The sequence below is a fragment of the Urocampus carinirostris genome, chromosome 7, assembly GCF_059441175.1.
Source record: "Urocampus carinirostris isolate Australia breed hairy pipefish chromosome 7, RoL_Ucar_1.0, whole genome shotgun sequence".
NCBI classification, from domain to species: domain Eukaryota; kingdom Metazoa; phylum Chordata; class Actinopteri; order Syngnathiformes; family Syngnathidae; genus Urocampus; species Urocampus carinirostris.
Genome location: NC_142355.1, coordinates 36,647,593 through 36,788,750, shown reverse-complemented (window position 1 = coordinate 36,788,750; position 141,158 = coordinate 36,647,593). Strand labels below are relative to the sequence as shown.

Here is a 141,158-nt window from a genome sequence, read left to right as displayed (position 1 = left end):
CTCTGTCTTTGTCCTACCCTCTCTACCTTTCCTTCCTTCTCTCTTTCTCTCTCTCTCTCTCTTTCTCCCTCTCTCTCTCTCTCTTTCTTTCCCCTTGTCTCATTAATTCTCTTTTTCTCCCATTTGTTTCTCACACTCTCCTTCTTTCTTTTCTCTGTCTCTCTTTCTCCCTTTCACTCTTTCTTTGTCCTACCCTCTCTACTTTTTTCTCCCTCTCTTTCTCTTATTTCTTTCTCTCTTTTTTTATTTCTCCCCAATCTACTAGTCCGGCCCCCGGGAGAACGTTTGTTCTCTCTCGTCCTATCTATTTCTCTCTTTTGTCCCCTCTCTTTCTTTCTTTCTTTCTTTCTTTCTTTCTTTCTTTCTTTCTTTCTTTCTTTCTTTCTTTCTTTCTTTCTTTCTTTCTTTCTTTCTTTCTTTCTTTCTTTCTTTCTTTCTTTCTTTCTTTCTTTCTTTCCCTCTTTCTTTCTGTTTCTCTCTTTTTTATTCTTTCTCCCTTTCTTTCTTTCTTTCTTTCTTTATTTGTTTGTTTGTTTGTTTGTTTCTTTCTTTCTTTCTTTGTTCCTTAGTTTCTTTCTTCCTTTCTGTCTTTCTTTCTCCCTTTCCCTTATTCTCTCACCTTGACACTCTCACTTTCTCTTATTTCCTTTTCACTTTCATTCTTACTCTCTTTCTTATTTTTCTTCTATTTTACAAGTCCAGATCCAGAGAGAATGTTTTCTTTACGGTGTGGCCGAGCTAAAATGAATTTGACACCCCTGGTTATTTTTTTTTTTAATTCCATTATTTATTAACTGTGTCTCGAGTGAAATAGGGAAAAGAATGCTTGTTAAGGTTCTTTTTTCTTACCTGACAAAAAAAGGGACAACTGAAACTGTCCTCCAGGTAAGCCATCTCTTTTCTCAATAGAAAAAAAGCTTTTTGTCACTTTTCCAGTAACCAGAAACCGTTGATGTGGTTCCAGGTCGGATTTTAAGCAGGGACGGAAAAAAGCAGATGTTCTTATCTGATTTCTTCAATGGCCGCCGAGTAACTTCATCCGGGGACGCCGGGCCACGCCTTCATTTTATAAAAACGGGGGACCGAAGCCCACCGCTCACCAAGGGAAAGAAGATCAAGAGGGACAAAACATGAAAGAAATATTGTCATAATGAACACATCTCGAAAGGAAGTTGGTCAAATTGTGCAAATCACTTCACTGCGACCGTGGAGGGAAAGGACCAAAGACTGTCGTGAAAAGAAACGATAATGCCGCCCAATTTAAAAAAATCCACCTAAAAGCATTCCTGCATTGTTTGACAAGCATCGTTGTATCCATCTATTTGGCTTCATTATTCCTCTTTAAAAATAAATAAAATGGTCAGATTGGTTTCAATACTTCTATTAGCCCCCGACCTTGTGATTGACACCGCTCTTGGCCAATGACGAGCTTTTTTTTTTACGGTCCCTAGCCTGTGACAACCTCTGTATTGAAAACAACGCCATGACCAATTCAGCTTCACAAATCTTTAGCCCGTAGTGACCGATTCAAATGTAGATCGAAGCATTGCTTAGCCAATGAATTCCCAATGTAAATATAGAATAGAATAGAATAGAATTTACTTTTATTGTCATTCTTTGGAACAATGCACACAGAACGAAATGTCGATACACCTGACCCGAACAGTTAAACTGTAGCGAGCCGATGCATGTACACATTTACAGTGTGTATGTCAACAACCAGAACAGGATCAAGACCCAATCGCGTGACGTTCTCACATAAGCCTATTATTTTACGGGAAATGGGGAGTCATGCACGTTAGGCAGCCGGTCTGGCGTGGAAAGACGGGAAGCCAGGGACCGACGAGATTGATAACGAATCAGGATCACGAAAACAAACAGGAGAAACTAGACAGGAACAAAAACTGGAGAAACTAAAAAACAGGACTTGAAATCTCATCTCATTAGCCGTACCGCTTATCCTCATTAGGGTCGCGGGGGGGCTGGAGCCCATCCCAGCCATCTCCGGGCAGTGGGCAGGGGACACCCTGAACTGGTTGCCAGCCAATCGCAGGGCACACAGGGACAGACAACTCATTCGCTCATTCACACCTATGGACAATTTGGACCGGCCAATTCACCTGAAATGCATGTTTTTGGAACGTGGGAGGAAACCGGAGTGCCCGGAGGAAACCCACGCAAGCACGGGGAGAACATACAAACTCCGCACAGGAAGTCTGGAGCTGGATTTGAACCCACGACAGGTTCCCATGACATGAACTGAAATACCAACAGCAAAAGAGTCTTGTGGGGCAGAAGTTCGCTAACGGGCTGACAAGGGAAGCGTGACAGCGCTGAGCTTAAAAGACAGAAAGCCAATCTCTCAACGAGCCGCAGCTGGCGCCACACGGGCGGGGCCAATTGGGCACCATGGCAACTGTGACACACACGGGCGGAGCCAATTCGACGCCATGGCAACCATGACAGTGTATTTATACCCGATTCATTTTAATGCAGCGTTATGAGGCGCAGGTGTGCACAATCATGGATTGACTGCTAGAAAGAAAAGTCTAACGTCTACAACTCTTTCACAACGTCTAATAATTGGCCAAGGTAAAATACACAGTTGCAAAGGTTTTAGAGTTGTAAACTGATCCTCTCCAATGGCCACTTTTGGAAACGCTCGATGTACCATTAGAAAAATGTTTTGTTTTTCAGATTGTGATCAAATTTGGCGAAGTATTAGGTAAGGCTTCAAGCTATTGTCTCACCTCTTTTACAGTGAAGATGCCCATGCTACAAACCTTCTATATTTCTGTGTTCCAACTCTATGAAATAATATTTACTTCAAGCTATCGCCAATGATGGCAACAAGTTAATCATAACCCTAACCCTAACAAGCCATCAACGAGAAGGCAATAAACGAGCTGGCAACAAGCTAGCGATGAGCTAGCGACAAGCTAGCAAGGAGCTAGCCGTCACCCATTGGAAACCCACTCTCTCCGTCTCTTAACGACATGAAAGCCCCGTGGACGGGGTCTTGAGTCGTCGCCGTGGCAACCGCCTCTCGCGTCCCCCCAAGTAACCGCGGCGCTCATGCGTGATGGAGTGGGCAGAGCTTAAATGAAAAAAGAAAGAAAAAGTTTAGGGTTTTTTTTTCGATGACGTCGTTGTCTCCCCCAAAAAGGGGGGCTGGGGAGTGTGCCCCCTCTCCCTTTCCCTCGCTCTTGTGAACAGGGACGTTAACAAGTGGAAAGAAGTTTTTACATAAATTAGAGATAATCCAGGGAGAATTATGCAAATGGATTCCGGGATTTCGAACGGGAATATTTTCACACACTAGAAGATAAAAAACGTTTTCAGAGAGGCCGATCCACAACAAATACTCGATTACTGACGATCGTATATTTTATTTTGAAAAGCTTTGCAGTGAAACAATCCAGCAGGATGCCAGAAACTTATTTGAACGCGAACCGGAGTCACAAAAAAAGGATCCCTGAATGCGCCCTAAATAAATACACTGATACGTCAAGAATGCTCAATAATCTAATCCGATATTAGGGAGTGAGCGAATGGGGTCTTTGGGGTCACCGCCAAGGTTGAAAGTTCAAACGCGCCCACACAAACGTCCGTTAGCTTCGGTTAGCTGCGCTTGAACTTCGTTTGCTGTGTCCATCCCATAGAAATGACAAAAAAACGTCACGGTATCACGAGATGGAGGGATTGATGCAAAAAGGAAAAGTGGAAACATTTGCTTTTCCCTTTAGCATCATAACTTTGTTTCTGGGCTCCATAGCTGCTTAAGTATCATAGCTGCTCGGATATGACACTTGTGGCATATTTGCGATTATTGTTTATTTTTCTAGTTGTTTATTTCGAGTGATAAAACCACAACCAATTCTAATATGTTATTTGCAAAACTTATATATTTTCTAATCCAATTGGATAAAACAAGATGGAAGACTCCATGTTTTGTTCGGTTAGAACTACATAGTGTTTGGTATTATATCTTAAGATCTCGTTATCGTGGCACTATAGGTGTTATTGCATCAAAATGTGGGAATGTTTTCTGTGACCTCTCCTTTATTGTTTTGTTCTGTTAGATCTGATTGGTGTTTCCCTGTTTCCTGCGTCTTCTCCCTTCATGTTTGTTTCATTTTAATCTAGTCAGTGATTGACCCCTCTCGTCATGGCACTTTAGTACACGTTTTTTTTTCCACATATGGCAATGTTTATTTTTTGTCTACTTTCATGTTTTGTACTGTTATGACTAGTTGGCGTTCTCTTGTCTTCTCCCTTTCATGTTTTGGTCATTCAGAGAAAGTTAGTGTTCCAGCAATATATTTCATGCTTCTATTTGTTAGTGTGCCAATGTGTGTGACGGTTTCTTGTGCCATCTTACTTTCATGTTTTGTTCTGTTAGAACTAGTTAGTGTCTGGCGTTATATTTTATGTCATAGCACTCAAAGTGTTGTTGTGTCCAAATGTGGGGCGGTTTTCCTCTGTCGTCTTCTTTTACTGTTTTGTTTTGTTAAATTTGATTGGTGTTCCATCGTATCCTGCATCTTTCCTTTCATGTTTGGTTCAATTTAACCTAGTCAGTGTTTTGACTTCATCTCGTCATGGCACTTTCGTTCATGTTTTTTTCCACACATTTTCTTTTTATCTATTTTCATGTTTTGTTCTGTTATGGCTAGTTGGCGCTCGAACAAATATTGGCTTCTCTCTTTCGTGTTTTGTTCATTCAGAGTAAATTAATGTTCCAGCATTATATTTCCCGCTTCTCGTGCGAGCTTACTTTCATGTTTTGTTCTGTTAGAACTAGTTGGTATGCCATCATATTCTAGGTTGTCTTCCTTCATTGTTTTATTACTTGGATAAGGTTAGTGTTTCAACATATCGTGTGTTGTCTTACTTTCATCTTTTGTTTTGTTAGAGCTGCTTAGCATTTTAAACACATCCCACGTCATCTCCTTTCATGTTTTTTCAGTTACAGCCACTTAGTGTTCCAGCACTATTTTTAAAGGTCTCGTCGTCTTTGCACTCTAGTTATTATACCAACGTGTGAGTACAAATCCTGTGTTGTCTTACTTTTAGGTTATGTTCAGTTAAAGCTAGTTTGTCATTGATTGGCCTCCTTTTATGTTTTGTTGAGTTATATGACACTTATATGACACTTTCATTGTTCCGTCCATGTGTAGGAATGTTTCTTATGACATTTAAATTCCATGGTTTTTTCTGTTAGAACTATTTGGTATTCCAACTCAATAGCAATTTCTCGTTGAATTAGTTCTTTACCCGCTTTTGTAGTATTTTGAATCTGCTCTTCTACTATTTGCGATTTTTCCCGATTCGGCTAGTTTTTATACCCGTTTATTCCATCAAAATTAACGCCGGGACATAAAACGGGAAACTGCCGGAAATTAGCAAGCCTGCTCAATTTTGCACACGGGTGCATTCATGTGAGTTGTTATGTGGGATAATCACCCCGACATCAATACATGGATTGAGGTAACCAGGTCACACACATATGAGCCTCCAAACACCCCCCATCCCCCCCAGTAATCCGCCACACGTCCCCTCCTACTCGCTAAGAGGTCGGAAGTTGAACCACAGTCAGTGGCCCCCTGCCAGGACCGTCACTCGTTTCACATTCACACTTTTCAATTGCTGTCCGATACAAAAAATAACTTTATTTAGATGTATTTTTTTGATTTATTATTTATATTATACATATTTATATTGTTGTATTATACTTTCTTAATTATAAATGATTACATTAAGTTTGACACCCCGGATTTATGGCTAATGGTTTAAGGACAATGCATATTGCCTCTTGTTCTTCGAGTCATGTCGACTCTTGTATTTTGGCCTGTTTTCTCTTTTTTTACACCGCTTCCTTCGCTAGCCACTTGACTGCAGGGTACGGCTTGCCGCTAGCTGCAGTTCTGCTCCGGCTTCAGTGTCGCCTTCCTTCCACAGCTGCTGATGCAGGCTCACGTCACTGAATTCTGTGATTTAAGCATTTTTTAATTTTTTTTTTTCCCCGGTTGCCTTTTCTAGCCATTTGGCTGCAGGTTATGGGTCCCAGCTAGCTACTATTGTTATTGTTAGCTGCTTTTGCTTCATCCTTCAGACTCACTCGTCTCCCATAGCTGCTCATGCAGGCGAATGTTAGTGGGCTCGGGATTTTAACAACTGTTTCCTTCTCTAGTCACTTGGGCCACTGACTTCCGTGATTCGCCGGTCCTGTTGCTTGACAAATTATGCTTTCTTCTTGCCAGTTTTTTTAGTAGTTTCTCCTTGTAGCTGCTGAAGTGAACCCGCTAACACCAGCTCTGACCAACTCTAGCTATTGGCTCTTTTCAGCCGCTTACAGCAGATTTCATGTCCTGACGCTGACTGAAATTCTCTCAATAAAATCGGGCAGAATTATTTGGAATCCTTTGGGCTTCCATAATGTAGCTTTTTCCAATGCGCATGCATCAGCTCCATTCCAACACTCAATACCTTTAGTCGTCAATTTTTAAACACTGTCACTTTAATAAATTGTAAAGGTATCTTTTAAAATAAGCAATATTGTTTGAAACAAAGACCTTTAACTTTGAAGGTTACTTTTTTCCTCAGTTTTCTTTGTAGTAAACTGACCAATCACAGGCACCCGTTGCTTGAAGCTGAGCTGTGATTGGTCACTTGAGTGCCTCCACTGCTATAAACTCGTGGTCACTTATTACACACTGTCGCTTCAAGATATTTGGCATGAAGTGTTATTTTATCCCCTTAACAAACAATTGGGGGCTCATTTTTATTTCTGTTTTGAAATCTTCACTTCAATTTTGTAAACGAAGCATGCCTGAGCCGTCTCCGAGCAACCATTTTTCCCCCTGTCATTCGTCTTTTGAAGCAAATTTGAGTTTTTTTTTTTGTTTTGTTTTTCTGGAAACTCCGACAAATAATGTGTTGCCAGCCGCCCCAAAGGACAAAGAGGCCAATGTGTCTTTGAAAAAGTCCTACCAGCGCAACTTTCAAGTGTGCTGGAGCTTCAAAGATGCCCTCCAAGCTCTTTATCGCTTTTCAGACAAGGACACGCCCCTTTTGGGGATGGCAACGCCCACTCACGTAGAAACGCTTGCGTAAAAACAAGTTTCAATTGTATGTTTTACGCACTTAGGAATACCTCGTGGTCTTTCATGTTTTGTTCAGCGCAAGCCGGTTTGTGATCCGACCTATCCTACGTCTTCTTTCTTATCATATTTTGTTCATTTAGATCAGGGGGGTCAAACAAGCAGCCCGTATGTGGCTCTCTTTCTCGCTCTCCTTCTTTCTCTCTCTGTCTCCGTCTTAATTTTCTCTATTTCCTCTCTCTTTGTCTCTCTTTTTTATCGTTTCTTATTTATTTTATCTTTCTTTTTCTCTGTTGCAATATACCACTGTTTCTCTGACTTTTTCCTGTCTTTCTCTGTCTCGCTTATTCTCTCTCTTGCTTTCTTTTTCTCTTTCTCCCTCTTTTTCTCCCTCTTCCTTCTCTTTCTTTCTTTCTTTCATACTTCCTCTCTTTCTTTCCTTCTTTCTTTTTTTGTTTTTCTCTTTCTTTTTCTATTCTATCTCTGTTTCCCCCCTCTCGCTTTCTCTCTCTAACTTACTCACTTTGTCTTTCTTTTAGTTATTTCTTTCTTCCTTTCAGTTTAATTTATTTTTTCCTCCTTGTTGTCTCTTTCATACTCTCTCACTCTTTCTTTCTCTCTTCCCCGTTTAATCTCTCCCCCTTTCTCACCCCTCCTATCTCTCCCTCTCTCTGTGTCTCTTTCTCTCTCTCTCTCTCTTTCCATCTCGCACGCGTGCTTTCTCCCTCTATAACCTGCTCTCTTTATCGATCTTTCTTTCCCTTTTTCTTTCTTTCTTCCTCTTTCTCTCTTTTATACTCTCTCTCTTTCTTTCTCTCTTACCCCTTGTAATCTCTCCCCTTTCTCTCTCTCTGTCTCTCTCATTCTCTCTCTCCCTCTCCCACTCTCTCTCCCTCTCTCTCCCTCTCTCTCCCTCTCTCTTATTTTGTCCTTCTTGTTCTTTCTCTCTCCTTTTCTCTTTAACCTGCTAATGTAGCCACGTGAAAGGTTTTGTTTCTACCGTGTGGCCCCGCGCCAAATGAGTTTGACACCCCGGATTCATGGCTAATGGTTTAAGGACAATGCATATTGCCTCTTGTTCTTCGAGTCATGTCGACTCTTGTATTTTGGCCTGTTTTCATGTTCTGTACTTTTTTGCACTGTTATATTCTGTTTTTGGTCTTTTCAGTAGGGTTTGGCTCTTTTCAGGTGTGAAAAATCTGAAGTCACAAAAAATGATTGAGAGTATTGAGGGCACTCACAGCTTTCACTGTTTCAACATGTGAGTATGTCCTGTGGTGTTCTCCTTTTAGGTTTGGTTCAGTTAGAATTAGTTAGTGTTCCAACACTTGTTTTTTTGTTTCAACACTTCACACCTGTAAGTACATATCCTATAAGGTATTTCATGTTTTTTTGGTACCAGTAAACTTTTTTGTTGAGTTTTTGTGCATTATCCCATACCAATTCATTTTCAGTAAATGAATCTTTCTTGAAATTCTTATTTTGTGTCTACATTTTTAGGATCCACTTCAACGCTAAATCTTAAAATGTTTATGGCCACGTCCCCTCACTCCTGCCTCTATTCAATGTTTCACAACATTTTTGTAATTGTAATTCTTACCTGTTAAGTTTGCTTAAGATTCAGGTAGGTTTAGTTTTATGACTTTTCTTATGGGGCAATGTGATGTGAACTGTGACCTTCTGGGTCATAAGCTATTTCGCAAGTCCCATTCGAACATCAGAGTATCTAAATGCAGAATGCCGTGTGGCTGCGAGAGAGGGATTTTTTCCTTTGTTTATTTAAGTTTTTGCAATACTCTTGTCTTCAGGGGGAAAGCAAAGATCGAAATCTGATTTGTTAATTTTGCAGAAGCTCGTGTAAAAACAAAATCAAATAAGCGGTGGTTCCCTCTACCGGATACTAGCATATACTACAATTTTTCTTTTCGAAAAGTCAACGAAACGCCTGTCATTTGTGTACCGTAAAGTCAGTGTATTCTATTTGTGGGATATAGCAGTAATAATATTAATAATAACAAAAAAAGACATCTTCATCGAGTGACACAATATATACAATTCGTGATGTTAGTCAAAGGAACCGTAAACACTGCAAAATATAAAACACTGGTAATCGTGATTTATATTTTTAACGTTTTTTTATCGGATGTCGCCTCGTTTTTTGACTAATAATAACAAATATTCAAAAACATAAATCGTAAAATAAATATTAATGAATGAACGTCAAATTCAAAGTACTTCAAATTACTTCAAAATATTTGTGAGTCGTTGACAACTATGATACATGATGAAATGCTGACGCCATTTTTGTGCATGAGTTCCAACTCGGAGTATATTGGGCCTTGACGTCATAGTTGTGCGCCACGCCGTCAGGAGTCCTTGGCAGCGTCGCTGGGCCTTGTGGAGGTGAAACACCTTTGCTTTTGCGTGAGGACACAGCGACAAAATGCACACTTGGACGCAATTGTATCGAACTCTCGCCACGGTGAGTGGTTAAGTCAAAGAACTTGGCTTAGAAATTTGGAGAAATGAGTACGCAGAGGTGGGGCGTTGTTTTGTATTTCGCCGGGCTAGCTAGACGGCTAACAGGAGCAGACTGCGCTGAAAACTCACATCAACCTTGTTTCAAAGTTGACCTGACCAAATATAGATTGGTATCACCATTCAGTTTTGTGTATTTGTATTTCTGCAATTGACAAGGTCAAAATGAGCTCTAACGTTAGCTGACAGAGTTGAACCAAAGTCGCCCCATTTCTTGTGTTGTAACGTCACAGACATCTTAGAATGTTTTAAAACTCAATTTAATCAATACCGTCTACATTCTAGTTTTCTTTCCGTGTTTTCTACTAAAAGCACATTATTAACGAATGTTGATCATCCAATTAGAATAGAATGGAGTAAAATTGCCTTTATTGTCATTGATAGCAACCTAGTGAACATTGCTTACACTGAGAATATACGCGGTACGACTGGATAAACATGTCATAAGATACTTAATGGGATAAATAAGATACAAAAATAAGTTAAAGATCGGTAGTAGTTACAAGGTTGTGCTTGTAGGCTGGCCTAAGTTGTAAGTGCTTTGAAAACTTGGAGTGACGGCAGGAAATAAAACCGGAAAATACATTATTTACGCCACTTTCATCTCCAATTATTGAATTTGATTAAATCAGTTCTTTGTGCTTTCTATTTTTTTAAGTGGTGTCAACTAAAAACGGGGTATAACTTATTAATAAATTTGGAACTCAGTAGAGACATTGTGACATATTTGTAGATGTAAACAACTATTTATATTTAATGCAATTGCTGCTCTTTATATAACTGTAGTTCTCTTTCATTCTTTCACCTGTCTTCTAAGTCAATGCAGTATCAGTCATTGTAGATTAACTACCTTCAACATGCTTTCATTGTTTTCTTTGTTTGACCTATAGAGAGGCACTCAGCTCCCATGCAAGCTCCACGGCGCGGCCGTGCTGTCGGTGCGAACGTACGCTGACAAAGCAGCCAGTAAGATAAGGCCATAACTTATTCTGTAGCATGTGTCAAAGTTCGTCCCGAGTGACACATTCAAAAATTATTTTCTTTGGTCACAGTCGATGCAGACGTCACAGTGGTCGGTTCCGGTCCGGGCGGCTATGTTGCCGCAATCAAAGCCGCACAGCTCGGGTTCAAGGTAAAGAATGCCTTAAAAGTTTTTTGTTTTATTTTTATTTTTTTTGCTGGGTCTTAGAAAGAACCGTAATGGATTATACTTTCTTGATACAATTGTTCATAGATAGCAAGTCTATCTATTGGACCATTCGAGTAGTGTGCCAATATTTCTTTTTAAACTAAAATTATATTTAGAACATCTTTGTTTCTTGACAGACGGTTTGCGTGGAGAAGAACGCCACACTAGGTGGAACCTGTCTGAATGTCGGCTGTATCCCCTCCAAGGTGAGCCCTCTGATTTTCTTCACCATTCGTTTCTTTTGCAATGTAATACAGTTGACCATGAGGTAAGATCTTGGGCCCAAGCTCGAACCCAGGCTAAAAATGTCAATCGTTAAGTTGGGCCAGGTGTCTCTCGCCATTTTTTATTCTTATTTTTTTAATTCCTTTCCCTTCATTGAGGATCTGCACAGCATGCACTTTACCGAAGTCATTATTTAGATGACTTACTTTTACTTCTCCTTGAGTAATATTTTTTGAAGTAACAGTTCTTTTACTGAGAAACACACTTTGGCGCTGCAGTTATTATTTAGATAACCGTATCTAGTCATGTCAGGTTTATTTTTATAGCCCTTAATCACAAGAAGTCTCAAAGGGATTTACATACTATTATTACAACATCCCCTGATCTAAAACCTACACAAGCGCAAGGAAAAACTCAAAAATCTCAGCATGAGGAAATTACGAAACCTTAAGAATGGGTTGCAAATGAGGTATCCCACCTTTCCAGGATGACCATGCTGCAATGGATGTTGCAAGGGCATCAACAAACAGAACACAGACAATAACATGAAATACAAATGATTATTGAGCTTCAGATTATAAGTGTGTTTTTAGCCTAAATTGAAAAAGTTCCACTGAGGTTGCAGAGAATTCCACAGTGCTTACTAGACTATCGCTTAAACTCCAAATAAGTAAATCCAAAGAAATTTTTATCTTGTTTCTCGGTAGGAAATGCACCGCTTCCTCTACTCACCTCTACGTGGCTTACGTCAGAAATCTTTTACGCTTCTTGCCAATAGCTCACAAGCTTTAAAACCTCTCTTCCTGCTTTTCGGCCAAATCTTTCACTAGAAAATTATTTTCTTTTGGGTGCCATTTCGGTCAGTTTCATTTCTCTGCACTTTGCCGAAATTCGAAAAACCCCAAGGCGCGTACTTCAGCTAAAACTCAAACTTCGGCCCTAAAGTACATACGACGCCGAAGTAAAGCTTCAGGTTTATTTCGCGGTCAGTTCCTCAAATCAACTTAATCGGTCGGGTTGGGCAAAGTTGGGGCTTATAAACCCGTGGCCCCAGTCGAGTTGGGCTGAATTGTTTAGGCCTAATCTAACCCTAACCCTGTGATACGCTATGAATCTGTTCTCAGGTGGGGATCACTAGATGCAATTGTTTTATGGCATTGCATAGAAACCTTTGGTAGTTGGCAAGCTCATTCCGAACCCCCAGTACTCCAGATAAAAACCTTAAAATAACAACATAGTATTTGGCATGTACTACAAAAATGTAATATACATTTATCCATCCGTAAACTGCACTGCTTATCCTCAGTAGGGTCGCTGGGCATTGGGCAGGGGACACCCTGAACTGGTTGCCGGACTATACATATATATATATATCTATATATAGATATATATATATAAATATGAACGTGATAAAAAAAAATACATTTACCTTCGGTGTGACGTGACCTAAGCTGGTACAGTGGAGGTAGGAGACAGCTGGTTTAAAATGAAAAATAATTTCAAAAACCCATACTTGCCTTCAAAAGACTTTGTTGCTTTAATCGCCACCTTATTCTTAATTTTACTGATCACAGATTGGTTATGGCCATATTCATGATCGAGGATGACGATGCCTGTGACTTTGTATTTCTTGATTATTGCTAGCTACATTTCCATGGTTATAATGTTTTTGCTTTTGCCATTGACACCGCTGCAAGTTTTGGAACTCATAGCTAAACAAAATCAAGTTTGCTATTCATACTGGGCTTAAGAAAGACAAGAAAATTGTGGGAAGGGGTTTAGCCAATAGTTTGCTGCATCTTCATAGAGTTTTTATGCAAGCAAATGGCAGATTGTTATCTTGTATAACATAGACCAATAGCAGATGGGGCAGTTTTTGGCCAAGTGAAATAATTTGCTGATCATATTTTATGGTTGGCAAAAGGCTCTAAAAATGCATCTTATTCCTCATTGTAAAGTCAAAATTTAGTATGCTGAGGACACTATAACCCGGGGGTTTACTGTGTACATTTTGTGTTTGTGTGTGCAGGCCCTTCTCAATAACTCGTATTTGTACCACCTGGCTCACGGCAAAGATTTTGAGAGTCGGGGCATTGAAAGTAAGACTGAACACTGATAAAGTGTTTTGACTCCCAAAGAAAATCTGCTGACTCTGGTTTCTCTTTCAGTTTCTGGGATCTCCTTGAACTTGGAGAAGATGATGGCACAGAAAAGCGGGGCAGTCAAAGCGTTGACAGGGGGCATCGCTCATCTATTCAAGCAGAACAAAGTGAGACTTTCTATGAAAGGGTGGAATCTTTTCCTCCCTGCGCCACCCCAACCCTTCCCTTTCCTGTCAGGTGACCCACGTCAACGGCTTCGGAAAGGTGACGGGAAAGAACCAGGTGACGGCTATGATGGCCGACGGTGGCCAGCAAGTCATCAACACGAAAAACATTCTCATCGCCACTGGTTCCGAAGTCACGCCCTTTCCAGGAATTCAGGTACGGTTTTTGATTCAGTTTTTAGTTAACAGCATCCGGTATTAGTTTTTATGTTATGTGACGCGTCATCATCCCTTAGTTGTCGTGTGGGGATTATGTGTCAAAAAATGGTCCATCTTTAAAAACTTGAGGTAGAATTTCTAAGTGGTAATTTGTAATGGAAAGAACGGCCCGCAACTGAAGATGTAAACTATATATTACTGTCATGTTTACCCATCACCTAGCGACCTTTCTTTGTCTGTATCAAGTTGATAGTTAAGCTGCACACACATTTTTGAAACAGAATGGCGGAATTCCAGTCAGTTTATACCTGCCAAATCACCAAAAAATGTCATTTATTATGGAAAGTAACATCTCAAATAAGCACAAAGTATGTGCAAGCAGCAAGTTAGCGACTATATTTTAGCGATCAAGGTCAATGACAAAAAAACGAACGATCGTGCGAGCGGCCATTTTGTGTCCGACTGTTTTGCTTCATATACAACGCCGGTCCATTGGGTAAGTAAAGAGTAATAGTGTCTCAGACGACCGGTACATATTTACAGTAGCTTCATTTACACATAACTTGTATAATTAACTTTCCTTGGCTTGCACCCACCTTAAATACATCGTTAGTGTTGATGGGTCAAAAATAATAACTAAAATTAATAACAATGATTATTATCAGTATGATAATGTTTTAATATTTCCTCGAATGATGTTGAAAAGTTGGCTTTGAAGGTCCTTAAAAAATCGGCCGTGAAAAAGGTGTACAAACCCTGTGACGTGTTCTTTTTTCGGGTCGTGCAGATTGACGAGGAGACTGTGGTGTCGTCGACTGGTGCACTGTCCCTAAAGAAGGTTCCGGAGGAACTAATTGTGATCGGCGCCGGGGTCATTGGAGTGGAATTGGTGGGCGATTGCTGGGGGGGCGCTGATGCTGCTCACAGCGGACTCCCTTTGTCTCTGACTCCTGTTCGTTTTGCTACAGGGCTCCGTGTGGCAGCGCCTTGGCGCCAAAGTGACTGCAGTGGAATTCCTGGGCCACGTGGGCGGCATGGGGATCGACATGGAGATGTCCAAGAACTTCCAGCGCATCCTGCAGAAGCAGGGCCTTAAATTTAAGCTAGGCACCAAAGTGCTGGGAGCCACCCGGAGGCCAGACGGGAAAATGGACGTGGCGTGAGTAGCGGATTAGGCGTTTGAATCTTTTTGTCAATACGATTTCCTTGAGTGCTACTTTCCTCGTAAAAATAAACACACACACACACACACACACACATCTGTGTCATATGCATTGTTGTATTAGTTTGCAAAAATGGTGAAATCTGTATGCTGAATGAATGAATGAATTTTTGCATTCGTTGATTAAATGAATTATTAAGGGAAAAATAATCCTGATAAAGTCATACCATAATTTTGTTTGAGATCAGAGTTTGATCACCGATTTGTTTAAGTTCCCCAAAAAATCTTATCATTTGGAAAAATATATATAATATATTTTTGTACATTCCTGAGTAATTTGAAATACTCAAAATATGTATAAAACATGTACATCCATGATATTTATTTAAATGTCTACACAATAAAGATAAAAAAAATGTGAACAATATTATAGCATTTACTGTCCCTTTGAAGCATTGTTCAACTCAATGGTCAACTTAGTAGTTATTCTCACTGTTTCCCCCTTTTTCCTCCCCTTACTACTGACTTTTAGGACCCATTAATATTGCCAACGAAACACACCAAATCAGAATTTCTCAACATGTGTTGTCAGATAGACAATCTGTCTCTTTAATGATGCTATTAGTGTCGCCGAGATGGCCGCTCATATGAACTCTATTGGCCACGCCTTAGGCTGGGTTCGGCTGTTTGTGTGGATTTGAGTTGGGACTTTTTATTCGAATACCGCAGCAGAGATTAAATTGTTGGGTCGAACACATATTTTAAAAAAATATACAATCTTTCAAGTGCCGATGTGTCACTGTGTAATTAAACTGGTGTCCATTCAAATTATTCTCATACGGGGCCAGTTTGTGAAACGTTTTCTCTGTGGCTTCAGTGTGGAGGCAGCGGCGGGGGGCAAAAATGAGACTCTGACGTGCGACGTTTTGCTGGTATGCATCGGCCGTCGACCTTTTACGCAAGACTTGGGCCTGGAAAGTGTCGGCATCCAGCTGGACAACCGCGGCCGCATCCCCGTCAACGGACGCTTCCAGACTAACGTGCCCAGGTGTGATCAATGCCCAGAGTGTTTGACTCAAACATTGGGTTAAGGAAATTGGTTGGAGGCGGATAAAAAGAGTGATTTTTCTTGTATCTGCCGATGCTGAGTCTGGATCCGATGCATCGCCAATGCATGAGAAAATATGATTTTTCTAATAATTTGTAGATGCAGACATTTATATGGACATGTTATATTTCTTCCTATATTATTATACCAATTCGTCAAATTGATTTTAAAACACTCAGAATTAAATAAAAGTACTATGCTCCCTTTTAGGCACAAAGTTTGATCAAACAAAATGGTTCTCATTTGCATGACATTGGGTAAATATCTTGATAAACAAATGATTTCTAAAAATTGCAGATGCCGAAAAATCAACAATAAAATGACATATTATAAATTTACATTATTTGAATGTACACAATCCAGTTCACCTTTTTTTTAAAAAATATATATTTATGGAGGAATGGGCCAAAAAGGGACCCAGGGGACAAAACCCAAACTTTTTTTTAATCGGCGGGATTGTGTTCCAAAAATAAACAGTGATAGGTAAAATCCTTTTTTTTAACAATGATTATACAATTAATGTATTATACTCTAAAACCAAATAACAACTCCTACTTACAGGCTCAAGCATTTATTTAACAAAGTAAAGTACTGTAGAACCCTTTTTTTCACTACTGTACCATCAAATAATGATAAGTGGGGAGACTGTATAGCTTTTCAGAATGCAGAATACTATGCATGATGTAAACATGTGAAGTCACAAAACCATGCAAGGTAAATGGCGTTGGGAATATATACATTAGTTCAGCGAGCCAGATTGAAATAATTGGTGGCCTGGATTTTGCCCACCCATGTCGTACGCCGTCTAGCCCAAAGAGTCTGCAGTAGAGTTCATAGAACTTTTTTAAAAATCCATTAAATTAAGTTTTGAAATTGAATGGGAAACAAAAATTTGACATCATAACACCATAAAGCTCAAATCTTCATATGATTGTAATGGTTTTCTAAGTGGAAAACCAGACCCACCATCTTAAGTTCTCATTGCGTTTTGACGGCAGCATCTTCGCCATCGGGGACGTGGTGGCGGGGCCCATGTTGGCGCACAAGGCGGAGGACGAAGGCATCATCTGCGTGGAAGGCATGGCGGGCGGCGCCGTGCACATCGACTACAACTGCGTGCCCTCTGTCATCTACACGCACCCCGAGGTGGCCTGGGTGGGCAAGACCGAAGAGCAGCTCAAAGAGGAGGTCAGCGTACCTTGGACTCGTTCAACCGGCTCATGTAGAAACTAGGACTACTACTGATGACTATTTTAACCGTCGACTACTCAAAGGCCGTTAAGACTATTAGCCAATTATTGGATCGTAATATTTTTTCTTAAAAATAGCATGAACTTGATTTGATTATGTGGCAAATGGTAATAAACACGGGGAAAATTGGCACAATGAAAAAAATCTAAAGCCAATTAGACGCGGTGCTCAGCCAGTGGAGACATAATTCCATAATTAACCTTTGTCCATTTTTGTAGGTACAGGCAAATGGTAAATGGTCAACATTTCTATAGCGCTTTTCAAGTCAATGAAGACCTCCCAAAGCACTCTACAATGTGCTTCACACTTATCCTTTCACACACACACTCACACACCAATAGGGAGTCAGCCATACCTGCTCAATAGAGCCGGGAATCAAACCTGCGACCTCTTGATCCCAAGACGAGCGCTCTACCTCCTGAGCTAATGCCGCCAAGTAAACATTTTTTCTATCCCTGTAAACTAAGAACAGGCACATAGACAGCAGTAGAACAGTGAATAAAACAAATATTAGAACACCTGGTCACTATAACAACTTAGCTTGTCTGTTTAGCAATCTGTGGCCTTAGTAGGAAAGCATCCATGGACCGTAAATCCACTTTTAGCTACACAGTCTCACATTGTGGCATTTGACATCATATTCTCCTTTGCTTTTAACAGTCTGCCATTTTCATTAATCGATCATCTCTTTTCAATGTAATGAGTCAGTAAAAGGCTAGCTGCCGTCATGTTTCGCAGTTTGTTCTATCTTTAAACAACATTTGCTGCATGTGCGCCTGGCTTTTTGACTGACTGCATATTGCAGCCTATCACAGTTACATACAAAGATAGTCCCACCCAACACACACATACAGAGCGTGCAACCTGCCCCTTTTAGCCTCTGGTGTGTGTTGTCTGCTCTCACACAGGCATTTGATTAACAGAGTAGAATGATCTCACGCATACGTTTGAAAATTGCTGCATATCGATCATAAACGCGGGACAGCGAGTCAACTCGCAAGTCGCATTAAAAATCAGTTAAAGAATGACAATCTCGTGCAAATCGGGCCATTATGTACGTTACCGCTTGAGACACTGATGCTATTGCACATGAGCGACTTTCAGCAGAGGTCGCATTCTTGTAGAGATGCTTACTCAGTTAGAAAAATGTTCCTGATGACATTAGTCGACAGTGGAATGAATTGCTTTTCACGTGACTTCAGGGCGTCCCCTACAAAGTGGGCAAGTTCCCGTTTGCCGCCAACAGTCGCGCCAAAACCAACGCTGACACGGACGGCCTGGTCAAGATCCTCAGCCACAAGGAGACTGACCGAATGCTGGGCGCGCATATCGTCGGAACCGTAAGTTCGCCACTGCCTTCCGCCCATTGATTCATTCATTCACCCGCCGTGCGCTTGCGCGCTAGGGAGCGGGCGAGATGATCAACGAAGCCGCCCTCGCCATGGAGTACGGCGCCTCCTGCGAGGACATCGCCAGAGTTTGCCACGCCCATCCGGTATGTCGTGGCAGGAAGTCATTCACTAGACCGCCATTTTAACTGGAACACGACTTAACTGAAACTGTGATAAATATTCTGGATAGCTCCAAGCTGTTGAATGTACAATAGACCCCTGGGATGCAGCAATAGTCTGTTCTGGGTTGGGGATCGCAAAGTGAAATTGCTTTAAAGTGTGGGATAGCAATCTATGGCAATTTTCTTTGAAACTACATTACTCCAGATAAAACATTGAAATAACGAAAGTGGATGATAGTAACAACATGAATAAATAACATTCTAAAATGAAACGAAAAAATATGTATATATTCCTGGTGTGACGCGGCTTGAGCTGGTACACTGTAGTAGCGGGTGGATACAGAGAGGGAGAAGATGGCAATGGCCGAATAAAAACTAAACAAATTTAAAATCATTGCGAGTATTGTTTGAATGGTAGAATATTTCTTTGCTTTAATCATCTCCTTATTTTTAATAATATTCCCAATCACTGATTAACTAGGGCCCTGGAACTTAGCAAGGGTATTGATTGTGGGCTTTTTTTTTCGTATTTCTTGAGAATTGCAAGTGTCGGTTCCATGGTTATCATGTTTTTGCTTTTTTCTTTAGTAACACTGCAATATTTGGCCCCATTGCAAATAAATGCATTACATATAACAGAATTTTGTATCGTGGACTCACTAAGTCTCTATGAAGCACACAAGATTTTGAACAAAGGGTGCATTGTGGGATGGAGTTAATGTGGGTATTTTCATGGTCAGTGACGTAAATCAATGGCAGGCCAGCGTTTTCTATGATGTAGCTTAACTCGTTGTCTATACTAACCCTAACAAGGGGCGGAAAAACCTCTTATTCCACATGGGAGTGTAAAAATAACGGAACTCCGGGGGTCTACTGTATAGAAAAACGGTAACTGTCCAACCAATTTTCTGACAAAAATGTTTGTGGAAATGTGGAAAAACAATGAAGTTATATATTTCATTAATTCTACTCTGTTCTTGTGGTACCAGACTGTGTCGGAGGCGTTCCGAGAAGCCAACCTTGCCGCCTCCTTTGGCAAGGCCATCAATTTCTAAAGCGCTTCAGCGTGGATATGGTCTATGCACCTGGAAGTTGCCGGAAAGTGCGGCAACTTACACCAGAAAAGCACCTGTTTTCTTCTACTACCCTACTTTCTATCGTACATATTTACATATTCAATAGAACAATCGAGAAGGCGGGAATTTTGTTTTATTTTGCAGTCGAAAGCTAACTTTGTCATCATGTCGGGAAGCAGAAAAATATAACTGTTCTTGTCACAGGCTTTGCATCCTCCAGAGGTGGGTCTATTTAGGGGCGAGGGACAGACAGAAATTGTTGGATCAGAACTCAACTTTATTTATTTCTACTTCCTGTACGTCGGCGAGCGGAGTTTTCGCTGCCGCGTATCTGGCTTTTAGGACCTGATTCAGAAATTGTGGAAATGAAATAAAAACATGCTCAATAACCTTGTTTAATGTTGTTTTTACATTTTAATTGTTGTGGTTCAACAATGTCACATCACATACTTGATTGCTCCTTTTGTAGATTTGGATGATGGAAAAGATGGAGGATATATGTGCACTTGACAGTGAAAATGGCCAGCCCTTTATTTTGTTGGAGACTGACTTTAGGAGGTGTACTACATTCCAATTCTACAAAAAACAAACACTCCCTGTAACATAATGGCTTTTACACTAGAAACATTCAGATATTTTTATTTTTTTTTTCTGCTTCAAAATTTTACCTTCTAAATACATATTCTCACTGCAACAATTCCATGAGGAAGATCAAGAAGCGGCATTTTCCTCCTTTTGTTACAAATTCTTGATGGCAAGTATTTTGTCCCTGCCTTTTTGTTTGCCTATTTTAGGCATTTTATTTTTTATCTAATCCTGTTTGAAAACAATCTTAAATGAGTAAAATGTTTTACAATCTGTTGGATAGTTTTGCTTAATTTTAGGATTGTTTGTTTATTCACGAAAGGATTAAATGCTCAAGGGTAATGTCAGTGTCTGAAACTCGTAAGAAAAAGTTAGCGGACACCAGGGCAAACAACTCGGAAAAGTTGCCTGCCCCGCCTTAAAGTTGCCCCCCCTGTTTTTCACAACTTGAAACACAATAAGACAACTCATCGCAAAAAAAAAAACATTGTTGCAAAATATTAAGGATTGATAATCAGAATATATATAACAGAACAACACTTTAAAATTAGGTTTATTATGAATCTACTTATAACAATCATTGCATGTATATGACATCGCTGCTTTCCATCTGCCATCAGTATGTACCTGTATTTACTCATCTTCAATCATGCAATGTTTGCCTAGCGTCGTTTGCTACAAGCCACGTGAATTCCTCTTTCCACGATGCTTTTAATGTACGTTTTGTAGCGTCATCAGTTTTGTTAACTTCTTTTGAATCTTCTGTATGTTTACGTTTTGTAGCGTCATTAATTTTGTTAGCTTCTTTTGAATCTTCTGTACGTTTACGTTTTGTAGCGTCATCAATTTTCTTAGCTTCTTTTGAATCATCTGTACGTTTACGTTTTGTAGCGTCATTAATTTTGTTAGCTTCTTTTGAATCTTCTGTACGTTTACGTTTTGTAGCGTCATCAATTTTCTTAGCTTCTTTTGAATCATCTGTACGTTTACGTTTTGTAGCGTCATCAATTTTCTTAGCTTCTTTTGAATCTTATGGGGCTGAGATTTTGGCTTGATTCCTGGTAAGGATATGTCTGTGTGCAGTTTCCTCACGCGTGAGAATATAAGCAGACGTTATTTCAGACCCTGGTCATGTCCATGGGTCACAAAACAGGCAGCCCTTTTCGTCAAGCCTTGTTCAAACCAGAACAACAAAAACAACAGACACTCGAGCTGGACTTACGAATGTGGCGGATGACACTTTTAGCTTCACATTTTCTGCCAAAACGAGCAAGCCGGCTCTTAACACAAAGGGGAAAGAAAATCAAGACCAAAATTTAGAGGAAGGCTGCAGGTAAGAAATCGTTTTTGCACTTTTTTCTTTTCTAAATGTGATCTACGTTTTGAAGGCTTTTTTAGTTTGAGTGCAACCCTGAGGCAAAAATACTCTGCCTTTATTTGAGTAACAAGTGTGCTGAGCAGGCGTGGTCAGGAGTTGCCGCAGATGCTGCAAGTTCAAGCCGAAGAGACCGAGTGTTGAAATGTGAGGCAAAAAACAGTTCAGAACTTGGACATCAAGCCTTCAGGTAACATTTCCATTGTCTGTCTTGTGGCTTTAACCCTCCTGGCGTCTTAGGGGTCAAAATGACGTGCCAAGGTGCTGTTAAAAGCCCCACAAAAGATCCCCTGAATTATGTTGTATTTAACCTTAAAATGTTATGACGTTTCCTAGATTGTAGAATAAATGAAATGTTGCTTTTCTTCACGTTTTCATGGAAGCTTTATAAACCTGACCTAGGATCAGGGTTGGGTAGAGTTACTTTAACTTGACTACTTTCAATTACTTTTGGATTACTCCAATACCAAATATGCTAATAAAATACAAAATTGACTAAATATGAATAAAATTACTAAATTTTATGCAGGCTTGGGGAGTAACAGAATACATGGAACGGCGAAAATGATGTTGGCAAGCTGTTTGGATTTGTTTTTATTTTGTTTCTGTCGCATTTTGTGTTAGTTTTCCCGAAGATCAAAGAGATCAAAGCCAGGAGAGAAAGCTTACCACGTGTTGTGAGTCATAATTTTATTCATATTTAGTTTCTTTTGTCTTTTATTAGCATATTTGGTATTGGAGTAATCCAAAAGTAATTGAAAGTGATCCAGTTAAAGTAACCCTACCCAACCCTGAGCAGAAGGAAGACTGCTTCGGAGTGAGTTGGAGGACTGTAACTGAAGCAGTTTTCCCGTTCACTTCCCTTGCAAGTAAAATCATACACAATTCTCTGTGTCTTTTTGTATGCAGGTTTTGGTTACAAGTGTTGGGTTGAACCTGACAGTTACCTACATTTTGGGATATTTATTATATGTTATTAAATGTCAAACCTCTGTGTTGGATGTCCCTTAAAAAAAGTTTGTTTCTAGCTTTTACTATTCTTTAGTAAGCAACAGTTGAACATTTTTAAGTTTCTTGAAAATATTGAAACTTATGACTTTTGCATTTGTGATACCTCACTCAGGGGCCGCCCACAAACTCTCAATCGCTGAATAGAGGAAGCGACACGAAGAAGTTGGGCTCCACAGTTTGTGGGCAAAGATCTGATCAACGCCATTCCTGGCATCTCGTGGTGATTTATTATACTGAAATCATTCCCAGAGTCTTGATACTAACTGATCAGCAGCACCAAAGCCTTTAGGATGTTTTTTTTTTCCAAATAAAAGGGAAGAAAATGTATTTGAGTTTTGGCACTCACGGACAATGCTTCTGAATACTCATTCATACTGAATGAGTTAAGAAACTTCTGAGCTTGTTAGTTAGTCTTTGTTTTAAGGGAGATACAGTGTCTGCGAGAGGGGAGCAGGTCAGAAAGGTGTTGGCCTGGGTGAAAATGATTATTAATAACGTGTTGACAATGCTGTCCAGACTGGACATAGCGCAGCCCATGATGTCCTGGGCTGTATAGATGACAGTCTTTAGCTATGTTCCCTCTAAGCTGCGTGTGTACGCAATTGGGCACAAGAAAATGAAATGAAATAATCTGCATTTATATAGCACTTTTCAAGTCAATGAAGACTTCCCAAAGCACTATCTAGCCAGCTCACAAAAATCATGGCTCGAAATTGCTAATAAGAAGCGAATGAAGTCAAAGTTGCAGTGCATGAAGGTAAAAATACAAGGGTTCCCCTGACGTTGTGTTCTAGATGCGGTATTTGGAAGTCAAGGTCGAAGTAGAACGAAGTTGAGTAAAGTCAGTAGAGTTTTTTGAGAACCGGCTTCTTCAGCTCGGCTCACTAAAAAGAACCGGCTCTTTCGGGTCCCAAACGGCTCTTCACGTTGTTTTTGCTTCTTTAATCCCTACACAACCAAATATTATCTAGAATTATGCACAAAATGACTTAAATGAAAAAGTAGTGAAGAGGTGGGAAAAAAAACAAAAGGAGAGAAAAAGAGAAAGAAAGAAGGAACAATTCCGAAAAAATGAAAAAGAAACAAATAAAAGGAAAAAGGAAATGGAGAACAAAAAAGCAAGAAAAAAGTAACAGCTGGGAAAAAATAAACACAATAACATTTTTTTTAATAAAAGGAATTTTAAAAATAAAGTTGAAAAAACAGGGAAAAGCAAGAAAAAGTTTGTGTTCCATTTAAATCATTTTCATCTTTTTGCCAACATAGAACTTCCACTAAAAAATGTAATTAAATACAGTTCTGTATCGTGCAACCAACTAACTAAGCCCCCAAAAATGTTTAGTATTATGCGACAAAAGATACCAGAAAAAAAAGGAAATGGAAATCTTGTGAAAGAATTGTAAAAACAAATGACGTTTGTAGTACCTGCAACCTTTGCAATCGTACATGAGTCAATTAATTCAAAAGTGAAAAATGAGTTTGCATTGCCGGAAACTCTGCAAAATGTAACACGATGTCAAGTTTTGGACATGTTTGATAATGATTTTAGTTGCCACACTTGGGATTGCTGTTGCTCACTGTTGTTTCAATTGTTGCTCACCGACTTTGTGTGAACGCTCAGACCCGTGGAAAATTAGAGGGAACATTGGTCTATAGCAAGCCCAATATGAATATTGAACAAGAAATTAACATAACAGTCAAGACTAGGATTTGTTTGGACTGAAACAGGATCCCTTCCATCAAAAGGGGGAGCTGACCACGTCACTTGACCACCCTGGACCTGGCTTGCAGTCGCCAGGAGAAAACCAGGTCCTCGTCTCGGCCTCATCCGTGAGTCACCTTCATGTTGACTTTGGCAAATGTGCGTGAAAGCTAGAGAAGCAGGGAACACGTTTGTCTTGTTTGACGCTTCCCGCTACGTTGCCTGGGTCGAAGTCAGAACTCTGAAAATTAAGCTTTATCGAGGCTAAATGGAAACCTAATTTTTTTTTTTTCCCGTCTCAGCTCCTGATCTCTCATCTTCAGCATGTCGTTGCTGCTTCCTCGCCCCTCCTTACCGGACATCTCCGACATTTTCGGTACCAACACCATTTTCGGTACCAACACCTCAGCCGGTGACGTCCTGAACCAGATCGTTAAGAAAATCCCGTGTTAGTAAAACGCCCACACAACACACAAAAACACTCACTACGTTATATTTGTACCTGATCCCTTTTGGGATGACTGAACCTTAGATAACGTTTTATATTTACAGAGACAAAGCGAAACTGCTTTGAATATGCCCTCGTGCAGAGGTCAGAAACCTGGGGCTCTGGAGACGCATATTGGTGTCATGATTACAGATATGCCTCACCTTTGCCCTCTCCTTTTGCGGAAACTGCCTCGAACTCTGATTGGCTCTCTATCCCTATTCAAACCCACTCCTTTCTGTCCCCTGTGCTCAGTCCGTCTGCGAACCTCAGTTTACACTAGGCAGGCCTTTTTTTCGACCCTGACTCCAACCTATTTTTTGCTCCTGTCTGTCCCCCGGCTTCGACCCGTTCTTTGATCCTGATCACGTCTACTCTCCCGTCTCGGCTTTCGACCTTTTTTGTCCTCAACCACGTCTACTCTTCTTTCCTGGCTTACGACTCCCGTCCGCCCCCGACCACGTTTTTGCTCTCCTGTCCTGGCCACTGACCCGTTTTTCCGTTCCCGAAACCGCCATCGCTCGCCACGGAATTCCCACTTTCGCGTTCAGAGCGACCTGCCTCCCGCGCCCAGCGATCACCGGATCGTGTGGGCAACACTTTCCTTTCTTCCAATAAAACTGAGAAACAAAACGCAAGTGGGTCCTGTCTCCGTTCTGGTCTTGACAATTGGGCTCATTTCTAACCCCATTTATGCATCCAAAGGTTAAAATATTCACATGTTTACCCCGGAGTTCCTTGTCAAATAGATTTTTGTATTTATTTATTGTGCGATGGTTTTCTTCATGACATTGAATGTACGAATGGATGCATTTTTAACTAACTACATTTTAGTTTAAAAAAGTTGTATGAAAGCAAAAAGACCGTTTCAATCATTGATATCGAAACAGAAATTTGACTCAAAACAATATTGTTTTCTCAGTACCTGAATGGGCCATCTACGTGCTGGCGGTGGGAGGTGCGGCCCTCATCTTTCTCCTGGCGTGCTGCGTGTGCTGCTGCAGAATCCAACGCAAGCTAAGGCGGCGCAAGAGACCGGACGCTCTGGTCAAACTCCCGCTGCACGGCGAAAAAAACGGCACGACAGTGAGAAAAACTGTAACACTTTCCGTTCCTGTCGTTTGCATTTTAGGGCTGCAACATACGATGACTTGAAAAGTTGATAATTTTGGACAGGACGTCGTTGGGCATCGCCCAAAATATACGCAGAGACGAAATATGGCAGAGAGGGAACATCCTTTATTCGGCAACATTCATTCATTCAAGCTACGTTCAAATTCGCCCAAGAGACGCTTGGCTTTTATACTGTGTTGAACAAGATCACGTAATGTTTTTCTCGGAATCGAAAGTATTTTTTCCGGCCTCAGCTCGCTTAGTCAACAACTTGTGATTTCTTGCAATAACATCCTGCCAGATGTCTGCACACAATAGGCTATTGTCAACTCAAAGGCTGCTGATTTACAGTTAATCCACAACAATAATTGTTAGATTTTTCTTAAATTTAGCATGAAGTTGTTTCGATCATGTGGAAAATGCTAATAAACATAAGAAAAATGGGTTGATTAAAAATGTCTTTTATTGAACATGCTTCGGATTCGTACAAAAATAACAAATAGGCACAGTGTTAGGTCAGTAAAAACATTTCTACATAAATAAAACTTGAGTCTATTGTTTAGGGACAGGCAAGTACAAAATGAATTCCAAACAAGTACAGTCATCCCTCATTTTTCACGGGGGTGCTCCGGTAGTCAAAAATTGCCAAGTAGAAAACTTTTATTTATTCTATCTATTATTTATAACTCAAGAACAATCTCAATTTACAGGTTTCATGTATTTGTTTGACAAATACTAGTATTGTGCTTTATAAATCCCCTTTACTTCATATGATACTTCCCCGCCGTCATGTGGACATGATGAAAACTGCATTTACCTTTCGGTTCTCTCCTACAGACACAATTTTTTTCCATTATCAAATATTTTTGTTGAAGCACCAGGAAGCCACAATAGAGCGCTAGGTTAAGTTTAGCGGGATTATAGGTTTAATCTTGTTGGCAATAGAATACCCAGACGCATAAGTGAGCTAAGCGGCTGCTTAAGGCCCCGCAACCACTTGGGGGCCCCCAAGAGTCGTTAACTTTTTTTGGTGCCAACGTTGTCACTTTATGTGTCCACTCAAAAATACTTCTACAGAAATACTACAAAAATACTACACGATAACTATATTACTAAATCAAATCAAATCAAAATATAGTGCTTAAAAACAGGGACGTCATATATTATTTTGCCTTCATTCTGAAAATAGTATAGAATTACTACAAAAATACTACTACAGTAATACCAGATTACAAAATAGTACTACAGAATTATTAACTCCAAAAATACTACAAAAAGACAGTAATATTACAAAAATACAAAAGAAATGGGACAAAAATTCTACTAAAATGCTGCTAAAATACTGCTTTGGAAATACATCAATCATACTTTTACTCAAATGCTAAAAAGATCTAAATACATAGTACAATATAAAAAATTATGAGAGATATATTACTACAAAAATACTACAACTAGAGATTTCCAACAGAAATACTGCACATTACACCTATCGCGATACTACAAAAATTCTCACAAAGATACTACAAAAATAAAACCACTATAAAACTGTACTACAAAAATACTACAGGTATACAACAAACATTCTTATATGGAAATATTACCAAATACAACAGAGATAGTACAAAGAATATAAAAAAACAATAATTATAGAGTATCATAAAGCTACTGTAATAACATAAAAATACAAAGGATATACAACAAAAAAACTACTTTCGAAATACAACAAAGGTATTACAGATATACTAAATAAATACTACTATGGAAATACTACTTAAAAATGACTTCGGAAATACTACAAAAATAGTAAAAATAAAATAAAACTACAGTAACACTACAGAAAATACAGAAATTCAATAAAATCTGACTTCATAAATGCTAAAAAACCTTAAAAAAACACAGTAATACTTCAAAGCTAGATAACAAGTTAAGTGCATAAAACAGGGACGCAATATCCTATTTTGCTCTGGAACATGGAATATGTTCTAGCATGGATGCTAATGATCAAGTAATAGGGGCCCCCAATTCTCATTTTGCTTAGGGCCCCAGGAAGGTGTGGGCTGGTTCTGCCTGTACCTCTGTTCAGCCATTCAGAGTACTGAACACTATGTACATTGAAAATCCACCGAGTAGTGAAACCACGATAATAACCCGGGATACAGCAAAGGAATAACTGTAAGCAATAATACTCGAATCCTATCGAGGCGAATCAGACTCCTTTTCGTTCAAATTTTTAAAATTTAGTACTTGATGTTGACGCCGTCATTTGAGACTGTGTCGCGAGTGAGTTTTAGCAGAGATGGTGCTTATGAAGAGATTCCTAATGTTTTCCCACTCTCATTCATCTGTGTCAGCTGGGTTCGGGTCGCGGTAACTCCGGCGCCACCCAGCAACCGCGAGGAAAACTGCTCTACTCGCTGGAGTTCGACGCCAAACTCTCCGAGGTAACCAAAATCCTATTCGGGCGGCAGGGATGCTCACTTTTCCGTGTTCCCGCCTAGCTGAGGGTGTGCGTGAAGCGAGCCAGCAACCTGAAGGCCATGGATGTGGGAGGAACTTCGGACCCTTACGTCAAGGTCTACCTCCTGCCGGACAAGACCAAGACCTGCGAGACCAAAGTCCTGAAGAACACGCTGGACGCTACCTTCGACGAGACCTTCAACTTCCAGGTACCGCCTACGACACGGGTCACCCACCTTTTTGATGCGAAGGGCTGCGAGGTTGATTCATGTTCCGAAAACAACACTTATCATGTTTCCGTGTTATAACCAGGTTGTGAAGTTGTGAATTAACATAGGCCTAGTCAATCACTAAAACAAATGTCCTAGAAAATCACAATAAATCACTGGTGAGCTATTTTTATAACCTGTCAGTGGGTTAACCAGGTGTTTTGAGGTGGCTACGTGTGTCACAACCAGAACAGGACCCACTTGCGAGACGTTTACCACAAGTTTTATTGAAAGAGAGAGGAAGGGCTGCGCCAGACATGGGCAAACTACGGCCCGCGGGCCATATACGGCCCGTTGGTCTTTTTAATCCGGCCCGCCAAACATATCCCAGTTATATCTAAATATACCGGCAAACCTTTTTCATTTACCTTCCCCGGTAATGCCCTCATTTCACCAATAGATGGCGCGTTTGAGCATTTGCCCACTTTTCTTCGCGGTTAAGCTTTTCCCAGCAGAAGCACTCTCCTTGGTTTCCGCGGTAAAGCTTTCCCCCTTCTAAAAACAAACATGAGTTTATCAAAGAAAAGAAAAGTCGACAGTGAGTGCCGAGTTTTTGAACCTGAATGGACAACAAAATATTTTTCCAAAAAAGTCCAATCAAAGGCTGTAAGATTCGCGGTTTTTAAGGAGTGTCGCGGTTTTTAAGGAGTACAATATTAGCCGTCACTTCGCTATGAAGCATTCCAATTATGCCAGCAAGCTGTCGGCGCAAGAAAGGGCAGCTACTACCAAGGCAAGCTTTTTGCTCCTAATTTTTATCCGAGGAATAAATGACAGCTTTGAGATGACGGAGGAGTTTTTGACCATGGAGTCCCTGAAGGGAACAACGCGGGGAGAGGACTTGTATGACCAGGTTTCTGCAATCGAGAAACATAAACTACCTTGGAGTAAACTTGCCAATGTCACGACGGACAGATCACCAAATTTATCAGAAAAAAACGTTGGGCTGCTGAAATGATTCCAGCATAAAGTGAAAGAGGAAAACCCTAAACTGGATGCTATTTTCCTTCACTGTATTATCCATCAGGAATCACTTTGCAAGTCTGTATTACAGCTTAGTCATGTTGCAAATCCAGTTGTAAAACTATGCGTGAGGGGACTCCATCATCGTCAGTTCATCATGTTCCTGGAGGATATTGATGTGGATCATCAGGACTTACTTTACCACTCTCGTGTCCGTTGGTTAAGTTTTGGAAAAGTGTTTCAACGCGTTTGGAACCTGAAAGAGGAGATCGGCGCATTTTTAGAGTTCAATGAGAAATCTGACGAATTTCCTGAGCTACGAGACCAGAACTGGCTTTGTGATTTTGCATTTGCTGTGGATGTATTTTCACACTTGAATGAGCTGAATGTGAAACTGCAGGCGAAAGATCAGTCTGTGCACGACATTTACAAACATGTTACAGCGTTCAAATCTCAGCTCATTTTTTCTCCAGTAAAGTTGCAAACACATCCTTCACTCATTTCGCCACACTTGACACTCAGAAAGAGGCCACGCGATATACAAAGAAATACAGAAAATCACTGGATGACCTGCACAGAGAATTCAGTCGCCGGTTCTCTGATTTTGAAAACATTGATGAGTCACTTCAGTTCGTGTCTTGGCCCTTCTCACAAGACCCTGAAACAGGCCCACATGAGGTGCAATTGGAACTGATCGATAGTCAGTCTGACGCCACCTTGAAGGAAAAGTTCACTCTTAAACTTAACGACTTTTATGCTTCACTGAAGGAAGCCACCTTTCCAAACCTACGGAGGACAGCACAGAAGATGCTGGCCTTGTTTGGCTCGAGCTATGTATGTGAGGAGACATTCAGTGTTATGAACATGAAAAAAGTCCGTCACAGATCCAGGATAACTGACCAACACCTTGGATCTATCCTGAAAATCGCCACAACAAAACTTACTCCTGACTTTGATGCACTGACAAAACAGGGAGATCAACAACACTGTTCCCACTGAAACTGATGGTGAGTTTTCCTGCTGTGTTTATTCAACTGAAATGTAAGTAAATGAATCATTAATAGGTCAAATCCTGTATGTAATTCATATAACACTGAATCCATCTGTTTTTGGCTCAGCCCCTCTGTCAAATTTTAGAACTCACTGTGGCCCTCGAGTCAAAAAGTTTGCCCACCCCCGGCCTGCGCCCACGATTGGGTGCGGGAAGCAAGTCGTTCTCGTACTCTGATTGTGATCCGAACCCGGAAGTGTTCTGTAAGCGAGCGATGGGGCTGTCAGGGGCGGAAAACTGGCCGGTAGCCGGGACTGGGAGAGCAAGACGTGGTCGGGGTTGAAAACGAGTCGTAAACCGGGACGGGAGAGCAGACGTGGTCTGGATCAAAACAGGTCGTAGCAGGAGACAAACAGGAGCAAAAAACGGGACAGGCGTGAGTCAGGGTCAAAAAAGGCTTGGCTAGTATATACGGAGATTCGCAGACGGACTGACCATGGGGGACAGACAGGAATAGGTTCAAATACTGACAGGGAGCCGATCAAAACCCGCGGCAGTTGGTGCCAAAAGAGCAGGCACAGCTGAGTCACATCATGGTGCCATCATCTACCATGTTGGAGACCTGACCTACAAGATCACGCTTATGCCAATTTAACTCCTTCTTGACCCATCTCCTAAAAGTAAATGTTTCTGACTTTCATCATACTGTACAGTGAAACTTTGCTACGCTTTACTTGGTTCCGTTACTTCACTAATTTGCATTGTGTTCTGCATTCTGATTGGCTAAACAGACTCTTGCGTTTTCTCCAATCTGTATCAATAATGTTGCACGTACAAATTCAAGTTTCTCCAAAACCCGCCTGGTCTACAAAACGTTCTGGCCCGACAAAGTTATTAAATTGAATTGTCTCGAAGATGCCTGTCTGCTATCCGTTGACATCACGGCTGAATAAACATGATGATATGCTATTGGCTGAACTACATCCCACAATGCCTTTCAGATTCTTCGTTTGGCTAGGAATCTACAGCGATACATTATTGTATTTTTTGTACTGTATTTTTTCACTCTGGGTTCAGGGTTTGCAGTGATGCTAAAGGAAGAAGCAAAATCAGGATAACCATGGAAACAAAGCTTGAAGCTATCAATAAATACTAAGAAAGAATATGACTGTAACCAATCGACAATAAAGACTATGATTAAAAATTAAGTAATTAACGCAAGGAATTCTTCTTTAGGCATGATCATTGCAAGTAAAAGTTTTAAGATTCACCCCCCTGCATCCACCTGCTACTCCACTCAACCAACTCAAGTAACGTCACACCATAGGTCAATTAAATTTGATTTTTCCTTTAGATGTATATCTATTAATGTTACTTAATCCGATACTGTACACATAAATTACACATAACTATTACTTATGAAATACTATTTTGTCATCTTTGTTTTTATCTGGAGTACCAAGGGTTTGGAAGACATTAGCTCTACATTCGTATAGGTTTCTATCCCTCGCTATACAGCAATTTCGCTAGAACCGATTCCTATCGTATCACGATATCGGGGTTTACTGTACCGCTCTTTAGACATACTAATGCTAATTTTTGCCAGAGCTCCATGTAGGCGTAGATAGTATTTCAGACTGCTATGATATAAAGCTCCAGAATTTCATCTACCTGTAAATAAGAAATTAAGACTCTAATTTGACAGTTTCTACTATGTTTTTTTTCTCGAGAGATCTCCAAGGCGAACTTGGCAAAATCGACGGCAGTCCTTCAGGTTTTCGACTTTGACCGCTTGTCCAAAAACGACATCATCGGGGAGCTGCGTCTAAAACTGGAAGACGTGGACTGGAATCACGTCATTGAAGAATGGCGGGATCTTCAAGAACCTGCCGACTTGGAGGTCATTGAAAAGATTTTGAAATCTTCTTGAGACAAATTTGAGCACTCCAACTGCAAATTTAAATGGAATATCAGAATACTTTTTTTTTGTTATACAAAAACCACCTGTCAGGAGGTGTCAAACGGACCCAAGCGCGGTCACAAAAGATGTATGTGGTCTAACCCCCCTAGAAGGGGCATTTATTCTAACAGCAACAACAAAAAAATTTACTGGCGAGAAGGGGATGTGTGATGGAGATAGCAGAGAAGGAGATTTGAGAGGGGATCTCTTGGGAATACCTTTAAGAAGACCTGAAGTGGCAGGCCTTGAGACAAAGAGGGAAACGTTTAGAGGGAGACTTGAGAGTGGATCTTGCGGTTGAAAGAATTTGTTGTGGACTGTGGATGATAACTAATGATAAGTATGTAAGTATCTGGTGAAAGTCGTGGGATGACGTTGTTGCAAGAGGTCACTAGCTAATATGCTGAAGGAGCCGGGGCGGATGACCTTCACGAGGTATTTTAACTTTATTTGAGAACACTATAAAAGCCAATGTTGAACGTCTGGAACTTTGAACGTGTCCCAAATGCAATAAAGCGTGTTCCCTTTTCGCCATATCTCCTCTCTGCGTATATTTTGGGGCGACGCCCAACGACGTTCTCTCCAAAATAAGTGGCGCCCAACATGGGCCTTGAAAAGGAGACGTGGGAATACCTTTAGGAGGAGGGTTGGAGTGACAGGTCTTGGAGTGGAGAAACTGGAACATGGAGTGAAATGAAGGAGGAGGTCGGGGGAGGCAAAACTTCTCATTTTCGTGACTGAAAGTCTTCAGAACTTAACCTGTTAAGCAAAGTGAGGTTGGAGCCCCGAGGAATTTAAAGCACGAATGGCCAATTGTCAAAATAGAAACACCTGGAGAGAGGAAAAGTGAAGATTGGAAAATGGGATAAAGCTGCCATCTTATGGGGATAAGAGGGACTGCAGGGACCAAATCCTGACATGATCGATGCCTTCTTTGGATATTAATTGCCTTTTTTTCTGCTGAAGCAGGACGAGAACTTAGGAGACATCTGCCTGTCCCTCCGCTACGTTCCAACGTCCAGCAAACTGACTGTGGTCATCCTGGAGGCCAAGAACCTCAAGAGCACCGATTTGGACGGAAACTCTGGTGCGTAGCAGTGATTGGGTCTTCACTCCTTTCTTGTGTTTCAGTTCTATAGAGTTCTGGTCCAACTGGGTTTTAGAACATGTTACTATAATTCAGTGCCTCTCAATTATTTTCTGTCATGCTTCCCCCCAGAAGAAGAAATTTACTTTTCACAGATCTAGTGAGAATAATTCTCGTAAAATCATTTTAAGCATTTAAGATGATTATTTTGCAATTGATAACATTTTTTTTAAAGTGTGGATTTAAAAAAAATGTTGTATTTTAACCTTAAAATCAATTTTGGAACGACATATTTTGTGGAAGCCATTTTCCATCCCGCCATGCTTCACCCCATCCTATAGATCCCTACGTGAAGTTGCAGCTCTCTCTGGACAAGCGCAAATGGAAGAAAAAGAAAACCTCCGTAAAGAAGAACACGCTCAACCCGTACTACAACGAGGCCTTCGTCTTCAAAGTCACCATGGCGCAGATCCAGGTGAGGCGGCGCTGCCCTCCGCCTCTATCCGTCTTGATGTCTTTGTGTTGAGAGGGATTCCCAAATTCTAAAATGTACCAAACGTGAGAATATAGTACATGTTTTTATATGTCGTTGGTATATTCCGATTATTTTTCCCGAGTTTTGAAGACAGTCTGTCTCGTCTCTGACGTCACATGAGGAACACCAGCACCCTAGCGAGCCAGTCAACCATATGATTTACATGTTAATTAGGCAAAAGGTTTTTAAGTCATTCGAGCCCAGTTTTGCTAGTTTTTGTGGAGAATGAGTAGGCGTTGTGTCGCAGATTGTAGAACAAATGGCAAGCAGCCAAAATAACACACAGAAAGCCAACAGGTGCTAAACCAGCCGGGACACGGCAGGCTAGCCGGCTGCTAAAAATGACTAACTGGGACCAATTGGAGGAAAAACAGAAGGCTTGCTGTCCAAAAGCATGCAGTAGGTAGCCAAAATAACAGGGAGCCAACAACAAATAAAAACATTACAGCAACAGACACAAACCAAGATGCAAATATACTAAATGATCATGGCAGGCCAGTGGGATACCATGGAGCAGTGTTTTTCAACCAGCCATTATTTAGTATTTTTGCTATCTTCAGACGAGGAACTGTAATAGTCTTCCGTATCAGTAGGTGGCAGTAGATTTTTATACTTTTTATGTACTAGTCTGCTCTTGAGGTAGCACAGTACATTTAATAACTTAATTTGTTTAACAAAGCGGTTTAAAATTGCAATGTAGAAATAAAAACATAAATAAAGCACATCATTCTTTTTTATTTTAAGTATCATTTTTTTATATATTATCTGCTTATAAGGTAGTACAGTGAAATATTTGACATAACTTCATTTTCAAACATTTTCGACGGACGGTGTGCCTCTTTTTCATAAATAAAAGTGTACCTTGGTTCGAAAAGGGTTGAAAAACACTGCCATAGAGGATGAACCAAAACTGATCAGCGGAAAAAAACGAGAGGCTGACTGACTGAAAACATACAGTAAGCAGTCAGGATAACCTTAACCCAACGACAAAAAAAACTATCGCAGCGGCAACAAACGCGAACCCGCGGCAGGGAAGCCAGCTAGCCGACTGCTGACGGGGCTAACATAGACCAAACAAAACTGGAAGCCTTCGGGAGCCCGCACGCTCACGGGGAGCTATTTGGACAATAGTATATTAGTTGCAAGACATGCTGCGAAAAACAAGAAAGGAAAAGTCACAATCACGTACCTAAAAGGAGACAAAGGCAAAAAAAGAACACACGCTGTACACGACAGCAGGTGGAGAGCTGAGGAGGCTGCGACCCAGCAAGGCAGCTGGTCCAGATGGAGTAGCTCCCGACTGCTGAAAGCCTGTGCGTCGGAGCTGGGAGACCCTCTACAGCGCATCTTCAACCTGAGCCTTGAACAGGGGAGGGTCCCTCAGCTGTGGAAAACATCCTGCATCATCCCAGTCCCAAAGAAATCAAGACCTGAGGAACTTTACGACTTCAGGCCGGTCGCTCTGAATCACATGTGATGAAAACCATGGAGCGGTTGCTGCTGCACCACCTGAGGCTACTAGTCCGTCACGCCATCGACCCTCTGCAATTTGCTTACCAGGAGAAGGTGGGAGTGGAGGAGGCTATAGTATACATGTTACACCGATCCCTCTCTCACCTGGATAGGGCTAAGGGGGCTGTGAGGATTACATTTTTGGACTTCTCCAGTGCCTTCAATACCATACAGCCTCTGCTACTGAGTAGGAAACTGACAGAGATGGGAGTTAGCTTACACCTTGTAGAATGGATTACGGACTACCTGACAGGCAGACCCCAGTATGTGAAACAGGGGGGCTGTACATCGGACACTGTGGTTAGCAGCACAGGATCTCCGCAGGGGACCGTGCTCTCTCCTTTCCTATTCACTCTGTATACATCGGACTTTAAGTACAACTCTGAGTCCTGCCATGTGCAAAAGTTTGCCGATGACACTGCGATCGTGGGATGTATCAGAAATGGGCAGGAGGAGGAGTACAGGAAATTGATTCAGGACTTTGTCCGATGGAACGACGCAAACCACCTGCACCTGAACACCACCAAGACCAGGGAGACGGTGGTGGACTTCAGGAGAACTAGAACTCACCCGGTTCCTGTAACCATCAAAAGAGAATGTGTAGAATTTGTCCAGACCTACAAATACCTGGGTGTGCAGCTGGACAACAAACTGGACTGGACTGCCAACACAGAAGCTCTATGTAGGAAAGGCCAAAGCCGACTTTACTTCCTCAGAAGGCTGGCCTCCTTCAAAATCTGCAAAAAGCTCCTGAAAATATTCTATGAGACAGTTGTGGCGAGCGCCCTCTTCTATGCGGCAGCTTGTTGGGGAGGCAGCGTCATGAAGAAGGATGCCTCTCGTCTCAATAAACTGGCTAGAAAAGCGAGCTCTGTTGTGGGCACAGAGCTGGACAGCCTGACAACAGTAGCTGAGAGACGGGCACTGGAAAAGCTGCGGTCAATCATGGACAATCCATCGCATCCACTACACAGCATTATCTCCAGACAGAAGAGCAGTTTCAGCGACAGACTGCTGTCACTGTCTCGTACCACGGACAGACTGAAGAGATCTTTTCTTCCTCATGCCATGAGGCTCTTTAACTCTACCCGGCAGAGTAAAAGCCCACATTAAACCACACACCCTACATTGCATATTGCCGAATGTTATTGCAATATGTATTCTGTGTAGCACTAATTAGATATTATATATAACACGCTACAGTGGGCATTTCACGTCACATTGGGTATTTGTATATTGTATTCTTTTTGCTTTACTATTGTATTGTTCTCAGTTCAGGGATGCTGCTGGAAATGTGAATTTCCCTGCTAGGATGAATAAAGTATCTATCTATCTATCTCTATCTTGTTGTCAACCAGTGACGTCACAGCTCTGGGGGATATAGGGTCAAACTATCTGCTCTGAAATCTACGTTTTCGAGATCCATGGCGCCTGGAAAATTTCGGAACGCTACACCTCTGTGCCTCATTGAAAGATAAAAAAGGGTCTTTTATAATCCCTTTAACAGCGCGTCAACCTGGTGATCTCGGTGTGGGACCACGACCCATTGACGCCCAACGACCCTACGGGTAAGATCTTCCTGGGTTGCGATGCTTCAGGAAACCAGTTGAAGCATTGGGCCGACATGCTAGCTAACCCTCGCCGGCCGGTGGCTCAATGGCACTCCCTGCTGTCGGCGCAGCAAGTAAACGCAACACTCGCCCTCAAAAGGAAGATACCCCTCGCCCACAATTTGCCCTTCCTGGCCTCCGCCTTGAGGGCGGGGGCGGGGGCGGACCCTCGCCTGGATGAGGTACAAAGATCAACGCGATGTTAATGCATTTTGTCAAAATCAAAGATGTTTGCTTTCGGCTAATTGATGCTAATTGGCGTCGTATTACCAGTTGCAATGGTTTTAAAGTTCCAGTGTCTACAATGTAGTGACACCTAGTGGTTTCAAAATCCTTTTTTTTTCCTATACAATTTATATATATTTATATATTGACTTGACTATAGCTAAGCCCTGCATGTGATGGTCAGAGTTTTATATTTCAGGCATCCTTTGATTTTTTTTCCCCCCTGTTTCCTTCTCTAGCCCTTCATATTAGCCAATTGGTCGCAGACCCGCTATTGTTAGCTGCTCCTGTTTCGTCCTTCAATGAAACTCTTCTTTCACAGCTCAGTTACGTGATTCAGACATTGTCCACTTTTCCAGCTGTTTACTTTTCTAGCCCCTCATATGCACTTGGCAGATGACCATAGATCGCAGCTGTTTTAAGCTGCTCCTGCTTTGTCTTTCAATGACACTCGCTTTCCATGGCTCAGTTTCGTGATTCAGGCATCTTCCACTTTTCCAACGGTTTCCTTCTCTAGCCACTCATTTGCTGCCGACTACGACTTGGTGCCCCGAATATTGTTGTTTTTAATTTCCCCTGCTTCATCTTTCAATGACACTTTCCTTTGACAGTTCAGTTTCGTGAATCAGACATCTTCCTCTTTTTCCGCTGTTTCCTTCTCTAGTCACTCATGTTAGGCTCTTCACTGCTAGTTATGGCTTACACATCTCTAGTTATTGTTCCTGCTTCATCCTTTAGGGTCACCCGTCTTCAAAAGTTGCTCACGCAAGCAAATATCGCTGAGTACTGTGATTCAGGCATCTTCTGCTAATTCCCCACTGTTTACTTCTCTAGTCACTCCTATTAGCCGCTTTATCTGTAGGCTATGACTTGCTACTCGATGCTCTTCTTATTGTAAGTTGCTCCTCCTTCATCATTCAGTGTCACTTGACTTTTGTGGCTGCTCATGCGAGCAGACAGTACCGAGTCCTGTGTTTCTGGCATCTTTTAGTTTTTTTCCCCACTGTTTCTTGCTCTAGTCACTCGCGTTAGCCACTTTGCTGGAAACTGTGGCTAGCTGCTATCAAGAATGTTAGCTGCTCCTGCCTATGTGCTTGGTTATCAATCGCCTGGCAATGCTGGTCAGGCAAGCGGACATTGCCAAGGAAAAGTCAGGCATATTCCCATTTTTCTCCACGGTTTCCTTCTCTAACCACCTACTTGAGTCATTTGGATGCAAGCTGCAGATCCCTGATAGACGTTATTGTCATTGTTAACCGCGCCTATTTTTTCTTTTGTTGTCACTTGCCTGCCACGACTGGTCATGCAACCGATAGTACCGAGTTCGGGATTCAGGCATCTTCTGCTTTATTTTCCCAACTAATTCCTTCTCTAGTCACTCACATTAGTTATTTGGCTGCAGGTTATGGCTCACCCCTCTCTGTCATTTCTAGTAGATACTGCTAACTGTTTCAGTGTCACTCGCCTTTTACAACGGAACCCTGCCAGCAAGTCCTGTTTGACTTTTTTCCACTGTTTCTTTCTCTGGCCACTCATGTCAGCTATGACAAACTCAGCTATTAGCTTTTCTCCAGCTCGCTCAATCTTTTGTTTGTTGCAGTCGCTGGCTGAAATTTACCCTTGCTCGTTCAAAGCTACACCGAGTTTTAGTCATGAATTATTACACACTGTCACTTTAATAAAGCTAGGAGTACTAGTAACGTAATGAAGGGAGTGATGATAAAAGTGAGCCGGAATAATTCCTACTCGTTTTGCCGTCCCCAGTGAGTCCTTGAAGCAATCAAGCTGTGCTGCTGAGTCGACCACTTAGTCATGCTGCCGCTGCTGCTTGAATTCTCCCGAGAGCGCCCTAGCATCGCTAATCATCCGCCCGCACTGCCGCCGGAAGACTGAGGGGGCGCCAAATACAACGGAGGATATCGACAACTACAATGTAGTCAAAGTTCTTTTTGTTGTTCGAGAAAATGACGCCGTCGCAATGACGATTAGCAACAAAACCTGGGTTACGGAGACCTCACTTTGAGGATTATTTTATTCTTATTTTACGAAAGAAACGAGATAATATATCTTAAATAAATATAAAACAGGAAACGGTGAAATATTTGCATGAAAAAAGCAGTCAAATACAACAATATAGTCCATAAAATTGTCCTTAAGTTACAAATTTTTAACATTATAATTTGGAATAAGATCATATTTTTGGCCCCACTTTCTGCATTTTCCCAACTGTCGACCATCGACAACAAAAAATTGGACGTAGCCCAAAACACAACAAATTATGCTATGTCTCTAAAATGCCTGTCTGCTATTGGTCGGCGTCATCGAAAACTGTGGTCTTCTATTGGTTTGCGTCATGGCATAATGCATAATGCTGATCTTCTATAGGCTGAACTACCTCCCACAATGCCTTTCTCTCTGTTTGTTCAGTTCCCGAATTTCACAAACTTACATTTGTTAGGCTTTGGTTCCCAAGACTTGCAGTGATGCTAAAGGGAGAAGAAAAAAACATGATAGCTTGAGATAACAAAGTACGTGACCATCGCTAATGAATATAACTGTGACCAATCAACAATTGGGACAATTATTAAGAGTAAGGAGGTGATAGAAGCAACATGTCTTGAGGTTTTCATGACAATCCTTGCAAGTTTAAGTTTTGAAATCAGTTTTGATTTTGAATCCGCCAGTTCCTCCCACCTCTTTGCATACACCTGCCACTCCACTCTACCAGCTCAAGCACGTCCCACCAAGAGTATACAAAACGTCATTTTTTTCCTTTCATTTTGTATTTTTTTATAATGTCATACTGCTATTTGAATGTTTTTTGTCTGGGGTACCTGGGTTTCGGAAGGCTTTAGCCAATTCCTCAGGTTCCTATCCCCCGCTATACAGCCATTTCACCTTGCGATCCCCACCTCAGAACAAATTTGAGTTGCATCCCAGGGTCTACTCTATTGTACCTTTTAAAACCTACCTTGTGTTTGAAATGTACCGGTGGAATGGGACTTTTTCGAATAAAATGGACGTTTGAATGTCAAGCCTGGTGATATGTATTGTATATTATGAAACTTGAATGTTCCAACCCAACATGAAAATCATGTATGCAATGTGTCACATGCAAAGAATAATAACTATCAATTTCCTTCTGAGTAATTGTAGCAAAAAAGCCTCACGCAAATGAAAAAAAAAAGAGAAATCGAGAGGCCTGTGTGTTAATTGTGATGCTTGACAAAGGCACTCGAGGAGGATGAGTGGCGACATCAGGTTACCAGGTTACCGGCGGTCCAATGAGCAAGGAAGGAGCAGAGAAAGGTAAGAAAAAGACTACATAAGACTCTTCGGGCAACCAGTGGATTCAACGACAAGCTGCAACTGTGAGTTTTGCCTTTTCCATCATTTTTAGAATATTTTCTTTCGATCAAATCTTTATTTTCAACTTCCTTTCAGTTGCTAAAGAATGATTGCTTGTGTTTGTTTATATTTAAAAGGACAGTGTGTATTATTTCACTCAATGTCACTGTGTAGTGTAGTGCCGGGGTGTCAAACATGCAGGCTGTGAGGCAAGGGTTTTGCACGGCACACAAGACAATTCTTAAGGAGCGCAAGAGAAAAATGAGCTGCAATTAGTCCAATTGATGTCACAAAAGCCAGGCGCCACTCACAAAATTCTACAGCTGTATTTCTTTGTCTTGTTTTTTTTCTGTCTTTTTCTTCATGTTCTTTCTCTTTTTGTCATCTTTGTCTTTATTTCTCTTTCTTGCTATCTTTCTTTCTGTTTCCTTTCTCTCCCTCTTGCTCTCTATTTAGTATCTCTTTCCTTTTCCCTTTCTCTCTTTTCCCTTGTTCTCCCTTTTCCTCTCTTTTTCTATTTCCCTGTTTCTTTCCCTCCCTTCTTTTTTCTTCATTTCATTCTCTATATTTTCTCTTCTTTCTTCGCTTTCTTTATTTCTTATCTATGTTTTTCCTTCCCTCTTTTTTTTCTCTCTCGCTGTCTCTGTCTCTCATTGTTGTTTTGTCTTTTTTCTATCTTTTGTTCTGTCTCACACTTCTCTTTCTTTCACTCTTTGTCTCTTTTTTTCTTTGTCTTTCTCTTCCTCTATTTGTATGTCTTTCTTTGGTTTTCTGTCTCCTCTCACACTTTCCTTCTCACTATTTCTCTTTGATTTCTCATTTTCTTGCTCTTTCTCACAATATTTCTCTTTCTTCCTTTTGTTCTCTCCCTCGCTCTTTCTTTCTCTTTCTCCCTATTTCTCCCTATTTCTGTTGCTCGCTCTTTCTTTCACATTCTTTCTTTCCGTGTCTCCCTCACTCTCTTTTTCTGTCTTTCTTTCCCTTTAATCTTCTAGTCCGGCCCCTGCGAGTATTCTTTTCTACCGTGTGGTTCCTGAGCTCAAAAGAGTTTGACAACCCTGGTGTATTGCAACTGAAAACAAGTGCTAAAAAATCACAAGGGGGAATACAAAGTACAACATTTTTCTTCTCATTCGTTTTGCCTTTCACAAGGTTTTTGGGGAGAACCGATAACAGAAAGATGGCCGACAAATATGTCAGTTCCTTCTGGTTGAGCTTCATGTTATGTAAAGTGAATCACAGTTGACGGATCCCTGAACCGCATGGGTGGTTGGGGCACCAATGGGGACGCAACTCTGGACAGCTTTCTCCACTGTTGACGGTTCCTGGCCTGTTTTTGATCGTAGCAAAGTTGACACCAGTCAATTTCTTAATGTTGTCTGCTCAGTTCTTTTCGGTCTTCCTGTCCCTTTGTACTGTGCCCTGGAGAATGATCTTGGTCAGTTCTTATGATTTTGTAAGGTGACCATACTGCTGAAGATTCCCTCTGGACACAGTTGACAACCGTTCTTCGTATTGTCCAATGTGCCCTCCGGTGGTGTTGCACTCCGTTTTGTTTGTCACATGTGCCAAGTACTTGATGCCTGGAAGTTTCCTGTAGCATGACATCTCCAAGGCCTGGATTTTCTTTTCGAGTTGTATTGTGAGAGTCCATGTCTCGCAAGCGTAGAGGATGATGGAAGTAACCGGTTCTTGCATGAGTCTGATCTTTGATTTCACTGTTATGTTCTTGTCCCTCCAAATGGGTTTAGGTCTGGCAAATACAGCTGTGGTTTGTGCTACCCTGGCCATGATTTCTGGTTCTGACCCTTCTCCTGATTTGACAGTGCCAATAAAATTTAATTTGGTGATATGTTCTAGTTATCTGTGGTTGATGGTGATGTTTGTGGTGACACTTTTGTGATTGTTGGTCATTACTTTGTTTTTCCTGTGCTGATTTCCATCCCATACTGGGTTGATGCTTTGTCCAGGCGATTCACCAGATCTCTGAGTTCCTGTTCTTCTGCTGCCAGTCCACCAATGTCATCAGCAAAACTGAGGCTAGTGATGTGTCCCCCAATACTGACTGTACCTTCATGTTGCTCCAGAGCTTCGGACTTGGTCCTCTCCAGGATGATGTTGAATTATGTTGGAGAGAGAATGCGGCCTTGTCTCATACTTACTGGGGTTAGGAACCAAGCTCCAATGGTACCATTGATCAGTACTGTACTGTTGACATTGGTATATAATTGTTTAATGGTCTGAACTGGTTTCTGGCCCATGTTGTACTTCCGAATGCTGGCCAATAAAACGGCATGCCATACTCTGTGAAAGGTCTTCTTGAAATCAAGAAAAACGTAATTGAGTTTTCTCTAGTGTTTTTGAAAGGTCTCACATAGGCTGTTCTGTGGTGCTCCTTCCCTCTCTGAAACCTGCCTGTTCTTCAGCTAGGATTTTTTCAGCCTGGTGTTTCAGTCTGTTGAGTAGGACCTTTAGCATAACTTTACTCGCATGGCTGATGAGACTGATGGTTCTGTAGTTGGAGCATAGTTGAAGGTTTCCTAAACTCTTGCAAACACACTACCTCATACAGATGTAAAATTGTATTCATGCTAATGCTCACTTTGCACAATGTTGCCTACTTTTGCACTACCGCATATTGCACTAATACAATCCCAAAACTGTATGTAACATCCTACATGCCTACATTTCTTGTGTAAATTATAACCTTTATCTTCCATGTTCCTTTGTATTGTGTTGATTATAACCTTATCTTCTTAGTTCCTTTATCTTCTTTGTTTTCTTTATCCTCACTGTTAAATGTGAAACTGGAGTGCCACGTCCAATTTCATTGTCACAATATGTTCAACCCATTTTGTAACAATGACAATAAAGGTATACTGTATATCCTATTCTGTTCTATTCTATTCTATAATTACTCGTAATTTTGTCCATGCAGATGGCCACTGTCCGGTTTGGCAGATCTTTCTGCAATTCTATAGATATGTCTAGAGTTTGCTCACCAACATTTCGTATGAGTTCTGACAAGATGTTGTCGATTCCTGCTGTCTTTCCATTCTTCAGCGAGTTAATTGCTGCCTCTACTTTAATGCACATCTCATGTGTTCATGTGTTGCTTTTATTTGCTTATTATTTAAATCCATACAGTTTTCTTTTTAATTAATGAATTATTTTTTTTTACCACTAATCGGAGCTAAATAATACACATTGCCCGTTTAAGTGTTTTGTTTTGCTATTGAGTTTGTAGTGAATTTTTGTTTTTCTCTTTGTTTTTAGAATTTTTTTTGAGTGCCATTTACTCTAAGGCTGTCTGTTTTGCCTCGTTTTTGTCTTTTTATTTTGAAAGTGGAGCGGTGTTAAGTTTTGTCTGTGTAAAATCATAGTTAATAATGAAAACAATGTAGTATATTAGGACACTTTTACCAAAAATACACAAAAATTTTATCGAGGGTACAGTATATTGTGTATTTTTATTTTAACTGTCAATAGACCTGTGATATTATTCAACAACTGCCTTTACAAATCTATCATGAATTATTATATTATATTATATTATTATTGGTACATGATCACAAATACGACTGATGAGCGAGTACTGATAGCAGGGACTGGTGTTGGTGCTGATACCAATATTATTTTAAGGAATAGGTTCACCCGGGAATGGCAGCGCGTAATTTACAAATTCCTTTGAAGTAATATTGTATAGCAGTTAATCTAATTCTATTTTATGAAAAAATATTGTATAATTTAAATGTGAGGGTTATATTTTGTAATTATTTTTTCATGGCCTTTTCTTGTTTGTTTCGATTTTATTGATTTTGTCAAGTCAAGTTAAGTCATTTTTATTTGTATAGCCCTTAATCACAATAAGTCTCTAAGGGCTTCACAGATTACACAGACTATTTTTCAGCCGACAAGAAGAGTAGGTTATTATTCATATGCAATGGAGTAGAAGTGAGTTTTAAGTTTAGATTTAAACATTTCCACTGAGGTTGCAGATCGAATCTCAGGGGGAAGAGCATTCCACAGCACCGGTGCCCGGATGGAGAACGCTCTCGAACCAGCAGAACACTTCTTTGCTCTCGGGATCACCAGAAGACCGGCACTCTCAGATCGTAGGCTTCGGACCGGGACATAGGGGCAGATCAGATCTGAAAGATAAGAGGGAGCAAGTCCATGTATGATTTTGTACAATACTAAGAGAACCTTGAAGTCACATCTTTGGCTAACTGGGAGCCAGTGCAAGTTAGCCAAAATCGGTGTTATGTGATCGTACTTTTTTGTCCTAGTTAAAAGCCTCGCTGCGGCGTTTTGTACTAGCTGAAGAGACTTGATTCTGGACTTCGGGAGACCGGAGAGTAGTGCATTACAGTAATCGAGACGGGAGGTAACAAATGCATGAATTATTGTTTCCGCATCAGACTGAGACAGTATTGAACGGATTTTAGCAATGTTGCGAAGATGGAAGAAGGCAGTTCTAGTAATTTGCTTTACATGCATCTCAAAGGTTAGATCAGGGTCAAATATGACACCTAAATTTTTAACTGAGTCACTCTGTGTGATGTGACATTTGTCAATGTTCACAGCAGTTTTTGAGAATAAGTCACGGCATTTAGATGGACCAATGACTAACATTTCGGTCTTTTCAGAGTTAAGACGCAAGAAATTGAGTGACACCCACTCTTTTATCTCAGTGAGGCAGGCCTCCAAATTTCCACAGTTTAGTGTGGAAGATTCCTCCAGCGGAAGATAGAGTTGAGTGTCGTCTGCGTAGCAGTGGAAGCTGATATTGTACTTGCGAATAATGTCACCTAATGGAAGCATGTAAATGTTGAAAAGAAGGGGGCCAAGCACTGAACCCTGCGGAACACCGCAGGTTACATTAAAGGGCTCAGATGTCATTTCACCATATTTAACACAGTGCGTCCTATCTGAGAGGTAGGATCTGAACCACGAGAGGACGGTTCCTGAGAGACCAATCCATTATTCCAACCGTTCTAGTAGGATATTGTGGTGCACTGTGTCAAAAGCAGCACTAAGATCCAGCAGCAGCAAAAGTGATGAAGCGCCAGAATCCATTGACATTAGGAGATCATTTGTTACCTTGATCAGAACTGTCTCAGTAGAGTGGTTAGCCCTGAATCCTGATTGCATGGATTCAAAAAGGTTATTCTCGGATATGAAAGCATTCAGCTGCTGTGCCACTACTTTTTTGAGTACTTTAGAGAGGAAAGGTAGGTTTGACACAGGTCTGTAATTACTTAATATTTCTGGATCAAGGTTGGGTCGTTTCAGTGTGGGTTTAATAACGGCGGACTTAAAAGCTGCTGGAACTACACCTGAGGAGAGTGAGATGTTTATAATATTTAGAACTGAAGGTCCAAGGACGCCAAAAAGACTTTTAATAAGTGAACCTGGGAGCGGGTCGAACTGGCAAGTTGTCGGTTTGGCCGCATTTGCCACCTGTTTGAGATCATCAAGTGACAGTTCACTAAAACCGGCCATTTTCCCAAGGCAGCCACCCTGTCGTGCATCTGTAAATTTCAGTCCTTTAATATGTGTGGTATTAATAATTTCTTTAGCAATTTCTTCCTGTATGCATTGAATCTTCTTAGTAAAGAAAACCATTAAGTCCTGAGCAGAGTGTGTCGAACTATCTGCGATAGTCTGTTGCCTTGTAAGCGATGCTACAGTGTCAAAAAGGGCTTTGGGGTTGTTCTTTTGAGACGCAATCACCTTCGAAAGGTAGGCCGATTTTGCAGAGGCAAGGGCCGCTTTATACTTTAACAAGCTGTCACACCAGGTTTGATGGAAAGCCTCAAGCTTGGTAGCGCGCCATTTTCTTCAATTTCCTGCATTCTTGTTTAAGGGTTCTAGTTTCATCAGTAAACCAAGGCGTGCGTCTTTTCGGACGTGATTTTAGTTTTATGGGCGCTATTGAATCCAGCACACTAGTCAGGGTGGTATTGAACTCATTCATGAGTGAGTCAATCGAGCCATTGTATGTAAGAAAGGACGCAACTGCTCCAGGAAGGAGTTCAAAGAGCTCAGAAACTGTGCCAGTGCTTATATTGCGTCCGCTAAATACTTCAGCTTTTTTAACACTACACTTAGCTAGCACCTCAAATGTAACTAAATAATGATCCGAGATAACGGTAGTACACGGTAACACCATAATGTTTGAGGTTAAAACTCCTCGAGTCAGAATCAAGTCTAGCGTGTTCCCATTTTTATGGGTTGGCAAATCAACCAGTTGATTAAAGCCAAATGCATCAATTAGAGACCTAAACGCAATAGTAAGTGAATTGAGTGGGGAGTTCATATGAATGTTAAAGTCTCCCATAATTATAATTTTGTCTGCATAGGTTACTAGTTCAGACAAAAGTTCAGCAAATTCGTCTAAGAAAGTTGTGTATGGCCCAGGTGCACGATAAATAGTTATTACATAAATTGACAATATTGACATTTTCTATGTTTTATTATTTTTTTTTTCTGTGTGTTACTTTTATGTCTTTTGCCTTTTTGCTTCACTTGAATATCCTAATTACAGTATTTTGCGTGTTGAGTTAAGGTTTCGGGGCCTTATATATTCCCCTCCGACCTTCCGGAGGCACCACCGGGAAGTTTTGTTTTTGCTTTTAATCACTTCCGGGTTAGCTTACGCTACTCGGTTGGTCAGCTAGCTAGCCGGCTAGCGCGTATTCCAGCCCAATAGTCAGTTATTTAAGTTAAAATGAGAGTAATTTGAAATGGTTGACTATTCAAATTAAAACAAGTAATTTTGCTTTGCTGGGTGGCAGAAAAATGACGACTAATCCCCGAAATTAGAACGCTACTAAGCTGGCGGGCTACGTAAGCTAGCCTGCTTTGCTAACAGTTAGTAGCTAACGTTAGCTACAGTTGTCGCATCTCCGCCGACATGCGTTGCGGGCTCTCCCCGTAGCGGTTCAAGGGTGTCGCCTCCGTCCGATGGAGGCGACGCGTCGCCCGGCTCAGACAGCAAGATGACGCGACACTTGTTCGCCTGCTTTTGTGCAGGAGCTCCGACATGGATGCCCCCTCGGACTACCACATCGTCGCCGGTACGAGTAGGAAGCACGACGGAGGTCGTGGCGGTGAGACTAACGCAGACATGACTTTAGTGGAGTAAAATGAGGAACACCACCCCTTATTTTTCTCTCCAGCATGACTCGTGAGCTCTCTTCACAAGATTTTTAGCAACCACAACACACTCGGCGTGCGAGCAAGCAACCTACTGGAATGTGCAGGTACGTATTGTGCTTCGTGCAACAATATATATATTTATAAACAATTTAGAATACATGCATTCGAACAATCCTTCAAGTTTGGCAAATGCCACTGATCAGATCAATTATCTGGGGTGGGAATCTTCTCGATATGATTCTAATTACAATTCAGGGAGTTCGATTGCAATTATGAGACGATTGTGGACAAATGTATTCAATATTTTTCCTCTCACTCAGATCTAAACACTTGTAGTTTTTATGAACTGTGTATTTTGTAACAAATATTCCAATGTAAATTCTGTAATTCTTCATTTATTGTGGTTAATTGAAACCAGAACCCCTCAGTATGTGAAACTCGACAAAGACCATTTTCTACAATTGCTAGGCTGAGCCGTGCTTGTGAACGGGATAATGGATCACAACTACTCAGGTGCAATTCATTTAAGGCAGGGGGAAAACTGTGAATATAGCTGCCACGCGTGATACACATTTGCTCTTTTGGCTCTCAGCAATAGTCGACCAGGGACAATTGATCATGGCCAAAACATCACTTCAATTTTATTGGACCACAATGTCATGCTTCAGCGGCCAGAATTTAAAGCTATAATATATACATCTATCTGCTGGCACTTGCTCTCAGCAATAGTCGTCCAGGTAAAGTAGATTGCTGCCGCATAGGAGCAATTCACATTGGCAAAAATAAAATGCAAAATGCATGACACAAATTTGCTCTTTCAGCTCCTGGTCTCAGCAATAGTCGTCCGAGGACAGTGGATCACAGCTAAAACGTTGCAGTTCATTTTATGTGGGCCACAATTGCATGCTTGTGTGGCCCCAACCGGGGAAAAAAGTCCAATCTGCTGGCCCATGCTCGCAGCAGTAGTTGTCCTGGGATAATGGATTGAGGCCAAAATCGTGCATTTCATTCTAGGCGGGCCAGAACAGCATGCCTCCCGACAAAAGTACCATTGGTCGGTCCCTGCTCACAGCAAAGTGAGATTGGTGATTATGGATCGCTGCAGCACAAGTACAGTTCATTTTGGGTGAATTGAGGCTAATGGATTTAGACTGCAGGAGTGCAGTTCTCTTTAGGGTGGAAAGAATGGCAAAAAATGAGCTCGTCCGGTACCTGGTCACAGCAATATGCTATCAGGGATAATGGATTGCGTGACATCTTTCAAAGCGCGATGCACCGATGCTGCGAAGCATCAAGTAGTGATGTATTATGGTATTACAATCAGTGCCCAAGGCAGTTCACCGATTGGTTCGAATGTCCCGGTGGTCCTAAAGTAAAACCAAAATGTTAGAAAAAATCCGAAAAACTAATGGAAAAAAGGAACACTGGGAATTAAAACAGTCTTTCATTCAAGCTTCCGTTCTCACAGATATTACTGAGCATTTATTTCTTATCTGCCGTGTGGCTCAGGTTCCTGTCCCAATCTAATGATGAGTAGAAGAGAAGTGTCTGACGCCACCCCGGTGGCCCTCACCCCCCAGTTGCCTCCCCGGGCCCTCCATCGGCCCCTATGCATGTCGGTGTCGTCCGACAGCAGCGGGCGCTTCAAAGCTCTTCACACGCAGGAGTGGAAGGACAACCTCAAAGCTCAGGTGAGTGTTTTTGAGACGCGTCAAAAACACAACAGCTATCTCATTAAAGCACAGGTGAGTTTTATACTGTATTGTGACCCCTGGAGGTGTAATTATATTCATTTAAATAGAGCACTTTTGATTCAAATAATAAGGAAAAACACACGTGCTATCTCATAAACAAGATTTTAGGTACTTAATATTACACAACTTTTAGAGGCTGATGCGTTTGGCAGCCACCTTAAACTATGGAACCCCGAATGATCATTTTGCTTACGTAGCTTGACCCAGTGCTGCTTTTAGCGTCGCATGGCTAAATGTGATGGTCGCAGAATCCCCTTATTCATGCGTCTTCCTCTTTTTTTCTGCTTTTTTTACCTTCTCGAACCACTTGGCTGCAGGCTATGGTTCCCCATTAGTTACCATTGCTATGGTTAGCTGTTCCTGCTAATACCTTTAGTGTCACTTGCCTTCCCAGCTGGTCGTGTAAGTGAACGTTGCTGATTTCTGCAATTCAGCATCCGGTCCTTCCCTAGCTACCCACGCTAGCCACCTGAGGCGTGTTCAGGAGAGTAATCAGACATGTAGTCGCTTGTTAATCGCTTGCCGCGCACTGCTGAACGTATTGTAATCGCTCACTGTGATTGCCTTACTGATCCAAAATGGCCGACGACAGTACAATGGATTTCGTTCTACAGCTTGCTTTGAGCGAGTTGGCTTATATGAGCGACAGTTCGCATATTGACACAGTTAAGGTTATCCTAAACGCAGTGGAAGGGTCATACCTGTCTTGCATTGTTCACAAACATTACCAGGCAATGTAAGACGATATATTACATCGCCAACAGCACTCGTCAGGGTGAGATCCTCCATCTTCTGCACTGTCGACGCCATGTTGGAAATCAAAGTAAGCGGTCTTTCTCCCGTGATTACTCGGGCACGCGAGCGCTCAATAATCATTGGCCGTTCAGAAGCTAGCGATAGCTAGCGATAGCAATCGCTCACTCTCCTGAACACGCCTCTGGACACCTGCTGTTGCTTACTGTTAATTGCTCTTCTTATTATCTGCTCCTACTTTGTCTTTAAGTGTCACCCACCCTCCAAAGCTGCTCATTGTTTCCTTCTCTAGTCGCTTAGCTACAGGCTGCTGGTCTTGCTTTCAACCTTCAGTGTCACTCGCCTTCCACAGCTTCTCTTGCTGGCGAATTTTGCTGAGTTCCATTATTCAGGCGTCGTTGTCTTTATGTTCCCACTGTTTCCTTCCTTTGTTTCTAATGTTAGCCGCCTGGCCTCAGGCTAAGGCTAGCCACTATTTGTTCTTGTATTTGGCTTCATGTAAATAAAGCTTGCCGCATCGTCCACATTTTTCCACTGACTGCGTGCCTAGCCACTCTTGTTAGCCACTTTGCAATAGCAAACCAAAATTTGGTTGCTGGATGTCTTTTACTGGCCTTTTTAGTAGTTTCTCCACCTGTGACCAGAATACATAGTTTTTAAGATGCATATCTTTGAATTGATATATTTTCTTTTGCTCCCTTTTTCTTTTTTGTTTTGAATTCAATTTTGTCTCTTTTTGGGGGCAATATTTTGACATGTGACTAAGATACATTAACGTCTGGATGTGGTTTTGCAGATGGAACAGGCCCAGAGCGCCGGTGCCGCCAGCAGTACGGGCTCCCTGGAGCGGGCGTCCCTCTTCTGCGCCCCGCCCAAGACCGGGGGCCGCTTCCCCCTCTTTTCCCCGCCGTGGAACATCAGTTCCGAATCTGACTCGAACCCGCCTTCTCGCTCTGGCTCCAAAAAGCGGCGCGGCTACGGCCGGCGGGCTGCTACGGGCCCCGCTGAGACGGGCGGAGACGGGGGCCACGGGGGAACCCCTCCGCAGCATTTCGAACCAGTCATCTCCAAAGTGACGGACTACATTTACGTGGGCAACCTGAACGCGGCCTATAACGGGCGAGCGCTTTGCCGCAACAATATTGACAGCATCATCGACATGAGCGGGCAGCCAGCCTCGCCTCTCAGCCTCATTCCTTGCACGTGCTCGCGAGGCGCTCGCCACAGTTGGTCGCGCCTTAAGGTGGACATGGCTGACGTCAAACAGCGCTGCTTCGAGGACATCAACGAGTGCATTCACGCCTCGGCCGGAAAGCGAAAACGAGTCCTGGTGCACTGCGCCGACGGATTCTCGCTGGCGCCAACTTGCGTCATTCAGTACCTGATGCTCAAACGCGACATGAGGCTAGTGGCCGCCTACGAGCTGCTGAGGGCCCGCTACCCCGTCAACATCCGACAGTGCCATCGCCACCTGCTGGTCAGTCTTGAGAGGACGCTCAGGCCCGGAGACAGCGACCCGGAGAGCTTCGAGCGGGCCATCTCCAGGAAGGTGGCGTGGACCTGAGAGTCGAAGGGCCCCGATCGCTACGACTGCTTTTGTTTCCGGGTGGGTTCTCCCCAACTCGTGCTGTCTTGTGGACCGATCTTCTTCCCTCTTCGATTCGCCGCGGTGGTGGTCCAGTTCGGTACATCATCTCACGGACAGAAACACTCGATCGGCTTTCATCTTCCCTGTTACTGGCGAGATGTTTGTGTTGATGTCGTGACAATAATGTGAAGACACTGAACTGTCCTCCGTGAGGACCAACTGAACTTTTGACTGTAAGATGCAATGCGACTTGTGTGGATATTGTTGACGTTTTGTGGTCGTTTAATGGAGGTTCTTGGTGTTTTCATCAAGTTCAGATATTAGCAGTTTGTGGGCAAATTGCCAGGGTTGAGTTTCAGGAGAATTTTAAATGGGGGGGGGGTGCATTACGTCTTCAATTTCAAGCCATGTGTTTAGAATACAAGCAGACCCCCGGGAAGCGACACGAATCCGTTCCGGTGTGGGGATTGCAAAGTAAAATTTCCCTTTCGCAGTGGGGATGAAAACCTATGGTAATGCTTGACTAATGGGTTTAGAACATCCGGTACCTCAGATAAAAACAGTGAAATAACAAATTCGCATATAAGTATTACATATGTGGAATATGCGTGACATGGTTTGAGCTGGTCTCGTAGAGTAGTGGGTGGATGCAGGAGGGGGGCGGGACGAAGACTGCAGATTCAAATTGGAAATTTATTGCCATACCCTTAGAAGAGTCCCGTCCCCTAACACCCCCTCCTTATTGTTGATAAAAGTCCCAATCTGATTGATTACGGCCATATTCCTTCATGATGTCTGTGCTTATGTTTGTATTTTTTGATCATCACAAGCTTCCATCTCATGGTGGTAAAGTTTTTGCTTCTCCCTTTAGCATCACTGAAAGTCTTGGGACCCATAGCTAAAAATATAGTATTGTTTGCTGACTCGGCGACATAAACCAATAATGATCCAGCCTCTTAGACGCCGTTGACCAACAGCAGACAGGCATGTTAGAGACAAAACTGGTCATATGCACAAATAATTAAACATTTTAATTTTTTGGGGACTGATAAAATGTTTTTTGTTGATGCTGTATAGCAGGGGAAATGCTGTAAAGAGATGACTAAAAACTCCTTATTCCACAGTGTAAAGGGAACATGGTAAGGCGGGGTTGTTGTATCCCGGGGGTCTACTGTAGTTTTCAAAATCTTGCAAAACAAAATTCATTTGCAATGTGTGAATATGACATTAGTGAAAACTTGAATTGCCATTAACCTCATCAGGAATTGATGTTAAAGGTGGGATGCGTCGTTTCAGGTGTCTTTAAAAAGTTGAAAGTATGTGTTAACCATGCCCAACTGAGTTCAAAGAGCCCCTTTGCTTTTTTCCATTGCACCTATCTGCTTTGTATCATTTATCAGTCCTGTTAAGGGTGGAGCACATTAGGTTTCGAGAAAAGGGGACCTGAGTGCGTGCCTGGAGTAACATCATGCTCGTCCTCGCTGGGTTTTTATTTTATTTCTATTTGTCAGTGGAGCACAAAATGGGGAAGTTAAGACGAGGCCCCCCAGTAAAGTCCCAACCCATCCATCCATTATCTGCACTGCTTATCCTCAGTAGGGTCGCGGGGGTGCTGGAGCCCATCCCAGCCATCTTAGGTCAGTGGGTAGACGTACCCTGTACTGGTTGCCAGCCAGTCGCAGGGCACACAGGGACAGACAATTCGCTCGCTCATTCTCACCTAGGGACAACTTGGTCAGTCCAATCAGCCCGACATGCATGTTTTTGGAATATGGAAGGAAACCGGAGTGCAAAACAAGCACAGGGAAAACATGCAAACTCCACACAGGAGGTGCGATCTTATGACCTCAGAACTGTACTGCACTCCCGCTAAAGTCCTGAACCAAACCCCTAAAAAGATTAAATAAAGACAAGTTTATTCGAGGGTGTTTAAGAAATCAAATCATGTGTTATTCTGTGCCGCCATCTCCTGGCCTAAAGTCATGATTGCAGCCTCACGTCTTTAAATCCCGCACCCCACCTGATCCACAAATGATTGCCATTAGAAAAATTGTTTTGCTAGCATTCAGGTTAGCTTCTGACTGGAAAGCAAAGCACTTCAAGTTGACTCAAAGTGGAAATTGTGATCTTTGTATGTGTTGATGAAGACATTTCCTCCTGCCACAATGTGACATTTGTTTGTTTTGTAACATATGCAAGAGTGATGAGTTCACAGGACGCTAACTTTGCGGTAGCAACGTGCGAGAACTTCCGGCTTCGTGGCGTAACTTTTGCACCTTTCCCCGATAGTCGCCGTTGTTCTTTTGTGCAAACGTGAGCGTTTTTAAACACCGGCTGCGAGATCGGCGCCGATTTTCTTTATTTTCCGTGTCTATGCTAATGTCTTGGGTGAAGGTGAACGTGAACTTGGTTCCCGTGGATGTTCTCAGGTGATTCCTCAGCGTTTCGTTTGTACCGTTGGTTCAATAAAAGCTGACGTACATGACAATGTTTGTAACTTTTCTTGAAAATTGAAATATATTTTTGTCATCTTTATCTTCCTCATGTTCATCCTTCTCATCCAGGTGATCCTTGGCTTCTCCTCCATCTTGTCACGTCCATCACTGTCATCACCCGGACAAGAAGAAAACGTCTTTAAAGGTCAGTGGGTTATTTATACAGGGGGAAGACACCCTCTGGTTGTGTCTTGTGTGTTGATGTGCCTTGTATTACACGACCTTGTGTGGCTATTGGCCCGCCGGCTAATCCGTTTTGCTAAAGAGGAGGGGGCACATTCCCGTCACGGTGCCATTTAAAGCTGCTCTCTCATCTCCGAGGCGAGAGCGGCCCACCGAGCGACAGACCGCCAGGACACTCCCTCCCCTTGCAGGTCAGCATCCTCACCCTCACATTCGAGACTGTCTTTCTGTCGATGTCGTCCTGCTTTTTTCTGTATTTGTGTGATGCGAAAGAGAGTTTCACCGGGGAGTGGGGCACAAACTCCACAGGAGTCCTGCAGATCCTTGAAGAGTTTTAAAAGGCATTGAATTTATTATTCTAAAAATAAGGCCTCAATTGGCATTTAGATGTCTTAAATCACATTTTCGGAGGTCTTAAAAATTGGGTCACAATAATACGATTTAAAAAAATAGTAACCTGTATCAATTGTCTTTGTTAATAATTCACCAATTTCCTTTAGTGGCAACAGGGCGTGACTTTCAAAATGGTGATGTGGTTTCTGTTGGGCCAGGTCATAGCAGACTCGTGTCTTAGGTCTACCCACAACACACATAGCCATTTTGGATGGAGACGTTTACTCTGGAACATGGGAAAGTGACAATTCGATGAGAAGTGGCTGTCAACCAACGTAATAACTGTGCTGTGTATTGTGTGCAAGCAGGATTTGTTTTGTTTGCTTCTATTGCTCTTTTTTGACGACTCGGTCATAAATATAATTTAAAAAGGGATTCAAAAGTCTTGAATTTAACTTGCCTTTAGCTGTAAGAACCCTGCGTGATCATCTCGCAGGTTTTCCCCTGCAAATAAGAAAATCTATCTGGACGTGTGGTTGGAACATGATGTTTTAGCTGTATTTCCAGTGGTAGTGTCGTGCAAACTGAATTTTCTCACCAGTTTTCCCGCGACTTTATAGCGGAAACGCAATCCTCTCACCGTTCTTCTCGTGGTCCTGTTGTAGAAAAGGCAATCGGCTCCCCATTTCTTCCTAGCCTGTGTGTTTCAAACTTCATGGTCTCACCGTTTTTCTTGTGGGCCAAAACGCGATCATCTCGACGGTTTTCCCATGTCTGGATAGCACAATGACAATCTCGCCGCTTTTCCAGTACCTCTAAATCGATGGTCTTGTCGTTTTTCCTGCGGGCGCGTGAAGCTCGTGCATTCTTGAGCGGTGTCTCCTTTCAGCCTAAAAAAAAGAAATAATACACCAATGATATCGTAAAATGCTAGTTAGTGTACCTATTTTTTCTTTGTAGTCATTAAAAATCAACGGGATTGTAATAAAATGTGGCCAGAAGAACTATGTTGTGACTTTGATATACTTTGAACCAAGAAGTTATTGAAATATTTTGTGTTCACAGTTGTCATTGAGACCAAAAACGACATTCGGAAATTGGAATCTTTTGTTGTCCTTTTCAAAACAAGATTTGTAGCAATTTTACATACATGAACTTTAATACATGTAAAATACTGCTATGTAGGGGAAAAGCAAGGATTTTCTGGACAACATGAAAAACAGAGCACTTAATACATTTTTACTCAATGGGGTTTGGGTCGAGTCTAATTTTGGAGGTCTATTTGACTAAAATATTTTTGTTGTTGTTGGAAGAAAATAAAATATTGGAGTTATTAATTCCCAGTTTTCCGGACAATAAGTCGCACTTAAAAAACGAAAAAAATATAAAGTCCGCTTTATGATCGCATGCCACAGCTTAAAGCCTGTTAAATACAGTACAGAAAATATATACGTGTGTATCCATCCATTATCTGCACAGCTTATCCTCAGTAGGGTCACGGGGGTGCTGGAGCCCATCCCAGCTATCTTCGATATATATATTGGTGTGTAATATATATATATATATATATATATATATATATATGTAATGCAAAATTTCATGATTTTTAAATTAAATGATGAAATTGAATAATGTCTGATTTAATTTTTCAAATTTATCATAGCGAAGTTGTTGAACTTTTTTTTGAATCAAATTTATTTCAAAATGAATAAAAAAACAAAGTGTTAAGCATTAGTGTCAATGTAAAAATGAATTTGCACGTCCTGTCTACATTTCAGATGATTGTGATTTCCTGCTTTATGGACTCCCCCCAAAAAATATTGCAAGCCTGTCTGTGCCGTTGTTTTTATTTTTTTTAAACTTGTATTTTTCCCACATTTTGTGTTTGTGTATTTTACTTTACGGGTTTTCAGGTAGGGGGAAAAGGGATGTTTTTTTTCCGATCGTACCACGGATGCGCTCTACAAATACATTCTGAGTCGAGTCGACATCTGTTTACAGTTGCCATGGCAACGACACGACGCAAAATCACGCAACAAATCGATACAGATAAAGTAAAGTTTGGAAAAAAAGGCCTAAAGTGCCGCGCAGAGGGAGAGCAGCTGCCGTCTATTTATTTCTCGGAGCTCATGCGAAAGATTTTCGTGTCGGGTTACAAGCCGATCCCGTCCGCAGATGGCCCCTCGGCTGCCGCCTAAAATACGTTTGCGGTGCCGCGCCCACTTGCCGACGTCAGTGGCCGTTTTGTCCCGGCGCCAGATCCTCTCAAACGTCTTTTCATTAAAGATGGTGCCCGCCGATCTCCCTTTTCGCTCCTCGGCGACATTGAAGCGGCCGAAAATAGAAGCGCCCGCCCCGTCTCGTTAATGGCTCCCCTACGAAACCCTCTTCCTTATGGAATCCATTGCCAAGTAGCTCAGATCGAAGTCCCAAAAGTCTTCGATGGTTATGAAAAAAGTAACATGTTGGCGTTTCTACTACCATTTTTTTGGGTGAAATATTTGACCGCTAGATGGCACTGTATTGTCTAATGCGAACAAACTTCTCAACCTATGAATATTTATAAAGATTAACATTGGTATAATAGTTCATGTAATTTAAATGAAGGAGGCAATAAATATTACACACTGTCCCTTTAAAGATTGGGTGTGCTTTATACATGTTTTATCGACAGATCAGTTGATAAGTTTATCGCTGACCACAATGAGAAACGAACCAGGGTTGCGGTCAAAAGAGCACCCTATTCTTACCATTGGACCACCAATGATATAGATGACTGACAAAAAGGCATTGGTTTTTATCCCGTTATCACACTATTTTTACTCACGGTACCAAAAATAAATGTTTTTCTTTGCCAGTAGGCACTCCTACAGCTGTGACCCGGCTTCGATTCTCATTGCATTAAACTGCAAAGTTTGAACTGAGAAAAAGTGAAACAAAATTTAATAGATAGATAGATACTTTATTCATCCCCGAAGGGATTTGAATCATGTACAAACAAACAAACAATTGAATCATGTACAAGAAACGATTCAATCTGAACAATCGAAAATAACTGAGAACAATCGAAAATAACACGGGAGCTGCTGGAGTGGCTGCCATTCGTGACGGCGCCGGAGAAACGATTACCCGTTTTTAAAGGGACAGTGTGTAATATCTGACCACTAGAAGCACGAGGAAAATACAAACTATCGAGACTCAAAAAGTGCATGTTTTTTTTCTTCATTTTTTTGCCATGAATGAAAGAGAAAACACAGAAAATAGAAAATAAAAAGGAGAAGGGAGACAGAAAAATGGGAAAAAAGAGGTAAAAGGGAAAAAAATGGAAAACAAAGACAAACGAAGAAAGAATGAAATACAAAATGAAAAAGAAATGTTGAAAAGGAGGGAGAAAATCTAACGATTTAAACGGTTCCTCTGAGGTCGCAGATTGAATCCCGAAGGTCAGAGCATTCCACAGCACCGGGGCCTGAACTGAGAATGCTCTCGAACCTGCAGATTTCTTCTTGGCTCTTGGTATCATTTGTAAACGAGCATTTTCTGAACAAAGGTTCTGAGCAGGAACATAGGGGGAAATAAATCTGTCAGGAGAGACTTACACCTGGCAGAATTTAAGCACAAAGTTCTCCACCTACGAGTATTTAAAAACAATGCATATTTATCTGATAGTTTATGTATTTTTACTTATTATTCAAAACAATGATGCCTTTGGGGCCAATAGGAGGCGCTAAGTAACGCACACTGTCTCTTTAATAAAAAAATGATGTGCGTTTTTTTACCAAATAAATACAGTATATATATTTTCTGACCTTTTTAACTGGGTTTGAAAGCATGCTAACTGTAGTCAAGCTAGCATTATAGTAGCATAAATGTAGACTTTAGTGGACGTGTCAATTGCATCCATCCATACATAGTGGGCGTGCCAATTGCATCCATCCATATATAGTGGAAGTGTCAGTTGCATCCATCCATATATAGTGGACGTCACAGTTGCATCCATCCATATATAGTGGATGTCACAGTTGCATCCATCCATACATAGTTGACTTAAGTTTTAACAAAGTCAACCCACCTAGCACCGGATGTTGGATTTGGGACTTAATCTTGTGAGTTTTCAACTTGGTTTGACCCCAAAATGGACCTAAAAAATGGGTTCATGTTTATCCCATCCAACGTAGCACGGTCAAAATTCACCCTACAAAAAGATGTCTTTTCAACGGCCGGGAAAAGACTATTTTCCAACATTTTCTTTTCTTTCAATTCAACAGAACTTCGGTATCTTTTGGTCCTTTTATTGACGTCTTCTCTAACAGGGTTTTAGGGAGGGATGCTACCATAATAATAGCCTGGAAACATGCTAACAGTGGGCAAGCTAGCATAAAAATAGCATCAAAATGGTCGCCGCTTTTTACCACCCCAACCGGGTTTTACTCTAATGCGTCGCTTAAACATGAAAAGTTTCAATCCTGATCTGAAGCCTTATCTTCAAAAAAAAAGGAGCTAGAGGAAACTTCCCGACCAGCACTGGAGGTCTATTGGTGTGTTTTGGACACAATTGAGCCCCAAAAAAGACCCTCGAGACGAGGAGTTTCAAACAGACGGCCCGTGGGCAGGATCAGGTCTGCTAAGGGACAACGCTCATAGAAGCGCAACAGAAAAACTAGCCGCAGGTTGAAATATGTCTACTTGATGTTGCCAAAGCCAGGTGCCTCTCACAAATGCTGTACTTGTAATTATCTCTCTCTTTTTATCTTTCTTTGTTTCTCTTTGTCTCTTTCCCTCTGTGTCTTCTTTTGCTTTCTTTTTTCCTTCTCTTTGTTCACTTGCATTCTCCTCTCTTTCTCCCCTTTTTCTCTTTTTTCCTCTATTACTCTTCAGATTTTGTTCTTTCTCTCTCTTTCCCCCCTCTCACTATTTCTCTTTTCATCTCTTTTGTTTCTCATGCTCTTACACGCTCTCTTTCGCTCTTTCTTTCTTTCTTCTTCTTTCTCTGCTGGTTGCTGCTGTGAAAGACCTCCACCGAGATTTCCACTTTCGCTTTCCAAACAGATAAAAGTTTTAATGTAGTATTCAAAAGTTGTTTGGAAAATTCTTAAATGGTAGCAAACGTTTTGCCCGGCAACCAGCCAATAGATGTTTCACCCCTGGACATCTAAGGACTCTCAATGCTAATGCTAGCCCTGCCAGCTCATGTCGTGTTTAATTCGACTCATTATTGAGGAAATTTGGGGACAATAAATGAAAAAAGACAGGCAGCATGCTGGTGCTAACGTTAGCATGCTAGGTGCCGTAACATTTAACGCTGCAATCATCCGGAAGAATTTCTATCGGAGACTTTTGCTAAAAATAGCGGAGGACATCGAATCCACGCGGATTACTTGAGATGTCTTAACGTCCCGAAATAAACTCGTAAGAGACCGATCCGAATGCCTCGAAGATTCTGAGCTTAGCGTGAATGTCTTTAGCATTGACGTTGGTCCATTTCTGTCTCGCAGATAAGCTCCACGCCGAGTCGCCGACATGGCCACAGAGTGAGTTACTGTACTTGCAAAGCATGCTAGCTTGCTAGCCGTGTGTGCTGTTTATTGTAGTCCCATGGAACCCTTGCTAATGAGAAGAAACTTACTGCTGAATGCTAACAAACGCTACCTGTCGTTATGTAAAACGAAAGGCCGACTCGACCAAATGTTAACGTGCTAGCGGGAGTCAACTGCTGATTGCTAACATAAACATGCTTACAGTCGTTACATCAAAAGAAAAAAGGTTTACGAGAGTCAAACAAATGCTAACATGCTAGCTAGCAAGAGTCTATTGCTGAAAAAGAAAAAGACTAACCTGATTCGACAGAACATGCTACTGCTGAATGCTAACACATCATGCAAAAAGTCCATATGTAAAGAAAACAAAATCAAATGGCTGACTAGATTTACCAGAATGCTAACATGCTAGGGGAGCTAATGCTAACACAAACATGCTAACAGGTTTAATAGAACAAACAAAAAGCTGACTAGACTCAATAAAAAGCTAACATGCTAGAGGAAGTCAACTGCTAACAAAAAAAAGTGCAATATGGCCACTTGGTGCTTGGACTCAAATGCTAACATTGCTGCTAGCACTTACTTGCTAGCAGTCTCTCGCTAACATTGTGATGTGTGCAGGAAACGGCTGTCCGCCAGACGCAAGCACACTCTGAAGGTAGGTTGTTTTTTTTACTCGTGATGCTAATGTTAGCCTTACTAGCTCATGTCCTGAAAAATAAATTAAATTGCACTTACAGATGAAAACGCAAAAGAGAAGCAGAAATACAAAAGTGTCAACTAGCTTCTTGCTGGAGCAGCTAGCATGCTTGCTAAGACATATAACTGTTTGCTAATACTAGCCTTCCTACTAGCACACGAGAAGCAAAAAACAAATGCATAGCTTAAGTAACTAGCATGCTCATGCTAACGTTAGCATGCTGGCTACTGAGACATTTGACTTCTCGCTAATGCTGACGCTATCCCTTTTAGCTCATGTCCTGAAGCATACTTGTGATTTAACTTATTGTTGAAGACAAAACAATAGTGTGAAAACAAACATGTCAACAAACGCCTCACTTAAGCAGCTAACTTACGCTAATGTTACAATGCTAGCTGCCAAGACATATGACTACTCTCTCGTGTTGACGCTAGCATTGCTAGCTCATGTACTGAAAACTTAATTCAACAAATATTGTTGAAGACAAAGAAGAGAAGATTAAAAATAAGTCAACAAAAATTAGTTTGATCAGCTTTATTGCTTGTGCTAACATCCGTATGCTAGCTGCCAAGACAGTTGACGGCTTGCTAGTGTTAATGCTAGCATTGCTAGCTCATGTCCTGAAGAAGCCTGAGTTCAACTCACTGTTGAGGACAATTTCAACAAATGTCTCGCTGGAGCTATTGACCATTGACTGCTAATGCTCATGCTAGCAATGCTAGCTTATAAAAGAAGACTTTTTATTCAATGAATGTTTCAAAAATGTGTGTCAAGGGTGAACAAACGCAGTTGGCAGCATGCTAACGTCAGCATGATGTTGAGATATCTGATTACTTATGATGCTAATGCGACACTCGCTAGCCCATGTCCTAAGGAAGATTTCATTTAATGTATTGATAAGGACCAAAAAAGCTAACACGCTAATGCTAACTGTTTACATTTTCAGAGTTGCATGCTCGTCGTGGCGAACAACCTCCTGGAGGCGGAAGCGTCCGAAAAGGCAAACGAGCGCCAGAGATTCCTGGCGGACAAATGTCCCTCCATGGACATCCCCTACTCAGGCGACGAGTTGCGGGTGAGCAAGCTCCTCCCCCTTGTCCTTTAGTAGGCGTGTCCTCGTGTCTTTTTTTTTCTTCTAACTTTCGTAAACCGCAGGAACTGTGCCTGAAACTCCGCCAGCAGATCGACGAGAGCGAGGAAGAACGTTACTGCATCGAGTTCAAGCTCAACATGGTCCTTAACGAGGTTCGCTAACAATTAGCTCAATTTTACATTTTTTTGTATAACGTCGCGACCTAGTGGTGTAAAAACAATTCATTTATTTAAATAAAACACTATTGATTCAAATAATTGGTCTGATTAACATGATTTGCAACATATTTTGCTGTTTTTCCCACCTTTTCCTTATCTAGCCACTTTGCCTCGCTGCTAGCTGCTATTGTAATGTTTAGCTGCTACTGCGTCATCCTTCGGTGTCACTCACTTTCCACAGCTAAAGCTTGCCAATTTTTTGTGATCCCATTTTTTTCCAAGGTTTCCTTCTCTCGCCACTCGTGTTAGCCACTTGGCTGCAGTTATGGCTCTTCGCTATTGTTTAATGCTCCTGCTTCGTCCTTCAGTGTCACTGTCCTTCAAGAGTTGCTCATTGAATTGTCTTCTGAGCAAATGTCGCAGAGTTCTGTAAATTCAGGCATGCTCTGATTGTTTTCATTGTGTCCTTCTTTAGCCACTCAGGCTATTTTGCAGGTTGTAGCTCGCCATTAGCTGCTAATGTAAGCTGTTCCTGCTTTGTCTTTCAGTGACACTCGCCTTTCCCAGCTGCGGGCATTGCTGAATTACATGATTCTGGCTTTTTTTCTAATGGTTTCTTCTGTGGCCATACCCGCATTACACTTGGTTGCAGACTTTGGCCCGTTGATAGCCACTTTTGTTAGCAGTTCTGAGTCTAAGTCGCTTTCCATAGGTGATTCCTGTGATTCAGGCATCTTTGACCATTTTCTCCACTGATTCCTTATGGAGCCATTCTTTTAACCGCTTGGCAGGTAGTCGTTGCTGTTAATTACTCCTTGTAAATAAAGATCGCTCCATCTTCTTTTTTTTTCCAGTTTCCCTCTCTAGCCACACTTGGCCTCAGAGGCGTGTAGTGGTTAATGATTACAGACTGTCTCTTTAACACAACCCAAATATTTTTGTCTATTTATATTCCGTACACGCTTAAGTTTCTCCTTCACCCATCGGTTTCCCGTCAGGTGCGAGACCTGAACATCAAGATCGTGGACCTCCGAGGGAAGTTCAAGCGCCCCCGTCTGAAGAAGGTGCGCATGTCGGCCGACGCCATGTTGAAGGCGCTGCTGGGATCCAAGCATACCGTCAACATGGACCTGAGGGCCAACCTCAAGCAGGTCAAGAAGGAAGTCAAGGAAGAGGTAAGACTCGCTAAGCATGGATGGATACTATGTAGATTTACACTGTATATGTATGGATACAAATGTGGCATCCGCCAAATACAAGGATGGATACAGCTGTGGCATTCACCACAAAAGGATGGATAAAGCTGACATCCACTATATATGGATGGATGTAACTGTGACGTCTTCTATATATGGATGGATGCAACTGTGACGTCCACTATATATGGATGGATACAACTAACACTATAAATGGATGGATGCAACTGTAACGTCTACTATATATGGATGGATGCAACTGTAACGTCTACTATATATGGATGGATGCAACTGTGACGTCTACTATATATGGATGGATGCAACTGTGACGTCCACTATATATGGATGGATGCAACTGTGACGTCCACTATATATGGATGGATGCAACTGTGACGTCCACTATAAATGGATGGATGCAACTGACACGTCCACTATAAATGGATGGATACAGCTGTGATGTCCACTTTATATGGATGGCTATAATTGTGGCATCTGTGATATAGAAGGATGGATACAGATGTGGCGTTCACCACTAAACGATGGATACAACTGACATCCACTATTTATGGATGGAAAACCACTGTGACGTCCAGCATATAGGGATAGATACATTTGTGACATCCACTATATATGGAGGAAAAAAAACAATATCGTCTATATGTATGGGCAGGTACAACTAAGGACTCACACTACATGAGGATTGATACAACTGTAATGTGTGTATATATATATATATATATATATATAATGGAAGAATACAACTGTGATCTCCACTATGTAAGGATGGAAAAAGCTTTGCCCTTACACTATATAAGGACGGATATAACTAGGCTATCAACCATAAATGTATAGAGAGAAACAACTGTGGCATCCACTATATATGGATGGATATAACTGGGAAATCCACCATAAATTGATACATTTGTGACGTCTACTATATATGGATGGACACAACAGTGATGTCATATGTATGGTTGAATACAATTGTGGCATAAACTAAATATGGATGTATACAACTGGGAAATCCTTCGTATATGGATGAAAATAATTGTGGTATCCCCTAAACATTGATGGATACGAGAGTGATATATGTCATACGTATGGTAAAAACAACTGTTGAAAATGAGTTCTAAAAATAAACAATATTAAATATTGGTAAGAAAATAAATATGCCATTAATACTTACAACAATCCTGCCAAGAACTCACCAAAGGTTCTATCCTTTAAGCTTCAGTTCAACAGCAGTCGGGATCTGGGCCTTTTACTGCCCCCGGACCTTGAGTTTGGGGCCCCATGCCTTACACTAACGAGTATTGCGTGTGTACAGGACAAACAGCTGCGCGACGTTGGCGACTGGCGTAAGAACATCGAGGACAAGTCGGACAGGAAGAAGATGTTCGACAGCTAAACGGACGAAGGGGCGCTCTACTCGAGTACCCGTCCTAACTTCGCTCCAAAAAGTTTTAGCCGTTTGAATTTGAAGGAATGTCGCGGATGGGTTCTTAGTATTGTGGGGATGGGAGACAGACTAGTTCCAAAGATGATTTCTTTGTAGGTGTTCGTTAGCCGACATGCTAGCAAGCTAGCATGTTCGCTGGTGTTTGGAATAAAAGTCCTGTGTTTGAGTCACTTTGTCGCTGCTTCTTGCCTCGTATTCTCCCGTCGACCCATGATTTTTATTCTTAAACCAGGAAGGTATTGCAGACACCATAATAAATAACATGTTCTTGTTACTTATTCCTCCCCGTCTCGCCTCGGTCACTGCATGCTTTCCTCATTAAAATGAGGAAACCCTTGGATTGGTTTTCGTTATTGTAGAAAAAAATGGACAATTCGAGGGTCTGTTACTTATTCCTCACCCTTTTATGTGAGCACGGTATCTTCATTAAAATCCAGAAACCCACTGATGTTTTGGTGAATTTTGATCACGTCTATTAATGTTTGCATGCTATCCTATTTTGGGTAGTGTTAGTTATAGCAGTCATTAGCGTACACTAAATCATAAATGTGACAGTCCAGTCACTTATTCCTCCCCCCTACTGCAATTGTTGACATGCTATCCTCATTCAAATATGAACCTTTGAATGTTTGGGTGGTTGTAGATTGAATCAGTCATCGAGACACAAAATATTAAATACAACACTTTGTTTACTTATTCCTCCCCTTTGTTATTGTTTGCATGCTATCCCTATTAAAATGGAAACTGACAAATGTTTGGCTGGTGTAAGTGAAAGCTGTCATGGGGCTACAATACATGAAATGTGACCATTCCATTACTTATTCCTCACCCTTCTGTCATCATTTCTTGCTATCCTTTAAACGTTGGGGTGGTTTCAGTTAGAGAACTTATCCAGGGCACAAAATAATAAGTACGAAAATTCCTTTACTGATTCCTCTCCCTTCTATCATCGTTTGCTTGTGTTACCTGTAAAAATAAGGAAAGCTTGAAAGGTTTGGGTAGTTTTGGTCAAAGCAGTTACCAGCGGGCTCATAATCATAAATGTGAGGTTGTGTTACTTATTCCTCACCCTTCTGTCAATGTTTGCATGCTATACTCATTCAAACTAGAAAAAAATTGTAAACGATTGGCTGGTTTTATTTAAAGCAGTTTTCAGGAGCCACAAAATAAATGCAACACTTCCTTTACTTATTCCTCACCATTCTGTTAATGTTTGCACACTATTCTTATTCTAACTTTAGGTGGGCTTGATTAAAGCAGTCATCGGGCCACAAAACATCAAATATGACACTTCACCTACTTATACCTCCCCCTTCTGTCATCGGTCTTATGCTATGGTAGTTAAAACATGGAAAACTTTAAATGTTTGAGTGTGTTTGGTGAAAATGGTCATTGGGCCACACAATATGAAATAAATATGACCGGTCCGTTACTTATTCCTCCCCATTCGTCATCTGTCTTATGCTATTGTTGTTAAAACATGGAAACCTTTAAATGTTTGAGTGCTTTTAGTGAAAATTGTAATTGGGCCACACAATACGAAATGTGACTGGTCTGTTACTTATTCCTCCCCCTTCATCATCGGTCTTATGCTATCGTTAAAACATAGAAACCTTTAAATTTTTGAGTGCTTTTAGTGAAAATTTGCACTGGGCCACAAAATATGAAATGTGACTGGTCTGTTACTTATTGCTCTCCCTTCTGTCAGCAGAAGGTAGATGGTAGATTTCTTTTCTTTGTATATTTCCTAAAATGAGCCGAAATAACTACCTTGGGCTGGATAAGATAATCCCATTTGTCTTATTTGGGAAAAAAAATAAAAATAAAGGAAAATATAACGGTATACTTAAAATGAGCATCATGTTCATCCAATCGAGTAAGATCTTTTAATGCAGTGCAGCCAATGGGATGACGGCTTATTTTCTTGCAGCGCACTCAAAGTATTTGGACTTCTTGAGAGGTTGGTGTCAATGTGTTACAAATAAAGCGGGGGGCCGCGTCTCCTTAGACCCTCGTAAACCACACTTAAGCTACGAATAAACACTTTGTGGGAAGGGTGGAGGGGTACTTGGTGATCAGAGCGGATCGTTAACGAGGAACGTTTTCGGTCATTTTGTAAAAGAAAAATAAAATGGTAAAAGAACAAAGCTTCCCCGATAAATAAGAATAAGAAAATCAGTACATCAAGAAAATAAATCCCTTGAAGATTTTAGAGAGGGGTCATGCTACAGTTACTAAGAAAACAAAAAAAGAAAATCAGAAAACAAACTTTTTATTATTATTTTAAAATGCGTTTCCGCAATTGCGTGGCGTCACATTTCACGAATGCCTGCACTTCCGCAACCGATCACCAGATGTCCTCAGACAGCGTGGTGACTGAAAACTAGCCCTAAAAATTAGTCAAGAAACGGAAGCATGTTGTTTTTTTAATTTTCATATGCTTCTGTATTTTAATTTGGTTTTAGTTATTTAGTTAGTTAAAGAAAAAACACAAATTTTCCATTTAACGTAGCGGCGCATTTCACGATTGCCTGCACTTTCTCAATATGCCACTAGATGTCCTCACGAGTGAGGAAAAAAAACTTTAGGTGGCTAAAAATACATTTTATTTGTGTAACTTGACTCCGACTCCAAAGAAAATTCTGAAAGTTTTTTTACCCAAATGTGTGAAAAATTGCTTGTGAACTTTGACCTGGAAAATAGGGTTATCAATCATCTCTGCTGCTACAGATGAAGTTCGAGGCGATGACGTCACAACAGGTCGACAAATGTGATTGCTTTCCGTTAGCTTAGCTTTGACTGTGTATACTAAGCGATGATGTTGGCCTCCAATTTTGCCTTATTTCTTTGGGTAATTCGATAATTTGATAATTGAAAGCAGTTCTTGACGCATTGGCGCCATTTTCTCTATTTTTGCCTTGAAATTCGCATCCAAATGGTGATGCTAACGAATTTTTTTACTTTTCTGTTTTTTTTACAAATTCCCTCGATTGTAATTTTTAAAATTGTTTAAAAGATAATTTATACAAGTTTTTGTGAAGCCAACAAGTTGTTGGCTCTTGTTAGCATAGTCGTTTAGCGCTGTGCTACCACTGGGATGAGTCAGCATGTTAATTGCATTTTTGTGGGCTGGCGGCCACATTGGAGGGGGCAATGCTTGTCACGGCGAAAAGACATTAAAAATAGTTTTTCTTTTGTTAAAAGGTAGTAATATGGCTCCCATCATAAAAAAAGTTGAACCTCTTGTCTATAATTTGATTAATATTAGAATTAAAATAGTCTTTTACAACGTATTAAACATTGTTATTGAAACTGTGGATTGGGTGTCGTTTGAACTGCAAAAAGAAACTTTATTTAAAAACAAAGTATAAAAAAGTAGGGACTTAGAAACAGAATAATCTTAAATGTTGAAGTAAACTAGTATTCATAGTTATCCCATTTAGCGTGTGGTAGTTAGTTTGTGGACTTTTAAGAAACATTTTCAATCAAAATTTTGAACCAACTACAAATAAACAATTCATTTTTTATCAGAGAAAAAATGAGTATTTCGTAAAAAAGGCAAACATTTTACTTAAAATAAGCATTTTTTGCACTACAGTAGGGGCTTGCTGACCTTTTTAAATCTGAGAGCTACTTTTTTGTTAGAGATTAGAGAAAGTGAAGTTTGGGATACATTTCTAAAATAAGAACTTATTTTTTACACTTATGTTAATACTATGTCATTACCAGGTTCACGGTCTCATCTTGGTGCTTGAAATTCTTGAATTTTAATGTTGTTTTCAAGGTTTCAAGAGTGCATTTTAGGTGAAGTGCTTGTAAATGCTTGAAATGGTTGCCTTGTTTCTCCACCAGGCTGTTTAAAAGTGGCACTGTTCTCTGTGTCTTTGCTTTGCCATTACATTTCTTTTTCCCTCGTGATTAACTGCAGATGACATTAGTTTGTATGGCATGGTCCTAGGAAGCGCCATCGCCCCTTACAGGTCCAAGTTGGATGAGTGCAATCATCATGTATGAAAAGTGCACATTTTTATGACCCATGCAAAACATGAAGGTAGAAGGTAAACTTCCTGCAACTGAAAATGTAAGCTACATATTCAATTTTACCCAACACCTATATCGGGAACGATTTGTTTCAAAAACAAAGATAAAAATCAAATGTCTTGATTAATGCACATGCAAGAACTGCATTTGTATATCAGAGCCATGGATTGATGGTTGAGTACTGGACAAATTGGGGAATTTTCCTTGAAAATGTGCTTGAATTTGGAAGTGAAAAACATGTATGAACCCTGCAGGCAATATTTATTAGAAGTGTCTACATGGTTAAAAATCCCAATTACCCGTCATTGGCGAGACATTTTCAGAACTCTGCTGTTCTCAGGTTGGTCACTCTTCATCTAAAGGATTTTATAAATGTAAAAAGATGAAAAAAGAAAGAAACTTACTTAAACGACTGTGTCTACGGCCCCTGAGCCAGAAAAAATCGGTCTGCACTGTATGTTTGGATGGCATGGTGTGGGCGTGGTCAGGTCTATATTGGCTGAGCATTGGGTGGGCGGACCTTCCTGATAAAAAGGCGTGGCTTTGGCGGGCCATATGCAAATGAGGGTCATATATATTGCTTGGCCAGAAGTCGGTACGCTGTCAGCTCAGCATCTCCTTGCCTGGTGTCTTCTTGTGGTTCCTTGGCACAGGTGAGACAACCCCCAGGTGACATCCTAAACCTCACCTGCCGCACATTTTGTTTATCTTCTCTTCCTTTCACTGTTTTTCGGTCTTGCGTTGAGTTACTGGTTTCTTTCTTCCTTTCATGTTGAGTCCTGGTTTCTTTTCAGCTTTTTCATTTGAGCTTTTTTTTCTCATTGAATCCTGGATTCTTTCTTTCTGGCTACCTTTCATGTTGATTTCCTTTTTTTTCTTAATAGCTTTCTTACCAGATACTAGTCCAGTCCACTGGTTTCTTTGCTTTTTATTTCATGTTGAGTGATTGCTTTTTTTCTAGCTTCCTACTTTTCAAATTGAGTGCTTTCTTTCTTTCCAGCTTTTTCTTTTTAGCCACGTTTCATTTTCTTTACAGCTATCTTTCTTCGTGTTGATTTACCTTTTTTTCCTCCTCGCCTTCTTACCGTCTATTGTGTTGTTACTGTTATATTTTTAGCTTGAGTTACTGGTTTCTTTCTTTCATTTCTTTATATTATCTGTTTGACTCACTCTTTTCTCTCTTTGAACGTCTTTCCTTTCTTTCTTGTCGAGTTACTGCTTTCTGGGTTTCCTTTCTCTCTCTCTTCTGCTCACTTTTCAAGGATCCTACGGCACATTCCGGGGCCATTTTATGTTCTGTTGCTTTATCTTCAGGTTGTGTCTTTTATATGTCTAATATTTTCCATGTTATTGTAAATTTTTAGATATGTTTTTGAATTAAATTTTTTCCTATATTAATCAAAAATTGTAATTTTTTTCAATTATTTGAAAATGTTTACCTTGATAAAAACATTATAAAGGCTCATTGAACTCAGTTGGCCACACACATAATGAATAGATAAAATATTCTACTTTCAACTTTTAAAGACATCTGAAACAACGCACCCCAATATTAAGGAGAAGTATTCATCTTGTGACTTTTTCTGTTCTACTTTAACACTTTTTCATTTGGACGTAGAAAAATCCAACACATTCTGAGGCTCTTTGAATTTTGGGGGCGTTCAAATTGTCTTTAACGTCATTGATTACAACTAAGTGTACATTGTCAACAAGGAGATTGAATGCGGGACTCCGGGATAAACGTAGAAAACAGAAATGAATAAATGTTTGTTATATTTGAATTATTTTCCTATATTATACATTCTTAATTGGATGATTTCATTTAATACATTTTCCTTATCAATATTAATAGATTATTTCTTTTTGTTTATTGGATTTCATATTTATTTTTCATTTTAAATATCACCTGATTTTTTAGGTATTTATCCATTTTTTGCCCCTGTATTTAACTTTAGTTATTGCCTTTGAAAAATACTTTATTTTATTTATATTGCAAGCGGCGTCTCTCACTTTTCACCATTTCCACAATTTGTGGTAGATCTTTTGATTTGATTAAGTTTGATTTTGGCGGGAACATTTCCCACCCAGGATTAGTTGTATTTTGGGCTAAGTCTAGAATGTTTTGGATATGATTTAGTTTTATCAAAACAAATTATTTAAAAAAAAAAAGAGTCCAAAACCAGTTGTTCTGTTACCCTTGAATTGCTCCAGATTTGACACCCTGCCCTAAAACGTTTTAAAGTCTTTTAAACATCCTTAAAATTACTTTTTCAACATTAACTTTTTAACCAAATAATGACGTCTTTTGGACGGAATGTTGGCGTCATTTTTAAACATTTTTAACGCATTTTCAATAAGTTAATGTGGGGTTCGCACCTTGCCTAATGTGGTCCAAATGTATTCCTGAAATAGACACTATTCCATGTCCTAAAAGTGAAACTTTTTTTCATCAAAGAAAAGACAAAACTTCTGCGCTTATTTTGCATATTTTCAATGTCTTTTCAATAAGTTTTTGGATTCAAACCTGGCCTAATTTGGTCCAAATTTAACCCTAAAATAGACGTCTATTGTTTTTAACCTAATAAAGACGTCTCTTTGATGTTTTCACCTCTCCTGGCATTGGTTGCATTTAGTGCCAAAACCCGATATAATTCAGTCCAAAAAATAGTTTTAAAATGGTCCAAATGTACTCCCCAAGAAGTCCTGAACATATTCAGGTTTTGTTTTGAATTTTCGCTTTTTCACAAATTTAAGTCCTTTTTTAAAAAACGTTCCCTCTTTTAACAAATAAAGATGTATTTTGGGCTAAGTTTTGTGTTTTTTTAACATCTTCAACAGCTTTTTTTCCAGGTGGGATGCTTATATTGTGCATCAACTCTCCAACCCCCTTTCTTATGTCTTGATTCGCCTAATTTTTGCACATCGTTAAGATTCTCTCTTTAGGGTTACAAAGAAGTCTTTTACAGTCAGTCACAAGCGAAAACGAAGGTCTGGTGACCCGAGAGTTTCTGTGCCGACCCGTCGACTGCTCGTCTCCGCTTTAGCGCTCTCGGTTCAAGGAAGTCAGCGACGAAGACCCCACTGTCGTATTTTTAGCGGACCGGGCTTGTTTTTTTCCCCCAGCGAATTCTTTGCCGTGCAAGGAGTCGATCGGGTGTGGATTCTCCCGTCAGATTTAATTTCCCGCCAGCTCTAAAAGAGATTATCGCCGCTGACATTTGACCCACGGCTGCCATAAAGCGCAATGTCGGCAAATAGCTTGGCGCGTCCGGCATCAGCTGCTAATTGCTCGTCTTCTTTTTCTTCTTGTGGCAGGTGGCAGCGCCCCAAAACAGCAGCAAACATGTCTGAGTAAGTGGCAAAACTCGCAAAACTCTGTAAAAATCTGGCTGCTATTTTTTTCATTTTTGTTCCTTTCAAATTCCGCAGGAAAAAGATGACGTCCAGCCGTCGGCACCACCTTAAGGTATGCACGATTACTCACTTGTTTGAGTAATCTGATTACTCTTTTCATGGTAGTCAAGGCTCTTCGCAGGTACTCATTTTTAAGTAATTGGTGACTATTAGTTGACGCCTGATTAGTATTTAACGCCAAATTAGCCTAGCTTGCTAACCTGAAGCGTCTGGCTGCTGGCATCCTCTGAGAGTGAAGAAGAAACAGCAAATACAACAGGCTGTTTTTACTTTTTCTCCTGGGTAGCCAAACACACATGTAAAAAGTAATTAGATTACTCCTTTCAGAGGACTTGAGTTGTTGGTTTATAGCTGTCAAGTTTCTTGCGTTTAGTTTAAGAAATCTCAAGACTGCGTTTTTTTAAATCAAGGCTCTATTGCAGGTACTCCATTTTTTAAGTAATCGGTGACATTTACTATGAGCTGACGCCCGATTAGTATTTCGCGCCAAATTAGCCCCACATGCTAACATAAGGCACCCAGCTGACGGTATCCCCGGAAAGTCCAGAAAAGTATTCGAATACAAGTCACTTCAAATGGAATAGGCTGTTTTTTCTTCTGTGTAGCAAAATACACTGTGGAGAGTAATCTGACTAGTACTTTCAGAGGCCTTTGGACACTTTGCTAGTAGAAGCCTAGCATACGAATGTAAGGCGATTCCTTCGTTGCTTGTTTGATTTCTGACACCGATGAGTATTTTTGACTACTTAGCACCAAATTAGCCTGGCATGCTGATGGTTCGTTTAGCTTTCAAACAAATCACCTTTTAGCGCTGAATTAGCCTAGCATGTTAACATAGGCGTAGCGTAGCCTGTCTAGTTCCTTGATTCCTATGTTGCTCTGTTAATCTTCCAAAGGTTGTGACACCCGAAGAGTGTTTTTGACGACTTAGCACCAATTTAGGCTAGCATGCTAACAAAACTCCTTTATGCTGTTGGTTTTCAGAGTCTGATCCTGTCCATCGCGGCTCAATGGATCCAGCAGGAGAAGAAGGAGCGGGAGGTGGCCAAGGAGAACTACATGTCTGAGACTTGCACCAGGCCCAGCCTCTGTGGCGACCAGGCCACGCTCATGGTCGGTGGAGTGAGAAATCAACGTCCCGTGGTGATGATATCAGCGCAGTGTGATGATGTCACATTTGGCTGATTATGCTCGCAGGACACGTGCCGGAAATTGAACGCTCTGATCGAGAAAGTGGACGAGGAGAGGTATGACTTGTCCATCAAGGTTGGAAAAGCTGACAAGGAGGTAAGAGCAGAATCTTCTTTTTTTCTATCTCCTCTCCTGTCATCTTAGTACTCTTCCCTCTCCCTCTATTCAGACTCTGCTTTCTCTTCATCTAATCGTTGTTCTTCTTTACCTCTTCTTTCTTCCACTTGTTCAGATCCTACTCCTCCACTTAATCTTCTTTGTCACCTTCCACATTGTTATTCTTTATCTTATTTTTATTTCTTCATCGCCTGTCATCTTAATATTCGTCTCCTTATTTTTCGTTCCATTTCTTGTTTTCTCCACCTTAACCTTCAGTTTCTATCTTTTCAATCTACCTTGTTTTTCTTTTCCGGTCTTTTCATTAAAATTCCTGTTATTACATTCTACCTTTTTTGTTTACTTTCCCTTTTCAGATTCTTTTTTTTCTCTTTTCTATCTTCAACTATTTTGTCTTCTGCACTCTTTGTCCTCACTTTATCTTCTTTTCCTTCTCCACTGATTTTCCTTTTCATCCTTTTTTTCTCTGATTCATATTTTTCCACTTGCTTCTACTTATGCTGACCCTGCTACTCCTTGCTTCTTATCCTTTATTCTTGTCTTTCTCAATCTCCCCTTTTCTCTCATTCTCCTCTCCTGCTCTTCATCCTGGTACCTATCTTCTCATTTTTCCTCCTCTGCAATTTCCCCACTTCCCTTTCCTTATGCTGCTCCTCAAATGTTTACTTTAGCCATTTCTCTAGTTTTTTTTCTTCCTTTCTTTTTGTCCTTTTCTTAGTCTCTCTCCGCCCCTTTCTTTTATTCTCATTTTTCTTCTTTCTTTTTCCTTTCTTTCTACTTCCCTGCTCTTCCTTCTTCAGCCACTCTTCTATATCCTTCTCCTTTGTGGCACCTTCTCTTCTTTCCTTTTTGAAATGAAAATGAAATGATCTGCATTTATGTAGCGCTTTTCAAGTCAAGACTTCCCAAAGCGCTTTACAGTGTGCTTCACATTTCCCAATAGCGGCCTTGTATTGCAGTCATGTAAGACGCTATCCTGCTTATTGGGGGTATAAGGGTTTCAGTGTCTTACCCAAGGACACTTCGACATGTAACACGGACAAGCCGTGATTCGAACTGGGATCCCTTGATCCCAAGACGAGCGCTCTACCTCCTGAGCTACTGCCGCCCGTTTTTCTTCTTCTTTACCAATTTCTCTTCTTTTACTCCTTTCTTCTTCTCATTTTCTTCATCCTGCTTACTCTTCCTTGGTTTTTGTCTTTCTCGTCCTTTGTCTGCTTCCTTGACATGCGACTTGGAGGCTAAGCTACACGCCTGTCTTAGGGGGTTTGCATGCGGCTAAGAAAGCAATTCTGACGTTTCAGATCGAGGACCTGAAGATCAAAGTGATCGACCTGATCGGCGTGAAGAAGCCGGCGCTGAAGAAGGTGCGCATGTCGGCCGACGCCATGTTGAAAGCACTGCTGGGCTCCAAGCACACAGTCAACATGGAGCTCAGAGCCAACCTCAAGCCCGTCAACAAAGAGGTCAAGGAGGAGGTGAGTCGGCTCTCGATCAGCGATATCTCAAATGCCAAAAGCGATATTTGCCATCTTTGTGGAATGAGAGCTCAAAAGAAGTCCATTCATTTTATCCACGAGTGGCCATTTTGTCACTCGGTGTTGAGTGAAGACACTTGTTAAAGGCTCAACGCGTTCAGTGCCAATGACCACTATTGATGTGTAAGTTCCAGTTTCTATTCAGTGCATAAATAACACACACTATATATATATATATATATATATATATATATATATATATATACCAGTATATATCCTGTATGCCTGTCAGCAATCTTCTCTCTGAGCTGCGCACTGCCCAGATTCAGCAGACAAGAAACCTATCCAGCGCATAACATTTTGTAGCCCGAAATCGCGAAATCAATTGACTCCGGTTTCCGTTCAGTGCCAATGACGGGTTTTGTAGGCAAAGCTCAAGTTTCTGTTGAGGTCGGCTGGCAGTGAAGTCCCAAGTTGTCATTTTGAGTGGACAAAATGGTTGCCTGCTGACATGGATCAAACCAGATGCACATTCCTGCTTGGTTCACATTCCACAAAAGCAATATTTACAAGATTGCATCGAGAAAGAACTATAATAATAGTAATACTGAAATAGAAGGTAATCATGTGTGTCTTGCCATGCAGCCGGCGGAGGCAGTGGGTGACTGGCGTAAGAACATTGAAGACAAAGCAGACAGGAAGAAGATGTTTGAGTCGTCCTAAAAAGGATTTCCCTTTATGTTTGTTCTCAAAGAAATGTTTTATTAAATGTTTGCCAACTCTAAATTCTGACGTTTGACTTTGTCCCAAATGTGTAAAAAACAAAACAAAACCATGGATTCTCATAGTTGAGGTTGACAATTCTACTGATGTTAATCACATTTTATTTTCAGGTCTAGTATCGATCAAAGACGAAAAATGACCAGGGTGGATGTCTCAAAACGTTTCACAATAAGTAAAATAAATAAGACCTTCCCAAACTCAAATTCAGCTAATTTTTCTTCATTATTTATTCATTTATCACTTTAAACTGAATGTAATTATCATAGGAGCAAAAAAGGATATGTTGGCATATATTTAATTTGGATACAAATTTTGCCATTGAATTAAATAAAATCACTGCTGGAATTAGAACGTTTTGCTCATGATCTAAACTCACATTGTTAATACGAGAAATATACTGTACTGTATTTGTCACATCTTGAAATGACGTTCGGCGGCGTGTGACGTCATCAATGTAGGCGAGTGCGGTTGATTCATCTGACCACTAGATGTCACTAGAGCTCTTCCTGTTGGCATCAAATGCGCTTATGCAAGATCGAAGACTTTTCAAAGTAAGTTCCTGTGTCATTGTGATTAATTCATTTTTTAAATTGTTGATTTATATGTGTACATTGAGTTTGACTTGATTTGTTTGTAATCCCAGGTGCTGGAGAGAGAGAAAAAAGAAAAATCGCAAGACAAGGTAGGCCCTAAGTATTGGGTAACGTGCTAGTATTTCCATCTAATATTGGGGGGGAGGGGCGGATGAAACCAGTGGTTGGTTCCTGACATCATGTGACATTAACCAGAAAAAACAATTGGCTTGACAAAGTCAAGGTGGTGCAGCGCAGGACAGTTTAGTGGGGAAAAAAGGGCCTCAAGGATTAGGTGGAGTGCAAATTTATGACCTTGAGAAAGTTGGAAGGCACGATCTAGGACAAGGCTAAGTGTAAGTCAAATAGGTCATGGATGACAGGACAGTCAAAGACCTTGTGCTAAAAGAATTTGAGAGCGCAAGGTCAAATGTGAGTCAATGAGGAGGTGTAAGGCAAGGTCTCCATGACATTTGACATTAAAAAAGTCAAGAAGGACAAGGTCAAAATGGGAGTCAAAGAGGTGATGGAAGGCAAGGTCAAGAAGGACATTCAGATACCTATGACCTTTGACCTTGAGAAAATAAAAGGGCAAGGTCAAGTGGGAGACAAAGCGGACATGAAAGTTCCAATGACTTGAAAAAGTCAGGCAGGGTAAAGGTAAGGCCAATCAGGACCAGTTCAAGTGAAAGTCGAAACGAAGCGAAAGTCCCACGGCCTTTGAGCTTGAGAAAGTCGATAAGGGCACGTCTGAAGACATGGTCAAGTAGGACATAAGGTTCACCCTTTTTGTATGATTTTTTGAGCATGTTGACATTAGACCGCAATGATCAAATTCAGCCAGCAGATGTCCCTATAGACACTCTGACATTCATTTCGAGTAATGTACAAGAGGGGTAGGCAACCTCTGGCACACAGGCTCAAATTCGGCCTGTCAGGTATGGCCCACTAGTAGATGGTGATCTATTTTGGAGGAGGGCAACAGGCATCCGAATAACAGGCTAGTAGTCCAAGTGCAAACTTTTCACCCCTGTCAGATATTTCAGTTTTTCTTGGATGGGCGGTCTCGAATGGGGCCCCGCCCACTCTGTTAGCGCCATTTCTGACTTTGCTGCCAGGAATCAATAAACGCTTCTTTTTCCATCGCCACCGCCTCCTTCCTCCTCTTCATCCTTGGTGGCCTTTTTAGTGCCTCTGCCAGCCAGCAAGGAAGCAAGTTCCCCGTCACACTACCAGGTTGGTGCCGTCATTTTTTGCTTCATATTTTTGATACTTGTAAGTCCTTTTTAGTTTTTCCCACGATTTGTGGAGATCTTCATTTCTTTCATGGGGACATGATGGGATATTCTTTCCTGTTTTTTAAAATGGTTGTAAGGACATTCATGTGCCCCCCCTGCTCTGGTGGCTCTGCCACGCCACCAGGTCAGAAAAAGTCATTTCTTTTTTTATATTTTGATGCTCATAAGTGGTCATGCTTTCACATTTGAGATGATTCATGGGAATTCTTGTCCTCTATTGAAGGACACGATGGGGTCTTTGTTTCTGGTTTTTATGGTGGTTGTGGGAACAATATCGGTGGCCCCCCTGGTCAGGTGCCCCTGTCACACCACCAGATTGGTGCCCGTTATCCCTTTTCACAGTTTTGATGCTCATAAGTTGTCAGTTGTATCATTTCATTTTTACCCACTATGTAGTAATTCTCGTCTCTTCAGGGGGACATAATAAAGCATTTGTTTGTGTATTTTATGATGACTATGGAGAAATGTTGGTGGGACCCTAGTCAGATCCCCCTGTCACACCGCAAAGTCAGCGCAGGGTTTTTTCCCACCAACCTTTGAAGCCCATACGTTGTCAGTTGCATTCTTTTGTTTTTCCCATGATTTGTGGGAATTCTTGTTCTTTTTTGAGGATGTGATGGGAACATTTTGCTAGACTCCTCAGTCAGGATTACCCCATTCATGCCACCAAGTCAAGGCTTGTTGTTTCTTTTCCATATTTTTGATGCTCGTTAATAGTCAGGTCATGTTTATTTGTGACGCCCTTAATCACAAGGAGGGCTGCACAGACCACAGATGATTGCAAACTACAGACTATTATCACACATCCCTTGATCTAAAACCTACATGAGGGCAAGGAAAAACTCATAAACCTCAACATGAGGAAAATGAACAAACCTCGAGAAGGGACCGCACATGAGGTCATTCCCTTCCAGGATGACCAGGCTGCAATGGCTGTTGTCATAACAATTAATACACAGATATCATCTACAGGAAATATAGGTTACTCATATGCTATAGTATAGAAGTGTATTTTAAGCCTAGATTCAAAAAGTTCCACTGAGGTAGCAGATCGAATCTCAGGGGGAAGAGCATTCCACAGCACCGGGGCCCAAATGGAGAACGCTCTCAAACCTGTGGTTCTCTTCTTTCTTTTTTCTCACGATTCCTTTCAAAATTAGGTTTTTATAATTGTTGTAGGGACATTTTGTACGGGCCCCTTAGTCCAGACCTCTTTTTTCAAGATTTTTAAAGTCAAGCTCATTCAGAATTGGATTTTGGTGTGGGTTCGGGTTACAATGAGGGGGGAATGCAATCGATGAAATGTGTGCACAATCCCGTTGGTGTTAACGGCCCCGGCGTGCTTGTAGAGCGCCTTGTCGTCCGGCTGTCTCGATGGCCTTTGCTGCACTGGCCCAAATTAGCTGTTTTGCAAGTGATGTGAAAGTGGGCGGGCCATAGCTTTCTCCTATTGACTGCTGATGTTTTTTCTTCAGGACTCCAAACAAGAAGAAAAAATAGTCAAGATGTCCGAGTAAGTTTCACGTTTTATTATTTTATTTTTTCTACTTTTGTGAATTGTTTGGTATAGTTGATCCGTGTTCTTCGAAAGGAATTCAGTTTTAAAATTAAAGACAGCTTGTTATGCGCTATTTTTCATTTTTGGACTAGACTTTTTACTAAATAACAAACTCTGAAGTACTTTTTTGAGAGTATTTTTACCAGTAAACATTAAAAAATAGTTGTAAGGGATTTAGAAAAAAAACATTAACCATAATTCTTTGAAAGTTTTGTTTGATTTTATTAACTGAACATTTTTGCCATCATACTTCTTAAAACAAAATTCAATATATATTTTTCAAAATAAAATGTTGACAAACAGGCAAGCTGTTGAAAACTATCTAAAATAATTCTTCAATGACCTTGAAAATGTGTGTTTTTATGATAAATAATGAACCTTTTTGATGCTGAGAGCAACATTTTATGCTCCTGTTTAGCGCGAAAGGCTTACGGTTCCATATGTATTTCTAATGTAACAATTTATTGTGTTTTTACGTTATTACCAGAATTAAGGTTAAAATAGGCTCAGCCCCCCTGAAAAATACAAATTTAAAAACACAAAAAGACAGTCTATAATGCACAGTGATACTATGCTAATAGTTAGCATAGCACACAACAAATTTGAGCTCTTGTCTTGCCGTCACAGGGCAAAGAAGCTAACATCCAGTCGCCGGCATCATCTGAAGGTGCGTGATTCTAACATTGGTTCTAACGCTGATGCTAATGATGACGCCAATGCTAACGAATCTCATTTGGCGGCTCGCAGAGTTTGATGCTCCAGATCGCCGCCCAGTGGATCGAGCAGGAAACCAAAGACTTGGAAGTGGCCAAGGAGGCCTACATGCTTGAGAACTGCCCAAAACCTGACCTCAGCGGAGATATGGCTAGCCTAGTGGTGAGAAGGCTATCCACTTCAGAAATCCCAGCTAACCGAAATAAACTGAAATCCTATGCCTGCACTTAAAAATGTATTGGATACTCTGTTATGCTAATCAAGTAACAATTAGCATTATCAATGTGCTAGCAAGTAAACGGACCGTTTTTATCGTATTCTTGAGTGTAACATTTTTAAAAATCTTTAAAGCAATAGCATAGGCATTGCGATTTATAGCCCTTAATCACAAAAAATATTTTTTAGCTTTGCTTTTAGCCTAGAACAAGTTAACATAGAACCAGAATAAATAATTTGATGTGCTAATTCATGTGAGTATCTTTAGTAGCAGCTTTTTAAAACGCTTCATTAAGATTGATATCATACAAAACAGCCAAAAGTTGCTAATTAGTGTTGGCTTGATTTTAGAGTTGATTCAGTTTGAATTGATTCAGTTTCAGTAGATCCAAAGCTTGGGGCGGAATCAAATTAAATGGGATCACTCAATTCAGACTCAAGATTTGGATAATAGCATTGGACTAAATCTGCTAAGATGTTAAATAATTTTAGCATTGTCTTAAGCCTTACTTTATAACATGGCAAATGCTAAATGGAGATCCTACAAAATAATTACTTTCACGTGTTAAATCCTGTTTTTATTGTTAATATAATGCTTCATGTAGATTGAGAACATCGCCAAAAGCATCGCGTTACCAAATTGCTAACTAGCGCTAGCTTGTTTTTAGCCCTCTTGATAGATTTGAAATCTAAGTGCAGCTTATTTTAGATTGAGAGCATTAAAAACCTGATAGCATTGCCAAGTCTTGCTTAGCAATATTGCAAAATCTTTTAATCTGTGGAACTGAATCCAACGCTAATTAGTGCTAGCTTGTTTTTAGCTTTACAGATGGCCTGCTGGTCCGAGTAGATTTGAAAAAGTGACTCCTAAATGCGTGATGCGTATATTTTTTTTGTGCTATCAGGAAATCTGCAAGAAAATTGCGTCCAACATCGACAAAATAGACGACGCTCGCTACGACGCCGAAGCTAAAGTGCAGAAGTTCGACATTGAGGTGAAAACGGCTCACATATGTCAAAAGCTAAAGTGGATCGTGAACATGAAAACATTATTGTGAGCAGATCCAGGACCTGAAGCTGAAGGTGGTGGAGATAGCAGGTGTCAAAAAGCCGGCGCTAAAGAAAGTACGCATGTCGGCCGACGCCATGTTGCAAGCGCTGCTGGGGGGCAAACACAAAACCACCATCGACCTCAGGTCCAACCTCAAGCAGGTCAAGAAGGAGATCAAAGAGGAGGTGGGTTCTATTTGAATCATTTTGAGGGATTCATTTGGAATAAGTTCATAAATATAATGTCCACTGCCTTGATTTTCTTCGATCCACTTTAGAATCACGACTGCATTAAGGTCTTCAATTTAGTTCAGTTTTACCGCATCAGGAATTGATGCTGTTCACTATGTTTTTAAATCTGTTTGGTTTCTGATTCACTTCAAATCAGATCAGAATCAAGATTTCAGTCCCTTCGGAAAAGGAAGCTGTTCATTTTTTCAATTCAGATCCACTTTTGCCTTTTTTCAATTCAGTTGACTTGGGAATCAACCCCGAATCAGTTGAGATCTAGTCGATTCAGTTCGATGACAACTTTAACATGACTGTTAGTTGGTGTTGATTCTCTTTGACCTACAGCAATCAAGATCTTGATTTCCGAATCAGGAATCTGTTCTGTCCATTTCATCCGGTTGCAATCAACTCAGAATCAAAATTTGCGTCTGTTTGATAATCGATTCAGTAATGTTATGTTCGATTCAGTGCAACAGAGACTTTGTTCACAACAGTTTTGATCCACCTTTGCACTGTTATCCCCAATTCAGTTAACTTGTTTTGATTCTGTTTGATTTCAGTTTTAGCAATTCAGAATTAAGATATGAGTGTTTTGAAAAGGAATCCGTGCAGTGATGTTATGTTTAATTCGGTGCAATCGAGATTTTGTACAATTCAATTCATTTGCTTTGATTCTGTTTTATTTCAGTTTCATCAATTTAGAATCAACATATGAGTGTTTGGAAAATGAATCAGTTAAGTTAAGTTATGTACAATTAAATGTAATCGGTGAAACTTTGTTAAAACTAACATTAGTTCAAATCAGATCTTGTGCGCCGTTGTCTTCAATTCAGTTAACTTGCCTTGATTGTGTTTGATATGATTCAGTAACATTGATTCAGAATCAAGATCTGTTTGGAAAAAGAATCAATTGAGTGACATTTAATAATGTAACTGAGACTTTGTTCAGTTCAGTGCAATTTAGATCCACTCTGCACTGTTACCTTCCATCCCTCCATCCATTATCTGATCCGCTTATCCTCAGTAGGGTCGCGGGGGTGCTGGAGCCCATCCCAGCAATCTTTAAGCAGTGAGCAGAGGACACCCTGAACTGGTAGCCAGCCAGTCGCAAGGCACACAGAGACCGACAATTCACTCGTTCATTCACACCTAGGGACAATTTGGACCGGCCAATCCACCTGAAATGCATGTCTTTGGAATGTGTGCTGCCCCCGTTACCTTCCATTCAATTCAATTGCTTTATTCAGTTTTAATCGATTAAGAGTCAGTCAATTTATGAATTGGTTTGGAAAAATAATCTGTTCAGTGAATTTATGTTTAGTTAAGATCCACTTCTGCACCGTTTTCTTCAATTCAGTTCAGTCAAGAATCTGTTGAACTCGATTACCGTCAGTTCACTTCAGTTCACGTGAACGTGGTTTGACGCCGTTGCCGTTGATTGTGTTTGACGAACGGCACTTCAGATCGTAACTCCCGTTTACTGCATCATGAATAGGTTTCCGTTCATTTAATTAACTTTGATTCAAAACTATTTGATTCACTGTCAATTCAGAATCAACATTTGAGTCGGTATGAAAAAGGAATCTGTTCGGTGACATTATGTCTGATTCAATGCAAATGAAACTTTGTTCAACAGAATCAGTTCGATTGTGATCCGCTATTTGACAGTTTTATAACAGAATGGACTCCAGTTCTAAGTTAAACCCGCTTATTCTGATGCTAAAACATGCCTTATTTGCTTCAGCCCACAGAGGCAGTGGGCGACTGGCGCAAGAACATCGAGGACAAGGCTGACAGGAAGAAGATGTTCGAGACCTCCTAAAAAAGGAGAAAAAAATCAGTAACAATCAAGAATATTGGATACACGTAATGCCGAAAATAAATGTATGGCTTTGGAAAGGATTCGTACTCATCGATTGGAATGCAAAAATTGATCGCCTTTAAAAAGTCAATCGAAGTATGGAATGCAAAAATCCCAACGTGAAATGTGTCGTTTGATCATTATGATGAAAACATAATGTAGAAATGTCAACTAAATTTAAATAAACCACACATGAAAGTAAATGCAATGCGGGGCATATAGGAAATAACAAGCTATAACTGAACAAAACATTACAGGAAAAAGACAACAGAATATATTGGAATGCCAAGTAGTTCAAAGAGAAAAAAAAATGACAGACACCAGCGTATACCTCTTTCTCCTCGTCTTCTTGTTCAGGTGAGTTCACCATTAATTATTTACACGATTATTGAGCCCATTATTACCTGTTTTATTAATTTAACGTCTCATAAAAATCCTTTTTTCCTCATGTAGAGGATGAGAAGGAATCTAAAATGGCATTATTAATAATGATCAAAATGATTACCATATTTCAAGTCAGTTTTTATTGATTGTTTAGCCGAGGGTGTGACTTATACTAAGGTGAGACTTGTATGTGAAATTATATCGTTGAGTATTAAATTTGTATTACCGGTACTGTACATCGCTTCACATGTTATTTTCACACCAAACAGAAAGAGGGCGCTCTAGGTCTGTGTTGATTATTTCAACCTTGCCCTGTTTTTGTTCGAGGACAGCGAATTTTACGGTATTCACTTATTTATGCTATTAAGATATGCACGTACGTGTAATGTTAGCATACCGTACACTCGTTCAGCCTGGTGTTCCCTTAGTTTTATTTTAAATGGGCTTTCAAGATGTCATATGTTTTTGGTGTTGCATTTTGATCAGAAAAATTCCCCCCCAAATTGTGACTTGTTCTCCAAAATGATTATGATCCTTCAAATACTTCGAGTGAGAGCCTAGCAGCCTCCTTTTGGATGGGTGGATGATGAAATAAAATTATCCAGGGCCACAATCCGTGAAAATCTGGAGCTTTCCCTCCTCCCACACAGCTGATTCAAAAGATCAGCATCCTTATCCCGCTTCTGATCCTTTAAATAAATAATAAATAGTAATAATAATAATAAGAGTGAGAGCCGAGTCGCCGGCAGCTGCCAATCACATCAGCGCATACTTGAAAATCGCAAATTGTCACATGGGTGTCATGTTTGGCCGTATTTCGGGAGAGAAACGCCACCCGATGCCGGCAGTCCCAGATTAGCGCCAGGGCGTGGCGGGCTCGCCTTTCTTCAGCTCGCAACTCGCCCGTGTCAGCGCCTCACCCTTTTTTTGCAGCTGCTGAAAAACTGCACGCCAACATGTCGGAGTGAGTCATGTTGCCATGGAAACCGTCGTCGCTCGTAACAAGCGATACGCTTATAATACATCAAGGATAAGAAAATGTTCGATAAGTCCTAAGCTGTTTTTATCACTGTCTCTTGAGAGGCAGTTTTAACAAAGATTCCTGTTTAATTTAGTTGTCCTTTTTGTTATGTTTTTCTGAATGAGAGTGAGCATTCACCGTTTCGCACAATAAATAAATAAATTTCTGTCCGTTGTGTTTTCCTAGTTCGAGTAGGTGACTCAAGTCCAATAACTGAAATACAGTAGACCCCAGGTTAAGGCGTCCCCAACCTTACAATGTTTTCCCTTTACAGTGTGGAATAATATTTTTGGCCCATCCCAGCTATCTTCAGGCAGTGGGTAGGGGACACCCTGAACTGGTTACCAGCCAGTCGCAGGGCACACAAAGACCGACAACGCACTAGCTCATTAACACCTAGGGGCAATTTGGAACAGACAATGAACCTGACGTGAATGTTTTGGGAACATGGGGAGGACATTCAAACTCTGCACAAGAGGCTGCGGTAGCTGGAATTGAATCCTGGACCGCTGCACCGTGCCACCCATATAAATTTGAAATGTTATTTAGCCATATACACATACATTACTATATACCATTTTCTTCAATTTGCAATACCCAGGGTTCGAGCTTATTAGCATAGGTTTAATGTCATATATTCTTAACATAGAAGTTTAAAATGTTATTTCATCATGCCCTGTGATTGGCTGGCAAGCAGTTCAGGGTGTTCCCTGCCTGCAGTTAGCTGGGACCGGCTCCAGCACTCCCGCAACCCTAACATTTCATCATATATATAGGTACATTACAAATCAGTAGTACTTACTAAACACAATATTGTTATTTTACTGTTTTTATCTGGGGCAACAAGGTTTCTAAAGGTATCAGCTAATTAGCATAGTTTCTATCCCCCACTTTATGTCAATTTCACATCACGATCCCTACCTCAAAACAGATTAGTATCATATCCCAGGGGTCTACAACTAAGACAGCATTTGGACTTTCCTAACATAAGGTTTGTTGCCAATAAAGGTTTTTGTGACTCGTTGCCTGCGATGAAATTTATGTAGCCGCAAAACGGCTGCTTTACAAAATGGCCACACATCCCTTGACAATTAATGTCTAATTAAAACGGCTCACTGTTCAATCAGCAATTTCTCATGATAAACATTGCTGATTCTGTTTGCTGTCAAATAAAAAGCTAAAATAAATGAAAACATTTTGTTTAGGAACCCAATTTAAACTAATTACAAACTCAAAGTAACTAGCAGGTAGCATCATTGCTTTTGCTAGAGCAAAATAAAAGTCCATTAAACACTTAAAAATACAAATTACCAAAAAATAAACAACATTATAATCGTACGCATGTATAAAAAACATAATAAACACAACTTACGGCGTTCCCGTCTGATAATTCTAAGTGGCTGACATCAAATTGTATCTTCACGGCCGTGTTAACCTCACAAGAAACCGGAAGTTTAATCACGAAACCGGAGTACATCATTACGAACGAAAAAGATACTTTGAGATAATACTATTCTCTTAAATGTCAATAAAATTGACAATTACACAACAAATAATATATACAAGTTTGGAACAAATATAAAAATTAATATGTATACAATGTAATGATACAATAATGTAAACCTAAAATCATAAAGCTATTTATAGAAAAAAGCCTTATGGGCAACAAAGCTCACATGGCAAAGGTCTCCCAGAGGTCCAAAGTTCTTGAATTTCCACCACAAGCTAACTTTAAACATCTCGCTGGTACTTTGGAGAAGGCAGACAAGGTTTTCAGAGGGTGTGACGCGACTCGTCCGGGTTTAATTTGGTCCTTCAAACGCCATTAACGCTCTGAAAGTGAGAGGTCCTTGTAGTTCATAATGGAGCTGATGCGTTGGAAGGAGACACACCATTGGAGCCCGAAAGATACAACTTCCTAAAATTTAGAACCCCCAGTTCTATATTTGTTTGTGAGAGTAAGCATTTATTTCTGCCAGTGACAGGACATGGAAACTGCCGTTAATACCCGCGAGCGACAACAAAAACCGGGGCGGCTGAAAAGAGCAATTAGCTGGAGTTGTTCAGAGCTGGTCTAAGTGGCTAACCAGCGGTAGAAGCTATTAAAAGGCACTTCAAAGATTGCAAGAACAGGCTTTATTTTAATGAAGCAACTAACAAATACAATAGCGTTTAGCGTTGAGAAATGGCCAGCAGATAACGTGAATGGCTAAAGAAGGAAACAGTGGAAAATGTCCATCATATGCATAGCTAAGCTTTGGAAGACAAGTGACACTGAGTTACAAAGTAAGCCTTATTCAAATGTAACAGTTGACAATGACAATAGCGGAGAGCAGTGAATAATTGCCTGCAGCCACGTGGCTAACATGGATGGCGAGAAAAGGAAACAGTTGGCAAAAGTTAAAAAATTGAAGAACAAAGGAAGCTTTGTTAATATGGAGTGGCTAACAATAACAACAGCGGAGAGCAGCATGGCATAACCTACAGCCAAATGGCTAAAATTATTGGCTAGAGAAGGAAAATGTCAAAGAAAAGCACCAAGTTCCTCAATCACGGAATTTAGGGAATGTTTGCTTGCACAGCCAGCTATAGAAAGCGAATTACACTGAAGGACGAAGCAGTAGCAGGAAACAATGGCGTCTCGTGGTGAGCGATAACTTAATAAATATATAAGTATATATATAATAAAGTGGCTAGAGAAGAAGACTGTGGAAAAAAGACGTAGATAACGCTGCAACTATCACATGCAGGATTCAGCTTTGCAAGGTGAGTGACTTCAGAATTTCAAAGTAAGCTTTTTTGACACGGTGCAGCTGATAATAACAACAGTGGCTAGTAACGAGTCACAGCCTTTATGCCAAGTGGCTATCACGAGTGGCTAGAAAAGAAAACAGTGGATAAAAGAAGTGGAAGATGCTTGTATCACGGCAACCATCACATTTGGGTCTCAGCTGTGTGCGATGAATGGCCGTTGAATGCTAAAGGCACAACACAGACAAGCTATGCAAGCAAAACGGTCATTTGGGATTCCCTAGTAGCAAGATGGCCACCTAACATGTAATGTAGCATAATTACACTTTTCTAACCCACAAGTCATGTTTATGAGATAGAAGTTGTGTTGTTTGATTTTTATTCAGGTCAATCAATGTTTTTTTAATGAATGAAGTCATTTCAAGGGTTAGCTCTATAATACACACTGGGCCTTTAAGAGTTGACGAAGGGCTGTTTCTTTAGGGCCTGAAGTAAGAGCGTGCATCCCACGGAATTCCAGCAAGTAAATTCTGATTTTGCGGGGGAGTCCAGGTGATGAGAGGCAGGAGGCCAAAGAGGACGTTTTTTTCTTTTTTTCTTTGCCTTCATGGGTCAGAGGAAACTTTTCTGTTTTTTTACTCGTTAGAAAACATTTTCTGGATTCTGTTCTCTGTCTGTTTCTCAACTTTCTTGGTCCTTAGTCACTTTGACTTTTTTATTGTCCGTATTTTATTGTCTCTAAATCATGGTACTCCCTTTATTGCTTCACACATGGATAGAACAATACCCTCTGCTGTCCCCTTTCATGTTTTGTTCAGTTAAATTCAGTATGCGTGCCTGTATTTCATTTCATGGTCTCGTCATCATGGCACTCTCTTGTATTGTTATCCAAGTGTCTTACTCAGATGTTTTATTCAGTTAGAGCTAGTTGGTGTTATAATATATTCTGCATATTATTCTTCCATGTTTTTGTTAAATTGAGTTAGTGTGGCTGTATTATGTATAAGGTCTCGTCATCATTGTACTCTCGCTGTTGTTCTTTTCACGCACGAGCACATATCATGCATCGCTCCTCTTTCATGTTTTGTAAATAATAGCCAGTTAGGGCTACAATATATCCGTGTTTTCATGTTTTGTTCTGTTAGAGCTGTATAGTGCTCCTAAATTATGTTTCATAATTTTGGCGTCATAACACACCGGTTATTGTTTTTTTCAAAATTTGGTTCCGTTTCATGTTTTGTTCAGTTAGAGCTATTAAATGTTGTACTACTATACATCCTGTGTTTTCTATCTTTTATGTTTTTTTCAGTTAGGGACAGTTTATGTTCCAACATTATGTTTCAACTTTCTGTATATGTTCTGCGTCCTCTGCCTTTCACGTTTTGTTCGGTTAGACCAAATTTTCCAACATATCCTGCTTTTTTGTGTGTTTTGTTCAGCTCGTGCTAGTTAGTGTGCCTGATCTGTCCACATGCGAGAATGTTTTTCGTGTCATCCACTTTCATGTTTTGACATTATTTAGTTGTTCTATCCACTCGTGAGTATGTTTGCCTCTCATCTGCTTTCTTTAGGTTTTTTGTTTGGTTAGAACTAGTTGGTAATCCAACATATTTTACCTTGTCTTATTTCATGTTTTGTTCAGTGAGATCTAGTTAGTGTGATTGTCACGATTGCCATGCCCGCCCGTGTGGCGCCAGCTGCGGCTCGTTGACAGATTGGCTTTCCGTCTATTTAAGCTCAGTGCTCTCACTCTTCCTTTCTCAGTCCGTCTACGAAACTCTGCCCCACAAGACGTGGGTTTTGACTTGGTCCTGGTTCCTGTTGGTATTTCCTGTCCAATATTGTCACTGTTTATTTTGTCTCGTTTAATATAGGTTTCCAGTTTCGTTCCCGTCTTGTTCGCCCTGTTTATTTCAAATACCCTGTTTTGATATCAATCCGGTCTGCCCAGTCCTGTCCGGTATCGACCCCGTGTGTCCAATATGAGACTGGGAGGTCGGTGGTTCGCGCCCCGGCCGAGTCATTCCTAAGACTTAAAAAGTGGTCGGCGGCGCCCTCTGTTGGCTGCGGCTGCATCGGCTCGCTACAACGGGTCAGGTGCAATCGACATTTCGTTCTGTGTACATTGTTACACAGAATGACAATACAAGGAAATTATTATCCATCCATCCATCCATTGTCTTCCGCTTATCCGAGGTCGGGTCGCGGGGGCAGCAGCGTTAAAAGGGAAGCCCAGACGTCCCTATCCCCAGCCACTTCCTCCAGCTCATCCGACGGGACCCCGAGGCGTTCCCAAGCCAGCCGAGAGACATAGTCTCTCCAACGTGTCCTGGGCCGCCCCCGGGGCCTCCTGCCGGTGGGACACGCCCGGAACACCTCCCGAGGGAGGCGTCCAGGAGGCATCCGTATCAGATGCCCGAGCCACCTCAACTGGCTCCTCTCAACGCGGAGGAGCAGTGGCTCTACTCCGAGTCCCTCCCGGATGACTGAGCTTCTCACCCTATCTCTAAGGGAGAACCCAGCCACCCTGCGGAGAAAACTCATTTCGGCCGCTTGTATCCGGGATCGAGTTCTTTCGGTCATGACCCAAAGTTCATGACCATAGGTGAGGGTAGGAACGTAGATCGACTGGTAGATCGAGAGCTTTGCCTTTCGGCTCAGCTCCCTCTTCACCACGACAGACCGGTACAGGGTCCGAATGACGGCAGACGCTGCACCGACCCGTCTGTCGATCTCCCGTTCCATCCTACCCTCACTCGTGAACAAGACCCCAAGATACTTGAACTCCTCCACTTGGGGCAAGACCTCCTCCCCGACACGGAGGGAGCATACCACCCTTTTCCGACTGAGAACCATGGCCTCGGACTTGGAGGTGCTGATCCCCATCCCGGCCGCTTCACACTCGGTTGCGAATCGCTCCAGCGAGAGCTGAAGATCACGGGCTGAGGAAGCCAACAGCACCACGTCATCTGCAAAAAGCAGTGACGCAATGCTGAGGCCCCCAAACCGGACTCCATCCCCGCCAAGGCTGCGCCTAGAAATTCTGTCCATAAAAGTTATGAACAGAATCGGTGACAAAGGGCAGCCCTGGCGGAGCCCAACCCTCACCGGGAACGAATCCGACTTATTGCCGGCAATGCGGACCAGACTCTGGCACCGGGCATACAGGGACCGCACAGCCCGGATAAGACTGTGCGGTACCCCATACTCCCGAAGCACCCCCCACAGGGCCTCCCGAGGAACACGGTCGAATGCCTTCTCCAAGTCCACAAAACACATGTAGACCGGACAGGCAAACTCCCATGCACCCTCAAAGACCCTGAAGAGTGTATAGAGCTGGTCCAGTGTTCCACGGCCAGGACGAAAACCACACTGTTCCTCCTGAATCCGAGATTCGACTTCCTGGCGGACCCTCCTCTCCAGTACCCCTGAATAGACCTTACCAGGGAGGCTGAGAAGTGTGATTCCCCTGTAGTTGGAACACACTCTCCGGTCCCCCTTCTTAAAGACGGGAACCACCACCCCAGTCTGCCAGTCCAGAGGCACTGTCCCCGATGTCCACGCGATGTTGCAGAGGCGCGTCAACCATGACACGCCCACAACATCCAGAGCCTTAATGAAGTCTGGGCGGATCTCATCGACCCCCGGGGCCCTGCCACCGAGGAGTTTTTTGACAACCTCGGTGACTTCAACCCCAGTGATACGAGAGCCCAACCCAGAGTCCTCAGGCTCTGCTTCCCCAGAGGAAGACGTGCCGGTGGAATTGAGAAGGTCTTCGAAGTACTCCGCCCACCGATTCACAACGTCCCGGGTCGAGGTCAGCAGCGCCCCATCGGCACTATACACAGTGTCGATGGCACACCGCTTCCTCCCCCTAAGACGTCGGATGGTGGACCAGAATTTCCTCGAAGCCGTTCGGAAGTCGGCTTCCATGGCCTCGCCAAACTCCTCCCATGCCCGAGTTTTTGCCTCGGCAACCGCCAAAGCCGCATTCCGCTTGGCCAGCCGATACCTGCCAGCTGCTTCCAGAGTCCCACAGGCCAGGAAGGCCCGATAAGACTCCTTCTTCAGCTTGACGGCATCCCTCACCGCCGGTGACCACCAACGGGTCTGAGGGTTGCCACCGCGGCAGGCACCGACTACCTTGCGGCCACAGCTCCGATCAGCCGCCGAGACAATGGAGGCGCGGAACATGGTCCACTCGGACTCAATGTCCCCCGCCTCCCTCGGGACATGGGCGAAGTTCTGCCGGAGGTGTGAATTGAAACTTCTTCTGACAGGAGATTCTGCCAGCCGTTCCCAACAGACCCTCACAACACGCTTGGGTCTGCCGGGTCGGGCCGGCATCTTCCCCCACCATCGAAGCCAACTCACCACCAGGTGGTGATCAGTTGACAGCTCCGCCCCTCTCTTCACCCGAGTGTCCAGAACATGCGGCCGCAGGTCCGACGAAACGATGACAAAGTCGATCATCGAACTACGGCCTAGGGTGTCCTGGTGCCAAGTGCACATATGGACACCCTTATGTCTGAAAATGGTGTTCATTATGGACAGACCATGACGAGCACAGAAGTCCAATAACGAAACACCACTCGGGTTCAGGTCAGGGGGGCCGTTCTTCCCAATCACGCCCTTCCAGGTCTCACTGTCATTGCCCACGTGAGCGTTGAAGTCTCCCAGCAGTACGAGGGAGTCCCCAGGGGGCGCGCTCTCAAGCACACCCTCTAAGGACCCCAAGAAGGGTGGGTACTCCGAACTGCTATTTGGTGCATAAGCACAAACAACAGTCAGGACCCGTCTCCCCACCCGAAGGCGGAGGGAGGCTACCCTCTCGTCTACCGGGGTGAACCCCAACGTACAGGCGCCGAGCCGTGGAGCAATTAATATGCCCACACCGGCTCTGCGCCTCTCACCACGGGAAATTATTATTATTATTATTATTATCTCCTCGGGCAATTGGTATCGAGCTCGTCGGCCTCTGGCTTCCTGTCTTTCCACGCCAGACTGCTGCCTAACGTGCATGACTCCCCATTTCCTGTAAAATACAAGGCTTGCGTGAGAAACATCACGCATTTGGGTTCCTGATCCTGTTCCGGTTCATGACAGTGCTAGCTTTACATTTCGTGGTCAGATTGTCAAAGCATTCTCCTTGCTCTGTCAATGTGTGGTAATCATTCTTGTGCCTTCTTCCTTACAGGTTTTGTTTAGTAAGGGTTGGAACATTCTGTAGTTGTTTTATAAGCATGTGAGTATCTTATATGCGCCCTCTTTCTTTCTTGTTTTGTTGAGTTTGAACCAGTTGGTATGCCAACATATTCTGAGTGGTCTTCCTTTCAAGTTTTGTTTAGTGCAGGCTAGTTTGTGTTTCGACAAATTCTTCATAGTCTTCCTTTCATGTTTTTTTTTGTTTATAGCTAGTTATCGTGCCTGTATTAAATTTCATGGTCTCGTCTTCAATGCACTCTTGTTGTTGCTCTGTCCACGCGTGGGAATGTTTGTTGTGCCGTCTTCCTCTCCTGTATTTCTTTTGACTTCTTTTGACGGGGCGGCTCAGGAGCTAGAGCGCTCGTCTTGGGATCAAGGGATCCCAGTTCGAATCCCGGCTCGTCCGTGTCTTACATGGCTGCAATACAAGGCCGCTATTGGGAAATGTGGAGCACATTGTAAAGCGCTTTGGGAAGTTGACTTGAAAAGCGCTATATAAATGCAGATCATTTTATTTCATTTCATTGACTTAGAGCTGGCTGGAGTTGGAAGATCATGTAGTTGTTCAATCTTCATGAGGATGTTCCCTACGTGCTCTCCTTTCGTGTTTTGTTCAGTTAGAACTAGTTTGCTTTCGAACAATATTGCATTTCTTCCCTATGTCCTACTTTTCTCATGTTTATTTCAGGTTAACATATATATATTCCGAAATTCATTACAACTGATTTCATATCAATTTGTTGAACAAGTTTGACCAACAGAACGATGAATTTGGTTCATTTTAAATCACCCGGTTTATTTTGTCGTTTGATCGTATTATTTCAGGTGAAAACAAGAATTGACGTTGACGGTAACTTTCTCTTTTGTGATGTCACTTCCTACTGTAAAAATGCCATCGCTATGGCGACCACTCCAACACACAGCAGAAAGTAAAATACAATGAAACTGCACTCTGCTTTCAATTGCAGGCCAATGAAAGTGTTTTTTGGGGGCTGGTTGGTAGGGGGCTTGAAAAATGATTCCTGATAGATGTGCCCCCCCCCCGACCCCATAAAGCCCTCCCCCAACTATGACCCACACATGCAGGATCAGAAGGATGCTGAGCTGCTTTCAATGGAAACCACATGTAGGACAACAGAAGGGGGGAGTGGATGTGTGCGTAAAAGACCCCCCCCCAGTCCCTCCCACTCCCTGGCATTCCCGACACGCCACGCAAGGGAGGGAAAGCCAGCGACTGGCAACAAAAGACGAGGTGAAGGCGTGAATCGTGCCACAAGTTGACAGAAAGCCTACCGGAACCCCGAGAGGAGCTGACGGACGCAAGCCAATATTACCCAGTCTACCCTCAAGACCCCCCGATCAAAAATTCTTCTGCTAAGAAGTCCACAAGTAAACTGAACATGTCCGACGTGCTGCTGCTGAGAAGAAACTCCAGCAAACGAGGTCTCCAGAACCTCATCAGGTAAGTTCTGGTGTTCTTTCTCGCTATTTTGATCAAGTTAGTCCAGATTTCTTATTCGGGACCTGAAAATCTGTTGCTGGGACGACGAACTATAGAGGTTTTCCAAGATCTCAGTCTTTTGTGACCATCTCCTCAGTTTGGCAATCTTCCAACGTGCATAAAACTAGCGTGGTCTTCTTCTGTGCCAAAACCTAACGTCATTCCAGGTGCAAACCCACCCTGGGGGAGGATTTTCCGGAAGGTTTGCAAGGACAAACATTGTCACTTTCTGGCATGGCCAAAGAAGCAAATCCCATAAAAATAAACACAAAAAAATTAAATTGTATTTACAGAAAAGGAATCAGATTCGGAAAGTGAACAGAAACAGAATGACAAAGTTTTCTGGGATCATCAAAATCAAATATATCATAGCTACTTGTACACCGGCTCGACTAAGCTTCCCTTCTATAAAATATGGAAACGCTGACGAGATTCAAACAAACAAAACATGAAGGGAAGAAGCCAGGAGATATGTTGGAACATTAAGTCTAACAAAACAAAAACTTGAAAGGTACACCAACTAAACAAAAACCTGAAAGGAAGAATCACAGGAAATGTTGGAACAACAACACTAACTGAAAAAATAACATGAAAGTAAAACAACACAGCATATGTTGAAACACTATCTCTAACTGAACAAAACCAAGAAAGGAAGACAATGCCCTAAACGGTGTAGCAATAATTCTTACTCAGCAAAATCATTGTAAGTAAGACAACACAGGATATGTTGGAATACCAAGAAGTTCTTAAAGAACAAAAACATGAAACGAGTAACACAGGGAATGTTAGAACACAAGCTAGCTGAATAAGAACATGAAAGAAAGATGACGCAGGTAATTTCCGAACACAAATCGGAAACAGAAACAGACAATGCAGGTTTTGTTGGAAAACCAACAAGTTCTAATGGGACAAAAACATAAAAGACGATGCAGGAAATGTTAAAATTATTACTCAAACTGAACAAAACACGAAAGGAATACCACACCGGAAAAGTCTGAACACTAACTAGCTTAAACTGAACGATTAAACAATAACGAGTGTGCCTAGATGACACTGTGAAACAACGCTCAAACAATAACTCAATCTAACGGAACATAACTTGCAAGTCAGACAACACAGGAACAATACTCAAATGTTGAAAGAACAATAATGACAGTGTCAAGACGACAAGGCCATTAAACATAACTTTGGAACACTAACTATCTTTATTCTATTCTAACTGAACAAAACATGAAAGAGGACCACGCCGTAATGTACGCCGAAGTACACTTTGTGACATATCAAGACCTCAAATAGCAAAATTTCAATGAAAGCACCAAAACACAAACACGACACTACGTAAAGTACAGAACATGATAAATATTGATGTTTTCGGCGTGGAGATTTCCTGCTTTGTGGGTCACGCAGGTTTTAGGGGGGCCGTGGAGGGGATTTAAAATGACATGTTGACGTCCGTAGTGGGACTGAAAGCAAATCCGAGGGGCGGGACAGGAAGTGTTGCGGCTTTCTGGGTTCAAAGGTTACCAGCCGTAGCGTTCGCAGGGGGATAAAAGTCTCAGGGGATCTTATAAATATTTTAAAGGCGTTTTGGATTGTTGGAAAATGTTGGAAAAATTCAGTTTGTCGGACCTGATTCATCGGTTTTTACCTCACAAGATTACCAAGAAAGCGAAAACATTTATTTTAATTTTGTTCTTTAATATAAAAAAATAACTTATTTCAATCCTGACATACATTTTAAAGGCCTACGTGTGTATTATATAGTGCCACCTAGTGGCGTAAAAATACTACAATCATTTAAATAAAACACTATTCATTGAAATACTCCATGCTACTATAACCCAGGTGCTATCTCGTAAATTGAATTTTTTTGCGAGACTCGTAAGTCTGGTTTGTTGAAAAGTAGATGAACGACACAAGTACGGAGCTAGCATTAGCGAAACTTGCATTATCGAACTACTATTAGCTAGCCAACAAACCAGCAGATATTGAGTAAATCTTGGTTGTTAAAAAGCAGATCAACAACACAACATGTACAGAGCTAGCATTGGGGAGCTACAATTAGCAAACGAGCATTAGCTAGCAAGCTGGCAAATTAGCAAAGATTGAAGAACTCCGGTTTCTGAGAAATAGGATGAACGACACAACATGTTAGCATGAATTAGCGCACTGGCATTAGCTAACTACAGTGAGCTATCTAGTCGACAAACCAGCAAAGGTCGAGTTCATCATAAAGCAGATAACCAACACAACAAGTGTGGAACTAGCATTTGTGAACTAGTAAGAGTGAACTTTTTTTTAGCTAGCCAGGTGACAAATCAGCTCAGGTTAGCTTTGTTTGGTTGGTCAAAAAGCATCCCAACAAAACAGTGAGTCCTAAGCTAGCATAAGCTAACTAGCATTAGCTAATCAGCAGACAATTCAGCAAGTATTAAGTTAGTGTGGTTTGTTAAAAAGCAGATCAACAACACATTAAGTACTAGCTAGCATTAGCAAACTAGCATTAGCTGACAAGCTGAAAATAAGCAGAGATTAAGTAAGTCTAGTTTGTTTAAAAGCGGACAACAAAACAGGTATGAAGCTAGCATTAGGCTATTGCAATTAATAAACGACCATTAGCTAGCAATCTGACAAATTATCAAAGATTGAGTAGGTTTGCTTTATTATTAAGTTCAAGTACCTGCTAACATTAGCAAACTATTGGCTCTTTTCAGCTTTTCCTGGTGTTTTGTTAGTTTATCATATATTATAAAAAACGTGGTAGATTAGCTTTTACCTCTTTAAAAAATAACTTTATCAAATATTCTCAAAAAGATAACTGGCTTAGTGTGATTCTTGCGAAAAACACAAAAAGGCCTCTCTGCCTGTGTCTGTGTGACGTTATGGCCGACAGGACAACAAACGCTGACTCAGCATTTTTTTTGATGGTGACTAAGCATTATGTCATCACCTGTGCCGTCTGATTGGCTCATCTAGAGGGCGGGGCTAGCTGTCAATCACTCTTCGACTTCTCAAGACAGCCATGATGTCACTGTGCGATGACATCATCCGCTAAATCCAGACGGCCATGACAAGATGACGCGAAGGTTTTATTTTCACGTCAGTTTTATTTTGAAAGGTCGCAGGAATTTGCTAGCCAAATAAATGGCGCACTTATCTGGATATGGTGATGATGTCATCGCTCAGGAAGCTGAACAGCTGTAAACAGGCGGTGAACTTTAACCCCTGCAAGCAGATAACAACCTGAGGAATGTTTTTCGGGGTTAAGACATCAGATCCTTCCCTATGGGGGTGTTGAAAGCCTAAACATGTCAGTTTCCTCTCAATTTACTTACTGGTTTCTTTTAAAGGGACAGTGTATAATATTTAGTGCTTCCTATTGGTACAAAAATACTTTCATCCAGTAAAAAATAAAACAGTGATTTCGATACTAGTCAAGTCATGTTTATTTGTATGAACCTTAATCACAAGGAGTTTCAAAGGGCTACACAGACCACAGATTATTTTTACGCCATCCCCTGATCTAGAACCTACATGAGGGCAAGGAAAAACTCAAAAACCTTCTGACTAGGCAAAAATACATAATTAAACTTTTGTTCATTTTCATAAAAAAAAAAATCATAGTTTTGTATCTCTTTGTCAACGTGGAATCGTCACTTAAGTCGGGATCATGTTTGCACGGCATCCTGCTGCTATCACTGGCCCTGTACCAAATAACACAGTGTCATGTAGTGGTCAAATATAACACAGTGGGTCTTTAAATGTCCATCTCTCTCTCTCTTATAGTTATACTATTCCAATAAAGTAAAAACTGGGATGCTTATTGTGCAGTTAGAATTAGCGTACGTACTGTTGTATAAGGTTATAAAAGGGTATATTTGAATGTTTTATTATTTAAATATTTTTGTTACTTTGTGTTTTTGGGTGTGCGAAACCATGAATTACATTGAACACAGAAAATGAGGGTTTTTTTCCTCAAAGGATGTTAGCTTCTATGCCAGCTAACGTAAGTGCAGAAGGTTCGGCGGGGAGTGATGATGTTATAACATGCAACATGTTCAGCTATCAAGCTAGCTAGTTGAGAATTAACTCAATTTTACGTATTTTCAAAACATATGTTTTTGGTCATTTAAGTTTTTTTAGCATTGAAGCTCAAAGTGTTTTAGTAAAATATTTTTTGTAAGAACAGCGAGCGAATTAGAGTACAGAATGTGAGGCATGTACTGATGGCATCACCCCACTCAACATGTTCAGCTACTGAGCGAGCTAAAATATACATATTTTTTTATACTTTTTTGGTATACAGTTTTTTTTTTCCTTTGAGAAAAAAGCTGAAAGTCTTGCTAAAACGATGTTAGCTTGTAGTGCTAATACAAGCGCAGAAAGCAAGGCGTGCAGTGATAGAATCACAAACTCAACGTGTTCAGCGGGCAAGCCACAGTATTTTATTAAAATATTTTTTTCGTCATACAAGTTTTGTTTTTGAGCACAAAAGCAAGTGTTTTACATATTTTTAACATATATATTTTTTGCTGAAAGGGTTTTTTAAGGACGTTAGCCTGTAGAGCTAGCAAAAGTAAGCTCACCGTGACAATATTCAACGTGCTCAGCGCTCAAGCAAGCTAATAGAAAATTCATGTATTTTTCCGTTTTTTTTTAAATATCAATTCTCTTGATAAAGTTTTTTTTTTAGCATAAAGGCTAAAGGTTTCTTTTAAAGAGGCTAGTTTTTAATGTTAGCTAGCGTACGCGCAGAGAGCAAAGTGCGGAGTGACGTCATGACATTCAACATGTTCAACAAACTAGCTAGTCTAGCATGAAGGTACTTGTCCACATCTAAGTTTCAAAGACACTTTTTTGTCCCACATTACTTTTTTTGCAATTATTTATAAAATATAATTTGTCATATGAGTTTTGAACACAAAAGTTGAGAGTGGTTTTTGATTAAACCATTTTAGCTTAAAGCACTAGCTAATGTAAGCGCAGAAAGAAAGAGCTGAGTAACAACATCATAACATTCAATGTCTTCTGTGAAATTACGACCTAAACATACTTAAAACACATTTTGTAATACCTATATATATATATATATATATATATATATATATATATATATATATATATATATATATATATATATTTTTTTTTGGTTTGAACAAATTTATTGACACTAAAAACAGAAAACAATCATGACAATCTCAACAGCAATTAAGCACATATATATACATTTTTAATTTCTTCTGTTAAAACATGTTGCAACGTAAGCGCGCCAACTCTAGCTGCGGCGTATAGTGATGACGTCACACACTTCTACATGTTCGGCAACTGTACTTGTGTACGTTTGACTTTCATAGACAACTTATATACGAAAATATTTCGTCATTATATTTTTTATGTTTTGCTTTTTTAACACTAAGGGTGAACGCGTTTTTGCTAATAGGATGTTTAGCTGAATGACAATGTCGGAAAAGTGATGAGCTAGAAGTGTACACCTTTTGCAAAATTCAATTAAAATATTTTTGGCGAGTGCGAGTTGGCGGTTATTGATGACGCCATTGCTGATGATGTCCCGGCAGGTTGACGGCTCAGAGGAGCGTGGAGGACGCCGAAGAATTGGAACGCGAGCGCCGACGACGAGCCCGAAACCGGAGCGGCGAATTCGGCGACGTGGAGACCTGCAACGACCGCCATGCGTCAGTCAACACGCACGAACACACGCACGCCAGCTGTTGTGACCCAAGCGCCAAAAAATGTAGATGACGTCGCGTCTGCTGCGTCGTCGCTTGCCCACTAATCGCACTCTTATCTCATTCAAGCTCTGACGTGAACCGGCAAACAGTTGTTTGTCTGATGCTACTACCGCTTCGAATATTTCACTGCATTTTGAGGACCATTTGGGGGAAAATAAAATGACGCCGGAGGTCTTTCTTTGAAAGTGTGAAAGTTCCAAGCACAAGTGTGGCATATCGTGTTACCTTAGGTCAAGGGGTGTCAAACAGGCGGCCTGCTAAGAGAGCGAATCCGGCCCGCAACACAAAACTCGGAGAAGCGCAAGAGAAAAACAAGCAGCAGGATTAAATTTGTCTACTTGATGTTGCCAAAGCCAGGTGCCTCTCACAATTGTATCTCTCTCGCTCTCGCTCTTCCTCTTCTTTCTTTGTTCCTCTTTGTCTCTTTCTCTCCTTTTCTTTGCGCTCCTCTTTCTATTTTTTTTATTTCTTTCTTTCGTTTACCCTCACTCACTGTTTCTCTTTTTCTCTTGTTTCTCACGCTCTCTCTCTCTCTTGCTTTCGCTCTCTTTCTTTGTCCCATCCTCTACTTTTCTCTCCCTCTCTTCATTTTATTTCATTCTCTCTTTTTTTCTTTCTCGCTAATCTACTAGTCCGGCTCCTGAGAGAATGTTTGTTCTCTCGTGTGGCACAAATCACAAAGAGTCTCAAAGGGCTGCACAGACTAGATTATTGCAAACCACAGACTATTATGATACCATCCTCTGATCTAAAACCTACATGAGGGCAAGGAAAAACTCAAAAACCTTAAAATGAAGAAACTTTGAATCAAAAAAGAAAATCACAAAAAAAGCTTTCTTTCAAACATGAAGAAAAATGGCTCCCAAACATTTTTTGAAATAAAGCAACCTGAAGTCGTTTTGAGGGTCTTTGTTGTTATTTAGCCTCATTTATTTCCTCGTATCTACTCTTCAAAACCCCGTCCAAACGTATAAAAGTACTCGGTTCAATTTCTTCTTATCACTTGTAATCCAACTTGACTGGTTCCAAGAAGCTTCTATAAAAGCAGTTTTTGTGAACAAACGGATACAAGAATGGATATAGAGTACGAAATTGGTGAAGAAGTTTGAGGTCGTTGGTCCCACAAGGTCTGCCTAGCCCACACCCGGCGATATGGGCAAGCCTCAGGGGTATGTCTAGCTAAGATCGGAGGGTGGCTAGTTAGTTTACGGGTGACCGCTCGATTGAAGACGTGTTTTTCTCGATTCCTTTCAGATTGGAGGATGCGGCGAAGCCTCGCAGCTCGCCATCGCTGGAGGAGGACGAAGGTTTTGGTGACTGGATGCAACGCAGGCAGCAGAGGAGGACAGAGCACCTGCAGGAAGTCAGAGGGAATGCACTGGACCAGGATCAGGGCAGTTCTACCTCCTCTGGCACTTGTTGGTCTCCATCTGCCAGCCTCCAATGTGATGAGAAGGAGCCGAGGCCCGCTCAGGTGACTGTGAGCTTTGTGCCGCCAGTCTCATATGTACCCCCACTCACTCATGTTTGAATCCGTGTGTGTGGAATTTGAACACGGACTGGACTCGTGACATAGAATAGCATCTGTGGAATTTCGGGCAATCGCAGGGCCGCTTGAGAAAGACTTTGGTTGGTGATTTCAAATCATCAAAGGGGGGAGTGTTGTGGAGAAAACGGTCATCTTTGGAGGACACTTATGGAAAGGATGTTGGTTTATACCTGCGAATAATATCACTTAATGGAAGCTTGTAAATGCTGAAAAGAAGGGGGGCAAGTACTGAACCCTGCAGAACACCACAGGTAACACTAAAGGGCTCAGATGTCATTTCAACATATTTACCACAGTCCTATCTGAGAGGCAGGATCTGAACCATATAACAGTCTTTATGAGGCTTAGTGAAATTCTTTTGACAATTTAATGTCAATTTCAGGCGGAGGAGCGACAACAAAACAATGGCCGGCACACTCCAGACGCTTTCCTATGCCGAGATTCAAAACCAGATTCAGAGGCTTACCAACAAGAAGCGATATCCTATCCCAGTAACCAATCAAAAGACAGGTCCACAAGGTATGTACTTTTTTGTAAGACATGCTAATAACTTCAAGAAACGATGTTCAGAAGCAAACTATGTGTCAGGTGTGGAGATCCGCCCGAGGTGGGGTCCACTGTGGAGGTGGAGCCTCTTCTTGAAAGGATCCAACAGGGCCTCCAGCAGCTGGAGGAGCCGGCCAGGCGGAGGGAGCAGAGGCAGAGCCTCCAAAACCAGGAGGAGCAACGACAGAGTCTCACCCAGGATGAGGTGGGTGACGTGGGGTCCAGAAACAAAGCCGTGAGGCGCTGGAGGAATAGTTTTTATTTTGATTTCTGGCGGGATGCCAATTCTACGAAATACAGTAAATTCCCACCTTACAACATTTTCACTTTTAGGTGTTTAATAAGATATTTTTCCGCCCCTCGTTACTACAGCATTTTCCCAACTATACGACATCAACTAGAAAATATTTTGTGTGCCAAAGAAACCCATAAAATTCAAACTTTGAACTGTTTTTGTACGTGACGAGTTAGGTCTCTCAGATATCTGTCTGCTAGTGCTTTATGCCATCATGAAAATGTTAATATGCTATTTTCTGAATTACCTCCCAGAATGCCTTTCTCTTCATTCAATTCAATATCCTGTTTACTCATTGTAGACTGTGAGTCGGCAATACAAGACTGTTTTAATTCTCTATGGGTTCCAAGACTTGCGGCGATTCTAAACGGAGAAGCATAAACACAATAACCATGGAAAGGAAGCTTGCGATTGTCAAGAAATACAAAGATTCTCAGATATATGGCCATAATCCATCAATGATTAGGATTTTAATTTTAAATAAGGAGGCGATTAAAGCATAGAAATATTCTAAAGGCAGATAATCATTGCAAGTGGAAACTTAAAAGACCGTTTTGTTTTTAATCCACCGTCACCGTCTCCTCTGTCCCATCTGCGTCCACCAGCGACTCATCCCTACCAGTTCTAGTCCCTCACCATATAACGATCCCCACCTCAGATCAGATTAATGTCATATTCTAAACAGAGAGCTATGTTACTCTTGCCGCCTCCTTATTTAGGATGTAATTCCATTGTAAGCCATCAGATGGTGGCAGATTATTTTCTTTCCTAATGGATCCTGAAAGAATTTCAGTTGTGTCTTTTTCTAAACACGTTAAGCTTTTCAGCCCCTTCGATTAGGATTGATGGACAATTTTTGGACAGGAACATGACAGACGCACCAAAGCGGAGATACCGAAGAGGACGGACGAGGCCCAGAGGATCAAGATGCTGAGTGGCTGGGAGTCCGGCGAGGGTGGGACCTTCACCCCCGTTAGGACGCCTACACACAAGGTACGTTTGCTAGCCCGGTTGCCAACTTCTGTCCGTATTCCCTTGGCCACAAAATCTGTTATATCATGGGTTGTTTGCATAGTCTGAGGTTAATCAGACATAAATAAGTCAGCAGTTTGAGATAAATAATATTTTTCAAATTATTTTAGCTTTCATGATCATTCATAATCGGTGCATTATGTACACAAATACAGAAGAAACTGCTAAAAATGCTATTTTAGCTTATCTCCATCGAGCAACATAAATTTCGTCTTGAGTGCTTGCTGTCTATTGGACGACGAGGTAACCAATGAGGTGTGTTGTTGCTTCGCAGCCGAGCGCAGCGGACGCCGCCGCTCGTAAGTCTTCCGAGCATGTTGCACTCGTCACCTTTCATTGCTTTTGCAGTGGTACCCTCTACTTATGAATTCAATTCGTTCTGGGAGTAGCTGATTGTTAATGCGCAAATCCATTCCAAGCTCCGCAAAAGTATGACGTATGTATATATATTTTTTTCTTAATAAATCATAAAAGAGCATCAGAACATTAAACAAATACATGTTAAAATTAGATTACCGCACAATAAACAATTCGACAAATAACAGGGAGGAGCCGGGACTCGAACCTGCGACCTCTTGATACCAAGACGAGTGCTTTACCTCCTGAGAGTGCTTGCGCTGTGGCACAGCTCCACCCATCCCTACCACTCACCCAATGAAATTGCTCTGGGTCCTTTCCTTGCGTTTTGGTTTTTTTTTATTGTTTATTCTGTGGGTTTTCATCACCAAGTGTCTCAACAGTAAACATTGATTATTTAGTGAGCTTCCATATAAAGAATTTCTTAGTGATGTACAGCCAAAATGGGGTCTATTGGTGTAACACCTTGACTGCAAACAGTAGTTTAAAAGGTCCCTGTAAAAAAACAAAGAATTAAAAAAATATTACAAATATTAATTTACCTTATAACTGGCCTCTTTGTTTACTGGTCCTCAGGAGTGTTATTGGCCTTGCGTTTCTTGAAAAACTGATCCAATGACGTCTTCTTTTGCCTGCTTCTAAAAACTGTCATAAATGCGCGAGGCAGGCGCATCAGAATGAGCAATAGCCCAACCTGTCAACACTTTTTCTGGGTGTTTCCATTCCACAATGTCTGAGACTTAACGGAATTTTGCCGAAATGTCTTTAATTTAAGATGCATCCTCCTCCTTGTCGTCTCAAAATTCCTCCTGCACTCCTCCTGCACTCCTCTTTTTTTTGTATCGATGGCTTCGTAGCGGTACCATATAGTAGACTGTTTACAAAATGGGAAGGGTAGACAAAAAGCATGCCAGGAAAGGGACACAAAGAGCATGCCGGAATTGTTGTGGATTAACTGTAAATCAGCAGCTTTGGAGCTAACAACAGACACCTGGTAGGATGTTATGAGATAATTTTGATACAAGAAATCATAAGTTGTTGACTAAGTGAGTCGATTCCGAGAAAAAATTATTTCGGTCCCGAGAAAAACATTGCGTGATCTTGTTGAACACCGTATAAATACATGAATATTTTGTTTGTTTGTTTGTTTGTACATGATTCAATTGTTTGTTTGTTTGTACATGATTCAAATTGAATCTTTTCTTCCGGCGCCGTCACGAATGGCAGCCACTCCAGCAGCTCCCGTGTTATTTTCGATTGTTCTCAGCTCAGGGATGCTGCTGGAAATGTGAATTTCCCTTCGGGGATGAACAAAGTATCTATCTATCTATCTATCTATCTATCTATCTAAAAGCCAGCATCTCTCGGACGAATTTCGAACGTGGATGAATGAACGGATGCAATAAAGAGCGTTCCCTCTCTGCCATATTTCGTCTCTGCGTATATTTTGGGGTGACACCCAACGACGTCCTCTCCAAAAGAATTCACGCAAACCAGGTAGAACTCTGGAAGCGGGGAATGGCAGCGCATTCTGTATTTTTGACTTTGTATCCTGAATCATTATTGCAACTCGAGGCAACATTTTCCTGTTCAAGTACTTTGTAACCTGAAACTTTTCTATGTAGAGACATTTGCAAGTAGAGGTACCACTGTATGTATAGATTGAAAATGCGCCGCACGTTGTCGTCCCATGATGATATCACGTTTGGTGTTTGCATGATTCAGCACGTTTTTAGACTCCACTATTTGATGTATTAGCTCATCATCAGTCAGTGGCCGGGAAACAATTCATCGGACGACGTAAAACTTAAAAAGTTATTTTTTTGTTGACCTTGAAAAAAAGGCCAGAAAACAGCCCTTGTCCAATTATTTGCCAAATAATGAACTACGCTTTTACTAGCTGCCAGCTTGTTCAAGTCAGTCCTGCTTATGTAATGAAGTGAGAAGACTTGTCCCAAGCACGCATGACGAGATCCAATTTTCAACGTTGGAAATCCAAATAATCAAAATAATTACAATCTGATCATTCTTTTAAGAGCATCTTTGAAAGCAAATTCTTCAGTGTGTCTTTTGCAACTTGTGCTGTCTCGTAACTTCCAGATCACGGAGAGGACAGAGTCCCTCAACCGCTCACTCAAGAAAAGGTGACTGACAAAAACAAAATATTTTGGGGTGGGACTCTTCGATCCTTTACGGCAGTGCCCTCAAGTTCCCAGGGCTCTGTTGCTGTGGCAACCAGATCACATTTGTTTTTTTTATCCCACTTTTCAGCAATAGTTTTAAAAAGACGGCAGCCATCGTCCTCGTCCACAACATTGACGACAAGAGAGAGCAATACGCCCATGCTGTGGAGGTATGTCAAAACACTAAAATATCCGTTCATCACTCCATCCATCCATCATTCGTCCATCCATTCATCTATACATCATTCCATCCGTGAATCTTTACATCCATTACTTAAGCAATCACTTTATCTATCTTTTGCTGCATCTATCCATCCCTCAATCACTCCATCCATCAATCACATAATCTATCACTCCTTCACTCAATTACTTCTTTGATCACTTCATCTATCATCACTCATTAATCCATCCCTCAATCACTTCATCCATCCATGACTCCATCCATTCATCACTTTTCCATCAATCAATCACTCCATCCATCTGTCTATCTATTGATCACTCCACATCTCCATCACTCCATCTATCCATTACTCATCTATCCTTCACTCCAACTATCCATCTTTCATCCATCCACCTGTTATCCATCTATCCACTCATCTCTCATCTACCCATTATTCTCTGTATCTATCCATGACTCATAGATTCATCCATCTATTCATGCCACTTTTCTGTTTCCAGAACTCTCAGGAAGCTCGAGGCCGAAAGAGCCCGGCAGTGGCTATTCCCAACTCGGTGGAGGCCGTCACCTCCAAAAAGAACTTGTTTGAGGCCGGCGCAGCACGGACCGGCAGCTGCCCCAAAACGACTTCATGTCGGGTAAGAGGTGCCCTGGCTCACGCCCTCCAGGTCCTCCAATGACGCAGGCCGATATTAACCCAAGCATGTTGTGAATTTTTCTCTGTGATTTATTATAATCACTTGCACAAACAGGACACTGACGGCTTGAAGGTAGGCGTGGCCAACCTGGTCAGCCAGTGGGTAAAGGGCCAACCAGAAGGCGGCAGACCACTTCAGAGCCGAGCGACTGTGAGTGCATGCTAACAAGGTGCTAACAACTTCACGTCAAACATAAACTGACGACTGAATTGTCAGGATGTAAAGTCGGGAGATGTGATGCAGAAGAAGAACATGTGGGAAGTGATGGGAGATACATCAGGGAGGCCCACTGCTAAAATCAAGGTAACACATGCTAATGTTAACATGCTATTGGTATTATTGATTGCAATGTTGGCAGGGCCAAGCAGTGGCGAATCAAAAGTACAAATTTGTGGTGACGGGACACGGCAAGTACGAGAAGATATGTTTGGACCAGGAACATCTGACAAATGGAAATTCTGGTGAGAATAAAAAAAACTTGAAAGTATGTCCCTCCCAGCGAGGTCTTGGACTATGACTAAGAGTTTGATACTTTTTTGAGGAATAGGTCCTGTAACAAAAAGGTCAAGGATCCTTAGAATATTGATCTAAGTGTTAGACTTAATTTATGGCTTATGGTTAAGGTGTGAGGGTAACCCAACTCAAAGGCCAAACCCATTAAATCAGCTACCAAACTAAATTGTAACCTCAATAAATGACAAAAACCGGCAACAGATGGCACATTTTTGCTAGATTGGTTTATTTTGAAAATCCCTCAGTAATTGATGATAGAAAATCACACACCAATAAACATGCAGGTAGGCGGGGCTTAGTGAGGTAAGAGCATTGCTAGTTGTTGTATTTTCCAGACTATAAGGCGCATTGAATTATTAGGCGTACATTCAAAAAAGTATTTTCTGTGATATTTTCTTATATAATGCGCACTAGACTACAAGGCGGAATTACAGTAAGAAAAAAAACATCAGGAAAGCATGATTAAACTTGATGTCTGTATTAAGATACACGAAGTAAACAGTTACCTAGATATTTCCAATTTTATCTCCGTATTTTATCAGGCGCATCAGTTTTGGCAACTTTCGAATGTCTAGCAAAGTCTGGGTTTCTAGGTGTGCCTTACAGACCAGAAAATACGGTAATTGAAATTTTTGAACGTCCAACTATGCTTTTTATAAACCTACGCGACAACCTTCTAGAAATTCCGTCCTCACAAACCTTCACCTTCACACATCATCATCTGAGTTGGAGAATATTCTTGATGGAACTCAAAATGAAAGAGTCACTCTTAAGGAAGCGATAATACCATAGTAAAAACATTGTCGAGCACCGAAGAACCAAATTGGAGGCTAGTCAAGCAGTCGAAAGCTTTTAATCACAAGACAAACAAAGCACTAAGGTGAAGTCCAAATAAGCATGACCAGGACCCAGCACAGGTCCACAGTTTAGTCATGTTAAGCACTGTTCTGCTATCCTAAAAGGAGCTGAAACCTCTGGCGGTTCTGTTAAAGTCTTTTGGTTCATCATCTTTCACCTTCCGTGCCATCAGGCCCATCTCAAAGACGGTGGAGAACTTGTTGACTGGCCTGGACGCGGCCTCCTTTAGCTTCTTGGCATCAAATTTTGGGCTAAAGAGCAGAATGGGCAACCGGTATGCAAAGGACGGTATATCTTTGCCCTCGTCCCTGGCTTTGCTGCTGTCTTCCTTCTGTTGCTCTTCTTTCTTGTGCAGCTCAAGCTGATGCATGATATTTTCTTTGCTAGAGAACATCTGGAAGAGGACGGCGTCCCACATTTTTGTAGCTTTAGGGGGTGCGGAGCCCCCCTGGTTCTTGTTTGGGTCCTGGCCTCCTCCCTCTGTTCTTGGAAATAAAGGCTCTTCCTGCTCAACCACCATGTGCTTCTTGAGTCTGGACCAGCCACTCAGTTTTGACTTTGATGGCTTTGGCTTCTGGGCTGTCTTTGGCGACTCGCCATCTTTCACGTCGACCCCTGTAGGTGTTTCAACCGTTTTGTCCTTGCTTTCGGTAGATTTCACTTTGACCTTCTCAACCTGAGCAGTGTTCTCTGGTTCTTCAACCTTAGTCTGATCTTGACCCTTGGACGACAGGCCTTTCTGTTTCCCAAGAAGCTTTCTGACTACCAACAGAGGATCCTTCACAGGAGTAGGAGGAGCTATTTTGGTCTCAGAGGGTTTCGGCAAGTCTGTCTTCTGGTCCTCCGGAGCTCTGTTGCCTGAGTTTGGAGATTTGAAAGCTGGTATTCCGGTTATGTTCTCTGGAACCAGCGGTGTCGGTGTCACTGCTGCGTTTTCAGGGGTCTCTGAAACAACAATCATGGGAATTGTTGGGGTGACAGAGGTCTTGTCTTGTCTTTCTTTGACTTCTGAGGCAATCAGTTCTTGGGTTGGTGTTTTACTCACGGCGGTTTCAACCTGAGATCCAGCAATCCCAAAGGCTGGTGTGTGTGTTTTGATTCCACCATAAGCAGCATACTCTCCTGGCATCAACCCTCGGTAGGTAGACTTAGATTTGGGCCCCATGAGGGTTGGGGTCTTTGACCTCTCGAAGGCTGACATGGGTTCTTCATGCAGGGACATACCATAAGTGGGAGTTCTTGGTCTTTTAAAAGCTGGGGATGAGCTCCGCAGTCTGGAAGCTTCGTAGGTCGGAGTTTTCGGCCTCTGATACCCGAAGGAACTTGCTGCAGATGTTAGCTCAGCTGTTAAAGTTCTTCTGGTCAGATCTGATTCTGATTTGGATTTTTCAATTTGTGGAAAGTTTGCCTGGACTTGCTCGATTTTTGGAGTAGCAGATGTCCCTTTGGGGGTTCTAGATTTCTCCGGTTCCATCATTACTGGTGACACAGCAAACAAAAGAGGATTGGGTTTGGAAACCTCAAAGACGGGCGTCGCAGCGCGCTTCGCTGGGGTTCTCGGTCGACCTATGAGGCATCTTGGTGACAGCCTTTCCTGGGTTGGTGTTTCGACCATTAGTTCTGGAGTGGGTGTTGCTCCTCTTACCTCTATGGTTGGCGCCATAGCAGTCATGTGAACGGTTTCTTTTCTCCTGTCTGATTGTGGCTCCGGGATGATAAAAGGAATTGGGGTAATGGCTCTCCTGCTTTCAATTGCTCGACTTTCTTCTTGGTTGCTCTCTGTGATGCTCCCAATGTCATTCAGGGCTATCGTATCATACACTGGCGGCGTCCTGGCTTTCTCATAGTAGGACGTGCTCGCCGTGTACTGGCGGATTTGGGGCACCTCAAACATTGACTTGGGAGATTTTGAAGGTTCGGTGGCTTTGAACGTTGGACGAGGACTTTTGGGCTTGACAAACTGAGTCATCACCTTTAGAGGCCTGGTTAAAGCTGGAGCCGGGGAGAAAGTCAGATTGGGACTGACTGGTTTTGCCATTGTCGGCGGGGCCACGGCCAGTCGGCGCATTTCTGGCAAAGGACTCAGGTTGGTCGTCCTCTGCTCTGGAATGCTCAGCTGAGGCACAGAAGAAGAAGGATGCTCCGTGATTGGGGGCGGCATAGACTGGACGGGTAACATCGGTGCTTGTTGTGAATACATAGCCGTAGCGCTGGCGCCGTTCCATTGCGGTCCTGGTGAGACGGCGCCGGCTCTAGAGAAAGCTGCCCTCCGCGGGTACGGTGAGGCCACATGCTGATAAAGCGGCCGAGCAGCGAAGCGGGTTGCCTGCTGGCTGGCGTAGAAGGGGGTCTCAGGAGTTTTGGGTGGTGTGGAGTGGTCACTGCGCTCGAGGTCAGGGCTAGCTTCATTGACGGGGGACAAGCTGGAGCGAAAAGGGCCGGCCAAGAACGCCTGCTGGGACGTCTTCTTCTTGGCGCTGCGCTTCTGGAGCTTCTGGAGTCGTGCATTGTCCTTCCCGGGTTTGGGAAACACGGGGGGCGGCGGGTACTGGAGGGGAAAGAATCCAGGCAGGAGACTCAGTGGACTGTAAGCAACTGCCATGGTTAGGTCCGCCTCCTGAAGACCAAATCACACGTGTCAGCATGCTAAAGTAACCACAGCAACATGTTGTGTATTTTAGTGCATGGCAGCACAGAGGAGAACCTTACAGATGGTTATCAAGGCAGCCGAGAAAAACATTGACTGCTTGGTGCCCAATCAGGAGTACATTACCAAATGAATTCATTTTTCACGGAACTGAAATCTAAGACTTTGTTGACTTAAAAGTGTTTCAACCTCCTGTATTTTTCATCAAATATTTGGTTTAAACAAATATTATTTACAAACATGCTCATACAATGAATTAAATGTGACAGTTAAATTGGGAGCGTAAATGATGAAAAATGATTTGTGTTTTGTGTCTTTTCTCTAGATCTGTGTTCAAGTGACCATGACAACTGAGGTTTCCACTTTTTAGGTGCACCCCAACCACTGCAGAACCCTCCACCCCAAAAATCACTTTCTTATATTTCGATAAGTCTTGTGACCATTTTCGTACATATGTTTACATTATTTGAGCTCCCTGTTGGCTGTTCATGCCCCATGTTTACCTTTTGTTGTTGTTCTTGTATGAGTTTGTTTCTTCTGTATTTTAATCAATTAAAATGTATTTCTACTTTAAGATTGCTGTGTCACGGTTTGGACTTTTTTGTTTTGAATCATTTGGAGAAAAAAATAGTGTTATGACAATTTTAAAAAGTGGAAACATTTCTTATCAAAATGTTTTTTTTCACCCAAAGATTATTGTAAATATTCGTGTAAATGGATAATCGCATTTGTTGCATTCTGTATGTAATGTGTGTATTTATATTGCATGGCGTTCCGAAAGCAATTGGCGATCATAAGACCGACGACATCCCACCCTTCTGATAGCTGATTGGCTGCCGGTGATTTTGGCTGCTAGCAAAAATCTGGAAGAATTAAAAAAAATGAAAAATGCAGGAGATCGTAAAGAATCACCTGTCAGTGTGTGGTGAAATCTAGGCCAGCAAGATCCCCCTACCACCAACCCCAGTTATCCCCCCTCCTTGTACCCCCTCCTTTTAAGGCACTGGGAGGTTGGCGTCAAAAGTGGAAAGAGTAATTATAGCCATGTCCTAAAAGCCGTCAAGGTCCACAATGTCTGTTACTGACCCAAAAAGACACTTATCCCTTTCCACCTAAAAGACAATTCAGTTTTACCTACTGGCTCAATGTAACATATCAAGCGCAATTGTGAAGATTTCAAAGCAGCTCACCCCAAATCACATAAAAAAACACACACAAAAAACAGTAGCAAGGTTGCACCCCCTCTACCAAACCCCTCCCGGCCTCAAGAAAAAAGATGCGTTTACCTTGTCCACTGACAGTGACAGGGCTTGGCTGTCGGTCCGGCTGCTGCCTGCTTGAAGCAGCCCGGAGTGTCAAAGCGGCTGCTTTGCTTTGCAACCCACTCGACACCCTGAGTGCCCCCACCTCCGAACGCAAGGACTGGACGCCATGACGGTCCTAAAATAAACGAGGCGTCCAGTAGGTGGCAAATGCAAGCTGTGCAAGCTCTGAACCTCAAATTACAATGGCAGCAAACCCTTAGGCTCTAAAAGTGGGCTCTGAGGGCCCCCCAGGGGACCCTGCTGCATGGCACCAGAAAAAGCCCCCATGCAAAGTTACCATGGTTTCAAAAGGAAAAGTGGATACTATAACTTCACAGGAAATCAATACATTTTTACTAGGATGATTTACAATAAAAATGCCAGCCAGTCCTTTTTGAGGTCTGTTGCGGGTACCAGAGCTCCTGAAGTGTCAGCAAAATGACCTGACTCCAAGCTGGACCAGTACAGTAACCATAGTAGCTGGGAGGTCAGCCTGAAGACCTGATTCGAGGCTGGACCAGTACATAAACTATAGTAGCTTGGGGATCAGCCTGACTCGAGGCTGGACCGGTATATTAACAATCGTTCCCGTATCTAAACAGTCAGAGATCACATGCCTTAACGATTACAGGCCTGTGGCTCTCACTTCCATACCTGCCAAATGCATTGAGAGATTGGTAATCAAACATATCTGCCCTACCACCCTTAATGGACCCACAAAAGTTCGCATACAGGGAGAACCAGTCAACTGAGGTTGCCATTGCTACGGTGTTACACAAATAACTGGAGCACGGAAAAACCTATGCACGGCTCCTCTTTGCAGACAGCATCTCGGCTTTTGACACCATGCGGCTATTCAAACTACGGTCTTGACTTCAACTGGGACTCAACACTGCCCTGAGCAATTGGACTGTACATTCCCTAATAGCCCGCACACAGGGGGTCAGGGTGGGGACAAATATCTTCTCCACCCTGGTCATCAACCCTAGGGTTCCCCAAGGGTGTATTCTAAGTCTGCGGTCTTTACTCCTTATACACTTATGACTGCTACTCCATGGCTAACCTCATCATCAAGTCTACAGACGACACCACGGTGCTCTGGACTAATCTCCAACGATGATGAGATGAACTGCAGAAGAGGGGTGCAACATCTGGAGTCATGGTGTCAAAACAACAACCTGGTTCTAAACAACCAAAAGACCAAGGAGCTTGTGGTGGATTTTAGAAAGAAGCACAAACCTCAGCCTCTCACTATTTGCAATGAGGAGGTGGAGAGGGTGCAAAGTTAAATATTCCTGGGGGTAACAGTGACTGAGGACCTATCTTAGGGTGGCCATACTGTTTCAGGAAAGGGAAATGCACAACAGCGCCTCTGTTACCCGAGGAAGCTGGGAAACAGTCACATCCCCAGAGCTCTGAAGGCAAACTTCCACAGCAATGCCATCCGCAGTGAGTGTACTGATGTACGGATGATGCTTAGTGTGGTTCTCCAGCTGCACTGAGGCTGACCAACAGGCGCTCCAGGGGTGGTGAAAGCTGCTGGGAAAATTATGGCAACAACTCTCCCTTAGATCAGCACCTCCTACACCTCTCGCTGTCTGAGTCCACAACGTCCTGCGAGGCCAGCACCATGCTCACCTCCTCTTCCACCTGCCGCCCTCAGGGAGGAGATACCAGTCAATACAGATACAGAACATCAAGACTGGCCAACAGTCTATATAAACAGGCTGTAAGGCTATTGAACTCTGGACCAGTATATATGGCATAGTAGCTTGGAGCAAGCCCGAAGACCTGACTGGAGACTCGACCAGTATATAAATCGTATTAGCTCGAAGTCACAGTTAAGACCTGAATAGAGGCTGGACCAGTGTATAAAATAGAAGCTTGGGGGTCAGCCTGAATCAAGGCCTTAGTAGCTGGGGGTCACCCTTAAATCCTGAATTGAGGCTGGACCAGTGTACAAACTATTGTAGCTTATGGTCAGCCTGAAGATCTGAATGTGGCTTGACCAGTACGTATATAAACCATAGTAGTTTGAGGGGTCAGCCTGAAGACCTGACTTAAGGGGGGACCAGTATATAAACCATAGCAGCACGATGGTGAGCGTGAAGACCTGACTTGTGCATGGACCAGCAAAAGTACCAATCTGGTAGCAGGGTTTGTTTGAAGCTACACTGACGTCACAAAATTGTTTTCAAGTTAAAACAGGGAGGTAGGTGTTGACCCCCTAAAAAATGCACAACAACAAAATAGTCTGCTCTTTTAGTTTAAATCAAATTGCGGCTCACGCTGAGCTACATTGTGCAGCTGTCCTGCGTGTCATTCAAAACACCAGGATTGGTATCGAGCACTTGGATTAATGAGCTGATTATTCATATTTCCTCTGAAAAACGTAGGACTTGCTGCCCTCCAGAACAGATTTCTCACACCCCTTGTCTAAGTGCTTCATGAATAGGATCACTTTACCTCAGTTTTGTTGGGCCTTTCTTTTCCAGAAAACAAACAGAATATGAGAACATTTGTGCTGCTCTTCAAAACTCTAGATCTCTTTTTAGATACTGGTTCTACAATTCAGGTTTGAAATGGACTTTTTTAGGGTAAGACATCAGCCAAAGGGTTAAGAAATGCATGTCCATGGACATCCTCGTAAAAAGTACAGGGTGTGGTTCAGTGCCATGTTACTCAAAAGTGGTGGTCTGGGGTTTACGTTTGACTCACTTGTGTGACTGCAGCCCCCCCAAGTGGAAAACAGCAGAAAAACAACAGAAGGAATTCAACTTTGAGAGAGAGAGAGTATCTTTAGGACGCAGAACCACATTGTCCTCCCTCATATTTTTTCCTACGGATGTCGATATGTCTGCCTCATGGCGAGTTCCCAGAATAACCAAAAGACTATGCTGTGCGCTGGTTCGAGTCCAAACTTGATCCACGGTCTCCTCCTCTCCACCTTGGTGCCGGCCTCTCCTTATGGAGGACCTTGAGAAAGGAGGAGGGGTCATAAAGGTGGTGTGGCCAAGAAGGGTCTCGCCCCTGCCCAGTTTCTTAGCCAATGAGAAGGCCTGGAGTATCCAGTGTCACTATAACAGCAGAACATGATCAGAGCGGCAGGTTTGCAAGACCTGACAGCCGCTCTGTGCCAGCGGGGACCTCCAAGCTTCACACTTCTTGCTCCTGCTCTTCTTAGCTCAGGTAAGAAAATCTAAAACTGTCCTAATTCTAATCTTGGTCTAAAAATCCACTAGTCCAAAAATCCAATGATTCCAAAAAAGTGTCGTTTGATTATCAAAAGACACAATATCAAAAGTCACATGTCAAGTACGCTTGTCTGAAAAGGTTTGTGGTCGGAGTCCCAAAGGCCTGATTCTGGCCCTGGCAGCCGTAGTTCTGTTTGTGTCAAACGCAAGCCAGAGCGAGAGCGTGGTTACAACACTGTCAAAAAGTCCTTCTAAGTTTTGGAACCACTATTGCCACAAAGGATGGAGGGTCAAATCACTCGCCTTGCGCTGAAAGGGTCTGTTTACATAAGAGGGTCACCAATCAAGTCTGACAGTTCGGATTTGGGCTTCAATATCTTTGGAGAGAGTTGATGCAAATGATCCATTCATCGATAAGAAAGACTAATCCATCTAGTCATTTGAGTATGTTACAGACTATCCGATAAATTTCTAGGAAGTGTAGGAAGGTGAAACCTTGCCACAGTTTACCTTTTGAAACTGTTAGCCTTGATTTCACTCATTGGCTAGTTTACCCGCTGGTAAAAGAACCTGGTTATTACCTTTCTGAAACTGAAATTCTGTAGACATATAATCTCGAGGTTCTGTCAAGTAGTCCACAGTCATTCAAGTCCTCTTGAGTTCTACTCTAACCACTCACCTAGAAGTGCAAGGATTGGAGGGTCCGTTCACATCAGAGGGTCACAAGTCAAACCACTCGCTTTGTGTTGGGGTTTATTCACATAAAGGGTCACCAATCCTGTCCCACACTTGGTCCTGTGATGATTGGTGCAAATGATCCTTCCCTTTGTTCATAAAAAACTGATCCATCTAGAAGATTTCAGGTGTGTTTATGTAACTGACTGTCCAAGAAGTTGCTGACCTTCATAGGTAGGAAGACCAGGCAAGTAAAAACCTACCACAGTTTACCTTTAGCAACTGTTAGCCTTGTTCCCACTTAGGAGTTTGTTTACATGTTGATCGAGTAGAAAAACTTGTGTCAAGTTTTGGCTTCCTTGCTCAAATTTCACTGACATCTAATCTCAAAGTACTGTTTAGTCAAAATCAAGTCTTTTTGAGTTTAGTCAAACCCATCGCCTTGTGCTGCAAGATTTACATGAAAGGGTCACCAAGGCAAGTAAAATCCCTCACAGTTTACACTTAGCAACTGTTAGCCTTGTTTCTACTCAGGAGTTTATTTATCTGTTGGGTGAGTAGAAGTATCTGTGGCAAAGCTTTGTCTTTCTGGACCTGAAATTTTACTGACTCTAATTTCGTGGTTCTGGCAGAACTTCCTTTGTTAGAGTCAGCCAACTGAAAGCTTCATGAAACCATTACAATATATCCATTTGAAGTTCAGGGTTTATCTCACCCATAGCCCAACCCTTACTTTGTTATACGCCTTAATTCGTTGGCCGGGGCTCAACCTAATAAGTAGTGTCATACCCTCAGCATCGGGGTTTGAAAACCATTGTCTTCCCCAAAGAATTTATTTGCGTCTTGGGGGATCAACAGCAAATGGTTTTGACGGTGTGGTTTTCTGGGCCAGTCGGTAGCATCTATTTGCGGGCGTGGCAGGGCGCCACATGGCGGCAGGATCAACACATTAGCACCAAGACGGACGTCAAAAGAAAGGACAGTCACGTCATCGGCGTCCAAGAGGCGGGGCCCGGGCGACCTTTTACCATTCTAGGTTTCTCCTCAAAGGCCAAGTCAGCAGGGCAGGCCCGATGTGATTGAAGGAAACCAACAGGAGTCCGCAAAAGGAGACAGCAGGTGGAAGAAGGCGGCCTCCACCAAGGAAGCAACCGGATCCCGGCACGGCGTTCCGGGTAACCTGAGAACGGGCGGGCAGCTGCTATTCGGAAATAGACAAGGGAAAGCGATAATCGGAATAATGCGCCCCTAAGCTCTTGTGCTCATCACTCACATGTAGCATTTTCGCTATGCTAAGCTACTCCAATCCATTTCATTAATTTGATGATTTATTGCTCAAAGGTTTGAAAGTACCAGGATGCTTATTGGAGCACCCTAATGACATGATGGTTTGGATTGAGGTGCTTTGGAACAATCCAGAACATGCACCTAGGGTACCCTAGGATCCTATTTGATGACCGCCCAATAATGATGGCTTCTTCTAGAATGGGATCAGTCAATGGGATCTTCCCATCATTCCAGGCTAGTCGATGATAGAAGTTGGAAACTGTTTTGTTTCCTGTCACTTGTTGTTGAACAGTTTTGCATCCTACGTCTAATTTTAACCTGTTGACAATTTTTGCAAACACGGAACTTTTGCCATCCGACACCAGAGAACGTCTTGCCCGTTTTAAAAGCAAGTGTGGGGCAGGGTTTGTTGGGGTTATTTTGAAGCGGTCTTATAAAAAGCGGGTTCACAGAGAGTCAAGACGTCTCCTGGAAGTTGGACGAAAATTGATCCCGTTTAGGTGTTGCTGTTGACGTCTATTTTGTTGTTTGCCTCGCAGGTTGTAACGTCCACTTTCGACATGTCTGACAATGAAGAATAGTAAGTATAACAGATTTAATTTTCTTCATGTCGTTTTGTTTTGTGTCTTCCTCTTATTGTGTCTGTCCTTGTCTCTCCCTGTAGTTGCCATTGTCTTCATTTTGGTTCTTGTCTGGTATATTCCTACTACTCAGTTTGAATCTCCATTCCTTTCCTGGTGTCCCTTTTTGTCTTCCCTATTGTGTCTCTTATCCTGTCTCTCCATTTTTGTTCGGTTTTGACCCCGTGTTCTTTAATGATTTCCAATTCTCTTTTTTTTTTCAACTTTTCTTACCTTGTGCTAGTATTGGTTAAATTGTCTTGGTCTCTATTTTTATTCTTTTATTTTTTTTATCTATTCTACCCCTTTTTGTCCTCTTTCATATGTCAACTGTCCCCTTGTCTCAGATGTTACCCTCTACTTATATCATGTTTTTTTCCATGCTCATTTAGTTTGCCATTCGGGTCCTCTGTTCTTCTCTTTTGTCTTCATCATTTGTCCCCGTTTCCTCCGTGCCTTCTTTTCTCGTCTTCCTCTCTTTGTGTCCTTCTTGACTCTCTTTGTGGTCCTAAATATTTTTTCATTCTAATTTTCTTACTTTTCTCAACTTGTGCCAGTTTTGGTCTTTTCTCTGTCCCCATTTATCTCCTGTCCTTTCTTGTCCTCTATTTCATTCATATAGTGTGAACCACTTTTTTGTTTATCATTTTATTTTGTGCAGCACGGCAGTGCAGTGGTTAGCGTACGTGCAGCACAGTTCTGAGGTCATGAGATCAAACCTTCCTGTGTGGAGTTTGCGCTTTCTCCCGTGCTTGCGTATGTTTCCTCCGGGCACTCCGGTTTCCTCCCACATTCCAAAAACATGCATGTTAGGTTAATTGGCTGGTCCAAATTGTCCCTAGGTGTGAATGAGCGGGTGAGTGGTCTCTCTCTGTGTCCCCTGCCCACTGCCCGAAGATAGCTGGGATGGGCTCCAGCACCCCCGTGACCCTACTGATGGACTTTTGTTTGGTAACATGTCCTCTTTGACCAATCCTCTTTTGTCTTGTTTTGTTCTGTTCCGTCTCCTCTCCTGGTCAACTTTGTTCTGTGTCCTGTATTCCTTCCCAGTCTACTTTTTGTCTTCATCTTGTTTCCCTTTGTGTCATCTTAGTGTCCTCGTAACTCATCTCCAGTTTTCACATCCTTTTGACCCTTTCTGTTTTTTGTAATGCTTTTCGATCAATTTTTACTTTTCCTGCCTTGTGTCAGTTTTCGTCCTTTTTGTCTTTGTCCTTGTCTTCCCTGCCTTTGTCTCCCTTAGTCTCTTGGTTTCTCTTTTCCTCCATCTTGTCCCCTTGTTATGTATCAGATGATGTCCACTAATTGTATCATTTTTAGTGTCATGTAATTTTCCCTTGCTCGTTCATTCTTCTTTTGTTTTAGGTTGACCTATTTTGTTCCATTTCCTCTCTTGGTCTCATCTGCGTCTTCGCCCTCTGCGTCTTCCATTCCTTTCCTCATCTGTTTTTTTTAAATTTCTGATTTTGTCACATTTTTGTCTCTTTCTTGCCTGTCCACCATATCTATCACTCCTGTTACTGTTACCCTGTTTTCCTGTCTCTTGTTTTTTTGTGGTCTTTGTTCTTGTCATTCATTGTTATTTCTGATCTTGTGTTCCCAGCGATCAGACGGAGGGTAAGTAGCGTCAACTATCATCTCCTAATTGTTTTCTTCCACGATTGGAACCCCTCCAAAATAGTTGTCCCAGTCCTTAATGGTCCTGTCTAGTGGTCTGGCTTGACTTGCCGGCTCCCAGGAACTCGTCTGCCCTGAATGCCGATGGCGATGGCGACGAGAAATTGAGCTTTAGCTGCCGCCGCCATAGGCATCTAGGCATGGCATGGACCTCATCGGTGTCACCCCAGCTTTCCGTTGCGGGTGCATGTATGCTTTTTTTTTTTTTGTAAATATCCTTCTCCTCCTTCTCTTTTTCGGCCCGTCATGAAGATTACGATGGTAAGAGCCTGTCGCTAATCCTGTCGCTAATACCCCACAAATTAACCACCACTGGCACGTAATCAAAACCCTTAACAGCCTGGGAACCTTCTCGTTCCACGTCGCTTTCCGTCACTCAACTAAATTTGCTGTTTGTCTTAGAGTGGTTCTCAAAATAGGGTTCGCTGCTGTTCTGAGACAAAAACATCCACATTGTCAGGATCTTGCACATCATTTTGTCCTGGAGGAGCCAACTAGGGGAGTGGCTAGAGAACGCTCTCCTGCACCTAATCAGTCCCTATATCTGCAGTTAATCATATCTGCTCTTTACACTGACTCTATCAATAGAGTAGACTCTACCAATAGTAACAAAAGAGTAGACTATACCAATAAAATAGATTCTACTGATAGAAAACAATAGAGTAGACTCTACCATCTTCATATTGACTCTACCAAGAGAATAGACTATACTATTAAAGTAGACTCCACCAATGAAGTAAGTTCTACCACCAGAGTACAATCTACCAGTAGACAACCATACAGTCGACGGTGTTTTTATTGAATGGGGCGTGTTGGGAATTAATTATCAAAATGTACCGTTTACCAAATTGTTCGAATTAGTTATCTGATTCCATAAACCAAACACAACCTACATTCACCCAACAATCATGCACGCTCGTTTCTTGAGAGAAAAATGAACAGGAAAGCCGACATTTTCACACGGGGGCGGATTTATTTTCCTGAACAGAAGAACTAAGTGTATTCTATCGAAGACGGCCGAAGTGACGTCTTCTTCTGAAGTCCTTTAGCTTTCTCTTATTGGCCATTTTCTCCCCACATAATGGTGTGCCGGCTCCTCCCATGTGCGTGCCAAGGATCCCCCTGGGCTTCCCAATCTCATCCACGAGCGCCTTGATGTCTGGCTTCCCAAAACAAAGCCGGGTCGCTTTGTGTCAACAACGTCTGGGTGTGCTGATGTGCTATCAGCAGTATGTCCTGTCCTGTAAACAACATCTTCCACCACTTATGCCTGCCCTGAACTTTCACCGCTCATTGAATAAAGTCAGTAAATATCTATTGCATTAGTCAACCGTATAAAATCCCTTATAGTCAAAATCCTTTAGGCGGCATTGGCTCAGTAGGTTAAGCGCTCGTCTTGGGATCAAGAGGTCGCAGGTTCGATTCCCGGCTCCTCGTGTTATATGTCGAAGTGTCCTTGGGCAAGACACTGACTCTCTAATGCCCCCGATAGCAGGTAGTTGCCTTACATGGCTGACACTGCTATCGGTTAGTGTGTAAACGCACTATATAAATACATTTACATTTACATTGAATCCACCAATAGAATAAACTCTACCAATAAAATAAACTAAAGTAGAGTCTACCAGGAGAGTAAACTCTACCGATAGAGTAGACTCTACATATAGAGTAGACTCTACCAACAGGATAGACTCTAATAATAGAGTAGATCTACCAATAGATTAAACTGTACCAAAAGAGTAAACTCTACTAAAAGATTCTATCAATAGAGTAGACTCTGCCGATAGATAACCATAGAGTTGACTAAAAAAAAAAAGGGAAAAAAAACGGACTGCAGGTGTGGGGAATGATCAGGAGCAGATGGTCGCCTTGCAGCCACCCCCCACCAGGTTTCCACCTACAAGGTAAAAACTGTTGGCAAAATTCTGACACACACCATTCAATATTCCCATAAATTTGTTGATAAGGCTCGACTTGAAATTAAATTATGATACAATCACAATACTGCCTGTAGACAGGTTGAAATTTTTCAGAGCATTGGCCAACTTTGAGAATCAAGCCCGGCGTTAAACTTCGATCTCTTTGCCCCCATTAACTGCATGCGGTGTGATCATAGAGGAGGCGGTAGACGAGGAAGAAGCAGAAGCCCAGGTAGAGGAAGAAGCCGAGGTAGAGGAAGAAGAAGAACCTGAAGGTACGTAGGATGGACGGGGAGACAGTTCTATCATCCTTTACGAGGTGCGCTCCAGTCTGGACAAAGTTGAAAACTCTTGATCCACTTCACTTGCACAAACAACTGTAGTTATAACTCATTTTCATTCCTTGTTGTACAGTAAAGACCCTTTAATTTGTTGGATTTAAGCTAACGACCATGAAACCATTCTATTAGCACGTAAAAGGATGCAACACTCTTTAAAGTTTCTTTTCTCTGAAAAAGGAATTCAGTGTGCTATGTCTTTACTGTTGCGATCTGATGAAAATGACCCAAGTTTTTAGAACATTGATCTTTTTTTTTGGTGTGTGGTTTGAAATCTGCTAGCCAGTAATAAAAGGTTTGGATTTGCTAGCATATATGAGCAAATAATCCAAGAAGACCATTGGTCTAGCTAATGTTTGCTTATGTCTCTAAGTATTTGAGGCAAACACAGATGGCGGTAACGCAAGTGAACCAGTGAATTTTATCCCACTTTTAGCGTTATCATACATGCTAAATGCTTCTCATTGTGTCCGCCATCTGACGACGATAATCATTAGCTTCTTTTAAGGGCACATGTTAGTAATCAGACCAGCTAATACTGCTAGCCATGACCGGCGCTCTAAGCACGCTAACGGCGCTAGTCGCTGCATGGATGATTGGACTTCAATCATCCATCAAAAAGTAATCTCTTCAATTCTTACGCATTTAGCCTGTGGATCTTTTGCCGTGCAGCAAGCAACGACGCTAACGCTTTGATTTTTTTATTCTGCTTTTATTTTGGACGTGTGCTGCATGCAGAGGAGGCAGAAGAGGAAGGTACGTTCTTTTCACAATAAAACTCTTGGCTTTTTCCTTATAAATGTTGGAGATCCGCAAATGCTTTTAAAGACTGTGCTAAAGTGCTAGCAAAGCGAAAATAAGGGTGAAAGAATCCAAGGGGCTATGGACTCGCCGCCCACTGCATGGCATGAAGCAGCCGGCCAACAGGAGATTACCCTTGTGATCACGTGACCTTGAGAAGACCAAAAAGAAGGACAGGGCTCTTTTAGTTAGCTGTTAGCGACACCGAAGAGAAAAATTGTTCGGTATACAGTGAAACCTTGCCATACAAGGACCATACATAATTCTTAGATGAATTCTATGAACTGTTGAGTTTCAACCTCAAATGTGAAGGTGTTACCGTCTACTACAGTTATTTCTGACCATTATTTAGTTACCTTTGAGGTGCCGGCTAAATGTTGCATTCAAGAAACTAAAGGATTTAGCGGACGCAATATAAGCACTGGCATAGTTTCTGAGCTCTTTGATCTTCTTTTAGGAGTAGTTGCATCGTTTCCTTTACATAAGGCTATATTAACTCACTCATGAATGACTTTAATGCTACCCTGGCTAGTGTCCTGGATTCAGTAGCGCCCCTACGGCTTAAATCACGACCTAAAAGACGCACCCCTTGGTTTACTGAATAACTAGATCGCTTAAATAAGACTACAGCATAATCAGCCTATTTTTCGAAGGTGATTGCAGCACAAAAGAATAACCCCAAAATCCTTTTCTACACTGTCGCATCGCTAACGGGGCAACAGATTATTCCAGATAGTTCTACCCATTCAGACTTTATGGTCTTTAATAAGAAGATTTAATGCATACAGGAAGAAATTTCTAAAGACAATGACTTATTAAAGGTCTGACATCTATAGATGCGTGACATGGTGGCTGTCCAGGGACTTTTTCCAGATTTAGTTATCTGTCACTTGATAATCTTAAACAGGTGGTGAATACGGCCAAACCGACTAAATGCCTGTTTTGAGACTCTTTGTGATTAAGGGCAATACAAATAAAAATGACTTGACAAGCACCTATTTCAAAATGATTGAACAAGAACACTGGTGTGTATTTAGCAGGGTTGGGTAGGGTTACTTTAACTTGATTACTTTCAATTACTTTTGGATTACTCCAATACCAAATATGCTAATAAAAGACAAAAGAAACTAAATATGAATAAAATTACTAAATTTTGTAACGGAATACATGGAACGGCAAAAATGATGTTGGCAAGCTGTTTGGATTTCTTTTCATTTTGTTTCTGTCGCATTTTATGTTAGTTTTGCCAGAGATCAAAGAGATCAAAGCCAGGAGAGAAAGCTTACCATGTGTTGTGAGTCATAATTTTATTCATATTTAGATTATTTTGTCTTTTATTAGCATCTTTGGTATTGGAGTAATCCAAAAGTAATTGAAAGTAATCAAGTTAAAGTAACCCTACCCAACCCTGGTATTTAGCTACATCAGCTGACCCTACTTCCCTATGAAAGATTTACAGGCGATTTTGACTGAGTGACACAAGGCTAACAAGAAAGTAAAAGTAGACCCCCAGGATACGTTATTTATCTGTCCTGAGCTAAGGATCGCACAGTGAGATTACTGTATCGTGGATAGAAGAGGTAAATAGATACCTATGCTAGTTAGCTACCACGTTCTGAACCCATCTTTGGTTTGACGTGACTTGAGTTGGTGCAGTGGAGTTCATAGGCGGATGCAAAGGAAGACCGGACATCAGATTAAAGTTAAAACATTAAACCTTCCACTTTTGAGGTTGGTTGCTCCTTTTGAATTATACGCCTGATCGTCGATTGGTTACGGCCATATTCCTTAGCGAGCTTTGTGTGTCTTCTTTGTATTTCTGATAATCGGAAGCTTCATTCCCATAATAATCATGTTTTTTTGCTTCTCCATTTTGTATCATGTGCCATACTTCGACCTATTGCGAATAAATACAGTACAAAAAATGCAATATTGCTCACAAGATTCTGAAGTGAATAAGGGGATGAAGGCATTGCGGGAGGTAGTTCAGCCAATAGTACTTCTGTATTTTCATGATGCTGTAAACCGAATACATAGCAGTCCAGAATTTTACATGTCCGCATTGAATAGCAGACAGGCATAATCGAGTTTACATTTTGAAAGTTTACGCGCATGCAAAATAATTGGTTGTTGACATTGTATAGTGGAAAAAATGCCGTAACGCAGGGCAAAAACATCTGATTTCATTTGTAAGGCGAGGTCTTTGTATCTCGAGGGTCTACTGTATTTTCTATTCCAGAGTTAAATTAACAACTTATTTTGTTACTACCATGTTAAATATTGGAAGTACGGATAAATACGCTCAGTCAATCTCTAAAATAATCTTTATACCAGAAAATAACAATGGCCTGGTGAGCTATTTTTAGAAGAGGTCCACAGGCAACACAGATTTCCTCAAGGGGCACCACGTTGAAGACCCCTCGTCTATTGAAATGCTCCAGAATGATAAATTGTTGCCCTCTCAAATTTCGTACTTAAATATAGGCAAGGTTTCACTGTAACCATCTTTTGATATGAATCTTTTGTTTTTCGTATCTTAATATGTTTGCTCCGTTTGGATTGAGACTCTACTCACCTCTTAATCATTTTTTACGCTTGAGAGATCCGTTTGGTTTCTAACAGCAATTAATTTACTTGTTCCTCCCCCTTCTCATCCGCCGCCATCTTGGTTTGATCTGCAGAGGAGAAGCCAAAGTTCAAGTAAGTCACTCCATCGGGGGATATCCTCACTTCAGGTTTTTTTCTGCCTAAAAATCACGAGAATGAATGTTGTGGTTCCGTCTTAGGATGAGCGCTCCCAAGATCCCCGACGGGGAGAAAGTCGACTTTGACGTAAGTGGCCGACGTAGGTTAGCGCTAGCAAGACGTGTTTGTTGCTAAAATCACCCAGAAAAGATTTTGGGAGTCATTGCAGCATCAAAATAGGCAGGGTAGTGGGCGGAGCTTTCATGGTGTTCTGGACTCCTACAGGATATCCAGAAAAAGCGTCAGAACAAAGATCTGGTGGAGCTGCAGGGCCTGATCGACGCCCACTTCGAGCACCGCAAAAAGGAGGAGGAGGAGCTCATCGCCCTTAAGGACAGGATTGTGAGTGTGCTGAGAACTGAGTTCACATGCTCTATATCCCCGGGATACGACAATCTGTTCTGAGGTCGGGATCGTAAAGTGAAGTTGCCATATAGTCGGGAAAAGGAGGTTTCGCTAATTAACTCAGAAACCTGGGAAACACAGTTGGTAGAGTGGAGTTAGTGGGTGGATGCAGAGGGGGGAGGTTAAATTTTATGTTATTTACGGGGATTTTAATGTCCTTATAAGATTTTATTGCTCAATCGCCTCCATATAATAGTACTAATGAGAGTGCCTTATTAATAGTCTTTTTAATTATTTTAGGCTTCGTTTTGTTAGGATTTAAATATTAAAATGTATTGCTTACCAAATTGTTCTAATTAGTTATCTGACTCCATTAACCAAACACAACCTACATTTACCCAACAATGCACGCTCGTTTCTTGATGGAAAAGATGAACAAGAAAAGCTGACATTTTCACATGAAGGCAGTTTTAATTTCTTGAACAATTTAACTAAGTGAACTCCAACCAAAATCGGCCGAATTAGTCGAATTAGTGTCGCTCGAGTCTCTGTGTAGCCTTCTCTGGAGTCCTCTAGCTTTTTTCCTCTCGGCTCACGTCTCCCCGCAAGATGGCGTCTCGACTCCTCCCATGGGCGTGCCAAGGAAGCCTACCCGGGGCGTCGCGATGTCTGGAAAACTCAAAACAACACCGAGCGTTTCTAAGTCATCAGGGCCTTGTTCTCAAAACAGCGCCTGCCGTCCTCCGTCAGAGTCCTGTTATCAAAATTCCCTAGTCAAAATATTCTGCATTTAACTATAGCCTACTCGGTGAAAATCTTCATTGCACTCAATAAATGTAACTTGTATTCAATCGTATAAAATCCTTTATATAGTCAAATGTATAAAATCCTTCAGTTTCCATAGTTATCATGTTATTTTATTCCTTTATTTAGCATCACGGGAGCCTTAAGACCCATATTGAAAAAATGCTATGCAAAAAATACAGTAATTCTTTAAAAAGTACATAAGAAACTAAACTGAATGAAAGAACAGAAAGGCATCGTGGGAGGTGGTTCAGCCAACAGCATATCAGCGATTGATATGCCGTGAAACAAACCATGGGGGCAAAAAAAAAAAGTGAAGGCGGGTTGACACTCGTGCTGCTGTCATTTTCTTCAGGAGAAGCGTCGCACGGAGAGGGCCGAGCAGCAGAGGATCCGTGCCGAGAAGGACAAGGAACGAATGGCCAGACGCGAGGTCAGGGGACCGTCCTTCGCCCCTAACCCCGCCCACGCGTTGACCACGCCCCATCACCAATCCCTTGTGCGTGCAGGAGGAGCGTCGCATCAAGGAGGAGGGGGAAGCCAAGAAGAGGGCTGAAGAGGAAGCCAAGAAGAAGTCGGCTCTGACTAACATGGGATCCAACTATGGCAGCCATCTACAGAGGGTAGGCGTGCCCGTGGACCGTTACCGCGGCAACGCAACATCACATTTAACGAAATGATGGCCCTCAAATATCGCCACGGGGACCGAGAGGAACAATTGGAGAATAACGAATGATGGTCTATGAGCTTGTAGTCTGTTGCAGTTGGATGGGTAAATGGAGAGATAGGTAGATGGAGAGACGGATGGATGAAGTGATGGATGGATGGATGGATGGAGGGATGGATGGACAAACGGATTGAATGATGGATGGAGTAATGAAAGAATAGATGGTGTGATGGATGGATACCTAAAGTAGATGGAGAGATCGGACTGATGGATGGATGATTGAATCGTGGATGGAGTGATGAATGAATGGACGGAGTGATGGATGGATACCTAAAGTAGACTGATGGATGGATGAGTGAATCTGTCAAGAACCGGGACAGGATCAGGACCCAAATGCATGACGTTTCTCACACAAGCCTTTTATTTTACGGGAAATGGGGAGTCATGCATGTTAGGCAGGCGGTCTGGCGTGAAAGGAAGGGAAGCCAGAGACCGACGAGACCAATTCCAATTGCCCGAGTTGATATCGGACAGATGGGGTCGATGCCGGACAGGAAGGGACAGACAGGATAGATAATGAAACAGGATATTGAATTTAAACAGGACAAACTAGACGGGATCAAAAACTGGAGAGAATACTAAACAGGACAAAAATAGATGGGAACGGAACTGGAAACTGATATTAAACAGAACAAGAATAAACGGGAACGATACCGGACAGGAAATACCAGGTCCGAGTCAAAACCCACGTTTTGCGGTGCAGAGGTTTGTTGATGGACTGACAAAGGAAGAGAGAGAACACTGAGCTTAAATAGACGGAAAGCCAATCTGTCAATGAGCCGCAGCTGGCGCCACACAGGCGGGGCCAATTGGGCGCCATGGCAACCGTGACAAAATCGTGGATGGATGGAGTGATAAATGATAGAGTAAAGGATAAATTATATAGGGGTGAATGGAGTGAGGGATGGATAGATGGGATGGATGAGTGATGGATGAATTGATGAATGGATGGCTAGAGTGGTGGATAGATAGATGGAATGATGGATCAATTGATTGATGGATGGATGGATGGGTGGACAGAAATATAGATGGTGTGATGATTGAGTGATAGATGGCTGGAGTAATAGATAAATGGATAGGTGGAGTGATAGATAGATGAATGCCATGATGGATTGATTGATAGATGATGGATAGAAAGATAAATGGTGTGATGATTGAGGGATGGATCGAGTGATGAATGTATGAAGCAATGGATGGATGGAGTGATGGATTGATTAAGGGATGGATGGACGAATAGATTGGACGGAGTAATGAAAGAATAGATGGTGTGATGGATGGATAACTAAAATAAATGAAAAGATTGGACTGATGGCTAGATGATTGAATCGTGGATGGATGGGGTGATGAATGAATGGATGGAGTGATGGATAAATACTATAAGGGTGAATGGAGTGAGGGATGGATAGATGGGATGGATGAGTGATGGATGAATGGATGGATGGATAGAGTGGTGTATAGATGGATGGAATGATGGATCAATTGATCGCTGGATAGACGGATGGATGGATGGCCGGATAGAAATATAGATGTTGTGATGATTGAGAGATGGATCGAGTGATAAATTTAGGAAGTGAAAGATGGATGGATAGATAGATAGATGGATGAATGGGTGGAGTGATTGATGTGCGGACGGACGAAAAGACAGACGGAGGGAGAGAGATAGTATGATGATTGTGTGATGGATAGATGGAGTGATGTATAAATGTAGTGATGAATGGATGAAGCTTTCATATACATGAAGACCTCTCAGGTAAACAACTGTCCTTCAACTCTTCTCTCCACCAGGCGGACCAGAAGCGAGGAGGCAAGAAAGAGACGGAGAGAGAGAAGAAGAAGAAGATCCTGGCCGCCAGACGCAAGCAACTCAACATCGACCATCTCAACGAGGACAAGCTTAAGTGAGCACCTATTTCATGGAGTTCCATAAGGTTGTTCTTCCTGAAGTTCATGCCCAACTTTGGTCTTCTAGGGACAAGATCAACGAGCTCTACGATTGGATGTGCCAGCTGGAGTCAGAGAAGTTCGACCACATGGAGAGGCTGAAGAAGCAGAAGTACGAGGTAAGTCTCGCCAACCTGCAAACGCCGCCAAGCAAAATTTTTGGAGATACAAAACTCAACTTGTCTCCTTTGCAGGTCACAACCCTGCGCAAGAGAGTGGAGGAGCTCAGCAAATTGTAAGTAGCATGTCAATGCAATTATAGCACCCCTGCTGGTCAGTAGGATGTATTGCACACAATTACACACCCTGGATACGATATTGACTGATTGTCGTGGAATAATGAAGTCCGAGCATATCGACATAATGAGGACACATTTGTTTGGACAGGAAATTCCAGGCTTGTTTCTCCTGAGTTTAAATGTCAATGAAGCAATAATAATTGACTTGGTTTGGAACAGCTAGCGAAGCTGACAGGAATTTGGCTGGGTCACGGCGACTTTTGATGAGAAACATGTGGAGGATTGCAAAACGGTATTGGCTGAGATGGGTCGATTCTGAGAGGAACACTGTCAATTCTTGGAAGCATGCACTTTGAGAAAAACAGGCGCATCATCGGAAGAGGACGCACTAAGCAACATGTGATATTTCTGACGTGATGTTTTTGCTCCGGAGGGTATAATAAAACTGATTGTCTCTTAGACGAATGAGAGCGCTGTTTGAACACTGACGAATATCAATGAACGACGTCTCCCTCTCCGTCAAACTTCTCTGCTCTGTGTGTATATTTCTGGGGCGAGGCAATACGGTCCGCGCCGAATTGACTGAGTTGGGGGCGTAAGCAGAGGGGGGCAGGGATGGGCAATGCCCACCCACAGATACGCTCTGCCCACCCAAAGAAAAGTGGATGTAGGAAAAATCAAACAAAAGCAGAAAAAAAGAAAAAGGGAAAATAAAGACCAAAAAAATGAAAATAAGCGGAAAAAATAAGTAAAAAGCTAAGAAAAAAGAAACGAAGGAGAAGAAAAACAAAAAAAGAAAAATGCTGGAAAAAAAAAAAGAAAAACATTAGTAACCTAGTTTGAAATATTTACATATCTAATACAAACAGTTTAACCTTTTATATAGACCACAAGTTTAAATTAAAATAACACATAATCTATGGAGAAAATGCATATTGCCCAATCGTAAGAGGAAAAAAAATCTTCTAGAAGGGAGATGGCAGTCTATCGTTTAAAATAATGAAGCCTGCTATAGACTGCTGCTGGATGTGATGTTGGTTTTATATGAATATATATTAAGTATACACCATCTTACAAAACCCATATCATTTTCCATTATCAAACATTTTTGAAAAAGGACCAGAACAGAAACAAGACCCACTTGTGTGACGTTTACCGCATTGAAAGAGAGAAGAAGGGCTGCGCCCATGATCCTGTGTTCGCTGGGCGCAGGAAGCAAATCGCTCTCGTACTCTGATTGTGATCTGAACACGGAAATGGATCTTCCGTAGCGAGCAATGGCGTTGTCAGGGACGGAATACTGGTCGGTAGCCAGGACTGGGAGAGCAAGACGTGGTCCGGGTCGGAAACGAGTTGTAAGCCAGGACGGGAGAGTAGACTTAGTCGGGAACAAAAGAAAGCCGGGACGGGAGAGCAGACGTGAACGGGATCAAAATGGGTTGTAGCCGGAGACAAACGGGAGCAAGAACAGGACAGGCGGTGGTCAGGGCCAAAAAAGGCTTGCCTTGTATACACGGAGATTCGCAGACGGAATGACAACAGGGGTTTGATGGGACTCGGTTCAAATACTGGCAGGGAGCCAATAAGAACCTGCGGCAGTTGGTGCCAAATGAGTGGGCACAGGTGATTCACATCGGCAAAGTGAATTTCTGAATAGTGGTGGATAGAAACCTACGCTAGTTAGCTTATGTGTTTCATAACCCTGAAACCCTAGATAAAAATATTAAATAACAAAACGTTAGAAAAAAATATAAACGCAAAGGAAAAATGTCATTTTCTATGGTGTGACGTAATTTGAGCTGGTAGAGTGGAGTAGCCGGTGTATGCAGAAGGTGTAGAAGTCAACCTATCCAAACTTCCACTTCCGAAGGTCAATTCTTGCTAAAATCACCTCCTTATTTTTAATACAAAATTTATTTTGGGTTCAGAAAATTATATGTTTGGTGCATTCCTAATCCTAACACAGCTACATTGAGCTCAGCATTGATGTTTTCTTAATCATCACATGGATGGACCTGCATGCTAACTCTTCTTTTTTTTGTTTGTCCGCCTCACAGCAGCAAGAAGGGAGCTGCCGCCCGTCGCAGGAAGTAAGCGACGCCGCTGACGCCGATCCAGACAAGAAAACAATGTAGCCTGCTAGCACTAGCAGCTAGCTTGCAGCTAAAAACAGCAATAAAAAAACCTGTCTGGCCTCTTCGCTTTCTCCACTGTTTGGTTCTCATTTTGTAAATAAAGTTTCCCTCTTCAAGACTATATTTTTGAGCTGGTGTCCTTTTGCTATGCTAACGGGACGAATGCTACACTAGCACAACTAGGTATGCTAGCCAAACCGAAATATATATTGAGCTTTTTAACTCCTTAATTTAGCTTTACCTTACAAATTATATTTCGGTTTTCAAAGTTACGCATTTTAGCATGCTAATAGATAGCGCTCAAACAAAAAAGATTTAAAGTCAAAACGTTTACTGAAAAATAAACAACCTTTGGTTATTATGATTAATTATTATATTAAATATTTTCTAATTGTATTTATTTATGTATATATATATATATATATATATATATATATATATATATATATATATATATATATATATATATATGATATTATATTTAGAAAGTGGGCGTGTATGTGGGTGCGAATTATAGTGTATAAAAAGAACAATTACAAAATAATTGTAATTATATTCATCTCATCTCATCAGCCGTACCGCTTATCCTCATTAGGGTCGCGGGGGGGCTGGAGCCCCTCCCAGCCATCTCCGGGCAGTGGGCAGGGGACACCCTGAACTGGTTGCCAGCCAATCGCAGGGCACACAGGGACAGACAACTCGCTCGCTCATTCACACCTAGGGACAATTTGGACCGGCCAATCCAACTGAAATGCATGTCTTTGGAATGTGGGAGGAAACCGGAAGGCCCGGAGGAAACCCACGCAGGCACGGGGAGAACATACAAACTCCGCACAGGAAGTCCGGTAGCTGGATTTGAACCCAACAGGAGGTTCCCAAGACCTTAGAACTGTGCCGCACACGCGCTTTTGCAATTAAAAAAAATAAACGGGTTGTGCATGTGACGTCAAAACACGGATTCCTTTTGGCTGAGTGACGAAAAGCGTATTTATGCTGGAAAATGCGAAGAATTTGTAATTACAAAATTGGCCACTGAGGGCTGCTATTACGCCACTGCAAATCCTGGATCCATTTTAAACACCATTTGCTGTCATCTAAATGTCCAAAGATACATATAGTTTATAAATTCATAAATAATTTTCAGCTATCAATAATAAATAGAAATATTGCATAAAATATTTGACTTATTTTGACAGAGTGCAACACTGCATTTTAACCACTAAGAACGCTATAGCAAAATTTACATTAAAACTGGCGATTTAAACGTCGTAGTTTCTTAAAGTTGAATTCACAAAAGAAAAAAAAATCAAATTTCTTCTGTAGAGGGGGGATTTTGTAAGGTTTATTGTTCTATATTCTTTATCAATTATCCATTATCCGTTATCGGTCAAATCAAAATACGCTACAAAGACAAGGGCCGAGACACTTGCTCTCAGCCAAGAGGCCGAGTCAAGTAAAGTAGGAAACCTACCGTAACAATAAACGAAAGAGTTTTTAAAAAAATCTTTTATCTAATTAAATGCATCACAAACTTACGTAGGTATGACGTATTCATCGTAGCACTTTCGGGATTTTTGCTAGCGTTTTAAGAGACGCAAATTTTGCGCGAATTCCGTAATAAAGAAGAACAAAAATGACGAAATATCACCAAAATATCAAAGGTGTATGGTTTTAAAGCGGAACAGAGCCCGAATGATAACTACAAATGGCAAGCAAATCTCAGAGTTAACGGTACGCAAATACTACTGTTCCTTGTTGTTAGCAATACGTTGAACCCTCCACATAACACGGTTCTTTTTTCACGGTTTTTAAATGTGCAAGTTCTCTTCCATTTTAAAGGGCCTTTAAAAATCAATATTGTCGACAAAGCTTTCGGCAAACACAAAAGGACAATTATTTGTGTATTACAGTATTGTTTTTCTAAAAACACAAACTGTTTGAACTTAATGGATTTCGCCTATGACGTAACCTGGGTTAAACAAGTGTTCATTGTATTTGGTCTCTTTTATTATTTCTGATTTGAGCCCAGTAAACATCTTTTGTTTATCGAAAAGCCTCATTGTATGATATAATATACGCAATCATGAAATGGACTAAATCATTTCCTTGTGTCGAGAGCTTTTTACTTGAATTCTGTTGAAAATTTTTGGGTCCGTCAAGGGGGGCGCGGGCGTGTCCGACTTTTTTTTTTTTAACTTTCCCAGGAAAAATGCAAATGCACCTCCACTACACTAGGGCGCAGTGGTGTTCTCATTGGAGTGTTTTCAGCCTCCACACAGGGCATTAAGCACAGAGTTAAGCATATAGTATGAAGTGTAGACACGAAGTGTAGAAGACCCTCAAGTGAACCCATTGAAAATATATTCAACACGAATGTGAAGACAGGCGAAGGGAGACGGGATAAGTCATGTTAAAGTCAAGTCATATATAATCCAAAAAAGTCTTCTGAAAGCTTAGTCTGGCGCAGCACTTCACTGCGACCATGGAGGGAGACAAGCAATGTTTGGTGTGCTTGCTATGTTAAAATTGTTGGCAGTAGACAGCATGAAGCCAAATAAATTAAGCAGTCACTCAAAGACACTCCAATCTCGCTGATAAGATGCTTGAGATTTTTTTTTTCCTGGCAAAAATGTGCCAAAAGACATCGATTTGGCATGGACCGAGATGTTGCCAGCATTATTAAGCCATCTTTGTTTTATCCCCACCGAGAGGATTTCTTTTTCCCAGGGTGACAGAAAATAATTAAGAAGCGCTTGATTAGTCTGTTCATTTTCCAATTAGTTGTGCGTCTATACACATAGAGTACCCCGATGAGTGTATTATTAGTAGTTCAATACTCCAACTCTATACAACATTTTATTTATATCTGTACATTCAAGGAAACTGTGCAGGTCAGATGTATCGACATTTTGTTCTGTATACACGTGTACAAGAATGACAATAAAAGTATATCAGAATCTGAATCTGAATCTGATTGCTTGTGCGCAATATCCCTCATACGGGATATTTTGACGCCGCTAAGCACTCTAGGAATTGTAGTACATGGACAAATTAACCAGAATCATCTATATTGGTATCCATAGCAGACAAATATGTCAGCTGTCTCGAGGTGAGGCTCAAGTTATGTTAAGTAAATTACTCCCACTACCAATATTCAATATAAAAGAAGCAATTTGGGTTTTTTTCCCCACAATCTTTACACACAAAAGACAATAAAACAGAAAAACAGAACCTTGTCAAGTTTAGTATAAATAAAGCATCAAATTTATTTCAGTTTAGAGTGACACTCAAGTTTATATAAATACATTTTTGTTTCACAACAAAGAAAGCAAAAAAAAGCATTAAATACAATTCCCAACCGCTCTTATTTACAACTTCATGTACAAAATGGTCCTCGGCTGCAGTGGGGCCGAATCCTATGGACTGATTGGTAATATAGGGTGCGAGACTTTTGCAATCTTTGGGCAAAAGTGTTTTTTTTATGCTACACTTGAAATCTAATTAATAGAACCGACAGCGCATGTTTTCAGCCAATCAGAACACAAGCCGGACGACTGCCCGGCCCCTTTTGTATCACAGACAATGTATGGCATGCTAGCGGCTTCACCAACTCATCGTGCATAGGAGCGATGGGAAGGAACAAAATTATCTGTTCAACAGTTAGTGTTTCATTTTAATGACGCTGCTGTTGGGTCGGTTAGTTGTCAGAAGTTTATGAGTTACTGCGACCGCTTCACCTGCACTCTCTTTAAGTATTTCACTGCGCCCTTGTTAGCATACCTCTTTAGCATATGACAAAAACAAATACAAGCAAAGGTGACGTTTTGTGATTAAAGTAAAACTTGTAAATTGTGGGATATATAGGATATGCAATTCGTGATCCAGTACATCAAAATGATGAAACTCGTATATACCATTATCTCTCACAAATCTGAATCAATTTTGCATCCACTCTTACAAGGTTATTAGCATCTTTGGACACCTTGATGCCATGGATAAAACTCCGTATATGATACTTGAGACAAATTTATTTTCTTTTTGCATAATAAGGAAGAATTGATACGGCTACGCTATCAGAAATAGCGACTTAAGAGTCGCTCGCTGTTGTTTCCGCCGCTCTATTTGCTCCACGTGGGATACATGGATACCATATCTATTGTGGGCGTGGCTTAGCACTCTCGGTCGGATCTATTAATGGGAGGAAGTGAAGTAAGTATGCGGGGCATGCACGAGGAATGTAAGCCATTGCAAGGGTCCGCCTTTCGTTAATGTGATGTTATCCTTGAAAGTAGCACTCTAAAAACAATTAGGTCCAAAATAAGCCAATTAGAGTCATGCCTAGACCGATCTAGAACAGGATTTGACCTAAGAATGGAGCTAAAGCGTATGCGTCAAGGAAGGATAAATTGCAAAATTCTGAAGGGAGCAAGGATAAATTTCAGCTAGCTACTGGGCATGAAAACTGCTGTGAATCACAAAGCAAAGTAAAATGAGAGGCTAGAGAAGGAAACAGTTATAAAAATGCAAAATGCCTGTATCACAGGACTCAATGAAGTTAGCTTGCATGAGCAGCTGTGAAAGACGGGAGATGAAGAAAGGGCTGATAACTATAACAATAGCGGCTAGCGGGGAGCAAGAAAGAGTGGAAAATAGCAAAATGACTGAATTATGAAACTCAGCGAAATAAGCTTGCATAAGCAGCTGTGAAGGACGAGTGACTCTGATGGGTAAAGCAAGAGCCTCTAACTATAACAATAGCAGCTAGCAGTGAGCAATAATGTGCACCCATGTGGCTAACATTAATGGCTAGAAAAGGAAACAGTGAAATAAAGTGTACGCTCTCCAAATCAAAGAACTCAGTGACATTCAGCTGTGGAAGACGAGTGACACTGAAGGACGTAGCAAGAGCAGGTAAGGATAATGATAGCTGCTCGGTGCTCGACCAAGTGGCTAACATGAGTGACTAGAGATGGAAATGGTGGAAAAAAGGTGGAAAATACTGTAACCAAGGGACTTGGGCTCATCTGTGTGCGATAAGTGGTCGTTAAATTATGACAGAGCCACTGGGACTAGCTAGCGTTGCAAAATGGTCTTTCGGGCTTCTGCAGTCACAAAATGGTGACCAAACTTTTTAGCCCCTTCAATTTATGTCATAGAATTAAAAATGTCTAATCCCAAAATCATGTGTGCATGTGTTTCTGCTTATTGTTTTATTAAACTGAATGAAGTATTTTTACACCTCCAGGGGTCGCTATAAAATAGACACTGGAGCTTTAATGACAAAAAAGCAAACTTTTTGAAAGTTGTGTCACAGAAATAATACTGTAGTACTGTAAGAAACAACCCCCAAACTGGACCCTTTTATCAAACATTGGTCTTTCCTATAAAAAAAAAACCCTCCAAAATGGTGGTTTTGTAGGAAAAACTCGGCCCAAAAAAATGATTTTTTTTCCTTCTTCTAATGTACCTTTCATCCCAAAATGTCATAAATTCATATAAAACAACTAAAAATGGGTCGCACTGTTAAAAAATTACCCTAAAACTGCTGAGTCATTTTGTGGATAATTCTCCTAAAGATTGGGAAATGGATCGGTCTATTTTTGCTCCATTTTGGCTTATTTTGGTATATATATATATATATATATATATATATATATATATATATATATATATATAGATATATATATATATATATATATATATATATATATATATATCTATATATATATATATATATATATATCTATATCTATATCTATATATATATCTATATATATATATATATATATATATATATATATATATATATATATATATATATATATATATATATATATATATATATATATATATATATATATATATATATATATATATATATATATGTATATATATAACTGGCCTATTATGTGTCTTTTATTATTATTTTAAGCAAATACTACTAATAATAATACTAAACATTTAAAAACGTTTAAAATGTGGAAGAATGAATTGAAACAAAAAAAGTGAAGTTGTCAGGGTGACGTCATGCACCGCCCCTTAAAGGACTTGATAGGTGAGGTCGGCGTTTGGTTGGTCGCCGCCCCTCGCGGGGGCGTCAACGTGTGGCGAAGTGGGCGCGTCCCCGCCACCGCCGCGTGCGTCCCCGTGGCTCCCGTGCGCGTCCCCGTGTCCGCCGTCCTCGCTGGAAATTCTCTCCACGATGCTGGACAAGCAGTCCAGACTGGAGACCACAGTGGCGCGCTCCCGCTCTGGGCCTGCGTACGCGCGCACACGATTGTCAATCAAGGCATTGCGCAATAATGAGAAGTGTGACGTCATTGGCTCTTACCGTTGTCAGCGAAGAATTGGGCGGGGTCAAACGGGGCCTGCTTGGAGGCCGGGCGGCTCGGAGCGCTGAAGTCCGTCTGTGGGGAATAATCGGCGTTATTTCGTCACTGTCACGGTCGTGTGTTTTTTTGTAGTTTTGTGGCCGACCCGGTATTGCAGTACCTCCGGGAACGGTGCATCCGCAATGATCGCAGCAAGGCTTTAAGGCTAGGACCTTAGCTTGGCCTTTAGGCTGAGTGTAAGAGTCCCGGCTCCTAGGCTTTGTAGCGTATTATGAACTGACCGACAACGAATAATGAATAATGAATAAAGAAGATAGAAAAATAACCCTTAAAGAATCCCCCCCCCCCCTCCGCTATTTGAAAGAGTGATAAGCTCCACCTTCAAAGGCGACGAGCCAATCACAGTGCGTTTAGCACACCTAATGCACTCAGACATCCTGAATTCCCAGTTTCCATTGAAATACATTCCAGTACTTAGTTTTCTTAGATTTTAATCTTTAAAATGGTCAAACGATGTGCACAGGTTACATGCAAATCTGATACGAGGTATCCTGAGAAGCTGGGCAATGGTCAAGTCATGTTTATTTGTGACGCCCTTAATCACAGGAAGTCTCAAAGGCCTGCCCAGGCCACAGACTATTATGACAGCATCCCCTGATCTAAAACCTACATGAACGCAAACTCAAAAACCTCAACATTAGGAAAATGAAGAAACCTTGAGAACGGACCACACATGAGGCAAATCGAGACAAGTGCCTTCTTTGTATAAAACTATACAGTCGTCCACAGCACCAACTCAACGTGGATTAAGTTAATAAAGATTTCTGCATCTCTTCTAAGGTAAGTCAACATGGTATTTTTAAAGGGGTGGGGCTTAGTCAATTAGCAATCACAAAACTGCAAAAACAATCACTCCTGACAACCCTACCTTTCCTACCACTTTATCCCAAGATCATACTATACTCACATTACAAATAAACGCAGTAAAATAACCTCTGTTCATTTAACACACAACGAGCACATTTTAACACTTCATAAGTGAAAATATATACCTTTCTACAGTTTCAAACGTACACTGAACGCAAAGTTACATTTTCACTTAATTCTACTCTTTTGAAGTTAATACTTTACACTACACAGAGTCTTAGCATACTTTGACACGAGGTGAAAAACCTTGGTCTCACGAGCTTTCAAGTGTCAATTATTTTATACACTGGAAAGGTATTTCACTCTTACTCACTCTTTTGTTGCATTAACTTTAAAATGAATACGTGGGAGTGACACAAAAAACCTATGTGTGTCATGGTTGCCATGGCGCCCATTTGGTCCTGCCCGTGTGGCGCCAGCTGCGGCTCATTGACAGATTGGCTTTCCGTCTATTTATGCTCAGTGCTCTCATTTTTCCTTTGTCAGTCCGTCAACGAACCTCTGCCCCACAAGACTTGGGTTCTGACTCGGTCCTGTTTTCCTGTTGGTATTTCCTGTGCGGTATTGTTCCTGTCTATTTTTTTCCTGTTTATTATTCTCTCCAGTTTTCATTCCCGTCTAGTTTGTCTTGTTTATTTCGATATCCTGTTTCATTATCATTCCTGTCCGTCCCGTCCTGTCCGGTATCAACCCCATCCATCCAATATTAACTCGGGCAATTGTAATCGATCTCGTCGGTCTCTGGCTTCCTGTCTTTCCACGCCAGACCGCTGCCTAACGTGCATGACTCCCCATTTCCCGTAAAATAAAAGGCTTTTGTCAGAACGTCACGTGTTTGGGTCCTGATCCTGTTCTTGACAATGTGAACCTATATAGACGTTATTGTGTTCCCCTTTACTCTCTCAAAGAACACCAGATGAGTTAAAAAACGTTGACAATGCATATTTAAAATTACTGTGTACAAAATAAGAACTAAGAAAGAGCAAAACATCTCATTTTAAGTTTAACAAAAATAGTATCCCAAAAAATAATATCAAAAAATTAAACCCACTCTTCAAAATTGCATCAACGATTTCGTTTTTGGGGTTAAATCTTTGGAGTATGATGAACATTTCCAATTTACAAGTGTGATGTAATACGCTTATGAGTTAAATATGTAATAATTATCATTTTCATGCGTTACTGTATTTATTGTATGTATTTTCTGTTTCCATCCCTGTATTTCTGCAGCACTTGCTGTTCCCTTGAAAATTGTGAATTTTGTAATGTTTCTTGGCTGTTTCATGGCATTTTTGTTTGTAATTTGAATAAAAAGCACTAAAAATAGCATTGGCATCAGTGATTTTAACAAATTAATGTCATGATTACCGATGTGACGCAACTGTGCCCGCTCCTTTGGCGCCAACTGCCTCGTACTCTGATTGGCTCCCTGTGCCTATTTAAACCCACGTCTTTCTGTCACCTGTTTTCAGTCCGCCTGCTTACCTCAGTTTGCTCCAGGCATGCCTTTTTCGACCCTGACTCACTCCTGTTTTTGGTCCCGTCTGTTCTCCGGCTTCGACACGTTTTTTGATCCTGACCACGTCTACTCTCCTCTCCTGGCTTTCGACTCGTTGCTGATCCCGACCAAGTTTTTTGCTCTTCTGACCCGCTTTTTCCATTCCCGACACCGCCATCGCTCGCCATGGAAGTCCCACTTCTGCGTTCAGAGCGACCTGCTTCCCATGACCAGCAATCACCGGATCAAGGGTGCAATCCTTCCTTTATTCCCAATAAAACTGAGAGAAACGTAACGCATTTTTTCATGGTTTTATGTTCGGATCTTAACAAAAGTCAACTTATAGATTAAAATAAAAAATCTAT

General features: G+C 41.6%; 10 protein-coding genes across 18 annotated transcripts in view; 8 read left to right on the top strand and 2 right to left on the bottom strand.

Moving 5' to 3' along the window:
• Positions 1-9,418: 9,418 nt before the first annotated feature.
• On the top strand, positions 9,419-20,039 carry dld (deltaD). The gene is made up of 14 exons (XM_088340802.1): positions 9,419-9,585; positions 10,532-10,607; positions 10,694-10,773; positions 10,968-11,036; positions 13,085-13,154; positions 13,224-13,324; positions 13,395-13,538; positions 14,328-14,429; positions 14,509-14,699; positions 15,580-15,750; positions 16,809-16,998; positions 18,264-18,401; positions 18,467-18,556; positions 19,564-20,039. The coding sequence occupies exons 1-14, from the start codon at positions 9,547-9,549 to the stop codon at positions 19,627-19,629; spliced, it is 1,527 nt and encodes a 508-aa protein (XP_088196928.1). The 5' UTR covers positions 9,419-9,546; the 3' UTR covers positions 19,630-20,039.
• A 4,608-nt stretch (positions 20,040-24,647) lies between these two features.
• Positions 24,648-39,400, top strand: syt8 (synaptotagmin VIII). The gene is made up of 10 exons (XM_088340639.1): positions 24,648-24,771; positions 25,733-25,896; positions 28,007-28,015; positions 28,275-28,364; positions 28,422-28,589; positions 32,336-32,503; positions 33,533-33,650; positions 33,992-34,125; positions 37,205-37,489; positions 39,297-39,400. The coding sequence occupies exons 1-10, from the start codon at positions 24,648-24,650 to the stop codon at positions 39,297-39,299; spliced, it is 1,263 nt and encodes a 420-aa protein (XP_088196765.1). The 3' UTR covers positions 39,300-39,400.
• An 8,111-nt stretch (positions 39,401-47,511) lies between these two features.
• LOC148363217 (uncharacterized) lies at positions 47,512-52,118 on the top strand. The gene is made up of 4 exons (XM_088340798.1): positions 47,512-47,995; positions 48,065-48,148; positions 49,554-49,735; positions 51,348-52,118. The coding sequence occupies exons 3-4, from the start codon at positions 49,571-49,573 to the stop codon at positions 52,113-52,115; spliced, it is 933 nt and encodes a 310-aa protein (XP_088196924.1). The 5' UTR covers positions 47,512-47,995; positions 48,065-48,148; positions 49,554-49,570; the 3' UTR covers positions 52,116-52,118.
• Positions 52,119-54,902: 2,784 nt separating this feature from the next.
• On the top strand, positions 54,903-65,463 carry LOC148363216 (troponin I, fast skeletal muscle-like). 2 transcript variants are annotated; one of them, XM_088340799.1, is made up of 7 exons: positions 54,935-55,008; positions 60,646-60,681; positions 61,309-61,345; positions 62,334-62,462; positions 62,543-62,632; positions 63,637-63,813; positions 65,162-65,463. In XM_088340799.1, exons 2-7 carry the CDS (start codon positions 60,671-60,673, stop codon positions 65,240-65,242), a joined length of 525 nt encoding a protein of 174 aa, XP_088196925.1. In that variant the 5' UTR covers positions 54,935-55,008; positions 60,646-60,670; the 3' UTR covers positions 65,243-65,463. The 2 variants fall into 2 exon arrangements, with proteins under 2 accessions (XP_088196926.1, XP_088196925.1); XM_088340800.1 differs by lacking the exon at positions 60,646-60,681 and having other exon boundaries at positions 54,903-55,008.
• A 4,483-nt stretch (positions 65,464-69,946) lies between these two features.
• On the top strand, positions 69,947-76,320 carry LOC148363215 (troponin I, fast skeletal muscle-like). 2 transcript variants are annotated; one of them, XM_088339378.1, is made up of 7 exons: positions 69,947-69,987; positions 72,650-72,685; positions 72,764-72,800; positions 73,733-73,861; positions 73,946-74,035; positions 75,361-75,534; positions 76,180-76,320. In XM_088339378.1, exons 2-7 carry the CDS (start codon positions 72,678-72,680, stop codon positions 76,255-76,257), a joined length of 516 nt encoding a protein of 171 aa, XP_088195504.1. In that variant the 5' UTR covers positions 69,947-69,987; positions 72,650-72,677; the 3' UTR covers positions 76,258-76,320. The 2 variants fall into 2 exon arrangements, with proteins under 2 accessions (XP_088195504.1, XP_088195503.1); XM_088339377.1 differs by lacking the exon at positions 69,947-69,987 and having other exon boundaries at positions 72,499-72,685.
• A 502-nt stretch (positions 76,321-76,822) lies between these two features.
• LOC148363214 (troponin I, fast skeletal muscle-like) lies at positions 76,823-84,318 on the top strand. 3 transcript variants are annotated; one of them, XM_088339379.1, is made up of 8 exons: positions 76,823-76,868; positions 76,961-76,999; positions 79,663-79,700; positions 80,373-80,412; positions 80,493-80,621; positions 81,581-81,670; positions 81,738-81,911; positions 83,701-84,318. In XM_088339379.1, exons 1-8 carry the CDS (start codon positions 76,845-76,847, stop codon positions 83,776-83,778), a joined length of 612 nt encoding a protein of 203 aa, XP_088195505.1. In that variant the 5' UTR covers positions 76,823-76,844; the 3' UTR covers positions 83,779-84,318. The 3 variants fall into 3 exon arrangements, with proteins under 3 accessions (XP_088195505.1, XP_088195507.1, XP_088195506.1); XM_088339381.1 differs by lacking the exons at positions 76,823-76,868; positions 76,961-76,999 and adding an exon at positions 77,147-77,245; XM_088339380.1 differs by lacking the exons at positions 76,823-76,868; positions 76,961-76,999 and adding an exon at positions 78,042-78,125.
• Positions 84,319-94,094: 9,776 nt separating this feature from the next.
• lsp1a (lymphocyte specific protein 1 a) lies at positions 94,095-111,859 on the top strand. Of its 3 annotated transcripts, none has more exons than XM_088340795.1 (13): positions 94,095-94,640; positions 100,256-100,372; positions 101,684-101,903; positions 102,361-102,497; positions 102,567-102,729; positions 103,684-103,812; positions 106,309-106,352; positions 106,480-106,561; positions 107,070-107,207; positions 107,322-107,417; positions 107,484-107,570; positions 107,626-107,728; positions 111,611-111,859. In XM_088340795.1, exons 1-13 carry the CDS (start codon positions 94,579-94,581, stop codon positions 111,637-111,639), a joined length of 1,407 nt encoding a protein of 468 aa, XP_088196921.1. In that variant the 5' UTR covers positions 94,095-94,578; the 3' UTR covers positions 111,640-111,859. The 3 variants fall into 3 exon arrangements, with proteins under 3 accessions (XP_088196921.1, XP_088196922.1, XP_088196923.1); XM_088340796.1 differs by lacking the exon at positions 94,095-94,640 and adding an exon at positions 99,951-100,014; XM_088340797.1 differs by lacking the exons at positions 94,095-94,640; positions 100,256-100,372 and adding an exon at positions 100,387-101,598.
• On the bottom strand, positions 108,660-112,619 carry prr33 (proline rich 33). The gene is made up of 2 exons (XM_088340794.1): positions 112,572-112,619; positions 108,660-111,255 (listed from the first exon to the last, which is right to left on the bottom strand). The coding sequence occupies exon 2, from the start codon at positions 111,238-111,240 to the stop codon at positions 108,736-108,738; it is 2,505 nt and encodes an 834-aa protein (XP_088196920.1). The 5' UTR covers positions 111,241-111,255; positions 112,572-112,619; the 3' UTR covers positions 108,660-108,735.
• Positions 112,620-115,662: 3,043 nt separating this feature from the next.
• Positions 115,663-132,157, top strand: LOC148363211 (troponin T, fast skeletal muscle isoforms-like). Of its 2 annotated transcripts, XM_088340823.1 has the most exons (14): positions 115,663-115,778; positions 118,285-118,325; positions 119,969-119,982; positions 122,159-122,236; positions 123,038-123,055; positions 125,782-125,800; positions 125,887-125,932; positions 126,071-126,187; positions 127,350-127,427; positions 127,504-127,617; positions 129,507-129,619; positions 129,691-129,781; positions 129,857-129,897; positions 131,959-132,157. In XM_088340823.1, the coding sequence occupies exons 2-14, from the start codon at positions 118,306-118,308 to the stop codon at positions 131,993-131,995; spliced, it is 786 nt and encodes a 261-aa protein (XP_088196949.1). In that variant the 5' UTR covers positions 115,663-115,778; positions 118,285-118,305; the 3' UTR covers positions 131,996-132,157. The 2 variants fall into 2 exon arrangements, with proteins under 2 accessions (XP_088196949.1, XP_088196950.1); XM_088340824.1 differs by lacking the exons at positions 122,159-122,236; positions 123,038-123,055.
• A 5,753-nt stretch (positions 132,158-137,910) lies between these two features.
• Positions 137,911-141,158, bottom strand: part of myod1 (myogenic differentiation 1) — a 7,531-nt gene continuing 4,283 nt past the window's right edge. The window contains exons 1-3 of one of the 2 annotated variants that reach the window (XR_015850967.1): positions 138,529-138,658; positions 138,368-138,443; positions 138,223-138,293 (exon numbers count right to left, since the gene is read on the bottom strand). Coding sequence is in view for 1 of the 2 variants with exons in the window: in XM_088340821.1 (XP_088196947.1) it covers positions 138,076-138,293; positions 138,368-138,443 (294 nt within the window). In the remaining variant the exon portion in view is untranslated. Of the gene's footprint in view, positions 138,294-138,367; positions 138,444-138,528; positions 138,659-141,158 lie in introns of those variants that run through there. The other variant, XM_088340821.1, reaches the window with a different exon arrangement.

Coding starts and splice junctions, on each gene's coding strand:
- dld (XM_088340802.1), top strand. CDS start 9,547: ATGCACACTTGGACGCAATTGTATCGAACTCTCGCCACG. Junction 14,430..14,508: donor GGGTCATTGGAGTGGAATTG/GTGGGCGATTGC, acceptor GTTTTGCTACAG/GGCTCCGTGTGGCAGCGCCT. Junction 18,402..18,466: donor GCGCGCATATCGTCGGAACC/GTAAGTTCGCCA, acceptor CTTGCGCGCTAG/GGAGCGGGCGAGATGATCAA.
- syt8 (XM_088340639.1), top strand. CDS start 24,648: ATGTCGTTGCTGCTTCCTCGCCCCTCCTTACCGGACATCTCCGACATT. Junction 32,504..33,532: donor AAGAACCTGCCGACTTGGAG/GTCATTGAAAAG, acceptor CTGCTGAAGCAG/GACGAGAACTTAGGAGACAT. Junction 34,126..37,204: donor TCACCATGGCGCAGATCCAG/GTGAGGCGGCGC, acceptor TCCCTTTAACAG/CGCGTCAACCTGGTGATCTC.
- LOC148363217 (XM_088340798.1), top strand. CDS start 49,571: ATGATGAGTAGAAGAGAAGTGTCTGACGCCACCCCGGTGGCCCTCACC. Junction 49,736..51,347: donor AGGACAACCTCAAAGCTCAG/GTGAGTGTTTTT, acceptor GTGGTTTTGCAG/ATGGAACAGGCCCAGAGCGC.
- LOC148363216 (XM_088340799.1), top strand. Junction 61,346..62,333: donor GACGCAAGCACACTCTGAAG/GTAGGTTGTTTT, acceptor TTACATTTTCAG/AGTTGCATGCTCGTCGTGGC. Junction 62,463..62,542: donor ACTCAGGCGACGAGTTGCGG/GTGAGCAAGCTC, acceptor CGTAAACCGCAG/GAACTGTGCCTGAAACTCCG.
- LOC148363215 (XM_088339377.1), top strand. CDS start 72,579: ATGTCGGCAAATAGCTTGGCGCGTCCGGCATCAGCTGCTAATTGCTCG. Junction 72,801..73,732: donor GCCGTCGGCACCACCTTAAG/GTATGCACGATT, acceptor GTTGGTTTTCAG/AGTCTGATCCTGTCCATCGC. Junction 73,862..73,945: donor GCGACCAGGCCACGCTCATG/GTCGGTGGAGTG, acceptor TTATGCTCGCAG/GACACGTGCCGGAAATTGAA.
- LOC148363214 (XM_088339379.1), top strand. CDS start 76,845: ATGCAAGATCGAAGACTTTTCAAA. Junction 77,000..79,662: donor AAGAAAAATCGCAAGACAAG/GTAGGCCCTAAG, acceptor TTTTTTCTTCAG/GACTCCAAACAAGAAGAAAA. Junction 79,701..80,372: donor AAAATAGTCAAGATGTCCGA/GTAAGTTTCACG, acceptor TTGCCGTCACAG/GGCAAAGAAGCTAACATCCA.
- lsp1a (XM_088340795.1), top strand. CDS start 94,579: ATGTCCGACGTGCTGCTGCTGAGAAGAAACTCCAGCAAACGAGGTCTC. Junction 102,730..103,683: donor AGAGTCTCACCCAGGATGAG/GTGGGTGACGTG, acceptor ATTTTTGGACAG/GAACATGACAGACGCACCAA. Junction 103,813..106,308: donor TTAGGACGCCTACACACAAG/GTACGTTTGCTA, acceptor CGTAACTTCCAG/ATCACGGAGAGGACAGAGTC.
- prr33 (XM_088340794.1), bottom strand. CDS start 111,240: ATGGCAGTTGCTTACAGTCCACTGAGTCTCCTGCCTGGATTCTTTCCC.
- LOC148363211 (XM_088340823.1), top strand. CDS start 118,306: ATGTCTGACAATGAAGAATA. Junction 126,188..127,349: donor TCGCCCTTAAGGACAGGATT/GTGAGTGTGCTG, acceptor CATTTTCTTCAG/GAGAAGCGTCGCACGGAGAG. Junction 127,428..127,503: donor AACGAATGGCCAGACGCGAG/GTCAGGGGACCG, acceptor TTGTGCGTGCAG/GAGGAGCGTCGCATCAAGGA.